Source organism: Vicia villosa, unplaced genomic scaffold, assembly GCF_029867415.1.
Source record: "Vicia villosa cultivar HV-30 ecotype Madison, WI unplaced genomic scaffold, Vvil1.0 ctg.002258F_1_1, whole genome shotgun sequence".
NCBI classification, from domain to species: domain Eukaryota; kingdom Viridiplantae; phylum Streptophyta; class Magnoliopsida; order Fabales; family Fabaceae; genus Vicia; species Vicia villosa.
In genome coordinates this window covers 201,563-345,741 of record NW_026705878.1, presented here as the reverse complement: position 1 = coordinate 345,741, position 144,179 = coordinate 201,563, and the positions used below count along the sequence as shown (strand labels likewise).

At 38.1% G+C, this 144,179-nt stretch overlaps 5 protein-coding genes across 5 annotated transcripts; 1 reads left to right on the top strand and 4 right to left on the bottom strand.

The window, feature by feature from the left end:
• Positions 1 to 13,435: 13,435 nt before the first annotated feature.
• LOC131638297 (mechanosensitive ion channel protein 10-like) lies at positions 13,436 to 16,899 on the bottom strand. The gene is made up of 5 exons (XM_058908849.1): positions 15,377 to 16,899; positions 15,154 to 15,277; positions 14,651 to 14,944; positions 14,298 to 14,500; positions 13,436 to 14,145 (listed from the first exon to the last, which is right to left on the bottom strand). The coding sequence occupies exons 1-5, from the start codon at positions 16,729 to 16,731 to the stop codon at positions 13,878 to 13,880; spliced, it is 2,244 nt and encodes a 747-aa protein (XP_058764832.1). The 5' UTR covers positions 16,732 to 16,899; the 3' UTR covers positions 13,436 to 13,877.
• Positions 16,900 to 48,269: 31,370 nt separating this feature from the next.
• LOC131638306 (uncharacterized) lies at positions 48,270 to 49,020 on the top strand. Its single transcript, XM_058908859.1, has one exon. It carries the CDS (start codon positions 48,559 to 48,561, stop codon positions 48,916 to 48,918), a length of 360 nt encoding a protein of 119 aa, XP_058764842.1. The 5' UTR covers positions 48,270 to 48,558; the 3' UTR covers positions 48,919 to 49,020.
• A 246-nt stretch (positions 49,021 to 49,266) lies between these two features.
• On the bottom strand, positions 49,267 to 52,770 carry LOC131638305 (replication protein A 70 kDa DNA-binding subunit A-like). The gene is made up of 2 exons (XM_058908858.1): positions 52,431 to 52,770; positions 49,267 to 51,084 (listed from the first exon to the last, which is right to left on the bottom strand). The coding sequence occupies exons 1-2, from the start codon at positions 52,700 to 52,702 to the stop codon at positions 49,446 to 49,448; spliced, it is 1,911 nt and encodes a 636-aa protein (XP_058764841.1). The 5' UTR covers positions 52,703 to 52,770; the 3' UTR covers positions 49,267 to 49,445.
• A 1,168-nt stretch (positions 52,771 to 53,938) lies between these two features.
• Positions 53,939 to 97,785, bottom strand: LOC131638303 (uncharacterized). Its single transcript, XM_058908856.1, has 5 exons — positions 96,962 to 97,785; positions 55,996 to 56,059; positions 54,697 to 54,738; positions 54,317 to 54,476; positions 53,939 to 54,225 (listed from the first exon to the last, which is right to left on the bottom strand). Exons 1-5 carry the CDS (start codon positions 97,783 to 97,785, stop codon positions 53,939 to 53,941), a joined length of 1,377 nt encoding a protein of 458 aa, XP_058764839.1.
• A 3,119-nt stretch (positions 97,786 to 100,904) lies between these two features.
• LOC131638302 (uncharacterized) lies at positions 100,905 to 104,410 on the bottom strand. The gene is made up of 2 exons (XM_058908855.1): positions 103,587 to 104,410; positions 100,905 to 100,980 (listed from the first exon to the last, which is right to left on the bottom strand). The coding sequence occupies exons 1-2, from the start codon at positions 104,408 to 104,410 to the stop codon at positions 100,905 to 100,907; spliced, it is 900 nt and encodes a 299-aa protein (XP_058764838.1).
• Positions 104,411 to 144,179: the final 39,769 nt, after the last annotated feature.

Here is a 144,179-nt window from a genome sequence, read left to right as displayed (position 1 = left end):
TAACAATGGTGAATGGTTGTTTCTGTACTTAAACTCGAATTAAATCATTCCAATACATTGCAAACATTGTTACTAACATGAATATGTACTCAAAATATGTTTATAATGAGTGAATGAATGAACTCGGTTTTGAACAAAAAAAAAAAACGCAAACCGTGAACGCAGCCGAGATGTTCCTGCGTGTTTCAGTTGATTGTGATGGTCTCTATAGATTCAAAAAACAACGAGGAGATGTCTTGATCCTTAGAACAGGTTGAATCGCCTTAACCTTCTGATTGCAATTCCACTTTCTCTCACGCTTTTTCCTTCGGTTAGCGTTTTGGTGCCGTCAAAAAAATCCCCTCTATGCTGCCACCGTTTTTGTTTTTATAAGGGATCAATTTAGGCCAGAAAAATCGGAGACAAATCAAAGAGATTTGATTGGAAATATTTCCTTTGATTCTTCTATCAAATATTTCTTGTTTGGATTGAATCTATTTTCCACATATAATTTTGGTATAGATTTTATTTGGGAAAAAAGATTCACACGACTTGCAACCCATATTTGGATAGCCAATGTCACTTAAGTCCAAGCCCATATGTCTATTTCATAATTTATCTAATTTATCTTTGAATTTCTATGAATAAAAAATCAAAATAAATTAGTAAAAGAGGAAATAAAATCATGATGGATTATAAGGTCATGGCATGCTTAGAACCTAAATGATGGGCCCATAAGTCAAAAATGCAACCTTTTTTATATTGACTTTTATGTGTCTCTTGAAAATCAACTAACTTGTACAAGTCGTATTCTCTTCAATTTTTATCGCATGGAGATGATTTTGTGCTTTGGAGAAGAGTGAACTTGTACTGTCTTGAGCAATTATAAGTCAAGTGAGCGAAAATATCTTGGAATATGACGGGCAAATTTTGGGGTATGACAAGGAGGGTAATAGTTAAGCAAGTAAACTTCATCTCATTCTTCATGATCAATCAAGCAACTTTAACTTTCATCAAAGTGTACTATTCTTCTTCTTTCATTTTCTCCCCCTTTTTGTTATTATCAAAAAGCGTTTAAGAGTGTATAATTAGACTTTAGAAATAAATTTAAACAACTGATTTATTACTCAAAGATCTAATCTAATCTTTCTCTTTTCTCCCCCTGGGATATATACTCTCCCCCTGAGCTAGATACCCTTATGAATTACTCTCTAGTTTAAGGCTCCCCCTGAATTAGGTAATCCAATTTGTTTCTAATTCAGTTACACCTAATTTCTAACAATCTTCTCCTGACATGGATACTTCTGATATATATATAGTTTAAAAGAGTATTTAGGCATCTTAACAGAACATGTTTTGTTTTCAGAATTTATCTTTTGATTTCACTTTTATATGTTTATTAGAGTTTATACATTTTGGCAAGGAACGTAAAAATAGAAGGTTTAAGCAGAACACAGATTTTCACTAAAGATTAACACATATAATTAAGGGCTACATATAATGATTCACATTCTTCTTCCAGGAGAATGTCTTCATTGTCCTCAAATTCCGCATTCCGGATAATCTGAACTAATTCAGCGGATACAAACAGAGTGGATAGAATTCTTCCGTAAGGAATATGAAAGCTATGGCCACATCCAAAAGCAGTGAGAGATTCTTTAAGATGACAGAATATAATCTTTAGGAGATGCAGTTGTTGACCATTTTCGAGTTTATAGATGAGAAAGCGGTCTCTATTTGATAGGATTTGGTGAAAGTTCCCTCTAGGAGTTATGTTGGACAAGATAAATCTAAACAGTACTTGTCTGAAATGAGTTAGACGTTCCACATTATTGGCGATGCGTCTGTTATTTCTGCTCATAGTGTGGTTAGCATTCCAACGATCAAACAATCCGAGGCTAGTTGCAGAGGGGTTGGGAATATATCCTATGGTTTCAACAATGGATTCTTCCGTGATGATAAACGGAATACCATAGATTTTGGCAGAGATGCTGCAGTGATCTTCGCAGATGGATGCTTCCACCCAGAAGGTCTTTACGAGGTTTGTGAAAACCGGTCCACGAAGGAGAACAACGTAATCAATCCATCCTTGCCTCTCTAGAAGACTCATAAAGTGATCATTTCTCTCAGCTAATCCTATCTATTGTTCTTTGATGATGGTAAGGCTCGGTTGAAAATCCATTGAGGATGAATTTTTATCGTGCTGATAAGAAGGTAAGTTTAAGGAGGAAAGAAGGATGAGTGATGAGAATCCTGGGGGGTTTTATAGACTTTTACTTAAAAAGGATAGAAATGATGAGTTAAGGCTTTATTAAATGATTTTGACCATTTGAAGAGAGTCACGAGATATGAAACATTTTCCTAGAATTTTTGTCTGGGAAGCTTGACCACCTGTTCCTTTTTTAGGAAGATTTTGATATCATGCGCTTCAGGGTAAATTATGCTTTTAAGAGTCAGAATGTCTTATTTCCTAAGGTAATGAAAATGCAAACAATTTTATTTAAGAAACAAAAACATACATGCAGCTAGATTTAATTAGATCCTAAAGAAGCTGCCCTTCGTCCATAATAACATATTTTCAGGTTGGGTTTCTGTTTCAAATTCTTCTATTATATCTTTAATGAGATTTAGAATATCTTCTCGAATGAAGATTTCTGACAGGATTGTTCCAAAAGGAATGGAGGACATTGCGCGATTTCTAGAGACGGAGATTGAATTCCATAGATGACTAAACATGGTTTGAGGTAAATTAATGCGGATGTTATTCATCAAAAAATAGATAAAGACTTGGTCTCCATAGGTTAGGACATTTTGGTTTTCTTTTCTGGGGAGGAAATTTGAGACGACAAGTTTGAACCAGGTTTTTGGAATAGGCAAGAGACTTTTGGGATCAGTTAGGTTATAACCTAGTGAAACATCATGAAGAGATTTCAACTTCTCAGGATCGATGAATTGAGTTTCAAAAGAGTTAACCAGAATTCTTATGTTTTCCCATCCAGTTGCAAGAATAAATGAGAAGCAGTTGATGGTAATTGGGATATCAAATATGAAAGATTTGATGTTGTTCTCTTCAGGGTTGAGAGATGCATGTTTCCAGAAGTCTTTAACAAGGTTTTCATATATAGGTTTGTCCAGAATAGAAAGATATCTTAACCAATCTTAATTGAAGGTTACACCCATGAGACTACAAGCAAAGGTGTTATCAACAACTGAGACTTCAACTTGTTTTTCTGGGATAACTTCAAGAAGTTTTTGGTTTCCTAGATAGGTTAATGGAGGCATAGTGAGGGAGAAGATTTTTGGGATAATTAGAACCTATTTGTGTAAGAGCTTATATAGAATAGAAACAACCAAGTTATTAAATGCAAAATGGATGAGTTAATGAGGCGGTCAAAACTATGTTATCGAGGAGAGGTGGGAAAACGCAAGGGCAGACAAGAGAGACTGACATATGCTTAGATGGATCAAAGGTAGTAACTAAGAGTTAAATCTATAGTTAATGCTAATCTAAAAAGATGTAGATTAATGACGGTGGCTATAGGAGATTTTTATATGGACGCGCTAGATGCACATATTAACAAAAATTTAAAAGAGATAGTTTTAGAAGGATCTGGCCATATTCAATGGTAAACCTTTCTTCTTGATTTTGTCTGAGTTTGAGCATCTTCTGAGGAAGAGGATTTTTCTTTTTCTTGCTACAGAGTCTTCGTTCTTCGTTCGTGCTCCTCTTTGTCTTTGAATACTTCTGTCTGGTGTTGATATGTCATGAGATGATCACTTGTCATGAGTCAGCTACACTTATTCATTTTATATATATTTCCTTTGAGCGCATATTCTTCCTTCTGATGTCTTGAGCTTTGTCGAATATTCTTTTGTTGATCTTCAAACTCCTTTTGATATGTAGGTGACACATTCAGAGTCTTGAGATCTAGCCTTGACATCTTCTAATTATACTGAATGTTGGAATTTGTCTTTGATTTCAACTCAGTGTGGTTTTTCTCCTTCTGGATCTCTCTACACGGTTAAGTGTTTGATCTTGAGGTCAATACAGAGTCATGCTCTGATACCAATTGAAGGTGGAGAAAAACACAAGAAAGGGGGGATCGAATTGTGTTCTTTATCAATTTAAAATCCCTTTCTTTTCATTAAAGTCTTTTCTTTCACTTAATCATCTATTGGATTATGCTTTAATGTTGCGGAAGCATGAAGAATACATAACCAATAAGATGTTCATTTTAACTTCTAAAAGATATCAGAACTTCTGACTTGTTCAGTACAGTTCTGCACATTAAGTCTTGGAAGTTCTATGTTAAAATGATATGTGCAGAAAGTAAAAGACACGTTCATTTTTATCCTGGTTCACCTTCTAACTAAGGCTACCTCCAGTCCACCTTCTTCAGGTAATTTGCCTCTCAATAGAGGTCTTAATCCACTATAACCAAATCATGATTACAACTGCACGATCCTTCATCGTGACTAACACCCTGCACAACCAACTGCTGTGACTAACCATCTGGACAATGACCCGTTCAGTGATCTCCGCTAGATATAACGTTTGTTGACTCAGGCACCCTTCACAATCTAACCACTGTGACTAACCCTGCACAACCAACCTGTTGTGACTAACCCTGCACAGCAAACCACTGTGACTAACTTCTGATAATGAACCGTTCAGGGATCCCAGCAGGATATAACGTTCATCTATCTTCTAGAGATTACAAGAGTGCTTCTTATACAAGCAGATAGTCTCCTATTCTCAAAACGTATGCTTACGACTCACTGACTAGAAGTAACTTCTGGAGCCTAAACATTCAATCAGAAGTTTCCTAAGATATAACACTCTACGAGCAGCAACTCTAAGTGTTTTTCAATTAATTACAAGAACAATATATAGTCTTGTAGTCTTCTGTTCTTGGACTTCTGGATGAGATCTTCTTCAACTTCTGATAAGCATATTAAGAGACAACGCTCTTGTGTTGAAAGCTTCTGGTCATGATCTTCATCTTGAAATCTTCTTAAGCTGATTTAGAGCAACAACTCTATTGTTGATTGCTTCTAATTTGATCTGCACTTCTTCTTTCTCCCAAGCAGATTTAGAGCAGCAACTCTATGTTGATTGCTTCTTGTGGTCTGGTCTTCTCTTATCTGAGTAAGGAGATTAGAGCATCAGCTCTTGAAATTAATTCCTTCTTGTAAGACCATCTTCATCTTATCTACTTAAGCAGATATGGAGCATCAGCTCTCATCTTGATTGCTTCTCGTGAGTAGATCTTCATCTTCTTCTTGAATACTGATCATAAAGCTTGTTACAGCTGATAACACATTTAGTGATCATAAGCAAACATGAAACACTTCTTCTAGCAACAACTCAGTGTATTCAGTTTCTCAAGTCATTCAATGTAAGCAATGTATGTGTTCATCAATTATTGGTGAACTTCTGATAACTCCAGTGGAGAATTCTGCTTAACATCAGGGATTTCTTCTATGCTTATATTAGGCATATGTTTAGTGTATCACAACACAATGGATTATCACATACTAAGTATGTGTTGCCTCTTCTGGAACTTCTAATGCATGGTTTCTTGAAGTTTCTTATCTTGTATTTCATGCTCAGCTCCCTTTACAAAATTTGTCTCAAGATCTCTCATTTTTCTGCTCTCTGTAGATGTATCCTAGATACATACTTTGATGCTTATTCTGGATGCATACTTCAGATGCATACTTGGACACAAACCAGAACACATACCTTCACATTTTGAGATTTGATTTATTTATAGAGCTTGCTATGTTACCGTTGGAATCTAGTCGTTGATATTTGTTTGATATTGCTTTGAATGCTTCATCTAGATTTAGCCTTTTGTGACAAGTGTTGTTCTTGGCAGAACCTTATCTTTAACTTGATGAGTATAGTAGATGGTGTGTGTCTTTCCAATGCACTGCATGTGGGTTGCTTCTTCTTTCAACCTTGGAAGTTGTTCCTTTTAAATGTTGCAATTGTTTTGCATGTGATGATGTTTCTAACAGCTCTCCTTTAGATTCTAAGTTCTTTTTAATTTAATCTGTATGTTGAGCTGTAGATTCTTCATTGGCTTGTATATGACTTCAATTGATGTGTGTATTTCAATGTCGCTGCGTTATAGCTTCAGAGCTTCTGATCTTCATACTTAAGTGATCTTCTGATGTTTGCAAAGCTTTTTGCAGTTGATCTTTCTCGTTTACTTCCTTGCAGCTTCTGATATACTTTCTGATTGAGACTGTTGTATGTAGGCCTTGATATTGTTTGTTCTTCTGAGTAGTCTTGTCTCTGATTGTTGCTTCTCTTGCTTCTGATTTGCGGTCTTTGGCTTGGTTGACGTGTTCTTAATCAGAACATCTGATGAATGAAGTTTAGCTTTGTTAATCTTCTGGATGTAGTTGTATTCTTTTTCTGATAAATCCTGTATAAGATTATAATAAAATATCTGCACACTAAGTGAAATCATTAGTAATAAAATTGTTACTTCGCAAAATATATGTTCGTTATCATCAAAACTAGATTCTGAACATAGATTCTCAATCTTATTCTAACACATAGCATTGTTGAGCTCCTCCTCTGTCACACCTGGCATATCAATTAGTCTGTGGTCACGAGCCATTTTGAGTTTTTCATCTCGACAAAAGCTGTAATTACCATAGAAAATACAGAAAAAAGCATTACAGTTCCAAATTCTCTGTAGCATAGTGATGCCAGAGGGTTTACCAATAAAGGTTCTTGCTATAGGAACGATAATACGATCATAAACAGGAAATTAGTCTTTCTTATTGAACACTGAGAAAATGTATAGAGTGTTTCTCAACAGTCCTAAACAAACAAAAAAGATGTTACATAATTATAAAATGTTGATGATATTAAAAGCAAGACAGAAAAAATTGACATTCAAGAGTCAGGATAGTCACATGTAGCTGAACCACTTGAGCTTCACCTCCTAAAATCTAAAAAGGGATTATTGCATCTTGATGGTTTTGCACCCACATATTTTCCCTCCAAATAGGCTTTCTCTTGGCTTATGCTTTGTACTTCATTTGCATACATTCCGCTAGATCATTTGCATATCGGGCATTCATTCACTAAGGCATGAGCTTAAATAATTGGCATTTGTGAAAGTTGGGGTTTTCTCGGCAGTTGTGCTCTAATTGAAGTTTCTTTCTCAAAAATCATCGAGTTAAGGTTTCACACTCATTGCGCATGATTATGCTCGTTAATTGAGACTCAGTGGATTAGGGTTTTACTGTGATATTCTATACTTCAAGTCTTGATTTCCTCAAGGGTATTAAATTTGTCTTTTTCAATGTAAACTGTTTGTGGATCGAATTGTTAAAGTTTTGGGTCATGGCGCAAGATATGAATTTGTGGGTTCATTCTTGGTCAAGACAATCTCATTTCTAGTCGAATTGTTAAAGTTTTGGGTCATGGCGCAAGATATGAAGTTGCACGTAGAATTGGTTTTGATCATTAAGGATCGAAGTTTGATCTGGAATCATCGTTAGGTTGATATTCATTCAAGTTCAATTGGAGGAAATTGATTGGTTTCTTTTTAGATTCGACTCTTTGATTCAAGTGATTAATAGAGATTTAAATTCAAGCATAGTGAAAGAAAAGGAGGAATTCAAATTGAAAGAGAATCGTATTCATACAAAGTTCAAGTTATTGCACCATTCCAAACCATTTTCTATCACTACCTTTTGTTCAAATTCATCACATCCAAAGATTCAAAAATCCATTCTAAAGGATTACATTCCATTACAAATTTATTTACATGAAAAGTCCTAAAGTCTAGAAACTATGGCCCTTATGAGTCTTTGTTCTTCAAGCTCCATACCATTTGCCTCGGGTTCGCCTTTGTTCTTCAAGATCCCGTGTCAAACATGTTGAAACAGAAAAAGAAGGAAATGGTTATAACTTTATCAACAGACTTTGAAAATAAAAAATAATAATTTCTAAAAGATCTCAAGAGTTTTTCACAATTCATCATAAGGGTTCGGTGAAAGGAATCATAAATTATGGGATTTTTTCAATCATGTGCGTAAGATCAATAGTAATCAAAGGCCCAAATAGTTCTACTACAAATCACAAAATGCAGGTTTTGTTGATAATTTCTTTAAAGATCCCTTAGAGTGTGTTTGGATGGAGTAATGAGGGAAAGTAAGGTTTTGAGGGAATTTAAAATGATTTGACCAAAATCCATTGTTTGGATACAAAAATGAAGAATTGTTAAAATGATGGAAATTTATGGAGTATTTCATCTAAGTTAAATTTAATCATTTTGAAATGACACCAAAAACCAAAGAATTTGAAATTCCTCTCATGTTCCATAGAATGTATTTGTTATTATTATTTCTTCAAAATTTATAAATTGGTCCTCATATTTTTCAAAATTATAAAATTGACTCCAAAAATTTTTAAAACATTGCAAATTGGTCCTTAATAATTTTTAAATTTTACAATTTGGTCCTTCAAATTTTTAAAAATTACAAATTAGTCCCTACTTTTTCATTTTTTAATTTGGTCCAAAAAATTTAAATTTTATACAAAATGACACCAAAAATCTAACAATGAATTATCTTAATACTCCATCCAAACAAAATAATTTAAAAATGAATGGATTTGAATTGAATCATTTGAATTGCTTTGAATTTTAAATTACTTTAAAATTTCTAATTACCTCATCCAAACACACTCTTAGTGTTCTTGGTCACCCGCGCTGAAAATCTCAAAATGCCCCTTTATTTCGGAAATGCATCTCCGAAGTTGAAGAAAAGAGTGATTTCGGAGATGTATTTTCGAAATCACTTTTTTTAACGTAAAAAAAATATATTTCGAAAATACATTTCCGAAAACAACATTTCGGAAATGCATTTCCGAAATATTGTGCATTTTGCTGTTTAAACAAAACAACCTCCCCTCATTTCCATTTACCCTAAATCTTTCAAACACTCCAAATTACTTCCCAATCATTTGCATAAACACCAAAGGCAACTTCAAAGACCATCAAAGGCTACTCCAAAGGCTCATATACCACTTCTAAAGCACCTCCAACAACACCTCAAATTTGTAAGTTTTCCAAACTTTCAATTTAGGATTGAAATTGATATTAGAGATGTTAGAAATTAGTATAATGTAGTATATTTAAGTTATTATATGTTACTGGATATGTTAGGGGTGCTAGGAAGTAGTAAAAATATGATTTTGATGCACTTAGGGTAATTTTTGAAGTTCTGCAAAAATGTGTCGCAGGGGGGTTTCAAAAGTGCATTTCCGAAAACACCTCTCTGACCAGTTTCGGAAATGTACTTCCAAAATATACCCAGAAATATATATTTTTTATTTAATTGATTGTTTCTTGTTCTTATGGAATTCAATTTTTTCAGGAAAATGGCAGGCAACCCCGCACGTATCAGACAGCTGGCAGCGACACAGGGACAGGGTAGAGTATGAGTACCCGTCCAGATGGATGAGCATGGTTCCTCATCTGGATCGAGGAGTAGGCTGGCTCGGGTGTCTTCTTCCCGGCATAAGGTACGAGAGGACGAGGAGGAGGTGATACCTGATGTCGAGCGCAGGCACGGGAGGAGGAGGAGGAGGAGGAGGTGGTACCGGATGTTGACCCTCCGCACGGGGAGGAGGAGGAGGGGGAGGAGGAGAGCTACCCGGGAGGGTCTAGGGACACTTCCCTGCTGATTTCCTACCACGAGCACGTCGCTCGACGTGTCTAGGAGGGAGAGATATTTTTTTATTTAGATTTTAATTTCACATTTTCATCACACTCTAATTAACAAACTAAATTGTTTTTGTTTTTGTTGTAACAGGAAAGGGCAACGCTAAAAATGGTGAACCACACGCAGAAGATTTTTGATCTGTTTAAACCAGAGGCGCAGTGGTTTAGTGATGTGGTGACTACTTCCAGGCTAGGTGGGTTATGCATGACTGGGTATACCACCATCAGCCACGGCATGCAGGGGGCTTTCATGGAGCGGTGGCATAGAGAGACGTCTTCTTTCCACTTACCGGTTGGGGAATTGACGATCACCTTGCACGATGTGCATTGTCTGCTCCACCTGTCGATCAGGGGGAGGCTGCTGCACTATTCCCGAATCCAGAGGGTCGAGGCGATTGAGTGGATGGGAATCTATCTGGGTATGGACCCACACATGGCTAATTTTGAGTGCCGGGCGAAAAATGGGGCCCATATCCGGTTCTCCAGCTTGAGAGAGTTGTATGAGAACCACTTGGTGGCGGCGGCCGAGTCCGAGGAGGCGGGTAACGAGCTATTTACGGAGTATCACCGTGCCTGCGCTCTTCGGTGCTGGTTCATGTTCTTGGTAGGCATTGCACTCTTTGTGGACAAGAGTGTAACCTACATCGACGTGACCTACCTCTGCTACTTCATGGACTTGACTACCATTCACCAGTGGAACTGGGGGTCAGCTATTCTGGTATACCTATACCAGAAGCTGAATGAAGCCTCCAATTGGAGGACCAGGCAGTTGACTGGATCTTCCACACTCTTGACGGTACATTTTATTTTAATTATTTCACTTTTATTTATGGTTCTTATTTACTTTTAATACATTATCATTTTTGTTTTTCATGGTTGGATTATCTCCTACTTCCCCTGAAACTACAACTTCGTCATTGATCCTGCGTACGTTGACGCTTTTCTCAAGGTCGCTCGATACGTTCTCCAAAGGGGAACAACGCAGTGGGACCATATCGCGGGTACCTCGACCGCATAGCTCACGATGACATCCGTTGGATGCCATTCAGTGACTACACTATCGTTGTCATGTTCGACCGCATCGCGTTATACTCTGGCTGGTTGACATGCGGGGCCAACACCATGGTGAGGTATCTGTCGGAGCGATGCATGAGACAGTTTGGACGTGTGAAGATGATACCGAGGTCAAGTTTGAGGCTGCCCCCGACACAGTTACCCGAGTGGAGCTCACTGCTATATTTGAGGATTGGGCGCATCATTTGGTTCCGGAGGAGTATCGGCGTATGCAGCCCACCCAGGAGTGGCATTGTGTAGAGGGGTACGTGACATAGTACTATCGGGTATCCCATCCTCTGATGACACCTGACGCTCCCGGAGCTCCTAGGCCAGCATATGAGGAGATCTTGGAGTACTCAACAAAACAAACATTAGTATAATAAAATTTATTCATACCAACAAACACATTGTTATCTTCAAAACTCAGGAACGTATTGCAGAACCAATCTTGTTCTAACATAGAGGGGAAGGATAGACCTTTATTAATAGAATATCAGAGGCTTTTACAAAAATGTACGGAAGTCTTAGAGCGAAAATAGAGATCTTATGCTTGTATTGGAAGTCAACCACGTTTAAAAATACACCATTTACAAATCTAACAGATTGTTTAAAGACGATGATTATTTGAGTAATTGTATATTACATGAGATGTGTCCTATACAATTATTCAACTAATATAGGATTCTAACATTACTAGTTTTGCAAATTTCAATCAAAACTAAAGCTCAATTAGCTACCAATTCTAACGAAACCTAACCTTACGTAATAAATCGCTACCAACTGGAATGAACGATAAACTACGCTAAGAATTGATAACCTAAGCATACAATATCCTAAGAAAAATAAAATGCAAGAATGAGAGAGAGAGAGAGAGAGAGAGAGAGAGAGAGAGAGAGAGAGTACATTGAGATATATAGTGGTTCAGCTCTATCGTTCTCGCAGGAGCCTACTCCACTCTTTAATGGTTTCTCATTAGAAGTTGTTTTTGTCCTCTATATATTGAAAAATATATCAAGAGTTCAAATAATCACTAATCCACAATGAAATTCTGGCACTTATAACAGATGTACTAACATCACATAATATCAATACAGATGTTATAACATTTACCGACTTACAACACACTTATCAAAACTGAAAGTAAATGACAAAATGATCAATAAGACAATGAATTGTTAACCCAGTTCAGTACAAACAACACCTAATGTGGTGGCTACCAAGCCAGGAAGGAAGTCCACTGTCAGCAGTATTGGTTCAAATCTAAACAACCCTAGTTTATAACTTCTCGCCTAATCGCTGCCCAACGCTACTTCTGCCTATAAGTCAACATCTATACCTGAGAAATCGTCATCCCACTTCCAATCACCGCAGTGATAAAACAATCAGAGAACCTGTGACCAAGAGAATCCAAGTAGAAAGATCACATTTTCCAATAAAAAGATCACATTTTCCAAGAACACCACTCAATTCTCTTGCTTAAAAGTTTCAAGAGTGAGAACACACATCCACCTCAATGTATCAGAAGACTCCTAAAACAACAACCCTTATTGCACCACGGTTTTCCTTGTGTGAATGCTTGACAAACTAGATTTCCCAAGTTCCTTTTTATAGATACTTGCATAATGGGCTTGGACTTTAATCAGAATTCAATCTTCTCTTTTCTGAAAACAAATGCAAGATCTTTTCACAAATTAGGAACAAATCAAATCTTAGTTTTTCAAAAGAAATCTCAAAGATTCTTTTTCTAAAAACAGAGACTCATCTGCATTTGTCCTAATCATTCCTTGATTGCCTGCGCCTGTAGTGATTATCTAAACATTCCAGATTCTCATATTTTCAATCAAATCTTTCACGGTTTAAAAACAAGTCTAAACTGTCAAGATATTCTAGTGTAGGATGTCACAACATATGGCCGAACATTTGTCAAAAACGCATAACAGCTAAACCTGTTATCACAGCAGAATAAGATGTTACAACATTTTGTTCAACATCAATTAAGAACTGTTAAGAAACGTGGTTAGGCCCAACTCAACCCTACAAAACCGACTTGTAGGGTGAGGATTGCCCCCACTTATAAGGACATGTTCATGCCATATATTGTCCAATGTGGGACTCTTAACACACCACGTCACGCCCGGGACTAGACAACTGGAGCGTGGAAATAAACGGTGGGTGGCCCGATAGCGGAAACCATAGAAGGTGGCCCACCGGATCTTAAACGAGGCTCTGATACCATATTGAATGGAATGGTAAAATGCTGTTGTATTTTATTCCTCAGCTCTAGGCTGGTATATATAATGGTAATACAATAATGATATTAATTCTTTCCTTAATGGAGAATAAAGGGAAATAATACAAATAGAAATAATATATTCCAACAAGAACCATGTTTTAACAAAAATTATGCCAATTACAAAAACCATAGAACTTACCCACAATAATGCTAATGTGTCCAACAAAATCTTGAACTGATGTAGTGTTCAACAAAAGAATAAGTTGCTAATGTATTCACCAAAGTCATTAAATGAGTTTAATTCAAGCTATGTTAGTGGGAGTTAGTTAGAATCAGATTGTATACCTAATTCTGTTAGTTTCTGTTAGTTAGAGGTTGAACAAGTAACAACCTAGTGTATAAACAACTCCTATCTTGATCAATGAATAATAATCATCTTTTCATTCTCTCACATATACTTCTCAATCACTCTTTTCTTCTCTTCCTCTCAACTGTTATCCCCAACAGTTCTTTAAGCAATTGACAACTTGGCTTTTTTTAATGCAATTTACCAGTTGAATGTAGCTAAATTCCACAATATTACAAAAACATGACACAACATGTTACTTTTCAAGTAAGGAAAGAAAGCGATATTACTATGAATGATTCACGTGAGTGGAGAAATAAAATATGAATAGTTGACTGCTGCAGAACATATTTAATGATAGAAAAAGGTCCAAAATAAAATATGAAAATATGAAAGATCCAAGCTAATCAAATTGCTGATAAGTTAACTAATTTTGCTAACACTGATTTAAATATGGATTGTTCCTCCTTTCTTTATTTCTATGTTTCTTGTCGCTCAAGTTAACTAATCAAACTGTCTGTGCTTTATGGTCTTGTGATCTTACATGATTGAGACGAACTTCTTGTGGCAGCAAATTATATTTGATATCAAGATCTTCAAAAATTCTCTTTAACTCGAGAACTAATTCAGATCTTCTGTTATTCCTGTCCACGGAATTCTGAAAGTTTATCGTGTGAGTAACATAAAGAACCATCTTCATCTTGTTCACATTCTCAATATCCTTAACCAATACACTGTGGTTTGGACGCCAATGTTGAGGCCTACTCTCCAAGTATCTGAAAATGTTAAACAAAAATATCAACATTAAGTTCAACTAAAAAATTAATATGACTTTTAGTGCTTATATATCACATTGTTAGCCATAGAAATCTCCGTAGCACCGACACCTCAAAAAACTGTTGCAGAAACGTTGTTAGTATAAACTTACTCTTTTATTCTAGCTTTTAAAGCTCCAATGCTTTGTATTGAAGTCGAAACATCAACCGAAAATTCGACTGAATCACTCATTTCTGGACTCCGGTAGAAGTTACTGATTGGCTTGGTTGCAAGAACTGAATTCGGATAGAATATCTTTTCATTGTCGTATCGCAAAAATATTGTAGTCAATATATTCATCTCTTCTACAATCATCTGTGAAGTATATATAATATTGTGTCAGTTAGGTATGTCTTGAACTGTTACATTAAAGTTATAAAGTCATCGTTTCAAATTGCGGTCTGCAACCTCAATTTAAAGTCTTTTGAGGTTTCTGAAACCATGATATTAGGAATTGAAAACTACCTGAACACCATCGATGACACAACGATCCCCGACATCGAACGGATGCATCACGAAAACAAATATAATAGCTTCAAATACTGTCTTAGCTGTGTTGCCAAACACAAACGCCACAAGTAAAAGCTGTGATGAAATGAAGACAAGAACTTGGGTTGTTAAGAATCCCATCACAAGCAACAACACAATGACGGCCAAAACGAGGACAATTGCAGAAGCAATGTTATTCAATTCATCAACAGCTGTTTTGGCATCGTTTAGTGAATGTACAAGTGATTGGCGTTCTAGGTAGACTTTCACCTACAAACATGAATGATATATGTGAGCAATATTGTGATTGTAACATTTAACTGAGCAATAACTTCAGATTGAATATATATCTGGAGCCCGACACTGACACAAATAGTTAGACACTCAGTCACACCTTTAGCCTGAAATGCCGGTGCTACATAGTTTCTAGACCTTGTGATCAAATATGATGTAATAAAGACTATATAAAGCGACTTTACCAGCCAATTCTTGAGAGACTTCCTCTTAATTCTTCCAGTCCCAACTGCTCCTTCAAATAGTGGAAGCAAATTTTCCACTTCTTCAATTTTCATAAACCGCAATAGATCTTCCTTCTCAATGTACCTAATGATTTCAATGGTTAAATCACAAAATTAAACAATTCGTGAGAAAATGAAGCTAAATCACTTTGCAAGAAGTTTTTAGAGGGTAACAAATTCTTACTTGCTTCCTGCCTTAGCAACATTCCTGAAAATCCGATAAGCCGCCGCCTTTGCTTCCCACTCACTAGTAATTTCACTATCTTTCGGATCACTCTCTTCTTCATAGATACTCTCCGGCGTATAACTAATGGTAGATAATCCAGAACTCCTAATGACATCAACCAACCCTTTCATAGTCCAAGCCGAAACTTTCTTTTGTTTCATTTTCTTAAGCTTCTCCACATCAATAACTTGCGCTTGTTCTTTCTTCCCTTTCTTCTCACTATCTCTAACCAACGTCTTGAAACTAATCCGCCCCCTACTCGAACTCTTCCCCACCATCTCCGCCATCTCCATCAAAGGAGGACCAGAAAGAGTCCTAAGAATATACTGATGAAAAATCGATTCTTGAACCCTATCAAAAAACCTAGTCGATTGAAAATGCGAAGACAATAGCTTAATCAACAAAGTTTTCACCAACCATATAGCGGCCGAAATAACAAAAGAACCAAGTGCTTTTGTGATGTAACCAAGAATCCTAGTAACTTTTCTTGTTCTCTTAACTCCATGATGGAAAACTAAACTCCATGCCAAAAGCACCAAACTCAACCATATAAATGCTTGAACACTCTTCCTAACACCATAAACAAAATACAAGACTTTCTTCTTAAACAAGAAATTTCTTTCGATTAAGAAAACCAGAACATTCATAAACCAACTAGTGACTAATCTACCAGAGATGATAACTAATGTAAGCACACACCATTTCCAAAGTTCTAAACTCCAAATTTTCTTATCTTGCAACTTATGAACCATTAAGCTTGCAATCAAAAACCCTAAAATTAAAACAAATGCAAACAACTCAATCCAATTCATTAGTTTCATCTTCTTACCAGATCTCTTACTCACTTCAATTTCTGCAGTCTTGTAAACTTCTTCTTCCTCATCATCATCCTCTTCTTCTTCTCCTTTCTTTGGAGTACCAATCAATGGAGTTCTTGGAGTAATGACAGTTCCAATTCCATCAGGAGCATCTCTTGGAAGAATCTTCTTGTTTGGAGAACTGGAACTCTTGATTTGAGTCTTGTCTGCTACAAAGTTTGCATCTTTTGGAAATGGTGGTTCCACCATTCTAGCTTTTGGCTTTGAGAATTCAGACCGACCCAAGAAAGTGGTTGTGGAAACTTGGTCATTACTGCTTCTGAGATTCTCAAGCTCTGTGAGTTCTTCTTCTGCATGAGACCCTTTTGAATGAGAACTGGTTTCAGCAACATGGGTGCGTTCAAAATCTCTGATTTCTTCGTTGTTTGAAATTCGAAGAACAACCTCGTTTTTTGTCGTTTTGTTGTTTTTCACGGTGTTTTGTTGTTCCATCATAAGTAGACAACTTTCTAGATTCTGAACAATGATTTTTGCATCATCGTATGTTTGTAACCGAAAGAGAATAAAAAGATAGCTTACAGTTTCTTCAACGTTTGAAACTTTTGAATTTGGAGAATCTGATTCACTGTATGTTTGACTAACAAAACTTGAGTGAAGACTTTTTTTTTTGGTCCGTGATTTTTTCTTTATGGTGAATTCTATGTCAATGTTATTTTAATAATTATCTATAATATAATAAGTTGTTTTTCTGAAAATTACAAAAATACTATTTTGATATCTTAGTCTAAAATAATAATTTGGCGAAAAATATTTTTTTTTTTTGATTTTTTCCAACTCATTTTTCACTTTCTAACTCACTTTTCACTTTTTACTTTTTATTACTTTATTATTATTATTTCAAATAAATTATTAATAAAAAAATTCCAATAAATTATTTTTTAATAAAAAGATTATTATGATTATTTTAAATGATTATTAATTTACATTTAAAATAGTATTTAATTTTTAAAAATTAATTTTAGTAATTGAATATTAATAACGAAGAAATATATAATAATAATAATAATTAAGAAAATAATAAAAATTAAGAAAATAATAAAAATTATTAAGATACAATATTTATTAAGAAAATAATAATAAATTTAGTTTAAAAAAGATTATTCCAATTAAAGTAAATTCAAAAATAAATTTGAAAAAGTGTGTTATTGGATAAAATACAAAAATGTGTGTCACTTATCATTAACTTTAATTTATATGATTCAAAATATTAGTATATTAATATATGTCATTAATGAAGTTTATACAATTAAAATCATGTTTGCACAATTAAATATTAGAAAAATTATTTATTATTGATGTCATTTCGCAAATATATGTTATCAATGTAAATAGGAGAAAAGTGTATTATATATATATATATATATATATATATATATATATATATATATATATATATATATATATATATATATATATATATATCCACGGGAAAAAAGTGTATTACTTATTCAATTGTAACATACTACTATTATTTATATCAAATTCTATTGATTCAGATATTTTTGTGAATGATACCTAAACAAAACAAAAAATTGTATACGGAAAAAAATTTATTATTGATCTAAATATTTTTATATACGAAAAATAGTATTTATAATCCAAAAAAAAATTATTCAAAAAGGTATACGGAAAAAAACTATTATTGATCTAAATATTTTTATGTAAACGTACTTAAACATAAATAATATTTTGTATGGGAAAAATCTATTGATTATCTAAATATTTTTATAAATTGTATTTATGATCCAAAAAAAATTTTATTCCAAAAAGGTATACGGGAAAAAAACTATTATTGCTCTAAATATTTTTATATACGAAAATTTACAATTGATTCAAATATTTTTGTAAACGATACCTAAACATAAATAATATTTGTATATGGGAAAAATCTATTAATGATCAAATATATTTTTATATATGAAAAATGGTATTTGTGATCTAAAAAATTTTGATTCAAAAATGGTGTACGGGAAAAAAATCTATTATTAATTTAAATATTTTTATATACGAAAATTTACTATTGATCCATATATTTTTCTAAATGAAACTTAAACATAAATAATATTTTTATACGGGAAAAAATTATTATTAATCTAAATATTTTTATACATGAAAATGGTATTTATGATCCGAAAATTTTAATTCAAATTTTGTTTTTGATTTAAAATAAATATATTATGTAAACAAATGTGTGTACCAAATCAGAACTCGTGTGTATGCACGGGTTTGTTACTAGTTATATGGGTAGACTAACTTGTGCCCCAATGACACATGTGTTTACGGTGATTTCCGGTAAACAACCGCTAGTCTTCCAAACTATAAGTAAATATGATTTGGTTACTCGCAGGATCGACTAGATTGATCCTAGGACACATAGTGAAAAAGATTGTTATTAATGGTCGTTCGAACCATATTTATGATTTATCTTTGTCAATAAGAGTTTCTTCGAATAAAACAAGTAAACTTGATAGTGACTTTGTTATATGCAAGTATAACTTCAACAAAAGGGTAAGTAAAAATAAGACATGAAACGAAAACTGTTTAAAGTGCAAAGAATCTAAAATTGCAAAAATATTAAATACTTCAAAAGTAAATGACATGAAAATAACAGTACAAGAATGTAAATGGCAAGAAGTAAATGAAATGCAATAATACTGAAAAGATATCTGAAAACGAAAAGGGAATACACATGTATTAAAATGGTGGTGTCATACGTACATTTCTCAGCGAACTCTTTCTCTTTAACACTTGATACTTGAGTAATATGTGAGTGATTTGTACAAAATGAACACACAGAATCCTAACATTAAGACTCCTATTTATACTAATTTCGACCTTAACGGCCCTACGCTAATCTAATGCCACGTTTCTCATAAGAACTCCAGGGATGCCATCTGTTGTTAGACAGTTACGAAACCGTCTTCGAATTTCAAATCTTCCCGCCTAAGTCCTTCTTCGACGTGTGGCAGTGTATTTAACATTAAAACACTACGAAAACACGCTAATTAGTAATACTTTAACATATTTCATGAAATTTGCCTAAGTCTTTGAAGACATGCACTCCTATGAGCTTGAGTGTTCATCATCTCCGCTGTGACTTAGAAATCTTCACTCTCGAAGCATGGCCATCAGGAGCCATTTTCTTATCTTCAAACGATGGTCATCAGTAACCATCTCTTCTTCGAATATTTATTCTTCGAAGAACCATATATTTGCAAAACGAAATCTTCAGCTAACAAATTGCCCCCAATAAATGCATGTTTCGAAAAAACAAGAGAAATAGGCGTTTCTTGTCATTGTAAGATTTCGTTCCTTGCTACTCTTTGAAAGTTCCAAGATTGCTGACTAACGTCATAATCATTGATGACCCTGTTTTCAAAACGTCTTGTCATTTTCAAAGATGTCTTCTCAAAACTTACATTCCCACGTTTTTGACCTTACTTCTTGATCATTATTCCTACATACTAGGAGTAAAGCTAATTTATTTGACCGCCGTTGGATTAAATCAAAACCCGCCGCGTGTCCTTTTGTTTTACCCAAAAGATTTAAAAAGGTTCCCGTTAAACATTTAAATACCTGGTCTTCACTTTTATACAACTTTTCATTCCTATTTCTTCATCTTCTTCAACAGAATACTTTCTCAATCAAACTTCTCTATGGCTTCATCTTCAAATGTTCTTCAACCTGTTCTAAAGCTCCAAACAACAACGCGGTCTGGGGAACGAGAACACATTCCAAACCCTAACACCGCAGAGTTGCGCGCAATTTACGCTTCTCAGGTACTCATCCCCTTTGAACTTTCTGGAAAACCTCTTGCTTTTATGGGTCCATTGCCAGGTGAAAGTAATCCATCTATAAACAAATTCTTCCCTTCTTATTACAAAACTAGACCCTTGGTTAGTAAGATTAAGATAGATGAAGATGGTCATTCCTCTTTAGGAGAACCTGATAATGCTGAAGAAACTTCAACTGCACCCCCTTTGGCTCTGGCACAAATTAGGTTAAACTATATGACCAACTTTGTAAAAGTATTTAGGTCAATCCCTTTAGCCAAAGATCCTGATCTATACTATGCCTGGTTAGAAAAAGTAGAGAAAAAGAAAGAATCTTTCTGGAAATCATTAGGAATATATGATTTGATTCAATTATCAAAAACAGGCTTAGAATATAACCAACCCATGTTAGTAGCAGCGGTTCATTTCTGGGATGCTTCCCACAACACCTTCCATCTTCCATGTGGGATGGTTACCCCACTCTCTTCGATATAGCTGCTATTACAGGACTTCGACTAACTGGGGAGACCTTCGACCCCAATGATATGGATATTGATACTATTAGCTTTAATGAATCAACAGTTACTTATACTGCATTCATCCAAAAGTACCACAACACAACACAAGCAGAAGTTTCTGATGAAGAACATATTGTTTTTATAGCACTATGGCTTTCGCGATGCGCTTTCTGCTCAAGATCCATACAGGTTGCAAAGAGGTATCTTTGCATGGCTAATCAGCTACATGCTGGAAAAAAGCTCAACCTAAGCCAATTACTCTTAGGATTTCTTTATGAAAACCTCAGCGAAGCCGCGAATCTTACCAAAAACTACCAAACTGGCACTCTACTTTTTGCTGGTCCTTTTTGGCTACTGCAATTGTGGCTTAACGCTATATTTGAAACTCACCTTCCCTTTCGAAGCAACGTCAATGAAGAAGATAATAAAATTAAGAATCGAACTATAGAAGGATCTAGGTTGGCTTACCTAACGCCAAAAGAAGAAACTGGGAAACTTCGTGAACATTTTCTAGCATATACAATGATGTTCGCCCAGCGTAATCAGTTCGATCCTTCCATGGCTCCGTTTGTACACAGAACAATCGGTCCTGAATGGTTCACCCGAAGGTTCCCATCAACATCTCAGGATCAACAAACTGAGTCTATGGAAATTTGGGAAGCCTTTCTGACCCCAAGGTTGTTTTATCATCGTCTTCGACCATCAAAAAGTCAATGCGTTCTCGTATGCTACCAACCTAATCTGGTCTCGAGACAGTTTGGGCTGGTGCAGGTAAAACCCAAGTGTTTATATGATAAAAGGAACCATCTGTGCTTCCATACCTTGCACCTGACTGAAAAGAAGTGTGAATCAAAGATCAACAAATATGTTGGCGTCACCAATCTTTCTCCTATTTCCTTCAAACCTGCCTTTTACTCCACACCAGACTTTCACCAATGGTGGACGGATTACTATACTTCACAAATCTTTGACGCCGACAGTCTCACTCAAGAACTAACTACAGCTTTTGATGATGTGCAGGAGAATTTCCACAAAGGTACCTCGACTCATATTAAAGAAATCCAAGCTTTTCAAAAATTCTTTGAAACTATCTATCGGCCTGATGATCTTAGTCGGACCGTTCGTGAAGCTGCAGTTATTTTACGCGAAAAGTTTTCCGCCAAACTGGATAAGTTAAAATTGCCCTCGCATGTTCGACCAGAACTACGCTATGAAGTGGCTTTCAAACTTAATCCTCCAAAATTCCCTCCACTACCAAGTGCGGATTTTGGTGTGGCTCTGAGCCCTCCTTTTCCAAATTGGTTTGTGTGTGGCAACGTTTTAAAAGATCTTCAAGAAAGTACCAAAAAAACGTGCTGATCGAGTGGTTCCGACTAAGCATACCCTAGATACTTTCAAAGGGCATCTTCATATAGATCTTGAACATGTTCGTGTCTTGACCCCAATACCTGAAGGTTTGGACTCAGACAATCTTTTGACTGACTTTTCTTTTTTCTGTTGATATACTGATTCCAGTCTCAACTACAGCTGTTGCTCGAAGAAAGAAGATTAAAGAAGTTCCTACACAGAAGGACTCTGGGGCATCTAAAAGTAACAAGCCAAGTGAGAGTGATTCCATTGCCACTAGCAAGAAACCCACGGTACATACCCATTTTATATCATTAATCTCATATAATCTGTGAGTAGTGCTTATTTTACTCAATTTTATATTTCCCAGAATTCGAAACCCCCGGTAGGTTCGAAACGACAAGCCTCTTCAACAGTTGTCTCAGATGATGAAGACAAATCTCCTCCTCGTACCAGGCAAGGCCATAGAAAGAGACAGAAAGCTATTACTCCTTCGGGAAAAGAGAAAGGGCTAGGTTCCTCCAAAGTTGCTTCTCCTAGCGACAAGGCGTCTTCTGAGGAATCACCTTTAAAAACTGTCAGTAATGCCTTCGTTGTCGAAAGTCATAACTCAAGTCCAGACAATATTCCACCCAAGGTATTTGGGTTTCAACCCAAAATCATCTCATAATTTTAACTACATGATTAAGTTAACATCATACCTTGTCATTGCAGGATGATACTAGCACTGCCACTTCAGGTCTTAAGACTTACAATCTCACCATTAATGTCGATAAACCTCAAGGTAATCATAACTCTTTCACTTTCATCGATAAACTTCTCAAGGCCTTATCGTTCTGACCAAGTCTGGTTTGTTTAATGCAGATATTTCCCAAAATAAATCCCATGTTCTCTCACCAGTTTTTGAAGATACCAGGCCTCTTACCACCATCTTACCTAATGAGCCAGTCGAAGAAAGCCAATCCACTGACGAATCCCCAGCTACTCATCAAGATAAAAACCTGGAAGAAAATCATCCATTCTCAGGTAGTGACAACGTGAATCCACAACCACATGGTAGTGAAGATACTGTATCCGAACAAGATGCTATGGAGGAAATTTCTAAACCAGATAAACACAATCCTCCAGAAACTTCAACTCTTGACACAGAAACTACTCCTGGGGCAACTTCGATGCCTGCCCCTGCGAAGCCCACTCCTTCGAAACTGGAACAGCTTAAGCAAACTGATCCTCTCAGTTTTCTAAAAGCTATAATGAATGTGAATACTACTTCGCCTTCAGAACTTGACATCTCTCCAGCTGTCCTTGTAGAATCTGGTGACAAGGAAGACATTCCTGACCTCCTTCGACAGATAAAAGAAAGATTCTTTGGGGTCAATCTTGTGGATGTTCTTAGTCAAGATCCTATTAAAAGTCATAACTTGAATCAACTCTTGAAGAAAGTGGATTTGTTTCGAGTCTCGAAAGAAGTTTCAGAGGTGATTGTTTTGCTAGGTTCTCTAGTTGAACAACTTCAAGCTAATATTCTTCGAAAACAAAATATCGAAAAGCAACTATCTGAAAAAATAGCCTCTCATGACTCTTCATGGAACTCTGCTGTGGATGCAACGAAACAAGGTGAGGCCCTCAAGCTTAAACATTCAGAAAATCAGAAGGCATATGATAATTATGAGAAGGATATCAACTCCTGGAAACAAGAGATAAAAGCTCTCGAAGAAAAGATAAAGGAAGCTGAGAATTGTCAGGCAACCATACAAAAGGCCAATCAACAAGATCTGCTTGCAGTGGCGCAATTGGGGATTAAACACTTCGAAACCGTACAAAATTTAGTGCCAGAGATTGAAGGATTGAAGAAACACCGGGCGTTACTCGAACTTCGTATGTCTTCATGGGAAACTCAATATTTGAAGATCAAAAATAGTCTCCCTGAGGATTTCAACTAGCTGCTTCAAACTCTGTATTTTGTTGCACTTTTGTTTTGTAATCGAACCTTTTATAAAAATATATATCTGTATGCTTGACCTCTATTTTTCGTCTATGTTTTCCATATTCGCAAGCACTATTTTTAGCAAATCTTTCATATTCTGCCAAAATATATATCTTCAGATTTTCCACACTGATTCTAATCAATGCAACACATAACCCCGACCACTCTTCGCAGTATCTTTATTCTTAGACTTGACGTTTCTACTTCTCTAGCCGTAATCATTATTAAACAGTGACGTCACTTTCTTCAAAACGCTCATTTGAGACGTGCGTGCATCAGTTTCATGATTACTTTTCAACTTCCAAGGGCGGGAAACGGAGGAAGCCTTAACTCCCTTTTTGGAATACCAAACCGCAGTCCAATCAATCATTAAAACTTTAAACCACCCTTCATTATCTCAGGTCTATATAAAGGCCTAAGATCGTTTTCATTTCTCCATTCTTGCATTTCCTCAAACACTAACAACAGAAGAGAGAAACCTTTTCTTCAAACTTTCTTTTCAAAAAAATGGCTGCGCCTCTCTCTTACAACAACATAAAGGCTGTTATCAAGAAGGAGTTCAAACTTTGTGAGGATGAACTTGATAGCAACTTCATCACTATTGGCAATCTCTTTGCTAACCAAGAACTGGATTTCTATTTTGGAGAAATCCTGGAAGGTCCTGTTTACCCCAACATGCTTGCAAATTTCTGGATGTTTGCGTCTCTACGCATAGATCCTGAAAGGAGGACCACCATAGTTTCTGAGGTTCGACACGCTCATCTCAGCATCACTCCCACCACCATTGCTAACCTGATGAGATGCAACAACTCTGGGGAAACATTTGATGACAACAGCTTCAACATGACTACTCATCTTATGTTGAGGACTCTCATGGATAACGATCCTTTCAGTGCCAAGGTTATCAGGATCTGGCATCAAATGCTTGTGGGTAATTTCCGTCCTCGGAGGCTTGACGAAAACAACATCATGGTCGAAGACTTGGAGTTTATTCTTTGTGGTCTTCGAGGGAAGAAGATTAACTTCCCTTTGATGATTTTCAAAGGGCTTGTTGAGGCCGTTTCTGTGGCTACTGCCGGTCAGGGAAACATAACCTGTCTTCCGTATGGTAGACTCCTCTCTTATATATTCCTTAAGAAGGGTGTCGTGAGGCGGATGCGCACTTCTGGATCCATGGACATGTTCGAGGCTGAAAGCTTGCCTGTGCTGTCCTTAGAAGGATTGGATCAGAGGATTAATTAGCCAATATTTGCCCTAGGTTTTTTATGCTTTCCCCTTTTTTTTTTCAGGAGTTCCTGGGTCATGTCCCCGGATCTCTTTTTGTAATGCTTGTACTTCTATGTTTCAATGACAAAATATTTTGGTGCTTCTCTGACTCTTTTTCTTAATTTACCATCTATTTTGATTGTAAAGCCATTTTGATCAATGCAACACATATACTTTGGTACATGTCTGACCATTTTGGCTTTCGTAGTCCCCTGAATGTCTACGTTTTTGCAATCTTTACTTCGTACATGCTTGGTTTATATCTCTTTAGATATTTTCCGTTTACTCTCAAGATCCTACGATCTTCTGCTAACTCTTCAATTTCATAAGCATTATTCGAAAATACCTTTAAGACTCGAAAGGGTCCTTCCCAGTGTGGGGACCATTTACCAAGTGCTTGATTCTTTCGATCTATAGGTAAAATAACTTTGCAAACTAGGTCATTACTAATAAACGTTTTACCTTTCACCTTTTTGTTGTATGCTCTGGATACTCTTTCCTTTTGCCTTTTTATCATTTCCAGCGCTCGAAGTCTGTCTTCATCCAAATCTACTAACTCATTCATCATTAACTCCCAGTATACGTTGGGAGGAATATCTGCTTGTCTTTGTACCCTTACTGACTGTAGATATATCTCGATTGGGAGTACTGCATCATGCCCAAACGTCAACTGGAAAGGAGTTGTGTTTGTAGCTTCTTTTGGAGATGTTCGACAAGCCCAAAGTGCTTGGTCCAAAGTTTTATGCCAATTCTTGGGTTTCTTTCCCACATGTTTTTTGATAAGGCCAATTATTATTTTGTTTGCTGCTTCAACTTGTCCATTTGCTTGAGCATAGTAAGGTGTAGAAGTAAATAACTTGAAACCTATTTCTTTGGCAAAGTCTTGCATTTTTCGTCCAGTAAAGACCGAACCTTGATCAGTTGTTATACTTTCTGGGATTCCAAACCTATATATAATATGTTTCTGAATAAACTCAATCACGGCCTCTTGATCCACATTTGCTAGTGGTATTGCTTCGACCCATTTTGTGAAATAGTCTATTCCTACTAATATGTATCTTTGGCCTTTAGACGACTTAGGGTGAATTTCTCCGATCAAATCTAACGCCCATCCCCTGAAAGGCCAAGGTTTCACTATTGTACTTAATTCGTTTGCTGGGGCGTGCTGGATACCTGCATGTTCTTGACATTCTTGACACCCTTTTGCAAACTCTATGCAATCTTTTAACATGGAAGGCCAATACATTCCATAACGAAATAAAAGCCATTTCATTTTGTGTCCTGCTTGATGTGCACCACATGCCCCACTGTGTACGTTCGACAGAGCCAAGTATGCTTCTGCTTCACCTAAGCATTTCAACAATACCCCTTCAGGAGTTTTCTTGAATAATTCGTTTCCCATCAGGAAATATGACAGGGCTCTATATTTTATCTTCCTGTCTGTATCCGTCGAAGGGCTTTTTAGATAGTTTATTATTGGACTCCTCCAATCTGTATCTGCTAATGAGTCTATGTTTAGCACTTCGAATTCTCCTTTGTTGGCGTAACCCAACTGTGAATTCTCCATATCACTTGGGGAAAGTTTAGTAGACATTGCTCTCCCTCTTACTTCAATTAATTCTTCTAACTTTTCTTTTGATACCTTGTATCCTGAAGCTAACTGCGCCAAGTCGTTTGCCTCTCTTGATACGTGTTTTAATTCCACATATTTGAATTTCTTGAGTAGCCTATTTGCTATGACAAAGTACATGATCAAATTTTCTTTGATGCACTTGTATTCCTTTGTCAGTTGTTTAATGACCAATTCAGAGTCCCCTTTAATTTCGACTCTGGTTGCCCCCAATTCTAACAAAGCTTCAAGTCCAGCTATTAATGCTTCGTACTCAGCTTCGTTGTTGGAGCATAGCGGACCCTCGATTTTATACTTGAGCTTTGTTGGAATTCCATCAGGAGAAATTTGAAGGATAGAAAAACATTTAGAAAGGGGGGGTTTGAATAAGTGTAGCTTTAAAAACTTGACAGATAAAAATAAATTGCACAGTTATTTTTATCCTGGTTCGTTGTTAACTAAACTACTCCAGTCCACCCCCGCAGAGATGATTTACCTCAACTGAGGATTTAATCCACTAATCGCACGGATTACAATGGTTCTCCACTTAGTCAGCAACTAAGTCTTCCAGAGTCTTCTGATCACACACTGATCACTCCAGGAACACTGCTTAGATACCCTCTAAGACTTTTCTAGAGTCTACTGATCCACACGATCACTCTAGTTACAATCTGCTTAGTTCACTCCTAAGACTTCCTAGAGTATTCTGATCCACACGATCACTCTAGTTACTTACAACTTAATGTAATTCTAAGAGTATTACAAATGCTTCTTACAAGCGATAATCACAACTGTGATATTTCTCTTAATCGTTTAAGCTTAATCTCACTAATGTATTACAACAGCAATGTAGTGAGCTTTGATGAAGATGAAGATTCTGAGTTTAGATTTGAACAGAGTTTCAGCAAGTTGATATGAGTTGTTTTGGTGCGGAATCGTTAACCTTGCTTCTCATCAGAACTTCATATTTATAGGCGTTGGAGAAGATGACCGTTGAATGCATTTAATGCTTTGCGTGTTCCGTACAGCATCGCATTTAATGTTATACGCTTTTGTCAACTACCTCGAGCCTTGTTCACGCTGTGTCTACTGACGTAGCCTTTAATAGCTTTTAACGTTCCTTTTGTCAGTCAGCGTAGCCTGCCACTTGTACTTCCTTCTGATCTGATGTTTGTGAATACAACGTTTGAATATCATCAGAGTCAAACAGCTTGGTGCATAGCATCTTCTGATCTTCTGACCTTGAAGTGCTTCTGAGCGTGATACCATCAGAACTTCAGTGCTTCTGTTCTCTTGTTCTTCTGATGCTTCCATAGACCCATGTTCTGATTCTGCTTCGACCATCTTCTGATGTCTTGCCAGACCATGTTCTGATGTTGCATACTGAACCATTTGAGACAAAGCTTCTGAGCGCTGAATTATGCGTACTCTTTATATATATTTCCTGAAAGGGAAATTGCATTGGATTAGAGTACCATATTATCTTAAGCAAAATTCATATTATTGTTATCATCAAAACTAAGATAATTGATCAGAACAAATCTTGTTCTAACAATCTCCCCCTTTTTGATGATGACAAAAACATATATAAATGATATGAATTTGCGATCAGAAAGAATAGATGGCAAAAGACAAATTACACAGCTATAGCATAAGCATATGAATATGTCTCCCCCTGAGATTAACAATCTCCCCCTGAGATAAATAATCTCCCCCTGAAATAAATACTCGAAGAACTTTAATAAAAGACTTCCCTGATTATTTCGGTAGAGACGATCATATAAGCTTCTTGTCTTCAGAGAATTCATAGCTTCTGACTTCTGCTTCCATAGGACAGCTTCAGAACTAGAATTTCCTTAGATCCCTAGAACACTCACAGCTTCTGATTCCTGCTTCCATCTAGGACAGCTTCAGAACTTGAATTTCTTTGATCTTCTGAACATTCACAGCTTCTGATTTCTGCTTCCATTCAGGATAGCTTCAGAACTTGAATTTCTTTGATCTTCGGAACATTCACAGCTTCTGATTTCTGCTTCCATCTAGGACAGCTTCAGAACTTGAGTTTTCTGGATCTTTAGAACATTCGCAGCTTCTGATTTCTGCTTCCCTCGGATAGCTTCAGAGCTTGAATTTCTACCAACATCACTTCATGCTAGATTTGTATCAGAACATTGTTGAATGTACCAGAGCATCATCTGAGCATCTCTACATCCTGAAATGTTACAGAACAAAAACTAAACGACAAAAGTCAGCATGAACGAGTTAGAACATAAAATATATGTTTGAACACATTATATGTATCAGAACCATAACATTATATGTATCAGAGCAAACAATATATCATAGCAAATAGAATTTTGTCAAATCAAATAGACAAATATGGATCAAATTCTATTATCAGTGCTTCTGATTCATTCTTCTTTCTTGCTTCTGATTTCTGAAGCTTGACAGCACTCGGCTTGCTTCAGTTTCCATGGTTTTGCTTCTTGTGTTTGCTTTGAAGATTTTCTTCACTTCTTTATACCTGCAAAACACTTAAACCATATAGAACTTTGCAGTTCTTGTTAGTAAATGTGTGGGAGCTTTACCCAGCAACTGATAGATTAATCAAATCATTTTATCATTTATCTTCTCCTCCTTTTTGTCATAACATCAAAAAGAATATTTCAAAAGATTCAGATGATTAAAACGACAAGTAAAATCACTGGAATGTAAATCAAAGAAAGTTTTTCATTGATAATTAAAAAGGATTACAAGAAAATGTTTAACAGGCAGATGCAACAAGGAAAATAAAACTACTAAGACCAAATCCTAAGACCCTAGCTAAGACAACGTCTGTGCCAGCATGCCATGACGGAGTGAAACGCCTCATTGACTGCTTCTTGGGCTTTCAGGCGAGGGATCAGGGAGACTTGGTCCTGATGCAGATCTTCCATCATCTTTACCAGAGACAACATTCTCAGCGGGTGAAGATGAAGAGATTTCTTCGGAATGGATTAAGGGAGAGGAAAGGTTAGATGAAGAGGAAGCTGAGTCTTGAAGGTCGAAAGATGAGGAAGAAGATGGAGATGATGGAGGGCTTTCACCAGGGGGATGAAACACACGTCTAGAATAGTTTCCAGAAAACATTGCTTCGAATGGATTCACCTTGAGAGGATCATAGGTGATTTTGATCTTTTTGGGTTTGGAAGGTGATGTTTCAACAGCTTTTCTTTTGTTGTTTTGATCATTTTCATTATTTCCTGGGCTTGATGAAGAGTTCATGATGGGTTTGCAGAAAAATGAACAGGTAGGGTTTGATATGGAAGAGAGAGAGAGAAAAACTTGATGAGGAATGCAAAGAGATAGAGAAGGATGAGAGGGAAAGAGAAGAGTTTGAAGAGTATTTAAAAGAAAATAAAATGAAACGAATGATGAATAGCATTTAATGTTACGTGACGTGAGGAGAGATAATAAAGACAAATGAGGTGACTAGCACAGTTACCTATGGTCGGCGTCCCTTCAACTGCACGCACGTTTATCCATGAATAGTAACGACAGGTTTACCATCCCGAGATAAAAACGTAACAGCTGTTTTGCTTTAAAAGAGGTTCTGAATCAACTTAGACAATGAAACGTTAGTAATAACCGAATCATAATTTCTAAAAGATTTCAATCAGAACTTCTGATATATAAAAAATAATCCATTTTCATTTCAGAAGATACTTCATACATAAGAACTTCTCATCTTCTCATTCTGGGCATAAATCCATACTGATGTTCTTCAGAATGAACTTAAACCTATCTTCAGCCAGGGGTTTTGTAAAGATATCAGCCCATTGGTGGTCTGTATCAACAAAGTTTAAAGATATAACACCCTTCTGAACATAGTCCCTTATGAAATGATGTTTAATCTCAATATGTTTAGCTTTTGAATGAAGAATGGGATTCTTAGATAAACATATAGCAGAAGTATTATCACAGAATATAGGAATGTTACTCTCAAATATCTGATAATCTTCTAACTGACTCTTCATCCAGAGCATCTGTGTACTACAACCAGCAGCAGCGACATATTCTGCTTCTGTTGTTGATAGAGCAATAGTTGCTTGCTTCTTGCTATACCAAGAGATCAAATGACTTCCAAGAAATTGGCAACTTCCTGAAGTACTTTTTCTTTCAATTCTGTCTCCAGCATAGTCAGCATCACAGAATCCTACTAAGTTGTATTCTTTAGATTTTCTGTAAACTAAGCCAACATTAGTAGTACCTTTCAGATACCTTAGAATTCTCTTAACAGCAGTTAAATGAGATTCTCTAGGATCTGATTGGAATCTAGCACACAAACAAACACTGAACAGAATGTCAGGTCTAGAAGCAGTCAGATATAGAAGAGATCCAATCATACCTCTGAATAACTTCTGATCTACCTTCTTACTTACCTCATCCTTACCTAGGATGCATGTTGGATGCATAGGAGTTTTGGCTTCTTTGCAGTCTAGAAGATTAAACTTCTTCAGAAGTTCCTTCACATACTTGGTTTGGTGAACATACGTTCCTTCTGATGTTTGATTTATTTGTATTCCAAGGAAATACTTGAGTTCTCCCATCATGCTCATTTCAAACTCAGCCTGCATAGACTCAGCAAACTCCTTTCCAAGTGTAGCATTAGATGTTCCAAAAATAATATCATCTACATATATTTGACAAATTAAAATATCCCTTTTAAAGGTTTTACAAAAGAGAGTAGTGTCCACTTTTCCTCTAGTGAAACCATTATCCAGAAGGAAAGAACTTAAGCGTTCATACCAAGCTCTGGGAGCCTGTTTCAATCCATACAATGATTTCTTAAGTTTAAAAACATGATTAGGAGACATAGAGTCTTCAAAACCAGGAGGTTGATGGACATAAACTTCTTCATCTATATAACCATTTAAGAAGGCACTCTTAACATCCATCTGATAAAGAGTGATGTTATGTTGAGTGGCAAATGAAATTAATAGACGAATAGATTCTAACCTGGCCACTGGTGCAAAGGTTTCTGTATAATCAATCCCTTCTTGCTGACTATAACCCTGAGCCACCAGTCTGGCTTTGTTCCTTACCACTTCACCTTTCTCACTGAGCTTGTTTCTGAAGACCCATTTTGTACCAATTATATTGAATCCATCTGGTCTAGGAACAAGATCCCAAACATCATTCCTTGTAAACTGATTCAGTTCTTCTTGCATAGCAATTATCCAGTCTGGATCTTCTAGAGCATGATCAACAGAAGTTGGCTCGATCAAAGATACAAGACCTAATTGACAGTCTGCATTGTTCTTAAGGAATGCTCTTGTTCTGATTGGATCGTCCTTCTTTCCAAGAATGACATCTTCTGAATGACCAGAAATAAGTCTGGATGATCTTCTGACAGATGGTTCTTCCGAAATGCTTAGATCTTCCAGAGAAGATGATACTTGATCTTCAGATTCTTTGCTTCTGAGAAGCTCTGCTTCTGATGCGTTGCTTCTTGGCTCAACAACTTCTGATATATCAATATCACAATCTGCAAAATTGTCAAACTGCTTTGGTTTTTCAGAACCAAGCTTATCATCAAACCTGATATTGATTGATTCTTCTACAATCAATGTTTTAGTATTGTATATTCTGTAGCCTTTTGAGCGTTCAGAATATCCAAGAAGGAAACATTTTTGTGCTTTGGAATCAAACTTACCAAGATGATCTTTAGTGTTCAGAATAAAGCATACACATCCAAAAGGATGGAAATATGAAATGTTGGGCTTTCTATTCTTCCACAATTCATAAGGAGTCTTATTTAGAATAGGTCTGATAGAGATTCTATTCTGAATATAGCATGCAGTGTTTATTGCTTCTGCCCAGAAATGCTTAGCCATATTGGTTTCATTGATCATGGTTCTGGCCATTTCTTGCAGAGTCCTATTCTTTCGTTCTACAACCCCATTTTGCTGTGGAGTTCTAGGACAAGAGAAATCATGGGCAATACCATTTTCTTTGAAGAACTCTTCAAAGGATCTGTTCTCAAATTCACCACCATGATCACTTCTAACCTTTATGATTTTACACTCTTTTTCAGATTGAATCTGAATGCAGAAATCAAAGAACACTGAATGAGTCTCATCCTTGTGTTTCAAGAATTTTACCCATGTCCAGCGGCTATAATCATCTACGATGACTAATCCATATTTCTTTCCTCTGACAGATGCTGTTTTGACTGGGCCAAACAGATCAATGTGCAAGAGTTCTAATGGCCTTGAGGTAGAAACAACATTCTTGGACTTAAATGCAGGTTTGGAGAACTTTCCCTTCTGACATGCTTCACAAAGAGCATCTGATTTGAATTTCAGATTAGGGAGTCCTCTGACCAGATCCAGTTTGTTAATCTGAGAAATCTTTCTCAAACTAGCATGACCTAATCTTCTGTGCCAGACCCACTGCTCTTCAGAAACAGACATAAGACAAGTCACCTTCTGACTCATAAGATCTTGCAGATCTGTCTTATAAATGTTGTTCTTCCTCTTGCCTGTAAATAGGATTGAGCCATCCTTCTGATTTACAGCCTTGCAAGACTCTTGATTAAAGATTATATCATAACCATTGTCACTCAATTGACTGATAGATAAGAGGTTATGTGTTAATCCTTCTACAAGAAGTACATTAGAAATGGAAGGAGAGTTACCAGACTTTATAGTTCCAGAGCCAATTATCTTGCCCTTCTGATCTCCTCCGAACTTGACTTCTCCTCCAGACTTAAGCACCAGGTCTTGGAACATAGACCTTCTTCCTGTCATGTGTCGCGAGCATCCAGAGTCCAGGTACCATGACATGTTGTGCTTCGTCCTTTTTGCAGTCAAGGATATCTGCAATAGGAATAATCTTATCCTTAGGTACCCACATTTTCTTGGGTCCTTTCTTGTTAGATTTTCTCAAGTTCTGATTGAACTTGGGTTTAACATTGTAAGCAATAGGAGGAACAGCATGATAATCCTTAATGTGAGTTTCATGATATTTCCTAGGTTGTGTCACATGCTTTTTGGTGTGTGTTATGTGAAAACTTTGAGCATGTGAAGTGTGCCTAATATCATGGGAGTGGCCATACTTGAACTGATCATACAATGGCTTGTATGTGATTTTCATTTCATCAACAGGTTCAAGTTTGTATGGAATTTCACCCTCAAAACCAATGCCAACTCTTTTGTTTCCAGACACAGCATATATCATAGAAGCTAGCTGACTTCTGCCAATACTTCTAGATAAGAACTTCCTGAAACTTAAATCATATTCTTTCAGAATATGGTTTAGACTAGGAGTGGATTGTTCTGAATCAGAAGGAGATCCAACATTATTGGATAATTTTAAAAGTTTTTCTTTTAATTCAGAATTCTCCAACTCAAGCTTCTTTGTTTCAAATTCAAATTGCTTTTTCAGCTTTTTGTATCTGAGACTAATCTGAGACTTGAGTTCCAGTAGTTCAGTTAGACCGGAAACTAACTCATCTCTAGTAAGTTCAGAGAATACCTCTTCAGAATCTGATTCTGATGTAGATTCTGATCCGTCATCTTCTGTCGCCATCAGCGCACAGTTAGCCTGCTCATCTTCAGAGTCTGAATCATCTTCTGACTCATCCCAGGTTGCCATAAGACCTTTCTTCTTATGAAACTTCTTCTTGGGATTTTCCTTCTGAAGATTTGGACATTCATTCTTGTAGTGTCCAGGCTCATTGCATTCATAGCACATGACTTTCTTCTTGTCAAATCTTCTGTCATCGGAAGATTCTCCACGTTCAAATTTCTTTGAACTTCTGAAGCCTCTGAACTTCCTTTGCTTGGTCTTCCAGAGTTGATTTAGCCTTCTGGAGATCAGGGACAATTCATCTTCTTCTTCAGATTCTGATTCTTCAGGATCTTCTTCTCTAGCCTGAAAAGCGTTAGTGCATTTCTTGATATTGGATTTTAATGCAATAGACTTACCTTTCTTTTGAGGCTCATTTGCGTCCAGCTCTATTTCATGACTTCTCAAGGTACTGATGAGCTCTTCCAGAGAAACTTCATTCAGATTCTTTGCAATCTTGAATGCAGTCACCATAGGACCCCATCTTCTGGGTAAGCTTCTGATGATCTTCTTTACGTGATCAGCCTTGGTGTATCCCTTGTCAAGAACTCTCAATCCAGCAGTAAGAGTTTGAAATCTTGAAAACATCTTTTCAATGTCTTCATCATCCTCCATCTTGAAGGCTTCATACTTCTGGATTAAAGCTAGAGCTTTAGTCTCCTTGACTTGAGCATTTCCTTCATGAGTCATTTTCAAGGACTCATATATGTCATAGGCCGTTTCCCTGTTAGATATCTTCTCATACTCAGCATGAGAGATAGCATTCAGCAAAACAGTTCTGCATTTATGATGATTCCTGAAAAGCTTTTTCTGATCATCATCCATTTCTTGTCTTGTCAGCTTTACGCCTCTGGCATTTACGGGATGTTTGTAACCATCCATCAGAAGATCCCATAGATCACCATCTAGACCCAGAAAGTAACTTTCCAGTTTATCTTTCCAGTATTCAAAGTTTTCACCATCAAATACCGGCGGTCTAGTATAACCATTGTTACCGTTGTATTGCTCAGCAGAGCCAGATGTAGATGCAGGTGTAGGTGTAGACTTTTCACTTTCATCAACCATCTTTTACTGAAGCGTTTTTCTCTTCCTGAATCTTTTCTAAACACGGTTAAGTGCTTGCACCTTAGAACCAGGCTCTGATACCAATTGAAGGATAGAAAAACACTTAGAAAGGGGGGGTTTGAATAAGTGTAGCTTTAAAAACTTGACAGATAAAAATAAATTGCACAGTTATTTTTATCCTGGTTCGTTGTTAACTAAACTACTCCAGTCCACCCCCGCAGAGATGATTTACCTCAACTGAGGATTTAATCCACTAATCGCACGGATTACAATGGTTCTCCACTTAGTCAGCAACTAAGTCTTCCAGAGTCTTCTGATCACACACTGATCACTCCAGGAACACTGCTTAGATACCCTCTAAGACTTTTCTAGAGTCTACTGATCCACACGATCACTCTAGTTACAATCTGCTTAGTTCACTCCTAAGACTTCCTAGAGTATTCTGATCCACACGATCACTCTAGTTACTTACAACTTAATGTAATTCTAAGAGTATTACAAATGCTTCTTACAAGCGATAATCACAACTGTGATATTTCTCTTAATCGTTTAAGCTTAATCTCACTAATGTATTACAACAGCAATGTAGTGAGCTTTGATGAAGATGAAGATTCTGAGTTTAGATTTGAACAGAGTTTCAGCAAGTTGATATGAGTTGTTTTGGTGCGGAATCGTTAACCTTGCTTCTCATCAGAACTTCATATTTATAGGCGTTGGAGAAGATGACCGTTGAATGCATTTAATGCTTTGCGTGTTCCGTACAGCATCGCATTTAATGTTATACGCTTTTGTCAACTACCTCGAGCCTTGTTCACGCTGTGTCTACTGACGTAGCCTTTAATAGCTTTTAACGTTCCTTTTGTCAGTCAGCGTAGCCTGCCACTTGTACTTCCTTCTGATCTGATGTTTGTGAATACAACGTTTGAATATCATCAGAGTCAAACAGCTTGGTGCATAGCATCTTCTGATCTTCTGACCTTGAAGTGCTTCTGAGCGTGATACCATCAGAACTTCAGTGCTTCTGTTCTCTTGTTCTTCTGATGCTTCCATAGACCCATGTTCTGATTCTGCTTCGACCATCTTCTGATGTCTTGCCAGACCATGTTCTGATGTTGCATACTGAACCATTTGAGACAAAGCTTCTGAGCGCTGAATTATGCGTACTCTTTATATATATTTCCTGAAAGGGAAATTGCATTGGATTAGAGTACCATATTATCTTAAGCAAAATTCATATTATTGTTATCATCAAAACTAAGATAATTGATCAGAACAAATCTTGTTCTAACAAAATTATCAACAAACCAACTCCGGTTCCCTCTTTGTGCGTTGAACCGTCGAAGTATAACTTCCAAGGTTTTAAACCCACATACTGTTGATGACTCTCAGCTACTGCATGGTCGACAATGAAGTCTGACACAATTTGACCTTTCATTGCCTTGAGAGGCTGAAATATTAGTGAATATTCAGTTAGGGCTAAAGCCCATTTACCGATTCGACTATGCAGTATAGGCTTGGATAACATATGCTTAATAACATCACAATGAGACGAAACTTAAACATCAACTGGCTTTATATAATACTTAAGTTTGATACAAGAGAAATACAAGCAAAGGCAGAGTTTTTCTATAGCGGTATATCTAGTCTCTGCATCATTGAGTACTCTACTTAAGTAATAAATGGCTCTTTCGATGCCGTTCTCATCTTCTTGCGCCAGCATGCTGCCTATTGTTTTATCTGAAGCTGAAATATATAGGCGCATGTGCTTCTTCCCATTTGGGGGAGATAGAATTGGTGGACAAGTCAAGTATTGCTTGATTTTATCAAAAGCTTCTTGATGTTCAGCATTCCATTCGAATTTTCCTTGCTTAAGCCGCAGTAGAGGTGAGAAGGCTTATGTGCGTCCACTCAAATTAGAGATAAATCTCCTTAAGAAGTTTATCTTTCCCAATAAAGATTGTAGTTCTTTCTTCGTTGATGGAGACTTGGTTTCCATTATGGCTTTCGTCTTATTCTGGTTAATTTCTATTCCCTTTTTGTGGACTACGAAACCCAAGAAATCACCTGCCTGCACAAAGAAAGCACATTTGAGGGGGTTCATCTTCAAGCCATGTTTCCTCATCCTTTCGAATGATTGGCTCAGATGATTGAGATGAGTTACATCTGAGGTGGATTTTACCACAATGTCATCTATATATACTTGCATGAATGTTTCTATGAAGTCATGGAATATAGAATTCATTGCTCTTTGATAAGTTGCCCCAGCATTTTTTAAACCAAACGGCATTACAATCCATTCGTAAGTACCTATTGCCCCTGGGCAACGAAACTCCGTTTTGGATACATCATCTTCTGCAATAAAGATCTGATTGTATCCAGAATATCCATCTAACATGCTCAAATACTCGAAGCCTGCGGCTGAGTCTACTAGCATTTCTGCCACAGGCATGGGATACTCATCTTTAGGGGTGGCTGCATTAAGATCACGAAAGTCTATGCATACTCTTAATGAACCATTCTTTTTAATTACAGGCACTATATTTGCAATCCATTCAACATACCTTGTAGTTTGGATGAACTTGCAGCGTAGAAGCCTTTCGACCTCTGCTTTAATCTTCGAATGAATCTCTGGCGCGAATCTCCTGGGAGTCTGCTTTATAGGCTACTTTCCTTCCTTTATTGGTAGTTTTAATTCGACCAAATCTCTTCCTAGACCAGGCATCTCGTCATAATCCCAAGCAAAACAATCTTTGTTTTCCTTCAACAGTTTGATGACCGTTGCCTTTAATTCTGGTTCTAGTTTCGCGCTGATATATGTTATTCTTTTTTGATCTTCGTCTCCAAGATTTACTTCTTCGAGTGGATCTTGAGCTAACATCTTTATATTTGGTGCCATTGGATCTTTTTCGAATCCCAAAGGCTCTTCATCGTAAATTGCATCTAACCTTTGACTCGATTCTTCTCTTATGGTTCTTTCGACTTGAAACGAATCTTCAGAAGATTTGGAACTCATATGTATCTCTAAATCTGTGACTTCCTTCTTGGTTAGACCTGTGTCAATCTTCGCATTTGATAGTTCGGCCTCAAGAGCCGCCTTTCTTTTATTCTCGGCCACGTAAGCCGAAATCTTTTCAAAGAAAGAAAACTCAGACATTATTAATGTCATCGTCCCAGCCTGTCCGCCGTTCTGTTGGATAATTCTCTAATGGTGTTGGATCTGCTGGGCCATCCATGATCTCTCTATCCCACTGGAATCCATTTGGGTGTAGAGTTAAATAGTACAACGCATTCTTATTTGGGGTGTACATCTCTTCTGCCGCATGACAAGGACTTATGTTTGCCAAATTCCTATCGAAGTTAGTTTTATTAACCTGGTTAACTTCAGCCATATAGTAGCTCTGATCTCCTTCGATATTCTCTACTATACCGTCTTCCCTCCAAATTGTCACCCTTTGATGCATTGTTGAGGGCACAGCTGCCACTCCATGAATCCATTCTCTACCAAGCAAAAGGTTGTAGTTTGCTTTTGCTGGTATAACCATAAACATAGTTGGCCTCGTGACTGAGCCTACTGTCAAATTGACCTGAACAACTCCTAGTGTTTGTCCTATCTTGCCTTCGTAGTTAGATAAAACCATGTTATGTGGCCTTATATCAGTATCGAACATACCAATTCTTTTTAGCATGTATTGAGGCATTAGGTTCACTGCTGCTCCCCCATCAACTAGAACTTTATTGATGCCAACATTCTCAATTTTAGCCCTGATATAGAGTGGCTTCAAATGATTTCGCATACCTTCATCAGGCCTTTCGAAGAAAGCGTTCTGTTCTTCAACCGCACCGTTATTCAGCACATAATAACACACAGGTCTGTGTTTTGCCATTTCTTCGATGTTAGCCTCCTCGCAGTCTTCAACTTCCGTTTCCTGATTGAACTCATGAGGAAGCACGGACACAACATTGCAGTTGAGGTTTATGGATGACACTCCATCAGAATCAAAGTCATTTGTCATTCGATCTTCTTCTTTCCAAGAACTAGAATGCATCTTTTCTTCTTCATCCAAGATCTTTTCAGCTTCGAATAGCCTGCGTTCCACTGGAGGTTTGTCTGACTTTGCCCCCTGGCGTGGGACTTGGTTGCTACTAGACTCTCCAGCTTCTCTTGGCCTGTATTCCTTTTGAGCCTTTTTTATTCTCTGATGCTTTCTCCACTGGCATCGGGACATAGGATTTTTTCCTTTGTAATTCTCCAATCGATACACCTCTCGATTTGGTTTTTGAAATTGCTTCCTGTATGCCATTGCAGTTCTTCCTCCTTGGTCCCAACTCCGCCATTTGTTTTCTCTTGCACCAGCTTGCACCCATCTATCCCTGGGTGCATCTGCAGGGACTTTGAATGTTACCTTTCGAACTCTGGGGTGTGGACTATCAGGTCTCTTCGTAGGAGTCCATATGTAGAAACCGTATAGGTTAGGACGCAACCCCTGAGTTTCTCGACCCATGTAGCAGTACACACGTTCGAAGGATCGTGCCAGCATTTCATCATAGACTGCCCCACATCTGGGACATAGTGCAACTTCAGTATTGCCTTTGTGACATCTGACCAAAAATCCTACTAAGCTCTCCTCCATCCTTGGGTACACTTGTAGTAGGGGATTTGGTTCTCTCCCTGGGTGTTCCCATCTTTCGCGTCGAGCCCTTTCGATGTTAGCTTCGACCCTTCGATTCAGCATGATCGAACACCTTGAACACATCCATTGTTTTCCATCGTTCCTCTCATGACAACCCCAAAGGTAGTCCTTGAGGCTTTCTCCTCTTAAAGGAAATTCAATACCCCCTTTTTGCCTTGTTAGCCATGTCTCTAACCCACCAAATTCAGAAACTGGATGTCTGGCGCTGACCATGTTAACGACTGCTGAAGGAACTTCAGAGATCTGGATTTTCTGGAGTTTCATTCTGAGTTCTTCAGTGGCCTCGCTGTTCTCTCCCCTCGAAATTTCAGTTATCTCTGTCCTTGGAGATTCTTCGACATCAGTATCGAAGATTATATGGTTATTCAGACTCTCAGTAGCCTGCTCTCCATCGAACACTGCCTTAGTTTCTGCAACTTCGACTTCAGATGCCTCCACCATGTTGACATCCACTGGCTCACAGAGGCTAGCATCAGCGATGTTCAGAGGATTGGTATCGACCTTCATGTGACTCTTGGTCTTGTCAGCAAACTTCAACCTCCCATCTTTGATAGCATTTTGAATTAGATCCCTGAAAAGAAAACATTGTGAAGTTTTATGGCCTAAAAAACCATGATATTTGCAAAAACCTCTCTTCTTTCGTTGTTCTAATGGAGGAATTTTGGAATTTGGAGGCAGTATCATTTGGCCATCTTTTACTAGTAAATCAAATATCTCGTCACATTTGGTGATGTCGAATGTGTAAGTTTTCTTAGGGAACCTATCATTCTTATCGTTTTCTACTGGGTTTTTTCCATTTGCAGGGTTGAGTAATTTGCAGGCATAAGGTGGCGCTTCTCTTAATTCAGCCACATCTATTTCGACTTCTTCAGGGTTGTATGAGTCGCTAAGAGACTCATCACCAGCGTCCTCTGCTTCGACATACGCTACCCTTTCCTTCTTATAGTTTTTATTTGCCCTAACCTTTTCTGCCTTCAAGCGTTCGACTTGTCGAACCCTATCTGCTAACTGGGCCATATCCCTAAGATACTGAGTATCTAATTTCTTTCTAATTGAATAATCTAAACCCCCCGCAGCCATTTCGACTAATTCATGTTCTGGGACAGTTGTGAAACATCTAGATTTCAACAGACGGAACCTATTCAAGTAATCATCAATTGGTTCTGTAAACTTCCTCTTAATACTAGCCAATTCCTTCAAACTTATCTTGGTTTGACCCATATAGAATTGTTCATGGAATAACCTTTCCAAGTATGCCCATGCATCTATCGAGTTTGGTGGCAAAGTGGTGAACCAAATGAACGCATTCTTTGTTAGCGAACTAGGGAAGTATTTGATCCGTAAATCCTCGTTCCCTGCTAAATCCCCTGCTTCTGTCAAATATCTGGCAATATGTTCCACAGTTGACTCGCTAGTTTCGCCTGAAAACTTTGTAAACTTAGGTACCTTAGTGCCCCTAGGCAATTCTGTCTGCATAATGTAATCTGATATGGGGGACGTATAGTTTGGACGTCGAAGTCCAGTACTAAGGCCATTATTGGCCATAACCCTTTCTATCATGGCAGTTAGGTTATTTTCCGTAGCCAGATTTTCCCTTCTGAATCTCTGGACAATCTCATCTGGATGTTCGTTCCTACCCACAATCCTTAATCTGGGTCGCTCTTCTTCTTCCGTTTCCTGTCGAATGGGAACGGTTCTTTGATTCGAAGCCTCTAAATTAATCACTTGAGTTCCTTCGATCGTTTATGTTCTTCGTGAGGGGCCTACATCCCTAGTGGCTGTCCTAGATGGGGGATCCACATCTTGTATACGCTCCAAAACAGGCCTCACTTCTTGATTCGAAGGTTGTTTGTCTTTTCTTCTAGGTGGTGGCACTCCCATGAAATCTGCCATTCGATTCATTTGAGATGATAGCTTTTGGAAAGTCTCCACGTTTTCCCGATTTGTACTAGCAATATTCGTCGCTAGTGGGTTCAAAATTGAAGCCAACTCTTTGGCCAAAGCCCCTAACATATCATGGTTGCTTGCATCCATTTCTTGCCGGAATGCTGCTTGGTTATTTGTGGTAAACATGGGTATCTGGGTAGAAAAACTAGTGTTGTGTGCACTTCGACCCACTGAACCAACATTTGGCGAAAACGTCGCATTATTAGTTGTAGCATATGTAGGCCCAACCCCTCGTACGCCTGTTCCATATGGGTATGGCATTCCGTATGGGTTATTTGGCCTCCATTCGAAAGCAGAGTTTGTGCCTTGACTAAACAAGTTATTTGCAGCATTTGTCGAGGAAAACGGTATATCCTCTGCGCTTGTGGATGAAGGTGCAGTGGTCGACACTGAAACTGGAACAGTCCCTAATGGTCCTGTATTATTCTCAGGGATGGCCTGGGAATTATCTGCAGGTCTTGACCCATTTGGACCTGGTATATCCCGTACTCCTTGAGTGGAAGTCGAATTTGCTGCGCCTGATCCTGAACCTTGTGGGGGATCTTGATCTCCCCCTGCACTGGTCGTGACGACCATTTTCTTGTTGTACCTTCGTTTGGGAATCGGTTGTGCACTGTTCGTTAACTTACCGTTCCTAAGGTTCATACAAGGTCTTGATATTTTCTAGACAAAAATAAAACAATTGATTAAAAACAATCTGGTTGACACAGTCCCACTGGGCGTGCCAATTTGTTTACGGTGATTTCCGGTAAATAACCGCTAGTCTTCCAAACTATAAGTAAATATGATTTGGTTACTCGCAGGATCGACTAGATTGATCCTAGGACATATAGTCAAAAAGATTGTTATTAATGGTCGTTCGAACCATATTTATGATTTATCTTTGTCAATAAGAGTTTCTTCGAATAAAACAAGTAAACTTGATAGTGACTTTATTATATGCAAGTATAACTTCAACAAAAGGGTAAGTAAAAATAAGACATGAAACGAAAACTGTTTAAAGTGCAAAGAATCTAAAATTGCAAAAATATTAAATACTTCAAAAGTAAATGACATGAAAATAACAGTACAAGAATGTAAATGGCAAGAAGTAAATGAAATGCAATAATACTGAAAAGATATCTGAAAACGAAAAGGGAATACACATGTATTAAAATGGTGGTGTCATACGTACATTTCTCAGCGAACTCTTTCTCTTTAACACTTGATACTTGAGTAATATGTGAGTGATTTGTACAAAATGAACACACAGAATCCTAACATTAAGACTCCTATTTATACTAATTTCGACCTTAACGGCCCTACGCTAATCTAATGCCACGTTTCTCATAAGAACTCCAGGGATGCCATCTGTTGTTAGACAGTTACGAAACCGTCTTCGAATTTCAAATCTTCCCGCCTAAGTCCTTCTTCGACGTGTGGCAGTGTATTTAACATTAAAACACTACGAAAACACGCTAATTAGTAATACTTTAACATATTTCATGAAATTTGCCTAAGTCTTCGAAGACATGCACTCCTATGAGCTTCAGTGTTCATCATCTCCGCTGTGACTTAGAAATCTTCACTCTCGAAGCATGGCCATCAGGAGCCATTTTCTTATCTTCAAACGATGGTCATCAGTAACCATCTCTTCTTCGAATTTTTATTCTTCGAATAACCATATATTTGCAAAACGAAATCTTCAGCTAACAACATGTTAAGTAACCCATAAATAAAAAATTTATATTGAAACAAATAATAAAAAATTTAGTTTTAATCTTTTAACATCATGCATAATTTCCAAAACAAACTTACTACATTTAATTTTTAACGTGTGCCCTTAGGTCACATGTTAACATTACCCTTTATTTACGAATAGATTATCTTTGATATAACAATTTTTTTAAATTTTTACAATAAAATATATTGTAGTTTGATTTCGAAGTTGGAGGTTAATCAAAAGGAATTGTGATAAAAACTTGATGAAAACGAGATGTGTGGTTGCTTTAATGTGTAGCCTTTATTAACATCTTAGAGAATATATCAATCACTTATTCTTTGAATGTCACTTTGCGACTGAGATTTGGAAGAATGTGGTCAAATATTTCAAAATTATAAGAATACCTAATACTATGGAGGATTTGTTCAGAATGGAGAACTTTGGATGACATCCAAAATTTAAAGATATGACCCCGACAGCTTGGATTCATACAGTACATCGGATTTGGATAGCGAGAAATGAGGATCGCTTTATGGATGTTAATTCATCTAAGTATGGTGGTAAGTAATATTTTGGCCCTTACTAAGATCAACTTCAATGTTTCAACAAGATGGATTGCAAACAGTAATATTGAACATGCAATTCTTAATAACCTTCGAATAATTGCGAGACGATATAGAAAGGCTTCGGAGATCATTTCAGTTAGAGTTGTCAATATGGTCTACCCGGCCCTAAACGGGCCGGCCTTGACGGGCCCTGGGCTTTTTAGGGTTGGGCCAAAAAGTCCCTGTGTTAAATGGGCTCGAGAATTACTACCCGAGCCCGGCCCTAGATGGGCTTCGGGCTACCCAGCCCTAAATGGGCTTTTTTATTTAAAAAAATTAAAATAAAAACTTCATAATATTTATTATAAATTAAATTAAAAATTATATTATTTTAACCATAATACATTTTTAAGTACTATATCATCTGTTATAAATACTATAATGTGTTTCTAAATACAATATATGTCTAAATTGTATGAAATAATACTTGAATAGTTAACATAAGAGAAACTAAAATAATACGATGAAAGAATGATCATTATATTAATGTATAATATTTAAAAGAGAAAGATTTAATAGAATAGAGATAAAATTTAGTGAGGTGAGAAAAATGAATGTGCTATTTGGAGTAAGACAATATAAATATAATATATATTTTTTAAAATTTTCTAATTATGCGGGCCTGATGGGCTACCCAAGGCCCATATGGGCTAGCCCTAATGGGTAGCGGGTTTTTCATGGCTGGGCTAAAAAGACCCTGAAAAATATGGGCTCTAATTTTAAGGCCCGAGCCCTATGATTTTTCGGGCCTGGCGGACCGGCCCTTATGGGCTAGCCCATTTTGACAGCTCTAATTTCAGTGTATTGGAAGAAAACTAGGGTGGGTTGGATGAAAGTTATCACATATGGATCACATATAGATATTGGATCGGAAGAATGAGCTATCTTTAGAGATCATCATGGTGGTTTTTCAGTTAATCTAGAAGAGTTGGATCTCTTAAGAGTGGGAATTACTTCAATATTGTTTGACTTGAAGAAAGCCAGTGAGATAGGGTGACAACATGTGTGGTTAGAGTGTGATTCTCAAATATCAATTCAATGCATTACGGAAGAGGAATTATTTCTCTAGGATCTCCGAAACAGATGGTATAGTTGCAAAAGGTTTCAGCTAAACCTGGTATATTCTCACACTTATAAAGAGGAAAAGAGTTGTGCCTAAAAATTGGTTAATCATGGTCATTCAATAGTTTCCTTCTTGTGGTGAAAAATATTTCCTTTCTTTATCTAGGAAGATATTTTCAAAGATGAGTTTGATCTTCCAAACTTTAAATTTACTTAAGATTTTAGTAGCGGATCGACAAGATCATCCCTTAGGTCTAAGGATATTCAGTGCGATAATTTTTTTTTGGCTGGGTCAGGCCTAATCTCCTGATTTGTACATTTTTTTATTTATAATATAGTTTTGGTTTTATTCAAAAAAATTATTAAATCGATAAATTCTTGGTCTTAAATTATAAATTACTTTTTCAAATACTAATTAAACATTAATAATTTTTTATTATATATATTATTGTTTATTACTCTTAATTTTTTAATTTATCTTTCTTAGGATATTAATAAAAAATAGTTTTTTTAAAACAATACATATTTTATCTTTCTTAAAATTTAGTATATTTTTTAATTTGTGTAAAATAGTGCAAATAATTTATAATTTGAGGGTGAGATAGTAATATTTATTTCCCTCAAATTTAGTTAAAAAAATATCACATAATATTCTTAAAAATAAATTGATCAACTCATCCTAACCCATCATTTAAACATCATTCTTAAAAAATTAGTTTTCAAACGGATACTCACCGCTTTTTTTTTAATGCACACACATCAAAATATAAATAAATATTGTTTAGTAAATATTAATTAATTTAAATTATTTGTGTAATTATTAAGAAATATTGAATAATTTTTTAATTATTAAATGACCCTACCACAACCAATTTGCTTATAGAATTTTCTAGCAAACTCTATGTCGCCAAGCAACAGACCATCAAAGGAAGATTGCATGAGTTCTATTGATTGATTGTCAATCAATTGGACATTCAATGTATACTTGCAACAAACTTCGACCTAAGCTTGACAAACCCAAGAAAAACATAATTGAAAGACGCATATTAAATCCTTAAGCTCAAAAAGAACTATGTTGGCAATGTAGCTTTGAAGATTGATATGAAGAAAGCATTTGACACTTCAGACTATAATTTCATTAATTATTTCCTAGACCAATTCAGATTCAATAACACATTCTGTAGCTGTAGTTGATAGATGAGATCCTCAAGTCAACACACTTAGCTATTTTAATCAATGGAAAATATGTGATTTTTTTCAACTGTATTAGAGGGGAGGGGCAAGGTGATCCACTACCCACTCCTCTCTTTTTCCTTGTTGAAGACGTGTTTAGTAAATCAATCTTCATAGCTCTAGACAAAGGAAACATCAATATGATGCAACTTTGTAGAGGGGTCTTAATTCCAACTCATGTCATATAGGCAAAGGATATAAATATAATAATGATATTTTGTCAAGAATCATGGGCTTCTATGAGAAGTGTGTTGAACATTTTCAATGATTAGTGTCATATCCAGTAAGGTCATCAATGATTATACTGTTGTATCTAGACCTCCATAACTTTCTGCACTCAACAATTGAGTCAGTTCATATCTGCTCCAACAATGAACCATTTCAATGCAGCTACTCGTGTCTTGAGGTATTTGAAGTCATGTTCTGGCTGAGGGATATTCTTACCAAGAGATTCACAGATCAAATTATAAGGATACTCTGATGTTAATTGGGTGGGATGCTCTGATACTATAAGATCTATTTTAGGAGAGTGTTTCTTCCTTAGGAGATCTATCATATCATGGAGAACCAAGAAACAATTAATTGTGTCCAGATTATCAAGTGAAGCAGAATATCGGGCTCTGCCTGCTGCTACATGTGAGCTCCAATGACTTGTATATTTGTTCAAAGATTTGAAGGTCGACTGCATAAAGACACCAGTGTTGTATTGTGATAACCAAAATGTATTACACATTACAGTAAATTTGATGTTTCATGAAAGAACCAAACATCTTAAAATTGATTGTCATATTGTAAGAGAGAAGATGTTGAAAGAATTGATGAAATTACTGCCATGTACATCAAAGGATCGGCTAGCAGACTTCTTCACCAAATCCTTACTACCTAAACCTTTCAATCGATTACTATCCAAGTTAATGATGCTTGATATTTATCAACGTTCAACTTGTGAGAAGGTGTTACAAGATATAGCTTTTTATGATGCAAACAACATGGAAAACCAAACTTGAGATGAAGTGCTAACCACCATAACTAACTTTCTGTTATGACTGTTATGACAGTTAGAGTTAATTAGAGTCTATAATCAAATAAAGGCTTGTGTAATATAGTTAGCATAGATATTACTTGTTCTATATGTAAAATTTGTATTTTCCATAATCAATCAATGAAGTTGGATGAATTTCACCAAATATGCTTATTCATATTATATTTTAAAAAAGAACTATATAGATATTAATGGTGCAAAGACTCTAATCTAGCATATTTGTGTTTAATACATACAATACTTCTCAAATATAATTATTTTCAATGAAGAGAACTTTAAAAAATCCGACTTTTTTACAGAAAAAAAGAACATACTACATACATGTGTTCAGTCAGTAACACTTTTCAGTGAAAGATAATATGGATATATTATATCATTGTGATTATAGTTTTTTCTATTTTTTTTAAGTGGTGCCCACAAATACCCAATTTGAACCAAACCATTCAAAATCAGAACCTGTTATGTGCTACCCCACTAAAGAGCATAAATACTTCTATGGACAAAGAGAGAATTAAACACCCTAAGACCCAATCAACGACCTCAGAAATCAGAATAAACTCTCAATAGAATAGGTGTGGGTTGAACCAATGAGATAACCTTATCCGTCAATTTCCAATAGAGAAGCTGCCACATCAGATGCATGCAAATATGCAGAAATTTTCCACCTCTCATTCCATGCCTGCCTCCTTCACCTTTCCACTCAAAGCAAAACTCAAAATCATACCAAACCCATTTCCTCACTATACACTAAGCTTCGAGCAAGTTAATATCTAGCAGAGTAAAAGAAAGATCCTATAGGAAAAAATGGCTTCCACTTCTGCAGTTTCAATGTCAATGCCACTAACATACACCTACCAGAAGAGGGTGGTGAATAGCTCTGAGGTATTCTTCAATCCATTGCCTCTACGGTCTTCAAAGGCTATAACAACGTCAAAACGCAGTGGAAGATTTCAAGTCAGGGCCTCCATGAAGGAAAAAGTTGTGACAGGACTCACAGCAGCAGCATTGACAGCTTCAATGGTGGCTCCTGATGTGGCTGAAGCAGCTGTTTCACCTTCTCTCAAGAACTTCTTGCTCAGCATCGCGGCTGGTGGAGCCGTGGTTCTAGTTATCATTGGTGCTGTCGTTGCTGTATCCAATTTCGATCCTGTCAAGCGACGCTGAAAGTTTTCTGTTGTGCTGCCTAGCCCCTAGCCTTTTGATCCTCCTATCATGATATGTATCTGTAAAGTTCTTCAGTAATGAATTGAACTCTCTGTAAACTAATATTCGAGTCTTGAGCTCCACTTAAGCAGAAGCTTCACAAAATGTAATATTCAAATATGAAGTATAAACATAGCTGACAGAAAATTAAATATGAAGTAGTATAAACATAGCTGACAGAAAATTAAAAAAGAGTCAGATATTAAGTAGATTATAGTTATATAAACGTAGTATGATTACTCAGATGATGTAGTAATCAATAATCACTTGCAGTTTTTTGGGTAAATATTCTAAGTAAAGCGTGTGCGCTAATGCCAACAGATACGGCTCATTACAAGAAAATAAGCTGAAACCAAGCTACAATTACTTCCTACAGAACTTGGAAATCAAATCAAGCATGTACCTATAGATATTCTATGTAAAAGCGTGTGCACTAATGCCAACAGATATGGCTCATTACAAGAAAATACGCTGAAACCAAGCTACAATTACTTCCTACAGAACTTGGAAATCAAATCAAGCATGTACCTACTCTCTGCAGAATAATTCACCTTATCTGCCTTAACTACTGTGCTCTTCACCTTCTGTTCTTCCCCATATAATTCCTCTTTGATTTTCAGCTTAAATACAAAGTGATTGAAGAGTCTACTCTTGACTATCTCGCCAAACCTTTCTTCGTCCTCTTGTTCATACTTCAGTGCATACAGCTCTTTTGCTGGGTACCCCATAATCTCTTCCCCTGCTTCCTGGAAAGCTGTTACCCAAGTTAATCCAGTATGATCCTGAATTTGAGCTTGGAGAAGGTAACGATAATCGCATTCCTCGAATTCCTGGTTGCATCTATCACATTGCCATCTGGTGTCTCCTGACCTTGTCACTTTCTTATTGCACTGTCTATCTCCAATCATCAAAGGGCAAGCTGTGTAACAAAATGTATCAGTCTTCATGAATGTTATGGCTGCCCTTATCGTTATCCAGTCCGGCTTGTCTGAACGCCCCAGACCTTCGTCTTTGATTTGAGACACAGTTTTGCGTATCTCATTCTTCAGTCCTCCATGAGTAATGTCCTTAGAAATGGACAGAGAAGCAGAATCTTTTCCGACTTGATCAAACCAGGCTCGTAAGCTTTGAGCCTCAGGGAAATCTGGATTTATGAAAAGCTGAGTAGTGGAAATAGAGCCTAAAGACTTTCCACTGAATTCATTCACCTTCCCAGCCTTTACTGCCAAAATGGGGAAAACACCGGAATCTACCATCTCTTGCAGCTTTTGTCCTTCCCTGTTGCAGAATTCACCCCAAAGTGTTAGCTCAACACTTCTGCCAGAATTGTCCTTCAGATTCAAAATCCTTCGCAGCGTTTCCATTCCATTCTTCCTTAAGATGGGAACTGAAGGATTCACAGATGTCACAACCCCAATAACATCAAGGATAGCATTACTTTCGACATTCTCAATGTCACTGATAGGCCTGAAGGAGAATTGCTGTTTAGGTATCGAACCGTCCTCATCTGGGCAAAGCTCAACTGTGGAATTTAAATCCAGCATAATTTCCCATTCATTCTTCAAATGGTTGAAATTCTTCTGTGCAGGTTTCAAGCTACCTTTGGATATCAAGTAAACTTTGCCAACCTCGATTGTTTCATAGAAGCGGTCAACAATAGCATTAAAGCATGTTACGCGGATCTCACCACCATCAGAATCAAGGAGATCAAACGAGAAGACTTTTCCATCTCCACGAGCATTGTTATACCGGCGCAAATCCCCTTTAGCAGTAACTCTTGCCCTGATTGCCCACCTACCTTGATATGGATTTAAAGCAGCTATCGGTATTGTTCGCGCCGGCGCCTCGTTTTTCATAACAGCACCGCGGCCTTTGTAAACCGGGGGAGGTTTGTATGAAGGTTGAATTGTTGGCCTGAAATTCTGCACATTAGTACTACCAGTATTTTGAGTAGCCAAAATATTCCTATTATTATTATAATTGTTATTGTTGTTGTTGACCGAACTTCCCACAGTGTTATCATGCAATGCTTTCTGAACTGGTAATTCTGAATCCACAAATGGCTTTGGACTTCCAATGATCTCACAATCAGGTATTATGGATTCCATGTTGAGGACCATAATAATCCTGTGCAAGGAAAAACAAACACAAAAACACATAAATCAATTGTACAGAATAAAAATAAGCCTAAAGTGAATTATGCTACAATTCATCAATAACATTCTTTTAACTCTAACATACATATGCTAGGATTTCCAATTTCATCAACACAATGGTTTACCGAAGAGACACATGAAGCCAAGAGTTGTATAAAATAAATGTATCTTCTGTAAGATTTTAACTCTTTAATAATTCATCAGTAACATTATTTTAACTCATTAACATCCATACACTAGGATTTCAAATTTCATCAACGACGTAGCATTACCTAATTCTAACACTAATAATTCACTGAAGAGACACGTGAAGCAAAAACTTACATAAAATAAATAAATCTTCTATAACATTTCAAGTTGAAAATTGGAATGACAGTGATATTCACATTAAATTTAAATTGCAATAATATTCAACTATCACAATAAACTAAAACTAAGTTCAACTATCACATTTCATCAATGAGGTTCTATATCCTAATTCTAACACTATTTCTTACAAGTGCAACTTCTAGAACGCTTTCGTTTTCAAATTAGAACAACCTAAAAATTGAAATTCACATAAAATTCAAATTCCAATAATCTCAACTCAAGTTCAACTATCACAGGTAACTAATACTTAACTCATAAGGTTCCATATCCTTTTGTCAAAACAAAAAAAAACTCATAAGGTTCCATATCCTAATTCTCACAAATGCAACTTCTACAATGTTCTAGGTTTAAAACTGCGACGACCTAAACAGCGAAATCCACAAAAAATTCAAATGGCAACAATCCTAATTCCTCCATCACAAGAAACTAAAACTTAGTTCAGCTATCACATTTCACCAACAAGGTTCTGTATCCCAATTCTTACACTAATTGTTACAAATGAGGTTTAAAACTGCGACGACCTAAACAGCGAAATCCACATAAAATTCAAATTCCAACAATCCTAATTCCTCCATCACAAGAAACTAAAACTTAGTTCAGCTATCACATTTCACCAACAAGGTTCTGTATCCCAATTCTTACACTAATTGTTACAAATGAGGTTTAAAACTGCGACGACCTAAACAGCGAAATCCACAAAAAATTCAAATGGCAACAATCCTAATTCCTCCATCACAAGAAACTAAAACTTAGTTCAGCTATCACATTTCACCAACAAGGTTCTGTATCCCAATTCTTACACTAGTTGTTACAAATGAGGTTTAAAACTGTAATAACCTAAAAATTGAAATGCACATAAAATTCAAATTCCAACAATCTCAACATGATCATAACAACATAAATTTCTTAATCCAGCAAAAAACTTAACATGAAAGGGGGAAAATATACTTGCGATTCTGGAAAATAGTGCAAATGTATTCGAGAAGCTGAACGATGGAGCCATTCTTGATACGTCCGGTGGTGACTAGGTCGTTGAGTTGAGCAGCGAGCATAGCGTGGTGCGATGAAACGGCGTCGGAGAGGAGAACGCGGTACCGCTGCTGCTGAGAGTTTTTGTTGCTTACGACTGATGTAATCTCGAGAATTTGAACGAGCGGTTTCGCGTTGACGTCGCCGCTGATTATCGCCGGAATGGCGTTCGCGGTGAGATTCACCGACATGGTGGTGGTGGTGGTGGTTCCGATTTGGTATTCGAAGAGAAACTCTTAACCAGAAATGGAAAGTTAGAATGAAGGAGTATTGGGGAAAGAGATTTTGATGAATAGAATGGGTTTCAGCACGGGAGTGAACCGGATAGAAAAAACCGGACCGGTTTTGCGACTATGTGAAACAAACCGATCAAGTTCATTAGGGGTAATGTTTACTTGTGTCCTCCTAAACAGTGTTTTAAAAACCGGACCGGTCATCAAATCGGTGAGAGTATTGGGTCACTAGTTCATCGGTCGAACCACTGGGTCACTGGTCGAACCGTATAACTAAACCAGATTAAACTTGTCATTATAATAAAACTATATAGGTATAAAACCGGTCGAACCGGATCATTCAATCTCTAAAAAAATTATAACTAGCACTTAAAAGTTGATCCATTAACAACATAATCTACAAATTAAAAATCACAAATTCAGAAGTTGTGCATTAGGTGCTGAAAATACTAATAATCCATATAGTTTAAGGCTCTTAAAAAGCACAAATATAGTTTGCTCAGCACTTAAAAATCACAAATTTAGTTCAAATTTAAACATAAGTATTACACATAACAAAGTAGTACATATTACAAAGTCTAATTGCAATATAAACTAATTGAGTACTTTAGAACCAAAACACTCAAATATCTATTAAATTTAGTTCCAAGGAGGTAAAATTATCTCAATGTTGGGATCTCCTTCAATATCAAAACCATCTCCAACAAAATCAATCGCATTTGCAACATCTTCCCCATCAATGATATCATTACTTTGGTTGTTTTCTCCGGAGTTAAGTGGTGCATCTCCCTCAACATCAACCTCATCCAAATTTAATTCATCTATAACAACATCAATTTAAATAATTTAGAAATTGACATATTTTAAGAAATTAAAATAATATAATTGTAATCACAAAAATTAATACCATACCAATATCATTTGAAATAGGTTGGATTGTCATACTAGCAAGATCTTTGCGTAGTGCTTCCACCTCCTCAATGGTCAAGAATGGTGGTGAATCCTCCAACACCCAATTAGAATGATCACCAAGTGTTTCAAAATTAATAGGATCATAATTTTGTTTCTTCTTGGTTCTACAAATCATTAATGGCAATGTCAAACATAGAAATATCAAACATTCTTAATAAATCTAACAATAATATACATTCTTAATAAACAAACAACAACATATTTCTTAACTATAAAACCGTATCATATATTCTTAACCATAGTACCAATATTCATGTCATCAAGTATCAAAACAATAGCATATAAAGCATAATAAGTGCAATACCTATTTTGTAGCTGTAAATTGTAACGAACATAAACAAGATCGTTAAGCTTTTGATGCTCCAACCTATTTCTCTTTTTTGAATGAATGTGTTCAAACACATTCCAATTTCGTTCACAACCAGATGCACTACAAGTTTGACTCAAAATTTGAATAGCCAGCTTTTGCAAATTCGGCGCTTCAGTTCCATAAGTGTCCCACCATTGATCTAGAATAATGCATGTGAAAAAAATTAGAAAACATTTTAAAATACATATTGACATTGTACTAAAATGCTTAAAGTTTATCATTCAATTTACCTGGCAAAACTTCATCTCGGTTTTCTACTGTTGTTGTCCTTCCAAAACCACCTTCACAATTTTTTAATGAAGTCATCTCAGCAGTTAATTTAGATCGCAAGTCCTTACTATCATAATTTTGAACTAAACTTTGAGCTGAATCAGTCTTCCCTCTATCAGTCTATATCAGTCTTCCCTCTAACATTATTTTGATCTAAACTTTGAGATGAAGATGCTTCTTGAGATGGTGGTTGTGATGATGGTGTTTCAGAAGATGCCATATTCCTGTAAACACTAATTGATATATGCTAAAACTATATTGAATGATATATTTTTCTACTCTAAAAATAATATTTGACACATAAATAAAATAATATTTGACACATAAACTACATACTAACCTGATGATGAAGGTTATCAGTCTTTTCTCCTCTTTCTAGAACCTACATAAATTATAAACATGTGATGAATTAAAAGTGACTTTAGCATAACCTACATAATTATGTCCTTTATATGAAACAATTATATAACCATAGGGATTAAACAATTATGTCCCTTAAAAGTGAAACAATTATATAACAATTAGCAGAACCCACATCGTCATTATATAAGCAATTATTTTCAGATTAAACAATTGTTATCTTTTAAGTTTTAACAAGCATGTCCCTTATATGAAAATGAAAACGGTAAATACATCAATACATAAACACACGGTAGTGCGGCAAGCATGTCAATCTTTTAAGTTTTAACAAGCATGTCCCTTACATAAACATTGAATAAAACTACTACCAAGTTTACTCACTTATAGTAGAGAGACAAAGATGGTTAGTATTTAAATTTATAAAGGCTGGAAATAGGATGAAAAGAAAATAAAATAAAGGGAAGAAAACAATGACATGTAAAGTGATTTGGCTTAGAGTAAATTCATAAAGCAAATATGAAAACATATCAACTCAAGCTAATAATAATAGTGCCCTAGCATTATAAAACCTGAAAAAATAAAAACCACTCTTATTTGTTCTGCACGTGCAAGCCACTGCCTCACGTAACAACAGACAGCACTCAAATAATTATATCAACCATACATTGTTTGACCAACATGCAACATGGAGAAATCGTTTCTCACTGCGATCAGATTGATTCACAGTAGTTGTTTAAAGTAAAACAAAGATGGTTACCAAATTTTTTCTATGTCTTTCTTCGATCAAGAAACACACAAATTGAATAAAACTACTACAATATTGACATTGAATAAAACTACTACTGTACTACAAACACACAGATTTTCAATTTCAATTTAAACTAACCCTAATTTTTTAACACATATGATAATCAACAATGGGAAAACATACGGTGGTGCGGCAAGATTGATGGTGGAGGCGCGGTGGAGGGGAAGAAAGCGGCCGGCGGCGGAGATTTTAGCAGACGGTTGTTGTTGTTCTTCGTATGGCTGCTGTGTGGCTTATCTCTGCAGATTGAAACAAAGATAGGGGTATGCGTGTGGCTGTGTGCAGGAAATAAAATATATTTTTTTAAAAAATTTAAAAAACTCAAAACGACGTCGTTTTGAGTGAAAGAAAATTTTAAAAAAATAAAAACAATTGAACCACCGGTCCGCACAAACCACCGATTTTCCCGGTTGACACCGGTTCGCACCGGTTTCCTCCGATTCGACGACACAGGCGATCCGCCAAGCGAACCTGGCCAGTTCCCGGTCCAACCGGTCCGACCGGTCGGTCCGGTCCGGTTTTTACAACACTGCTCCTAAGTGCATATGTTAAGAGCTAAATATAAAAATGCCTTAAGGACACATGTTAAGAGCTAAATATAAAAAAATATTGGAAATTGTATAATATTTTTATTTAAATTTTATATTTAAATTTTTTTTCTTTGTTTTTCAAGACAAACTTTCTATTAATGTGTTTCTTAACATGTGCTCTTAGGGCACATGTTAGCTTTACTATGCTAATATGTACCCTAAGAGTGCATGTTAGGAGCTAAATGTAAAAAAAATATTGGAAATTGTGTAATATTTATATTAAAAATTTATAATTAATGTTTTTTTCTTTGTAAAAAACGAATTTCGTTGGGTGCAAACAACTCATGTGTTGGGGCAGTTCATATAGAGCTTTGTTCTGCCTTTAAACGGGTCTCCACAAGTAGATGGTGGAATTGGTCTTCTTGTATTAGTCTATCGCAAAATTGGATCCCAAAATTTCAAAAAAAATATTAATCATAAAAAAGGTTTATGATTATTAAATAATTAAGTTGATTTAAATATTTTTAACAACTTATTAACAACTTAATATTTATATTTTAATTAGTTACTATCAAATTGTTTATATTGCTTTTGTTTATGCAAGAAAAATTCACAATTCAAATTAAAAATCAATAAAAATAATCTTTTATTGAATAATTATAGGTATTTTTTGAAGTGTATCAAAAAATTAAACATATATAAAATGAAGCGCTTGAACGGAATTATAAATTTAAATGAAAGTTATCTCAATAATTCGAAAGGGTTAATATGTATTTTTCACTTACCATATGGGCGAACTTTAAAAAAATCCATGGGTACACCCCAAAATATTTTTACATGGCCGGGGTGAGAACTCAGACAGAGAATAGGGGGTAGGTTGGTATATGAGACTGATGGTAGTGACCGGGTCCGACTACCTAGCCAATACATGGTCGGGTATGAAGCAGGTATAAATAGTTGGAAGTTGTCAAGTCGAGGTGTAGTCCAAGCCCGGAAAAATGATGGTAATGCCGATTATATGCTCGTCCTGTTAGGGTAATCCATATGTAGCCGGATCAGGGAAGAGCAAGGGTTGTAATTGCAGCTTAATGATGAGTCATACATTATGTAGCCTTTAATTACACGTGTTTATGGCAACAACAAACGTTACAGGGCCATGAATGGAATAGGGACGCAGAAGGGCACTCCCTTAAAAGGGAAAATAAAGAGCTGTGTAAGGCTTATATAAAGGCATCCGCCTGAATGGGAAAGGCATCTGGAAAACACGCAAAACAGACACAAAATATCCATACATTTGCAACTCTCCTTGAGGAAGCTAACTTTTTAGTGTTAAGCAAGAACATTTGGCATCCAGCGTGCGACCTTGGTAAAATTCTCCTAAGGTCACACCAGAAAACCTTTAAGAAATCACTAGCATTACCAGCAAGGTGATGTCAAGTGAAGGCGATCCACCGGACTTAGCACATTTGTTGGGCTTGGTAGAGGCTCTTTGGCACCACAATGAGACCCTGCAATATATCGTCCAGATTTTGCAGGCAAAAAGTCTGGGAGAGAGGACGCGGAGGAGAAGCTTCTAGATCCCTAGCTACTCTCTGAGGCGATATGGGACGATTAAGTTTCGGTGAATTTTAGAGGGGCCGACTATTTTGTTACGTGAAGAACGTTGGAGGACAGTCTGGAAAGAGGATTCCTTCTAGGGATGAATCTAACCCGAAAAAGCCTTCAAGAAAAAAGGCAAGGGAACCGATGAGGTACGTGAAGCTCGAGTAACCCGTCATACACTTAACACTATCCCTGGCGGCTTTGCTGCGGATGTGAGGCCAGTTCAAACAGGAAGATATATACTTGGGCCATAATGCATGTTTCCCAGGAGCCGGTGGCGGAGAAGGAGGATGACTCGACAGTCGTTATCTTTTTCAGGAAGGATGCAGAGGGTGTATTAGCGCTTAAAAATGACCCATTGGTGATCAAAGTGCAAATACGGGATTGGAGTGTGAAGCGGGTCCAGGTAGACCTAGGAACTACACCCGCCCACTCCTTTCCATTTCGTAAGGCTTGTAGTGGTTTAATTCTAATTGTTATTTATTAGATGTTTTGAGAGTTGAAAAGAAAAAGATGTGAATTCAATACTCTCCATCCAATGTGTTTTGATGAAGACAAAGTGAAAGTCAAATAATCATGTCAAAAAGTATGGAAAAAGCTTCAAGAAAAATGTTTCAATTCAAGTGTCCAAGTCTTATCATGAGCAAAAGATAGCACCAAATTTTTCAAGATTAAAGTTGAAGACTAAGCATGGATCTTGATTGATAAAGGTACAAGCATGCAATTATATTGATAATTTTAGTGCTCAAATTATTCTCCAAAAAATCACTTGCATGCATTGGTCATTTGTGTTCAAAATCACTTTCAAATATATTTTTTTATCATGTTTGAACCATGTTAAATCACTTTCAAATATAATATATTGACTTGAATAAATCAATAGATGTTGCATTAGGTTGGTTCAAATAGTTAGGCAAATTTTCAATTTTTTCAAGCATGCAGTTTTTGGTGAATTGTGGCATTTTGACCTACCGTAACAGAACAAAAACCGCCACAATTTACAATGTTCTGAAACAGTATTTTTAAATTTGAAATTTGAAAAATGTTGTGAACTTGTTAAGTCAAGTGATTATTTTAACTTACTTAAGAAGTATTGTACTAAATTTAAAATTATGTTCTTTCATGAACCATTGTTATTCTAAACTATTGCAAACCTTCATGAAAATGTTTCAAAATTTACCATGTTTCATAGAGGTGTAGTACACTTATAAATACATGAAAATTCAAATTAAAAATAGAATCCTCCATTACAATTAGAAATCATATTCTCATTCATTTTCAAACAAGTATTTTGATACTTAAACTTTCATTGATATTTTTCTGCATACTGTTTCATATTCAATTCAGAAAAATTTCTCCATCATTCACAAAACACTTGAACACTATATTGTCATTATAAATTTCTTGTTTGGAAGAGAAGATCAATCCTAGTGATTGATATATGTTCATCAACTTTACTACTGAAATATTTTCCAAAAGTGTTTTGTAATTGCTTATTGTCCAGGATTGTTGGAAACAAGAGAGTAGCAAGGAAAGGATTATTTTTCTTGTTTTACTTGGTTGGTTGTATCTCGCCGTCTAGGATTGTTGGAAGCAAGAACGTCACTTTGAGAGGATTGTTCTCTTAGTGGACTTAGTGTACAATCCAAGAGGATTGTTCTTAGTCCAAGAGGATTGTTCTTGGTGTTTGCGTGGGTCTTGTACAAGTCACAAACAATAGTAAAATCTCTTTCATGTTGAAAGGGGACTGGAGTACTCTCGGATTGTGAGGGGAACCAGGATATATCCTTGTGTCCTTTATTTTTTCTGCACTTTATTACTTTCATAATCTCGCCATAAACCAGAAAAATTAGAATAACTTGTTTCTAAAAATTGATAATTTTTCAAAGTCCTAATTCACCCCCCCTCCCCCCTCTTAGGCGCACTTTTGAACTTACAAAAGAAGCACGAATGCAAAAGACTAATCAAAAGGGAAACTCAATCCTACTTGTTGTCATGCTTGTGGACCTAAAGTTTGGGATAAGAGGGAAATCTACCTAATTTTAACATGCATGGATAAACATCTGAATGTCTATATGATTCACCTTGAACAAGGTGGAATCACAATCCTTAGGGAACATGGCATCAACACAAACAAGGGAAGTGAACACTTCCAAGATAAGAGGTGAACATCTCACAATCAACCAATCAATTACTTGAACAAGTAATGAAAACAAAGAAGTAACCACTTCAAAGGCAAACAAGAATCCAAGATGGATTGGCGTGGGAGTCGATGACTCTTTTCCACTAGAATTGGCTCAAGCATAAAGGGAGCAAGTTGAGTGAAGACTCAAAGCATCAACGTCTAAGAGACACGAGCTAAATATCGTGAAGACGATGAAAAATTGTGGGGGCCGATTACGGGTCCTTCCCACTTTTTTGACTCAATTGAAAAGAGGAGGAGTATTTATTCAAAGAATCGACATGTAATGCGAGCTAAGAAAGACCAATGGACTTTAAATATGGGGCCGATTGTGGGCCCTTCCCACTTTATTGACTCGATTGCAAGCACAAAAATAAATTTCCTACAAGGTAGGACTTCCAGAAAACAATGCCTACTAGTTAGAACTTCCAGCTATGCAAGAATGAGATAAACAGAAAAAATAGAAAATGGGGAAAGTTTGTTGCTTTTGCCTAACAAGATGCAAGAAACCCAGATATATTCGCGAATGGCTTCACCAATCAACAAATAAAATAATCACAAATCAAATCCAAAAGGTAGGTGTGGAAACATCGTCTGTAAGTTCTTTGGTTTTAAGATTGGATTAATTTTTGTAAAACAAATCATAGCAGCAATAATATAATGTAGAATAGGATGTAAAAAGTGATAATAGAACATAGGAATAAAACAGGTTCAGCAAGAAGATGTCCTATGGAATGTTGAAACATATTTTGGAATAATATGTCCTATGGAATAGCTCTCGACATCGCGCCTGCTAAGATGGATTAGTGAGATTCAGTTCGCTTTTAACAGATGCAGAATATTAAAGGGAATAATGTGCAACCATATAAGGCATTATATGTGTTAGACGCTGGCCTTAGGATCTAGAGGGGGGTGAATAGATCTTACACAATTTTTCAGAATTAATTGAACTTTAAGCGGAAGTGATTCTGAATCGACTCACGTCTATTCCGAACCACTATTGAAACGATTGTATGTGTGTTAAAACCACTAACCAGCTTGAGATAAACGATAAGAGAATACACTATAGAATCAATACGTCGCTCTATTGAAAATCAATTAACTTCTTATATGATAAACTACGTTTGCAATGCAGTAATGGTGAAAGAAGCAAAAACACAAACACTTGGTGATAATGATCAAATTGATGGTGGTTCAATGTGTGATGGATTGTGATGTTTATATAAGTCCTTAATTCACAATCTTAACACTCGAATCGTTGATCAATTTGCTATTATAACCAAATATGAACAGAATGTAAATGAAAAGGTAAAAGCGACAAGAACACGATATTTGTTTAGGCAGTTCGTCGATCGTCCTCGCTATGACTACGTCTGCCCCCAATTCCAAACTGAAATTGGGAAATCTTTCATTAATGTTGAAAGTAGTATATACAAAGAAGATAACAAAGCGATAAACCATAAACCAATTATGTCGATCCTTTGAATCTTCTTCCCCCTTATTCTTGAGTCAGATCAAGGTTATCCAAGAGCTTCACTCGATCCCTTTTCTGCAGTGTCTTGAATTGCCTTGAACCCTTGTTCTTCAATCTTCACACTCAGATGGATCCTCGATGAAACCTCTTGATAAAAACCCCCAAGAAACACCTATCTTGGAGGACAAAACCCGCAGATTTTATTCACCAAAAACCCCACAAATCTTCACCCACTAGGAATCTTCAATTCCGTTCCATGGACGTTATCGAACTCGATCACTAACCCTTAACGCAAGAATGATTATGTGTAATTGTGTTGGAGATGACGAAGAACGAAGATGAGAAGCCTTTGTGTATCTTTCAGTCGTTGGTGTTGATTGTAATAATTGAACCTTGGATAATATATATGATAGCTTAACAGTTGGAGATGAGAGAAACAGAATTTTTTGCATTCTTGATCAGTTAGGTCGACCTATTGTAGTGCTTGGGTCGACCTAGCAGAGCTTGCAGAATTTTTCTCCCAGTTAGGTCGACCTGTTGAAGGAGTAGGTCGACCAGAATTCACTTCAGATGCGTTTTGGGGACATTTTCTCAGATTAGGTCGACCTAGTTGTTGTGTAGGTCGACCTAGCAGACTGATATGTAAATTTCTTCAATTTAGGTCGACCTAGATGATGTGTGAGTCGACCTAGCAGAAGTATATGGATTTTTCTCCATTTTAGGTCGACCTGGGTTGACAGTAGGTCGACCTAACTGCTGCTTTTCTGCATTCTTCTTGTTTTGCTTGTGTTGAGTCGACCTATATGCATAATAGATCAACCTGTTCTGTCATGAGTGATCAATGCTTGCTTTTCTTTGAGTTTTCTGCTCCCGCTTTGTTGTTTGAATGCTTATTGAGTTTGCCATGAATCAAAAACATCTTTGAGTGTAATCTTGTATTCACATTCTCCCCCTTTTTGATGATGGCAAACCAGTAGTCGAGGCTTTGGTAGTAAGTGACAAATACTCAACAAACTCAGCATCTATCTCTCAACAAAGCTCCCCCGTACACTCAGCATCTATCTCTCAACATGGCTCCCCCGTACACTCAGCATCTATCTCCCCCTTTGACAACATCAAAAAGAGAAACAAAAAAAACAGAAGAGAAGAGTAACGAGAGAAACATAGATAAAATGCTAGCATTCATAGCATAGTAGATAAAAGGTAGATAGTGATAGCATGAGAGCCAAAATATGTTTAAAGGTGTATTAAAGATGAGACACATATATGAGCAAGAGCGATTTATGCATGATGTCACTATAAGCATGTTAATTGATAGCATATTATAGTATCAATAATATTTTTGGAAGTGAACAACAATTACATTACCGCTGTCTCAATATGTAGGTGTCAACTTTAGTGACAGCCTTTAGTCAATGTGGAATGACGCCTGGCTTGATGATGAACTACCTTTACGCTAAGAGAAATGTTAGCAGAAAAATATATAGATAAAGTAAAGGAAATAATATTAAGAGAGAACAAACGTAATTAGCCCAAATTAGAGATATCGAGTATCCCTAATTCCCTACGAATGTTGAAGTATTGCTCCGTTGCTAGAGGTTTGGTGAAGATGTCAGCTACTTGCTTCTTGCTTTCTATATGTTCAAATGTAACGTCTCCTTTCTCTACATGATCTCGTAGAAAGTGATGTCTTATTTCAATATGCTTGGTACGTGAGTGTAAGACAGGATTTTTGCTCAAGTTTATGGCACTTGTGTTGTCGCACATGATAGGTATGCGATCAAGCTTAATACCAAAGTCAAGAAGTTGTTGCTTGAGCCATAATATTTGTGCACAGCAGCTTCCAACAGCTACATATTCTGCCTCAGCAGTAGATAATGCAACCGATACTTGTTTCTTGCTATGCCAACTTATCAATGAATTTGAGAATAGATTGAAGGATAGAAAAACACTTAGAAAGGGGGGGATTGAATAAGTGTAACTTTAAATCTTGGACGATAAAAATAAATTGCACAATTATTTTTATCCTGGTTCGCTGTTAACGAAGCTACTCCAGTCCACCCCCGCAGAGATGATTTACCTCAACTGAGGATTTAATCCACTAATCGCACGGATTACAATGGTTTTCCACTTAGCCGCAACTAAGTCTTCCAGAGTCTTCTGATCACAACTTGATCACTCCAGGAACAACTGCTTAGTTCACTCCTAAGACTTTTCTAGAGTCTACTGATCAACACGATCACTCTAGGCTTAGTTCACTCCTAAGACTTCCTCTAGAGTATTCTGATCAACCTGATCACTCTAGTTACAAACTGCTCAGCCAACTGCCAAGACTTCCTAGAGTATACTGATCACACTGATCACTCTAGTTCCTTACAACTTAATGTAATCAATTCAAGAGTTTACAAATGCTTCTTAAAAGCTATAATCACAACTGTGATATTTCTCTTAACGTTTAAGCTTAATCTCACTAAGATATTACAACAGCAATGTAGTGAGCTTTGATGAAGATGAAGATTCTGAGTTTTGATTTGAACAGAGTTTCAGCAAGTTAATTTGAATTGTATTGGTGCGAAATCGTTAACCTTGCTTCTCATCAGAACTTCATATTTATAGGCGTTGAGAAGATGACCGTTGAATGCATTTAATGCTTTGCGTGTTCCGTACAGCTTTGCATTTAATGTTATACGCTTTTGCCAACTACCTCGAGCCTTGTTCACGCTGTGTCTACTGACGTAGCCTTTAGTAGCTTTAACGTTCCTTTTGTCAGTCAGCGTAGTCTGCCACGTGTACTTCCTTCTGATCTGATGTTTGTGAATACGACGTTTGAATATCATCAGAGTCAAACAGCTTGGTGCAGAGCATCTTCTGATCTTCTGACCTTGAAGTGCTTCTGAGCGTGATACCATCTTCTGATCTTCAGTGCTTCTGATCTCATGTTCTTCTGATGCTTCCATAGACCCATGTTCTGATTCTGCTTCGACCATCTTCTGATGTCTTGCCAGACCATGTTCTGATGTTGCATGCTGAACCATTTGAGACACAACTTCTGAGCGCTGAATTATGCGTACTCTTTATATATTTCCTGAAAGGGAAATTGCATTTGATTAGAGTACCATATTATCTTAAGCAAAATTCATATTATTGTTATCATCAAAACTAAGATAATTGATAAGAACAAATCTTGTTCTAACAATCTCCCCCTTTTTGATGATGACAAAAACATATATAAATGATATGAATTTGCGATCAGAAAGAGTAGACGGCAAAAGACAAATTACACAGCTATAGCATAAGCATATGAATATGTCTCCCCCTGAGATTAACAATCTCCCCCTGAGATAAATAATCTCCCCCTGAAATAAATACTCGAAGAACTTTAATAAAAGACTTCCCTGATTATTTCGGTAGAGACGATCATATAAGCTTCTGTCTTCAGAGAATTCATAGCTTCTGACTTCTGCTTCCATTGGACAGCTTCAGAACTTGAATTTCTTTAGATCCTTAGAACACTCACAGCTTCTGATTCCTGCTTCCATCGTGGACAGCTTCAGAACTTGAATTTCTTTGATCTTCAGAACATTCACAGCTTCTGACTTCTGCTTCCATTCAGGACAGCTTCAGAACTTGAATTTCTTTGATCTTCAGAACATTCACAGCTTCTGATTTCTGCTTCCATTCAGGACAGCTTCAGAACTTGAGTTTTCTGGATCTTTTAGAACATTCACATCTTCTGATTTCTGCTTCCCTCGGATAGCTTCAGAACTTTGAATGTCTACCAATCATCACTTCATGCTAGATTTGTATCAGAACATTGTTGAATGTACCAGAGCATCATCAGAGCATCTCTACATCCTGAAATGTTACAGAACAAAAACTAAACGACAAAAGTCAGCATGAGCGAGTTAGAACATAAAATGTATGTTTGATCACATTATATGAATCAGAGCCATATAGGCTGAAATAATGTATCAGAGCAAATAATGTATCAGAGCCATAACATTATATGTATCAGAGCAAATAGAATTTTGTCAGAACAGGATAGACAATGATATTCAAATTCTATTATCAGTGCTTCTGATTCATTCTTCTGCTTCTGATCTCTGAAGCTTGACAGCACTCAGCTTGCTTCAGTTTCCATGGTTTTGCTTCTAGTGTTTGCTTCTGAAGATTCACTTCACTTCTGTGTACCTGCAAAACACTTAAACCATATAGAACTTGCAGTTCTTGTTAGTGAATATGTGGGAGCCTTTACCCAGCAACTGATAGATTTAATCAAATCATTTATCATTTATCTTCTCCCCCTTTTTGTCATAACATCAAAAAGAATATTAAAAAGATTCAGATGTATAAAACGACAAAAGAAAACATTTACTGGAATGTAAAACACAAGGAAACTTTTCATTGATAATCAAAAGATATTACAAAAGGTTCCTATGTTTAACAAGCAGAAGCAACAAGGAAAAGAAAACTACAAAGTAGAATTTCCAAAGAGGAAATGACTACAAAAAAAACAAAAAAAAACAACATTCGGTCAAGAAACTCAACATAGAAGTTGAGTATATCTTCCCACAACTCAAGAAAGTCTTCTGTCTTTGGATGAAAGTTGATAACAACATCAAAGAAGAGTCTGACTTGAGCGGTATTAGAAGAGCCATCCCGAGATGCACAGAGATCTGTCGCCTTTGAGTCATGGAGCTTCAACAGACTTAGAGTGAACGCTAGGTTTTGAGAGAAGAAATGAAAACACGAGAGAGAGAGAGAGAGAAAAAAAAAACATTAAGAGGAAAACAAAGAGATAGGAAACCAAAAACCATTTTGAAGAGTATTTAAAAGAAAAATAAAGTGAAACGAATGATGAAAAGCATTTAATGTTACGTGACGTGAGGAGAGATAATAAAGACAAATGAGGTGACTAGCACAGTTACCTATGGTCGGCGTCCCTTCAACTGCACGCGCGCTTATCCATGAATAGTAACGACAGGTTTACCATCCCGAGATAAAACGTAACAGCTGTTTTGCTTTAAAAGAGGTTCTGAATCAACTTAGACAATGAAACGTTAGTAATAACCGAATCATAATTTCTAAAAGAATTCAATCAGAACTTCTGATTAAAAAAAATGTTCCACATTCATTTCAGAAGATACTCATACATGAGAACTTCTCATCTTCTCATTCTGGGCATAAATCCATACTGATGTTCTTCAGAATGAACTTAAACCTATCTTCAGCCAGGGGTTTTGTAAAGATGTCAGCCCATTGATGGTCTGTATCAACAAAGTTTAAAGAAATAACACCCTTCTGAACATAGTCCCTTATGAAATGATGTTTTATCTCAATATGTTTAGCTTTTGAATGAAGAATAGGATTCTTAGATAAACATATAGCAGAAGTATTATCACAGAATATAGGAATGTTACTCTCAAATATCTGATAATCTTCCAACTGACTCTTCATCCAGAGCATCTGTGTGCTACAACCAGCAGCAGCGACATATTCTGCTTCTGTGGTTGATAGGGCAATAGTTGCTTGCTTCTTGCTGTACCAGGAGATCAAATGACTTCCAAGAAATTGACAACTTCCTGAAGTACTTTTTCTTTCAATTCTGTCTCCAGCATAATCAGCATCGCAGAATCCTACTAAGTTGTATTCTTTAGATTTTCTGTAAACTAAACCAACATTAGTAGTACCTTTCAGATACCTTAGAATTCTCTTAACAGCAGTTAAATGAGATTCTCTAGGATCTGATTGGAATCTAGCACACAAACAAACACTGAACAGAATGTCAGGTCTAGAAGCAGTCAGATATAGAAGAGATCCAATCATACCTCTGTATAACTTCTGATCTACCTTCTTACTTACCTCATCCTTACCTAGGATGCATGTTGGATGCATAGGAGTTTTGGCTTCTTTGCAGTCCAGAAGATTAAACTTCTTCAGAAGTTCCTTCACATACTTGGTTTGGTGAACGTACGTTCCTTCTGATGTTTGATTTATTTGTATTCCAAGGAAGTACTTGAGTTCTCCCATCATGCTCATTTCAAACTCAGCCTGCATAGACTTAGCAAACTCCTTTCCAAGTGTAGCATTAGATGTTCCAAAAATAATATCATCTACATATATTTGACAAATTAAAATATCCTTTTTAAAGGTTTTACAAAAGAGAGTAGTGTCCACTTTTCCTCTAGTGAAACCATTATCCAGAAGGAAAGAACTTAAGCGTTCATACCAAGCTCTGGGAGCCTGTTTCAATCCATACAATGATTTCTTAAGTTTAAAAACATGATTAGGAGACATAGAGTCTTCAAAACCAGGAGGTTGATGGACATAAACTTCTTCATCTATATAACCATTTAAGAAGGCACTCTTAACATCCATCTGATAGAGAGTGATGTTATGTTGAGTGGCAAAAGAAATTAATAAGCGAATAGATTCTAACCTGGCCACTGGTGCAAAGGTTTCTGTATAATCAATCCCTTCTTGCTGACTATAACCCTTAGCCACCAGTCTGGCTTTGTTCCTTACCACTTCGCCTTTCTCACTGAGCTTGTTTCTGAAGACCCATTTTGTACCAATTATATTGAATCCATCTGGTCTAGGAACAAGATCCCAAACATCATTCCTTGTAAACTGATTTAGTTCTTCTTGCATAGCAATTATCCAGTCTGGATCTTCTAGAGCATGATCAACAGAAGTTGGCTCGATCAAAGATACAAGACCTAATTGACAGTCTGCACTGTTCTTAAGGAATGCTCTTGTTCTGATTGGATCATCCTTCTTTCCAAGAATGACATCTTCTGAATGACCAGAGATGAGTCTGGATGATCTTCTGACAGATGGTTCTTCAGAAATACTCAGATCCTCCAGAGAAGCTGATACTTGATCTTCAGATTCTTTGCTTCTGAGAAGCTCTGCTTCTGATGCGTTGCTTCTTGGCTCAACAACTTCTGATATGTCAATATCACAATCTGCAAAATTATCAAACTGCTTTGGTTTTTCAGAACCAAGCTTATCATCAAACCTGATATTGATTGATTCTTCTACAACCAATGTTTCAGTATTGTATACTCTGTAGCCTTTTGAGCGTTCAGAATATCCAAGAAGAAAACATTTTTGTGCTTTGGAATCAAACTTACCAAGATGATCTTTAGTGTTCAGAATAAAACATACACATCCAAAAGGATGGAAATATGAAATGTTGGGCTTTTTATTCTTCCACAATTCATAGGGAGTCTTATTTAGAATAGGTCTGATAGAGATTCTATTCTGAATATAGCATGCAGTGTTTATTGCTTCTGCCCAGAAATGCTTAGCCATATTGGTTTCATTGATCATGGTTCTGGCCATTTCTTGCAGAGTCCTATTCTTTCGTTCTACAACCCCATTTTGCTGTGGAGTTCTAGGACAAGAGAAATCATGGGCAATACCATTTTCTTTGAAGAATTCTTCAAAGGATTTGTTCTCAAATTCACCACCATGATCACTTCTGACCTTTATGATTTTACACTCTTTTTCAGATTGAATCTGAATGCAGAAATCAAAGAACACTGAATGAGTCTCATCCTTGTGTTTCAAGAATTTTACCCATGTCCAGCGGCTATAATCATCTACGATGACTAATCCATATTTCTTTCCTCTGACAGATGCTGTTTTGACTGGTCCAAACAGATCAATGTGCAAGAGTTCTAATGGCCTTGAGGTAGAAACAACATTCTTAGACTTGAATGCAGGTTTGGAGAACTTGCCCTTCTGACATGCTTCACAAAGAGCATCTGATTGGAATTTCAGATTAGGGAGTCCTCTGACAAGATTCAGTTTGTTAATCTGAGAGATCTTTCTCAAACTAGCATGACCTAATCTCCTGTGCCAGACCCACTGCTCTTCAGAAACAGACATAAGACAAGTCACCTTCTGACTCATAAGATCTTGCAGATCTGTCTTATAAATGTTGTTCTTCCTCTTGCCTGTAAATAGGATTGAGCCATCCTTCTGATTTACAGCCTTGCAAGACTCTTGATTAAAGATTATATCATAACCATTGTCACTCAATTGACTGATAGATAAGAGGTTATGTGTTAACCCTTCTACAAGAAGTACATTAGAGATGGAAGGAGAGTTACCAGACTTTATAGTTCCAGAGCCAATTATCTTGCCCTTCTGATCTCCTCCGAACTTGACTTCTCCTCCAGACTTAAGCACCAGGTCTTGGAACATAGACCTTCTTCCTGTCATGTGTCGCGAGCATCCAGAGTCCAGGTACCATGACATGTTGTGCTTTGTCCTTTTTGCAGTCAAGGATATCTGCAATAGGAATAATCTTATCCTTAGGTACCCACATCTTTTTGGGTCCTTTCTTGTTAGATTTTCTCAAGTTCTGATTGAACTTGGATTTAACATTGTAAGTAATAGGAGGAACAGCATGATAATTCTTAATGTGAGTTTCATGATATTTCCTAGGTTGTGTCACATGCTTCTTGGTGTGTGTTATGTGAAAACTTTGTGCATGTGAAGTGTGCCTAATATCATGAGAGTGGCCATACTTGAACTGATCATACAATGGCTTGTATGTGAGTTTCATTTCATCAACAGGTTCAAGTTTGTATGGGGTTTCACCCTCATAACCAATGCCGACTCTTTTGTTTCCAGACACAGCATATATCATAGAAGCTAGCTGACTTCTGCCAATACTTCTAGATAAGAACTTCCTGAAACTTAAATCATATTCTTTCAGAATATGGTTTAGACTGGGAGTGGATTTTTCTGAATTAGAAGGAGATCCAACATTATTGGATAATTTTAAAAGTTTTTCTTTTAATTCAGAATTCTCCAACTCAAGCTTCTTTGTTTCAAATTCAAATTGCTTTTTCAGCTTTTTGTATTTGAGACTGATCTGAGACTTGAGTTCCAGAAGTTCAGTTAGACCGGAAACTAACTCATCTCTAGTAAGTTCAGAAAATACCTCTTCAGAATCTGATTCTGATGTAGATTCTGATCCGTCATCTTCTGTCGCCATCAGCGCACAGTTGGCCTGCTCATCTTCTGAATCATCTTCTAACTCATCCCAGGTTGCCATAAGACCTTTCTTCTTATGAAACTTTTTCTTGGGACTTTCCTTCTGAAGATTTGGACATTCATTCTTGTAGTGTCCAGGCTCATTGCATTCATAGCACATGACCTTCTTCTTGTCAAATCTTCTTTCATCAGAAGATTCTCCACGTTCAAATTTCCTTGAACTTCTGAAGCCTCTGAACTTCCTTTGCTTGGTCTTCCAGAGTTGATTTAGCCTTCTGGAAATCATGGACAGTTCATCTTCTTCTTCAGATTCTGATTCTTCAGGATCTTCTTCTTTGGCCTGAAAAGCGTTAGTGCATTTCTTGATATTTGATTTTAATGCAATAGACTTACCTTTCTTTTGAGGCTCATTTGCATCCAGCTCAATCTCATGGCTTCTCAAGGCACTGATAAGCTCTTCCAGAGAAACTTCGTTCAGATTCTTCGCAATCTTGAATGCAGTCACCATCGGACCCCATCTTCTGGGTAAGCTTCTGATGATCTTCTTTACATGATCAGCCTTGGTGTATCCCTTGTCAAGAACTCTCAATCCAGCAGTAAGAGTTTGAAATCTTGAAAACATCTTTTCAATGTCTTCATCATCCTCCATCTTGAAGGCTTCATACTTCTGGATTAAGGCTAGAGCTTTAGTCTCCTTGACTTGAGCACTTCCTTCATGAGTCATTTTCAAGGACTCATATATGTCATAGGCCGTTTCCCTGTTAGATATCTTCTCATACTCAGCATGAGAGATAGCATTCAGCAAAACAGTTCTGCATTTATGATGATTCCTGAAAAGCTTCTTTTGATCATCATTCATTTCTTGCCTTGACAGCTTTGCGCCTCTGGCATTTACTGGATGTTTGTAACCATCCATCAGAAGATCCCATAGATCACCATCTAGACCCAGAAAGTAACTTTCCAGTTTATCTTTCCAGTATTCAAAGTTTTCACCATCAAATACCGGCGGTCTAGTATAACCATTGTTACCGTTGTATTGCTCAGCAGAGCCAGATGTAGATGCAGGTGTAGGTGTAGTCCTTTCACTTTCATCAACCATCTTTTAAATGAAGCGTTTTTCTCTTCCTGAATCTTTTCTAAACACGGTTAAGTGCTTGCACCTTAGAACCGGCGCTCTGATGCCAATTGAAGGATAGAAAAACACTTAGAAAGGGGGGGATTGAATAAGTGTAACTTTAAATCTTGGACGATAAAAATAAATTGCACAATTATTTTTATCCTGGTTCGCTGTTAACGAAGCTACTCCAGTCCACCCCCGCAGAGATGATTTACCTCAACTGAGGATTTAATCCACTAATCGCACGGATTACAATGGTTTTCCACTTAGCCGCAACTAAGTCTTCCAGAGTCTTCTGATCACAACTTGATCACTCCAGGAACAACTGCTTAGTTCACTCCTAAGACTTTTCTAGAGTCTACTGATCAACACGATCACTCTAGGCTTAGTTCACTCCTAAGACTTCCTCTAGAGTATTCTGATCAACCTGATCACTCTAGTTACAAACTGCTCAGCCAACTGCCAAGACTTCCTAGAGTATACTGATCACACTGATCACTCTAGTTCCTTACAACTTAATGTAATCAATTCAAGAGTTTACAAATGCTTCTTAAAAGCTATAATCACAACTGTGATATTTCTCTTAACGTTTAAGCTTAATCTCACTAAGATATTACAACAGCAATGTAGTGAGCTTTGATGAAGATGAAGATTCTGAGTTTTGATTTGAACAGAGTTTCAGCAAGTTAATTTGAATTGTATTGGTGCGAAATCGTTAACCTTGCTTCTCATCAGAACTTCATATTTATAGGCGTTGAGAAGATGACCGTTGAATGCATTTAATGCTTTGCGTGTTCCGTACAGCTTTGCATTTAATGTTATACGCTTTTGTCAACTACCTCGAGCCTTGTTCACGCTGTGTCTACTGACGTAGCCTTTAGTAGCTTTAACGTTCCTTTTGTCAGTCAGCGTAGTCTGCCACGTGTACTTCCTTCTGATCTGATGTTTGTGAATACGACGTTTGAATATCATCAGAGTCAAACAGCTTGGTGCAGAGCATCTTCTGATCTTCTGACCTTGAAGTGCTTCTGAGCGTGATACCATCTTCTGATCTTCAGTGCTTCTGATCTCATGTTCTTCTGATGCTTCCATAGACCCATGTTCTGATTCTGCTTCGACCATCTTCTGATGTCTTGCCAGACCATGTTCTGATGTTGCATGCTGAACCATTTGAGACACAACTTCTGAGCGCTGAATTATGCGTACTCTTTATATATTTCCTGAAAGGGAAATTGCATTTGATTAGAGTACCATATTATCTTAAGCAAAATTCATATTATTGTTATCATCAAAACTAAGATAATTGATAAGAACAAATCTTGTTCTAACATAGATGACATGTTCCACTGGTGCTTTTTCTATCGGATTTGCAGCCAGCAAAATCTGAATCCGAGAATCCTACCAAATGGCACTCATTTCCCTTTGGATACCATAGGCCATATGTAGTAGTTCCACGTAAGTATCGCAGAATTCTTTTGACAGCTTTTAAGTGAGATTCTTTTGGACAAGATTGATATCTTGCACACATACACACACTAAACATAATGTCTGGTCTTGAGGCAGTAAGATACAATAGTGAACCTATCATACCTCGGTATAATTTCACGTCAACCTCTTTACCTTTCTCATCTTTGTCTAGATTGGTATTTGTTGCCATAGGTGTGTCAATTTCCTTTGCTTCACTCATTCCAAATCTTTTGAGCAGCTCCGTACAGTATTTAGTTTGATTCACAAACGTTCCATGACTGAGTTGCTTGATTTGTAGGCCAAGGAAGAAATTTAGCTCACCCATGAGACTCATCTCAAATTCACTCTGCATAAGCTTAGAGAAATCTTTGACAAGTTTTGCATTAGTCGACCTAAATATAATATCATCTACATAAATTTGGACTAAGAGAATATCTTTATCTTTTCTTTTAATAAAGAGAGTAGTGTCAACTTTACCCCTAGAGTACCCTTGACTAAGGAGAAATTTGCTCAAACGTTCGTACCAAGCCCGAGGGGCTTGTTTAAGACCGTATAGAGCACGTTTCAGCTTATAGACATGAGTTGGATACATGTAATTCTCAAAGCCGGGTGGCTGAGCAACATAGACTTCTTCATTTATATAGCCATTTAGAAAGGCACTTTTAACATCCATTTGGAATAGTTTGAAGTCTTTAGAACAAGCATAAGCAAGTAAGAGACGAATAGCTTCGAGACGTGCTACAGGAGCGTATGTCTCTTCATAATCAATACCTTCCTCTTGATTATAACCTTGGGCAACTAATCTAGCTTTGTTTCTAGTAATAACGCCGTTTTCATCAAGTTTGTTACGAAAAACCCATCTAGTGCCTATTACTTGATGATCTCCCGGATGAGGGACTAAGTCCCAAACATCATTCCGTTTAAATTGGTTTAATTCTTCTTGCATGGCCATTAGCCAATGCTCATCAAGTAATGCATCCTTAGCGTTTTTCGGCTCAACTTGTGAAACAAAAGCAAAATGATGACAGAAGTTACTTATCTTTGAGCGTGTTGTAACGCCCCTTGAGATGTCTCCTATTATATTGTCAATTGGATGGTCTTTCACATTTGTCCAGGCCTTGGGAAGTTCTTCATTGTTTGAGATGCTTTCTTTTTCATTTTCATCGTGAGACTCATCTTTCTCTCTCTCAGCATCTTTCTTTACAATACTTTCATTCTCGTCTTCCTTATCCTTGATAATGTCTTCAGTGGATGGACCTGCACCATTAAACGAAAGACCTTTCTCGACATATTTTGTATAAGATTCATCAAAAGACACGTGTACTGACTCTTCTACTATAAGTAATCTCTTATTATATACCCGATATGCTTTGCTAGATTGTGAGTAACCAAGGAATATGCCCTCATCAGCTTTAGCATCGAATTTACCAAGATTATCCTTACCATTGTTCAAGACAAAACACTTGCAACCGAATACATGGAGATGAGATACATTAGGTTTTCTACCTTTTAGTAATTCATAGGGAGTTTTGTTCAGTATGGGACGTATTATTATCCTATTCAAAACATAACATGCGGTACTAATCGCGTCAGCCCAGAAATACTTAGGTAGATTACCCTCATTCAGCATTGTTCTTGCCAGCTCCTCTAGAACCCGATTTTTATGTTCAACTACTCCGTTTTGTTGAGGTGTTCTAGGAGCTGAAAAGTTATGCTCAATTCCATGTTTATCACAGTATTTTTCAAAAAGAATGTTTTCAAACTCTCCACCGTGATCACTTCGAATTGCAACTATTTTGTTGTTCATTTTGTTTTGACATAATCTTGCAAATTGTGTGAAAGCTGGAAAAGTTTGATCCTTACTAGGTAGAAAGATTGTCCAACAAAATCTAGAGTAATCATCGACAATGACAAAACCATAGGTGTTTCCACCTATGCTTTTAGTCCTTGAAGGGCCAAAGAGATCCATGTGAAGTAGTTCGAGAGGGCGTGATGTTGAAACCACGTTCTTTGATTTAAAAGAGATTTTTGTTTGCTTTCCCTTTTGACAAGCATCACATAGATGATCTTTTGAAAACTTCATTTTAGGTAAGCCGATTACTAAATCTTTTGAGACAACTTTATTAAGTAAGTCAAAATTTATGTGAGCGAGACGTCTATGCCAAAGCCATGAGTCTTCGCCCAGAGCGATTAGACACTTGGTACTAGACTTAGATACCTCATCCAAGTTTAACATGTAGATGTTGTTTACTCTTAAGCCCTTAAACATAATGTCTCTTTTCTTAGTATGTTCTATTGTGCAGCCAGAATTTGTAAACATTACTTTAAAATCTTTGTCACACAATTGACTTATACTTAAAAGATTATGTTTAAGACCTTCTACTAGCAGCACATCAGTTATAGTAGTGGTAGAAGGGTTACCTACACTTCCTTTACCAAGTATGGCTCCCCGATTGTTATCTCCATAGGTGACATACCCCTTTTTCTTTGCTTGAAACTCAACGAAAAGAGATAGGTCTCCCGTCATGTGTCTTGAACACCCGCTATCAAGGAACCACAACCTTTCGGCAATGTCAAGACACTTTTCCTGCAAGATTAATTTAGAGAGGGAGGTCCCCAATTTTCATTGGGTCCTTGGTAGTGAGTACACAATTTGTTGTACTTAGGCAACCATTGAAATACTCCTTTAGGAACTAAAATTCTCCTAAATTTGCATTTTTCAATGGTATGTCCCTTTTTGCAACAATAATGACAGGTAATATGATGAGAATATGGTGTTTTGCTAGTTGATACTTTTGGTACAAAAGTGTATTTACTATATAAAGGAGTATACGATCTTTTGAACCTTTTTGGATCAACGGCAAAAGTCACTTTTGGTTGCAGAGCCTTGTCTAACTTGGCTTTTAGATCTCTTACTTCTTTTTGCCAAATGTGACATGTCTCACAACCAAACCATGATGTAGGATCTATTTCAACTTTATCCTTTTGAATATCTAGCATAGATTGTTTTAAAGCTTCCATATCCTTTTCGGTTTTCTCAACTTTTGATTCAAGATATGAAAATATTTTCTTATTTGAGGCCAAAAGTTTGAAAGCTTTAATTGCATCTCTATGTAATTCTTCAAAAGCAAGTTTTAGTTGAGAATGAGATACCTTATCTACGAGTTCAGATTTAAGATGACTTACAGCTTTCTTTTTCTTGTGTTGATGAGCCATGAAACATAGGTTTGCTGATTCTTCTTCATCGCTTGATGAGCTTTCACTAGATGAATCACTTTCCCATGCTATGTAGGCTCTTTTAGATTTGTTATGACCTTTGCTTTGGTTCTTCTCTTTTTCTTTCTTAAGGTATGGACAGTCCGGTTTGTAGTGACCGGCTTTCCCACAATTGAAGCAAAGGCCTTTGATTTTTCCTTTGTTGTCGTCATCTTGTTTGAACTTGTTTGATTGCTTTCTATAGTTGATCAAGCCTTTGTCAGAATGTTTTGCTCCATTTTTCTTTAGATATTTGTTGTATCTTCGCACAAACAGTCCCATTTCCTCATCATCGGAGTCTTCGTCATCACTTGTATCACTATCCTTTAGCTCTTGTCTTGAGGTCTTGGAGCTTGAAGCTTTTAGAGCTATTGACTTCTTCTCTACCTCTTTCTCCATGTTTTTTTCTTTCTTTGCCCTTTTCTCATGCATGTCAAGGCATTTAAGGTGTTGTTCATGTTCCTCTAGTTTGCCAAAGAGAGTGGTAATGTCTAAGGTGTTTAGATCATTTGCTTCCTTTATTGCTGTAACCTTGGGTTGCCATTCCCTGTTCAAGCATCTTAAGATTTTGTTAGTAGCAACTGCATTGGAAACAGGTCTATCAAGAGAATTTAACCGATTTTTCAGGTGAACGAATCTCTTCTGCATGTTTTCGATGGATTCACCATCTTCCATGTGGAAGAGTTCGAACTCTTGAGTTAACATATTGATCCTAGCTAGTTTGACATCATCCGTTCCCTCGTGGGCAACTTGCAATGTGTCCCACATAGCTTTAGCGGATCTACAATGGGAAACGCGATAGTATTCATCAACTCCTAGAGCTGAGATTAGAATGTTTCTCGCTTTCCAATCGTATGCATATCTCTTTTCATCTTCAGCATCCCAAGTATTTTCTGGTTTTGGAACAACTGCACCAGCTGCATTTGTCATGGTGATCTGAAAGGGACCATTGACAATAGCTATCCAGATGTTCCTATCAATTGCATTGATGTGGACACACATACAATCCTTCCAATAGCCATAGTTTTCACCGTTGAAAACTGGAGCTCTAGTGTGAGCCCCTTTAGGTCCGGAAGCCATCTTTCCAATAAGTGTTTCACGTAGCACGAAATAAACCAGAGCTCTTGATGCCACTTGTTAGACGCTGGCCTTAGGATCTAGAGGGGGGGTGAATAGATCTTGCACAGTTTTGCAGAATTAATTGAACTTTAAGCGGAAGTGATTCTGAATCGACTCGCGTCTATTCCGAACCACTATTGAAACGATTGTATGTGTGTTAAAACCACTAACCAGCTTGAGATAAACGATAAGAGAATACACTATAGAATCAATACGTCGCTCTATTGAAAATCAATTAACTTCTTATATGATAAACTACGTTTGCAATGCAGTAATGGTGAAAGAAGCAAAAACACAAACACTTGGTGATAATGATCAAATTGATGGTGGTTCAATGTGTGATGGATTGTGATGTTTATATAAGTCCTTAATTCACAATCTTAACACTCGAATCGTTGATCAATTTGCTATTATAACCAAATATGAACAGAATGTAAATGAAAAGGTAAAAGCGATAAGAACACGATATTTGTTTAGGCAGTTCGTCGATCGTCCTCGCTACGACTACGTCTGCCCCCAATTCCAAACTGAAATTGGGAAATCTTTCATTAATGTTGAAAGTAGTATATACAAAGAAGATAACAAAGCGATAAACCATAAACCAATTATGTCGATCCTTTGAATCTTCTTCCCCCTTATTCTTGAGTCAGATCAAGGTTATCCAAGAGCTTCACTCGATCCCTTTTCTGCAGTGTCTTGAATTGCCTTGAACCCTTGTTCTTCAATCTTCACACTCAGATGGATCCTCGATGAAACCTCTTGATAAAAACCCCCAAGAAACACCTATCTTGGAGGACAAAACCCGCAGATTTTATTCACCAAAAACCCCACAAATCTTCACCCACTAGGAATCTTCAATTCAGTTCCATGGACGTTATCGAACTCGATCACTAACCCTCAACGCAAGAATGATTATGTGTAATTGTGTTGGAGATGACGAAGAACGAAGATGAGAAGCCTTTGTGTATCTTTCAGTCGTTGGTGTTGATTGTAATAATTGAACCTTGGATAATATATATGATAGCTTAACAGTTGGAGATGAGAGAAACAGAATTTTTTGCATTCTTGATCAGTTAGGTCGACCTATTGTAGTGCTTGGGTCGACCTAGCAGAGCTTGCAGAATTTTGCTCCCAGTTAGGTCGACCTGTTGAAGGAGTAGGTCGACCAGAATTCACTTCAGATGCGTTTTGGGGACATTTTCTCAGATTAGGTCGACCTAGTTGTTGTGTAGGTCGACCTAGCAGACTGATATGTAAATTTCTTCAATTTAGGTCGACCTAGATGATGTGTGAGTCGACCTAGCAGAAGTATATGGATTTTTCTCCATTTTAGGTCGACCTGGGTTGACAGTAGGTCGACCTAACTGCTGCTTTTCTGCATTCTTCTTGTTTTGCTTGTGTTGAGTCGATCTATATGCATAATAGATCAACCTGTTCTGTCATGAGTGATCAATGCTTGCTTTTCTTTGAGTTTTCTGCTCCCGCTTTGTTGTTTGAATGCTTATTGAGTTTGCCATGAATCAAAAACATCTTTGAGTGTAATCTTGTATTCACAATATGTTTAAAAGGTCAAAAGAATCAATCATAATATTTGAAGAATATACAGCTTTATATTGTTTCTAAATAAGGAAATATTCTTGGAGACTAAGGAGTTGAAGACCTTGATTGTAGCAGAAGTTACTTCTTATTGGTAATAGTAAATTAGTTGTGATTGAAGGCCCAAATCCAGTTGGGAATCAGATATAAAAAGAAAGGTTTGTAACCTAGTTTGAGACGACTCAAGATGTAGAACTATAGGGTTTGTCTAGGTGAATCTCCCAGGCTGTGGGAAGATCACCATGTGATTCTCGAAGTTGTGAAGCAAGAGAAGTAGTGTCGACCTTGAAGCTTGTAGGGAAGAGGTGCATTATTCTTGGAGGAAGCTTTGAAGTAACTCTAAGTTATTGTTCTTAGTCAAGAGTCTTGGCTAGGTATTGTCATGGAAGTGCATCTTCCAGTTGTTTAAATAGTTGTTGCAGGGTTGTAACAGTTAGGTATCACTAGGGAGTGAGCGGAGGTTCCCTTGTCTTAGATGGAGTTAAAAGTTAAAGGTTGCATTGGGTAGTGACTAGGTAAACCGGAGGTTTTTTATCTGTAAACCAGAGGTTTTTTACATAAAATGGTACTATTGATAGTGAAATGTTCTTCCTGGCTTGGTAGCTCACAAAATAGGTGTGTTTGTCACTAAACTGGGTTAACAATTGCTCGTGTTCTTTACTTTTCAGTACTGTGCAAAATTGTTTATATCTTGCCTGTGTAATTCATGATAGACCAGATGTCTTGATATTCTATAGGACATCTGAGTCTGGTGCACCAGAATTTCATTGTCAATATGAAAATAAATCACAAGTGGAAAGTGCATCAAGCATGTCCGACTATCAAATAATAATCCTGCATAAAACACAAGTCCAGACAAACAAACAAACAATCCACAAATCCAATGATCAAATGGCCATTAATTAATCAAGTGCGAACAAAGCGTGACTGTCATACCCCAAAATTTGCCCATCATATTTTTACTGTTAAGCTCATTCAAGTATCAAAAGCTCAAGACTCAACCGAATACACATTCTCTTGATCAAAGGCTCATAAACTAGGGTTTTGAATTTCTTGGTAAAAAAGGATCAATCAGGGTCTCCAATGGACTTCATATGACTTCTTAGGTCTCAAACTGTCCCCATGACAAGTTTCAAGCCTCAGTTCCCAAGATTGCTCAGTCAAAAGCTCAGAAAGTCAACAGTCGACTAGTTTGACCTAAAAGTCAACTGTAGTCAAAAACAGTCAAAATTCCTGATTTTTGGTCAAAATCCTTATTTTGAAGTAACATTCATCATTTGATCAAGGTTTGATCATGATTCATCAAGGAAAGTTTAGAAATCAACAAAACTCAAGGTTACTAATTTAGGGTTTTTGACCTAAAAGTCAACTAAACTTTGACCAGCCATAACTTTCATATGGAACATCAGAAATTTCCCAAACAAAGCCTATTTTAAAGGAAATTGAATTCTCTACAACTTTGTCTCTCTAAATCCAAGTCCAAAAATGCTTCATTTGGTAGATATTAGCCAAAACACTACAGGTCCTTTTTGAAAGTCAACCAAAAGCAGTTTTTGTCAAAGCCCATATCATCAAGATAAAATCTCCAAATGGGAAAAAGGTTCCAAAGTGGCTTTTAGAGGACATTATGAGCTTTCAAAAAGTCCTAGAACTATTCCATATCTTAAAAACTGAGGGAGATATGCCTTATCAAAGTTGGACAAATTTGGGTGAAAAAATATGGTTCAAAATGAGTTTTCTTGCAAATGGACTCAATCTTTTTTGATTCAACCTTGATCCTCAAGTTATCCAAGGCTTAAAATCCAATTGCCACGAATTTATAGGATTTATTTGATTTATAATGAATTTTTTATTCATTTAAAGTGATTAAATTCAAATAAATCAAGTAAAAATCAAAGATTTGGTTTTAGGTCTATTATGTGATGAAAATATCAAGATTATATCATTATAATTGGATCAAATTTCGTGATTAAAGAGATTGGAAAGAGAATATTGAAATTGGACCAAAATTAGAAAGATTCAATGTTGATTTTCAATCAAATTCTAATTTCCTTGATTCACTAAAATCTAGTTCAATTTGTTAACCTAATTTCATCTAATATAAATATGCAAGTCATTCAAATCATAGGGGGACGAAAAATCTGCAGCCAAAAGCCAATAGTGTGCTCTTAAAAATTCAAGAAAAGTGGGATATTGAATTCAAGATTGGAGGCCAATTCAAAGGTTTTTGTGGATTCCAAAACGTTCCTGGAGACTTTCCGAAGCGACCCCGATCGTTGCCAACAATTAAAGCACCAAGAATACTCCACGGTTCATCACGGTTTGCTCTCACTTTTGTGATTTTCGATTTTAACATTTTACTCATCATGAATGAAATTCGACTGCATAATATTGTTTGTCATGGTGTTTGCAAGCTATTGGTACCCTTTAATTGAAGCTTAGGTGCATGTATGATGGTACGCCATTGTTAGGTTTAGCAAGCTCCAAATTAGGGATATTGAGTTAGAAGGAAAATTGACCAAAACCATGGGTATCATTGAGTTCAGGGGGAGATTTATGGTTAAACCATGTCTTCTTCAAATCTAATTTATCCATCGCTTTTGTTGAGATTGAAGTTGGCAGGTATTGGATATGAAGAAAGTCATAGCAAATCCCAGGCCAATTCGTATCTAATCCCAGAAAGAAAAAGCAAGTGAAGAAGACGACCCAGGCCCAAGGCGCGTGTTTAGTTCTTTTTGAATTTTGGTCAATTTAATTTTCCTATATTTTATTTGTTGGTTGTACAGTTAACAGCATAGTGAAAGTGGCCCAGTGGAGTGAAGGCTTGTTCACCGCTATCGAGTGCAGGGGCGTGGGATTGATTCTTGCTCCCTGCATATTGTTTTGATTTATTTCTTTGATAAGCCTTAGTTACGGATCTGGTAATCTCAACCCACGCGCGTTTACGATGTGTCCTCATGATGCGACCATCATATCTCATCAAGTCAAAATCCAACATCCACCAAGCTGCAAGCCTACCATGGACACTCAAGGGCCAGCCACACTGAATCCAACGCCTAGTTTTCTTTTAATTCTTTTTAATTTTAGTTCTTTTTCATTGCTTTTCTTTTTATTTTTCTCTTCTTACATAAACCTTTTTTTGTGTTAACTTTTTTTTTAATTAGTAAATTAGGTTTTGATTAGTAACTTAGGGTAATTAAATTAGTGAATTAATTTTAGGTTGAAATTAATTAGGGTTAGTAATTGATAAAATTAGATTTTATTTAATTATTTAAATTTTAGGTTTCTTTAATAATTTAAGTTTAGGTTTTTATTTAAATTTAGGTTTTTGTTAATAATTTAAAATTAGATTTTTTAATTTAATTTAGGTTAAACACTTTAGGCTAATTAGGTTTATTTAATCAATTGATTTTTCCTTGCAATTTTAGTTTAGTGCAGTTAGGCTCAGTAATTAGTTTCCCATTAACCCTTGTTAACCCATTAGGTTTTGCTACTGGTAAGAGTTGTCTATTAACTGTAGGTTTTTTAAACCCTTAAGTTTTAACCTCTAGGTTTATCATTAGGTTTTTAGCCATAAGGTTTTTACCCTGATTTTTCTAAACTTATATTTTATTCGCATGCCTTTAATTTATTTTATTTTCGCCATTTAAATTCTAGAAAATGTGTATAGGCTTGCAAGGTTTTTTTGTAATAGCTTAGGACTTTTAAATTTCCGCCTTTAATTTCTGCCTTTTATTTTCTACTTTTTCCCCGGGTTTTTTGGCTATGTATCCCCCATCCCGAAGCCTTGTAATAGCGTAGGATTTTACTTTCCGCAAATTATAACTGCTATTATACTGCGTGGTTAGTAACAATAGGGAGTGACAAAAATTTAAGGAATTTAGTTTGCCTAATACATGATAAAAATATTCGAACTGAATCACGTGATTGTTGCACACACTCACCTTTATGGTAACCTTTCTTATGCTGCCTTTCGATTTAAAAATATTCAAGTCCCTCGAATACGAGGATGCCTTAGAAAATGTTGCTCTCAGTTCATTATCATCATAAAAAGATCATAAGTCCCTTCGAAGTTGCCTAAACAAAAATGATCTTGTCCCTCGATGTTGCCTCGGTTAAATGATGATTGTCCCTTCGAATGCTAAGGTATCCTCATTGGTTGCCTAAAATGACTATTATATCCTTCCCTGAGACTTCCTACCCTCTTTATGGTAGGGACAGTCTTATGGCGAACGATAATCCTCGATGACCCTTTTCAAATCCAATGAAAGGACTACCTGCCCTCTTTATGGTATGGATAGCCCTTTCAAACAAAAGTCTTAAAGAACATAAAAATTAAACTTAGGGTAGGTTCTCTTAAATGCTTTCTCTATTCAAATTCAAATCAAAAATACTTTTCCCACTCCTTTTCAAATTACTTTAAAAAAGGCTACGCTTATTTTACAAGCTAAAGTCCTTATTCAAATCATTTTCCTATTCACACACTTCACTTCAAACATTTTGAAAACAAAAAGTGAGCTAAGCAATTAAGAGCCCATGGATAACCATGGAAACAAAGGGCGCTTACACCTTCCCTTTGTATAACCTACCCTCCGAACTCAAAGTCTTTTAAAAGGAATTTCCTGTTCTTTTTGCCTTTCCAATTGGATAAAATAAAATTCGGTGGCGATTCTTGCTATCCACAACATTTCAAAAAGTCAGTTCTCCCACCGTATTAAAGTGGCATATTGCTCTCTTGAATCGCCTTAGGAAGCTTGCACAAGTTAACAAACGAGTTAGTAATAACAAGGAACGAAAACCGAAGTAAAGCATTCATATCACTACTCAATTCAAGTTTAATCCATGAAGAAACAAGCTTCAAATACGTGTCGGAACACCGAAAACAAACACGGGACAACACCATTTCAACTCATAAAAATGTCCGAAAACTCAATTAAAATTGACCAAAACAATACCAGTATCCGATAATCATCGAAATAAGTCACAACATGTGTCAAACAAAAATTAAATCAACAATTAAGCGCATTTGCAAACACATGACAACATTGTTTCATGTCATGAAAAAAGCCCAAAAACTCAATTAAAATCAACCAAAACCATACCGATATCCAACAAATACCGAATCTAGTCAAAACATGTATCAAGCAAGCACTAAAACAATAATTATATGAACTTATCACCACAAGACATCATTGCTTCATGTATCGGTATCCACAAAAAAAACAATGAAAATCATCATTTAAGCGCATAAAATCGAATACCGACATTCAAAACTTCTCTTGGAAATTATAAGAAACATGCAACAATTAAATCCATATCGACATAGTTGGTTCCAAGCATCCAACCAATATTATTCAAGCATTAGACAACTCGAAAAGCAACTCGAAACAATTAATTTGACTCATGAAAATCCAACAACAATTAATTTGACTAATGAAATTCAAACAACAAATAATTTGACTCATGAAACTCAAGCAACAACTAATTCATCTCATGAAATTCAAGCAACAAACAATTCAACTCATGAACTCGAAATTAAAAGCGACACGCGAATTCTATCAATCAACACAACAATTATTTGATTATTCACGAACTCGAAACCAAACGCGACACACGAGTTTCACAATTCTCATAATTCAATAATTCAAGATCCAAACAAATATCAAGCAAATTTCAACTCATGAATTAAGATTTAACAATTATAGATCCAAACAATTAACACATTCAAGATTTAATTAACTCATGGAATTCAAGATTCAACAATTATTATCAAACTCATGCAAGAATTTATATAAAAAATTATTATAATATCATCAACATCCAACAATTAATCAAGAATCAAAGCATTTACCGAAATAGAAGAATTGATCAAAGGAGAAGAGAGAGAGAGAGAGGCGCAAAATCTGAGGGAGGGAGAGAGAAGTCAGCGGCGGTTCATGGTGGCCAGAGAGGGAGTAGCACGACGGTCCGAGCGGTGGTCGGAGGGACGTGTCGTGGTGGTTCGTTGGAAAATTTGGAGAAAGAGCACTTGAGAGCTTGAGAGAGAATTGAATCTTTGTGTGATTTTTTGTAAGAATGAGAATAATCTCTTTTGAATTTGAGTTAAAAACAATATATAGTGAGAGCTTTAGGACACGTTTGGCAAATTCACTTGAGAAAAATGGTTTTTGGAATCAATCCCTTGTATTTTCTTAATATCAATTTTGGTTGCGAGACATTTTCATCGTATTTTCATGTACCGTTTGAGAAACAAGCCATAAACCTAAATTTTCTGAGCATAATTCAAACTCGAATCTTAAAGCAAACTTGTAAATGATGAAATTTGTGAAAAATTTCCACTGATATCGTCCCAAACCGATAAAAATTGAGAGAGCTATGAATTTTGCAATATCGAGAAACAATGGACTAAAATTTGGTTCAGCATGAAATTTCCACAGTATTTTGCAATTTCGAAGATGTTTGGAACTAAATTTGCTCCTGATCTAAACAGATAAATTGAAGAGGAAGTCAAGGAGATTCACGTGCCCAAACAAAAAGTTATGAATTTTTGAACTTGAAATGTGAAATGTTGAATTTCAGGTCAAACTGTTTCGAATAAACTGAAACCCTTGATTTTTATGGCAATCTGAGGCATGTTGGAACAAATGAGAGCTTTTCATGATAAGGAGTTGATGAGTCATTGATTAAATATCCTAGAGGAAAGCGTTGAACGCACTTCAGTTCCGAAATCCTGAGTTCACGTTTTATTGTCTGAAGAAACAACAAAATCAAACTTTACTGTTGCAAACGCTTCGGCTACGAAAAACCTTGATGCTTCTTGAATTGATCAAAAGAAAAGAGGATAATAGCTTGACATATCAACTAAGCACCAAAGTACCTTGATCCCATCTTAATGTATGAATGCATATGATTATGAAACACAAGTCAATTAATGTTAAAAGAGGATGGCAAATTTTGGGGTGCAACAGCTTGTTAGAACAAGAATTGTTCTGATCAATATTCTTAGTTTTGATGATAACATTATATATGAATTTTGTATAAGACAATGTGGTACTCTAATCCTATGAATTTTCCATTTCAGGAAATATATAAAGAATATGCACAATTCAGCGCAAGAAGCACTGACTCAGAAGGTTCAAGTATGCAACATCAGAACATGCTCTCGCAAGACTTCAGAACATGGTCTATGAAGCATCAGAAGAACTTGAGTTCAGAAGCAGAAGCACTGAAGTTCTTATGGTATCACGCTAGAAGCACTTCAAAGTCAAAAGACAAGAAGATGCTCTGCACCAAGCTGAATGACTCTGATATTCAAACGTTGTATCTACAAACATCAGATCAGAAGCAAGTACAAGATGACAGGCTACGCTGACTGACAAAAGGAACGTTAGAAGCTATTAAAGGCAAAGTCAGTTAAAGTAGGAAAAGCAAGGCTCGAGGTAGTTGACAAAAGAGTGAAACATTAAATGCAAAGTTGTACGGATCACACAACGCATTAAATGCTCCCAATGGTCATCTTCTCATAACGCCTATAAATAGTGACGTTCTGATCAGAAGCAAGGTTACGAATTTACGAATTCACGAACAACTCTTACAAACTTGCTGAAACGCTGTTGAATCAAACTCTATCAAAATTCATCTTCAACCTCACTTCTCTTGTAATATCTTAGTGAGATTTAAGCTTAGAACTTAAGAGAAATATCACAGTTGTGATTATAGCTTTTTAAGAAGCATTTGAATACTCTTGTAAACCTTTATTTTACATTGATTTATAAAAGGTTTCTAGAGTGATCAAGTTGTGATCAGTAGACTCTAGAAGACTTAGAAGTTTCTAAGTGGTGTATTTCCTAGAGTGATCAAGGTGTGATCAGAATACTCTAGAAGACTTAGAGGGTATCTAAGTGGAAAACCATTGTAATCAAGATTGATTAGTGGATTAAATCCTCAGTTGAGGTAAATCACTCTAAGGGGGTGGACTGGAGTAGTTTCATTAACAATGAACCAGGATAAAAATATTGTGCATTGTTTTTATCTTAAGAGTTTTTAAAGTCACACTTGTTCAAACCCCCTTTCTAAGTGTTTTTCTATCCTTTAATTGGCATCAGAGTGCCGGTTCTAGGTGCAAGCACTTAACCGTGTTAGAAAAAGATTCAGAGTAACAAAAACACTAAGTCAATATGGTTGATGCTATTCCTCCTCCTACTACATATACTTCAAATGATCAACACAACAATGGAAATGGAAATGAATATTCTAGACCACCAGTAGTTGATGGTGAAAACTTTGAATACTGGAAAGATAGATTGGAAAGTTATTTTCTGGGTCTAGATGGTGATTTGTGGGACTTGCTTGTGGATGGTTACAAACATCCAGTGAATGCTAATGGAGCAAAGATGTCAAGACAAGAGATGAGTGATGATCAAAAGAAACAATTTAAAAATCATCATAAGTCTAGGACTATTCTGCTGAATGCTATATCTCATTCTGAATATGAGAAGATATCAAACAGAGATATTGCCCATGACATCTTTGAATCATTGAAGATGACTCACGAAGGAAATGCCCAAGTCAAAGAGACTAAAGCTCTGGCATTAATCCAGAAGTATGAAGCCTTCAAGATGGAGGATGATGAAAACATTGAAACAATGTTCTCAAGATTTCAAACCTTGACTGCTGGATTAAGAGTGCTTGACAAGGATATACAAAGGCTGATCATGTCAAGAAGATAATCAGAAGCTTGCCCAGAAGATGGGGCCCAATGGTGACTGCATTCAAGATAGCAAAGAATCTGAATGAAGTCTCTTTGGAAGAGCTGATCAGCACCTTGAGGAGTCATAAAATTGAGCTGGATGCTAATGAACCTCAGAAGAAAGGTAAGTCTATTGCATTAAAATCTTTAAATAAAAAATGCACCAACGCTTTTCAGGCAGAAGAAGAAGATTCTGAAGAATCAGAATCAGAAGAAGAAGAAGATGAACTGTCCATGATCTCTAGAAGGGTAAACCAACTCTAGAAGAGTAAGCAAAGGAGTTCAAGAACTTCAGAAGTTCTAAAAAGCCTGAAAGAGGAGAATCTTCTGGAATCAAAAGATCTGACAAAAAGAAGGTCACGTGCTTTGAGTGCAAGGAGCCAGGTCACTACAAGAATGAGTGTTCAAAGCTTCAGAGGGAGAAGCCCAAGAAGAAGTTTCATAAGAAGAAAGGTCTTATGGCAACTTGGGATGATTCAGATTCATTAGAATCAGAATCAGACTCTGAAGACGAGCAAGCCAATATAGCATTGATGGCTACTGTGGATGATGGATCAGAATCTACATCAGAATCAGACTCTAACTCTGAAGAGGTATTTTCTGAACTATCTAGAGATGAGCTTGCTTCCAGTGTAGCTGAAATTCTTGAAATCAAGGCTAAGCTTAGTATCAAGTACAAAAAGCTGAGAAAGCTCTTTGTATCTGAAACTAAGAAGCTTGAATTAGAAAATTATGAACTTAAAGAAAAAGTTTTAAAACTATCTAAAGATGCTGAGTCATCTTCTGGTTCAGAAAAATCTATTCCAAGCTTGAACAATATTCTTAAAGAATATGACTTGAGTTTCAGGAAATTCTTATCTAGAGGTATTGGTAGAAGTCAACTTGCCTCTATGATATATGCTGTGAGTGGAAACAAGAGAGTTGGCATAGGTTATGAGGGTGAAACCCCATATAAACTTGAACCTGTGGATGATATGAAAATAACATACAAGCCATTGTATGATCAGTTCAAGTATGGCCACTCCCATGATATTAGGCTCACCTCACATGCTAAAAGCTTTCACATTACACACACAAAGAAGCATGTGACACAAAATAGAAAATATCATGTTGCTCAACCTAAGGAATATCATGTTGTACCTCCTGTTAAATATCATGCTAAACCCAGGTTCAATCAGAAATTTAGGAAAACTAACAAGAAAGGACCCAAGAAAATGTGGGTACCTAAGGAGAAGATAATTTCTGTTGCAGATATCCTTGGCAGCAAAGAAGAAAAAGCAAAACATGTCATGGTACCTGGACTCTGGGTGCTCGCGGCACATGACGGGAAAAAGGTCTATGTTCCAAGACCTGGTGCTTAAGTCCGCTGGAGAAGTCAAGTTTGGAGGAGATCAGAAGGGCAAGATTATTGGCTCAGGAACCATAAGTACTGGTAACTCTCCTTCCATATCTAATGTACTTCTTGTAGATGGATTAGCTCATAACTTATTGTCCATAAGTCAATTAAGTGACAATGGTTATGGCATAATCTTCAATCAAAAGTCTTTCAAAGCTGTAAGTCAGAAGGATGGCTCAATCCTGTTTACAGGCAAGAGAAAGAACAACATTTACAAGATTGATCTTCAAGATCTTAAGAATCAGAAGGTAACTTGTCTTATGTCTGTTAGCGATGAGCAATGGGTCTGGCACAGAAGATTAGGCCATGCTAGTTTGAGAAAGATTTCTCAGATTAACAAACTAAATCTGGTCAAAGGACTCCCAAATCTGAAATATAAATCAGATGCTCTTTGCGAAGCATGTCATAAAGGGAAGTTTTCCAAACCTGCATTCAAGTCTAAGAATGTTGTTTCTTCCTCTAGGCCACTAGAACTTCTGCACATTGATCTGTTTGGCCCAAACAAAACAGCATCTGTCAGAGGGAAGAAATATGGATTAGTCATCGTAGATGATTATAGCCGTTAGACATGGGTAAAGTTCTTGAAACACAAGGATGAGTCTCATTCAGTGTTCTTTGACTTCTGCACTCAGATTCAATCTGAGAAAGAGTGTAAAATCATAAAGGTCAGAAGTGATCATGGTGGCGAATTTGAGAACAGATTCTTTGAGATTTATTTCAAAGAAAATGGTATTGCCCATGATTTCTCTTGCCCTAGAACTCCACAGCAAAATGGAGTTGTAGAGAGAAAGAATAGGACTCTACAAGAAATGGCAAGAACCATGATCAACGAGACTAATATGGCTAAGCACTTCTGAGCAGAAGCAATAAATACTGCATGTTATATTCAGAATAGAATCTCTATAATACCTATTCTAAATAAGACTCTTTATGAATTGTGGAAGAACAGAAAGCCCAACATTTCGTATTTTCATCCTTTTGGATGTATATGTTATATTCTGAACACTAAGGATCATCTGAGTAAGTTTGATTCTAAGGCACAGAAGTGTTTCCTTCTTGGATATTCTGAATGCTCAAAAGGCTACAGAGTATACAATACTGAAACATTGATTGTTGAAGAATCAATCAATATCATATTTAAATATAAGCTTGGTCTTGAAAAGCCAAAGCAGTTTGAGAATTTTGCAAATATTGAAGTCTGTGACTCAGAAGCTGAAGAACCCAGAAGCAAGGCGTCAGAAGATCAAGTTGCTGCTTCATTGGAAAATCTCAGAATTTCTGAAGAACCAACTATCAAAAGATCTTCTAGACTCACCTCTGCTCACTCAGAAGATGTTATTCTAGGAAAGAAAGAAGATCCTATCAGAACAAGATCTTTCCTGAAGAATATCAGTACGGAATTATGATCAGAATGAGAAGATTAGAAGTTCTAACTCTTTCAGAATCTAATTCAAAGCAAGCACAGTTGTCACCAGCTATTCCAGAAGTTGAACACGTGTTCACTCTATTTGGACAAGCGTGCGTGCAGATGATGAGACGCCGCCCTAGGTAACTGTGCGAATCATTTCAAATTTCAAGTTATCCCTCCTAACGTCATTTTTCATTAAATGCATTTGTTTTTTCTTTCTGTAACCCTGTTCATTCAAACGCATATTGCATATCATTTCAAATCCGTCTCTGTATAAACACATCTCCATAACATCTCATCTCTTTACATTCTCTCTCTTCATTCACTGTCCCTTTCGTTCATCTCTCTCTTTCTCGTTTTTGCAAAAACCCTAGTTTCTAAACCGAATCTCAGAGTGCATTCTTGATTTCATCTTCAAGTTTTCAACACAAAATGTCTTCGGAACATCTTGTTCAACAAAAATATGCTTATCTTCCATTGAAGACTTGTTCTATCCCTTATGATGAACTGGAAGTTCTCTGCGAAACTATGGTGGATTTTAAAAATCTTTTGGAACATGATTTCGAAACCAAGGCTGCAATGCTGGTACAAGGTTGGTCAAACTACTTTGAAAGATTGATTGGACCAGTTTATCCTCTTTTGGTTAAGGATTTCTGGACTCATGCAACAGTTACTCCAACTGCTACCATCTCCTTCGTATTAGGGCATGAAGTTGTTGTGACTGAGAAGATGATAAGGAAGTTGTATGGTCTTGATGACACAGATGGAATCTCAGGTGCTCTTCCTGGAAGAATTGATTGGGAGAAAGTTGATAGAGAATTATTTGCCTCTGGATCTGCATCTTGTAACACCCCAAATCTACCCCTCAATTATTAAGAGAAATCAGAGTACAATACATCGAAACAAGCAACTCATTTGAGGCGTCACATATTCGACTTAAACAAAACCACAATTCATGCTCAAAATACATAGATACATAACACTTATTTCGGAGGAAAGTCATAATTCATCAAGCATATAAATCCATACAATTTCATAGTATTGTAGCGGAATCCAAATAACAACACGTATCCAAATCCTATATTCTTGTCTACATGGCACAATGTGTCCAAGACGTCTCCACAAGACATAACATCAAAATTCAACAAAAGATAATCAGCATAAAACAAGACACAAGCAAGTATCGCAAACATCCCCCCGAGTGCTATGTATCAAAGCATTGACACACCGACTCGAGCTCTAAGGTACACGGCTACTCCACGTCGTTACCTGCACGTTACCAACAGAGGGTAACATTCAAACATAAGGGGTGAGATATCATTCATTATAAAGAAACATATGATAATATTCAAAGTAAGAGAAAAGATCATACATTGGTCACCACTTCTCATCACAATACTCAATACAACGATTCCACATCACATAATCAACTTAAGAAACGGAAACAATGTTATCAATTCAACCATGACAATATATACAATTCATAAGTAAGATCCCAACACAATCACAACAAACAACTCATCATCAAGCCACCACGTCACCACAAACATATCTTCATCATGTCACAATACCATAATCAAATAAGACTCAAATGCAATTCACATGTGACTCGATTTATGCAAATGCATGTGGTACCATTTGGAGAAAAACTCCCACGTCTCAAGATTTTCCATTGGGCACACCGTCGCTAAATGCCATTAAGGCCACCGTCGCTTTTTACCATTAAGGCCACCGTCTCTTTATGCAATGGATGTGACTCAATAAATGCAACATCCATACAAACACGACATTCACAATACATCACAAATACCGACTAAACATCATTACTTTTATAGTAATTCACCACTTCCCAATCACGTCGCTACGTTGCATCATCATACAACAACACACCACTTCACCACACAAATCATAACATCAAACAAATTTATTTAAAGAAAGCTTCAAAAAGGTTTATAAGTATTCTTAAATCATATTCATTAGAAATATCTCAATTATAGCTTCACGTAGGTTCAAACGGCACTTAAAAAGGAGTTACGGATCAAAAGATATGGCCTTTACAAAAATCTGCCAAAAATAGAAATCAGCAGGTCGACGCAAAGGAATGCATAGGTCGACGCAAAAATGTTACTGTCCCCCTCGGATATGCGCTCGTCGAACCATGAGTCGACGCAAAGGATGCTATAGGTCGACTCATAAAATCTATAGGTCGACGCATGCTGAAGAAAAGTGGATTTTCTGCTGTTCTAAGCTGCTCAGGTCGACTCATGCCTCTGTGTAGGTCGACCTACGCTGCGTAAAACTCAGGAAATCACCATTTTTCTTCCCTAATCCCCTCATACAACACCCATTATCCCACACATCATTTATACATCAAATGAAAGCTGTTTACCACTCATGTAAGGTTCCTAAACTAATTTCTACTCATGGGTTTTCATACAAACATCATCAATCATACTTAAATTCACAATTTCATAGAAATCTAATATGAACCCTAACAATCTCTATTCAATTTCTACACAATCATGGATAACAACATACAATCAAAACGCCACCCAAAACATCATCATACATCCCTTTAGTATGAAAGAATCCCACCCTTACCTTAGGTTTTGGATTGAAGCCAACTCTATCTTCAACCTTGAGATTCTCCTCTTCTCCCCTCTCTTCTCTTCTTTCACCAAAAACCCCAAATGAACTTCTAATTTCTATTTCCTCTAAAACCCTTGTTTTAGTTAAACCCTTACTATCTTAAACTACTAATGGGCTCTAACTAACACCCCTCACTTACTAATACCAACTTAGGCCCAATAATTAACAACACTTACTATCTTATATTATTTACTAATAATTCCCAAATAAAACCATATAAAATCAATTAAGCATATAATTAACACATAGTTCACAATTAATTCACATAACTCGCATAAATAAATATTTAAAGAAAAACGGTCGTTACAACACTCCCCCACTTAGAATATTTTCATCCTCGAAAATTACCTCAATCGAATAACTCAGGATACGACTCGCGCATCTTGCTCTCCAATTCCCACGTCATACTTTCACCGGTAGTTCCCGACCAAACCACCTTCACCAAAGCAATCTCTTTTCCTCTAAGCGCCTTCGTTTCGCGATCCTTAATTCTTATCGGCATAGTCTCCACCGTGAGATTATCCCGCACTTGTACATCATCCATATGAATTACATGCGAAGGATCAGAAATATACTTTCGAAGTTGCGACACGTGAAACACATCATGCAAATTCGAAAGATTAGGCGGTAAAGCCACTCTATACACCACATTACCAACCTTCTCTGAAATCTGATACGGTCCAATAAAACGAGGATTGAGCTTCTTCGACTTCAAGGCTCTCCCCACTCCGGTAACCGACGTAACTCTCAAGAATACGTGATCACCAGCTTGGAATTCTAAATCTTTCCTCCTCTTGTCATGGTAACTCTTCTGCCTACTTTGCGAAGTCTTCATCTTCTCACGGATGAACTTAACCTTCTGGGTAGTTTCTCGAACAATCTCAGGTCCAAGTACTACACTCTCACCCGATTCATGCCAACACAACAGAGTCCTACACCTCCGACCATACAACGCTTTAAACGGTGCCATACCGATACTCGAATGGTAACTATTGTTGTATGTGAACTCTATCAATGGAAGATAAGTATCCCACGTACCTCCTTGCTCAAGAACACAAGATCTCAATAAATCTTCCAAAGATTGAATCGTTCTCTCCATTTGACCATCTGTCTGAGGATGATATGTTGAACTCAATCTCAACTTAGAACCTAATGCCTCTTGCAAACTCTTCCAAAAATCTGAAGTGAATCTCGGGTCTCTATCCGAAACAATACACAAAGGAACGCCATGCAGCTTCACAATCACGCGGACATAAATCTCCGCCAACCTCGCAACTGGATAAGTGATGTTAATAGGTATGAAATGAGCCGACTTCGTAAGCCTATCAACGATCACCTAAATCGAATCATGTCCTCTCATGGTATTCGGCAAACCCGTCACGAAATCCATAGAAATGCTATCCCATTTCCATTCCGGAACTTCCAACGGTTGCATTAATCCAGCAGGCTTCTGGTGTTCAACTTTCGATTTCTGACAAATCAAAGAAGCATACACAAACTGAGCTATGTCACGCTTCATTCCGGACCACCAAAACAACTTCTTCAAATCTTGATACATCTTTGTAGCTCCTGGATGAATACTCAATTTACTCCTATGACCTTCTTCAAGAATAGCTCTTTTCAAATCCACATCATCAGGAATACAAATCCGATCACGAAACCTCAACACACCGTGCACATCCAACTTGAAATCACTATTCTCAATTTGATTGATTCCAACCATCGAATCAACCAATTTCACATCCAACTTCTGAGCTTCCTTGATACTATCCAGAAAATCATTGTTAACCTTCATCATACCCAATCGAACACTCTTAGGGGTCACTTCACATACTAAGCTCATATCTCGGAATTTCTCAATCAATTCCAATTCCTTAACCATCATTGCCGACATATGCAAAGTCTTACGACTCAAAGCATCGGCAACAACATTAGCTTTTCCTGGATGATAATTCAAACCAAAGTCATAGTCCTTCAATAACTCTAACCACCTTCGTTGCCTCATATTCAATTCCTTCTAATCAAACAAATACTTCAAACTCTTATGGTCACTAAACACTTCAAATCTAGAACCATAAAGATAATGCCTCCAAATCTTCAATATAAACACAACAGCAGCAAGCTCCAAATCGTGCGTAGGATAATTCTTCTCATGAACCCTCAATTGCCTCGACGCATAAGCAACAACCTTATCATTCTGCATGAGCACACCTCCTAGACCCATTTTAGAAGCATCACAATAAACCACAAACGATTCTTCCGGATTAGGCAATATCAAAATCGGTTCCGACGTCAACCTTTTCTTCAACTCGGTAAAACTATCTTCACAAGAAACATCCCACACGAAAGCCTTACCCTTACAAGTCAACTTAGTCAACGGAAGTGCTAACTTAGAGAAACCTTCAATGAACCTTCTATAATAGCCAGCTAGTCCTAAAAAGCTTCAAATCTCGGTAGCCGACTTAGGAGTTTCCCATCTCAACACGGCATCAACTTTAGACGGATCCACGGCAATGGCATCACCAGAAATGACATGCCCCAGAAAACTAACTTCCTTCAGCCAGAACTCACACTTGGATAACTTAGCATACAACTTCTTCTCTTTCAAGACTTGCAATATCAACTTCAAATGCTTAGCATGATCTGATTCTGATTTAGAGTAAATTAAAATATCATCAATGAACACCACCACAAAACGATCCAGATACTCATGAAAAATACGATTCATGTACTCCATAAATACTCCCGGCGCATTAGTAACACCAAAGGGCATCACGGAATACTCATAATGTCCATAACGAGTTCTGAAAGCCGTCTTCTGCATGTCCTCATCTTTCACTTTAATCTGATGGTAACCCGACTTCAGATCGATCTTGCTAAACACACGAGCACCAACCAATTGATCCATCAAGTCATCAATCCTTGGAAGCGGATACTTGTTCTTGATTGTCACCTTATTCAACTGACGATAATCAATACAAAGTCTCATACTTCCATCTTTCTTCTTAACTAACAACACTGGAGCTCCCCACGGAGACACACTAGGTCTCACAAACCTCTTCTCAAGCAATTCTTCCAACTGCTTCTTCAATTCAGACAATTCAGATGCAGACATCCTATACGGTGCCATAGACACAGGTCTAGTACCAAGTACCAATTCAATAGAGAACTCAACTTCTCTCTCAGGCGGTACATCAGGAATTTCATCAGGGAAAACTTTAGGAAAATCGCACACCACCTTCAATTCTTCTATGATCGCTTGGTTCTCAACAGACATTGATGCAACCAAAGCAAACACTTGAACATCATCTTTCACCAACAAACGCAACTGACTAGCAGACAAGAACTCAACACCTTCCTCTTCAGGAGAAGAAAACCTCACAGACTTATCATAGCAATTGATGTGAACACGGTTATGCTCTAACCAGTTCATCCCTAAGATCACATCCAAACCTCTCAACGGCAAGCACACAAAATCAACAAGGAAGTCTCTGTCAAAAATCGACACGGGACACTTCAAACACATAAGAGAAGTGGTCACCGAACCCTTAGCCGGAGTATCGACAACCATCTCTCCGTTCATAGCAGACAACACAAGACCCAATCGTTTAACACAATCAGCAGATATAAAGCAATGAGAAGCACCGGTATCAATAATATTAACTAAAGGAATGCTATTAATGAAACAAGTACCTCTGATGAGTGAATCCTCACTAGTGGTCTGAGTTCCCGACAAGGCAAACACCTTTCCACTAGATTGCTCCTTCTTTGGCTTCTGACACTTGCTTCCAATATGTCCTTCTTCACCACAGTTGAAACACACCATGTTCTTATGCTTGCAAGCAGGTGACGTATGTCCAACCTCCCCACAACGGTAATACCTCATGGCATCAGCAGTACACACAGTGCTCTTATGGCCAACCTTGCCACACTTGAAGCACGTAACACCAGCAGGTGCATCTCCCCCACTAGTTCTCTTGCCATCAGTAACTTTCTCCTTACCCTTTCCACTCGGAGCGTCGTAAGGCTTACCACGACCTTGTTGACTCTTTCCCCTCTTCTCATTAATCACACGATAATGAGCATTGTTGTCTTCCTCATAAATCCGACAACTATCCACCAAATCAGGAAAGATACGAATCTTCTGATAACTAACCGCCTTCTTGATTTCCGGGCGCAAACCGTTCTCAAACTTAATGCACTTGGAAAACTCACCATTCGGTCTATCATAGTATTGGTAAAACTTAGCCAATTCACCAAACTTAGCAGCATACTCCACAACAGACTTGTTCCCTTGTTTCAGCTCAAGGAATTCAATCTCCTTCTTGCCACGGACATCCTCGGGAAAGTACTTCCTTAAAAACTCCATGCGGAATCCAATCCAAGAGATCTCCTCACCATTGGCCTCCAACCTCCTACGGGTCTCTAGCCACCAATCATCCGCCTCGACAGCTAGCATATGAGTTCCAAACTGAACCTTCTGATCAGGAGTGCAATCCATCACACGAAAGATTCTCTCAATCTCCTTTAGCCATGTCAATGCGCCATCAGGATCATAAGTTCCCTTAAACACAGGAGGGTTCTCTCTTTGGAAAGTAGCCAAATTGCGAGAAGCGGCATTCTCGCCAACGTTTGGCTGATGTTCCAAGGCTTGGGCCATCGCCTCCAAAGCAGCAGCAATTGCAGCATCATTCCTTCCCGCCATCTCAACTCTTCATTATAACAAAGAAACAGTCAGCACAAAACAACAATACAAGATTATTAGACCATACTACGACACGACACCTGGCCGGACAGACCGACCAGCTCTGATACCACTATTGTAACACCCCAAATCTACCCCTCAATTATTAAGAGATATCAGAGTACAATACATCGAAACAAGCAACTCATTTGAGGCGTCGCATATTCGACTTAAACAAAATCACAATTCATGCTCAAAGTACATAGATACATAACACTTATTTCGGAGGAAAGTCATAATTCATCAAGCATATAAATCCATACAATTTCATAGTATTGTAGCGGAATCCAAATAACAACACGTATCCAAATCCTATATTCTTGTCTACATGGCACAATGTGTCCAAGACGTCTCCACAAGACATAACATCAAAATTCAACAAAAGATAATCAGCATAAAACAAGACACAAGCAAGTATCGCAAACATCCCCCCGAGTGCTATGTATCAGAGCATTGACACACCGACTCGAGCTATAAGGTGCACGGCTACTCCACGTCGTTACCTGCACGTTACCAAAAGAGGGTAACATTCAAACATAAGGGGTGAGATATCATTCATTATAAAGAAACGTATGATAATATTCAAAGTAAGAGAAAAGATCATACATTGGTCACCACTTCTCATCACAATACTCAATACAACGATTTCACATCACATAATCAACTTAAGAAACGGAAACAATGTTATCAATTCAACCATGACAATATATACAATTCATAAGTAAGATCCCAACACAATCACAACAAACAACTCATCATCAAGCCACCACGTCACCACAAACATATCTTCATCATGTCATAATACCATAATCAAATAAGACTCAAATGCAATTCACATGTGACTCGATTTATGCAAATGCATGTGGTACCATTTGGAGAAAACTCCCACGTCTCAAGATTTTCCATTGGGCACACCGTCGCTAATTGCCATTAAGGCCACCGTCGCTTTTTACCATTAAGGCCACCGTCTCTTTATGCAATGGATGTGACTCAATAAATGCAACATCCATACAAACACGACATTCACAATACATCACAAATACCGACTAAACATCATTACTTTTATAGTAATTCACCACTTCCCAATCACGTCGCTACGTTGCATCATCATACAACAACACACCACTTCACCACACAAATCATAACATCAAACAAATTCATTTAAAGAAAGCTTAAAAAAGGTTTATAAGTATTCTTAAATCATATTCATTAGAAATATCTCAATTATAGCTTCACGTAGGTTCAAACGGCACTTAAAAAGGAGTTACGGATCAAAAGATATGGCCTTTACAAAAATCTGCCAAAAATAGAAATCAGCAGGTCGACGCAAAGGAATGCATAGGTCGACGCAAAAATGTTACTGTCCCCCTCGGGTATGCGCTCCTCGACCCAAGAGTCGACGCAAAGGATGCTATAGGTCGACTCATAGAATCTATAGGTTGACGCATGGTGAAGAAAAGTGGATTTTCTGCTGTTCTAAGCTGCTCAGGTCGACTCATGCCTCTGTGTAGGTCGACCTACGCTGCGTAAAACTCAGGAAATCACCATTTTTCTTCCCTAATCCCCTCATACAAACCCATTAACCCACACATCATTTATACATCAAATGAAAGCTGTTTACCACACATGTAGGGTTCCTAAACTTATTTCTACTCATGGGTTTTCATACAAACATCATCAATCATACTTAAATTCACAATTTCATAGAAATCTAATATGAACCCTAACAATCTCTATTTAATTTCTACACAATCATGGATAATAACATACAATCAAAACCCCACCTAAAACATCATCATACATCCCTTTAGCATGAAAGAATCCCACCCTTACCTTAGGTTTTGGATTGAAGCCAACTCTATCTTCAACTTTGAGATTCTCCTCTTCTCCCCTCTCTTCTCTTCTTTCACCAAAAACCCCAAATGAACTTCTAATTTCTATTTCCTCTAAAACCCTTGTTTTAGTGAAACCCTTACTATCTTAAATTACTAATGGGCTCTAACTAACACCCCTCACTTACTAATACCAACTTAGGCCCAATAATCAACAACACTTACTATCTTATATTATTTACTAATAATTCCCAAATAAAACCACATAAAATCAATTAAGCATATAATTAACACATAGTTCACAATTAATTCACATAACTCGCATAAATAAATATTTAAAGAAAAACGGTCGTTACAACACTCCCCCACATAGAATATTTTCGTCCTCGAAAATTACCTCAATCGAATAACTCAGGATACGACTCGCGCATCTTGCTCTCCAATTCCCACGTCATACTTTCACCGGTAGTTCCCGACCAAACCACCTTCACCAAAGCAATCTCTTTTCCTCTAAGCGCCTTCGTTTCGCGATCCTCAATTCTTATCGGCATAGTCTCCACCGTGAGATTATCCCACACTTGTACATCATCCATATGAATTACATGCAAAGGATCAGAAATATACTTTCGAAGTTGCGACACGTGAAACACATCATGCAAATTCGAAAGATTAGGCGGTAAAGCCACTCTATACACCACATTACCAACCTTCTCTGAAATCTGATACGGTCCAATAAAACGAGGAGTGAGCTTCTTCGACTTCAAGGCTCTCCCCACTCCGGTAACCGACGTAACACTCAAGAATACGTGATCACCAGCTTGGAATTCTAAATCTTTCCTCCTCTTGTCATGGTAACTCTTCTGCCTACTTTGCGAAGTCTTCATCTTCTCACGGATCAACTTAACCTTCTGGGTAGTTTCTCGAACAATCTCAGGTCCAAGTACTACACTCTCACCCGATTCATGCCAACACAACGGAGTCCTATACCTCCGACCATACAACGCTTTAAACGGTGCCATACCGATACTCGAATGGTAACTATTGTTGTATGTGAACTCTATCAATGGAAGATAAGTATCCCACGTACCTCCTTGCTCAAGAACACAAGATCTCAATAAATCTTCCAAAGATTGAATCGTTCTCTCCATTTGACCATCTGTCTGAGGATGATATGTTGAACTCAATCTCAACTTAGAACCTAATGCCTCTTGCAAACTCTTCCAAAAATCTGAAGTGAATCTCGGGTCTCTATCCGAAACAATACACAAAGGAACGCCATGCAGCTTCACAATCACGCGGACATAAATCTCCGCCAACCTCGCAACTGGATAAGTGATGTTAATAGGTATGAAATGAGCCGACTTCGTAAGCCTATCAACGATCACCTAAATCGAATCATGTCCTCTCATGGTATTCGGCAAACCCGTCACGAAATCCATAGAAATGCTATCCCATTTCCATTCCGGAACTTCCAACGGTTGCATTAATCCAGCAGGCTTCTGGTGTTCAACTTTCGATTTCTGACAAATCAAAGAAGCATACACAAACTGAGCTATGTCACGCTTCATTCCGGACCACCAAAACAACTTCTTCAAATCTTGATACATCTTTGTAGCTCCTGGATGAATACTCAATTTACTCCTATGACCTTCTTCAAGAATAGCTCTTTTCAAATCCACATCATCAGGAATACAAATCTGATCACGAAACCTCAACACACCGTGCACATCCAACTTGAAATCACTATTCTCAATTTGATTGATTCCAACCATCGAATCAACCAATTTCACATCCAACTTCTGAGCTTCCTTGATACTATCCAGAAAATCATTGTTAACCTTCATCATACCCAATCGAACACTCTTAGGGGTCACTTCACATACTAAGCTCATATCTCGGAATTTCTCAATCAATTCCAATTCCTTAACCATCATTGCCGACATATGCAAAGTCTTACGACTCAAAGCATCGGCAACAACATTAGCTTTTCCTGGATGATAATTCAAACCAAAGTCATAGTCCTTCAATAACTCTAACCACCTTCGTTGCCTCATATTCAATTCCTTCTAATCAAACAAATACTTCAAACTCTTATGGTCACTAAACACTTCAAATCTAGAACCATAAAGATAATGCCTCCAAATCTTCAATATAAACACAACAGCAGCAAGCTCCAAATCGTGCGTAGGATAATTCTTCTCATGAACCCTCAATTGCCTCGACGCATAAGCAACAACCTTATCATTCTGCATGAGCACACCTCCTAGACCCATTTTAGAAGCATCACAATAAACCACAAACGATTCTTCCGGATTAGGCAATATCAAAATCGGTTCCGACGTCAACCTTTTCTTCAACTCGGTAAAACTATCTTCACAAGAAACATCCCACACGAAAGCCTTACCCTTACAAGTCAACTTAGTCAACGGAAGTGCTAACTTAGAGAAACCTTCAATGAACCTTCTATAATAGCCAGCTAGTCCTAAAAAGCTTCAAATCTCGGTAGCCGACTTAGGAGTTTCCCATCTCAACACGGCATCAACTTTAGACGGATCCACGGCAATGGCATCACCAGAAATGACATGCCCCAGAAAACTAACTTCCTTCAGCCAGAACTCACACTTGGATAACTTAGCATACAATTTCTTCTCTTTCAAGACTTGCAATATCAACTTCAAATGCTTAGCATGATCTGATTCTGATTTAGAGTAAATTAAAATATCATCAATGAACACCACCACAAAACGATCCAGATACTCATGAAAAATACGATTCATGTACTCCATAAATACTCCCGGCGCATTAGTAACACCAAAGGGCATCACGGAATACTCATAATGTCCATAACGAGTTCTGAAAGCCGTCTTCTGCATGTCCTCATCTTTCACTTTAATCTGATGGTAACCCGACTTCAGATCGATCTTGCTAAACACACGAGCACCAACCAATTGATCCATCAAGTCATCAATCCTTGGAAGCGGATACTTGTTCTTGATTGTCACCTTATTCAACTGACGATAATCAATACAAAGTCTCATACTTCCATCTTTCTTCTTAACTAACAACACTGGAGCTCCCCACGGAGACACACTAGGTCTCACAAACCTCTTCTCAAGCAATTCTTCCAACTGCTTCTTCAATTCAGACAATTCAGATGCAGACATCCTATACGGTGCCATAGACACAGGTCTAGTACCAAGTACCAATTCAATAGAGAACTCAACTTCTCTCTCAGGCGGTACATCAGGAATTTCATCAGGGAAAACTTTAGGAAAATCGCACACCACCTTCAATTCTTCTATGATCGCTTGGTTCTCAACAGACATTGATGCAACCAAAGCAAACACTTGAACATCATCTTTCACCAACAAACGCAACTGACTAGCAGACAAGAACTCAACACCTTCCTCTTCAGGAGAAGAAAACCTCACAGACTTATCATAGCAATTGATGTGAACACGGTTATGCTCTAACCAGTTCATCCCTAAGATCACATCCAAACCTCTCAACGGCAAGCACACAAAATCAACAAGGAAGTCTCTGTCAAAAATCGACACGGGACACTTCAAACACATAAGAGAAGTGGTCACCGAACCCTTAGCCGGAGTATCGACAACCATCTCTCCGTTCATAGCAGACAACACAAGACCCAATCGTTTAACACAATCAGCAGATATAAAGCAATGAGAAGCACCGGTATCAATAATATTAACTAAAGGAATGCTATTAATGAAACAAGTACCTCTGATGAGTGAATCCTCACTAGTGGTCTGAGTTCCCGACAAGGCAAACACCTTTCCACTAGATTGCTCCTTCTTTGGCTTCTGACACTTGCTTCCAATATGTCCTTCTTCACCACAGTTGAAACACACCATGTTCTTATGCTTGCAAGCAGGTGACGTATGTCCAACCTCCCCACAACGGTAATACCTCATGGCATCAGCAGTACACACAGTGCTCTTATGGCCAACCTTGCCACACTTGAAGCACGTAACACCAGCAGGTGCATCTCCCCCACTAGTTCTCTTGCCATCAGTAACTTTCTCCTTACCCTTTCCACTCGGAGCGTCGTAAGGCTTACCACGACCTTGTTGACTCTTTCCCCTCTTCTCATTAATCACACGATAATGAGCATTGTTGTCTTCCTCATAAATCCGACAACTATCCACCAAATCAGGAAAGATACGAATCTTCTGATAACTAACCGCCTTCTTGATTTCCGGGCGCAAACCGTTCTCAAACTTAATGCACTTGGAAAACTCACCATTCGGTCTATCATAGTATTGGTAAAACTTAGCCAATTCACCAAACTTAGCAGCATACTCCACAACAGACTTGTTCCCTTGTTTCAGCTCAAGGAATTCAATCTCCTTCTTGCCACGGACATCCTCGGGAAAGTACTTCCTTAAAAACTCCATGCGGAATCCAATCCAAGAGATCTCCTCACCATTGGCCTCCAACCTCCTACGGGTCTCTAGCCACCAATCATCCGCCTCGACAGCTAGCATATGAGTTCCAAACTGAACCTTCTGATCAGGAGTGCAATCCATCACACGAAAGATTCTCTCAATCTCCTTTAGCCATGTCAATGCGCCATCAGGATCATAAGTTCCCTTAAACACAGGAGGGTTCTCTCTTTGGAAAGTAGCCAAATTGCGAGAAGCGGCATTCTCGCCAACGTTTGGCTGATGTTCCAAGGCTTGGGCCATCGCCTCCAAAGCAGCAGCAATTGCAGCATCATTCCTTCCCGCCATCTCAACTCTTCATTATAACAAAGAAACAGTCAGCACAAAACAACAATACAAGATTATTAGACCATACTACGACACGACACCTGGCCGGACAGACCGACCAGCTCTGATACCACTATTGTAACACCCCAAATCTACCCCTCAATTATTAAGAGATATCAGAGTACAATACATCGAAACAAGCAACTCATTTGAGGCGTCGCATATTCGACTTAAACAAAATCACAATTCATGCTCAAAGTACATAGATACATAACACTTATTTCGGAGGAAAGTCATAATTCATCAAGCATATAAATCCATACAATTTCATAGTATTGTAGCGGAATCCAAATAACAACACGTATCCAAATCCTATATTCTTGTCTACATGGCACAATGTGTCCAAGACGTCTCCACAAGACATAACATCAAAATTCAACAAAAGATAATCAGCATAAAACAAGACACAAGCAAGTATCGCAAACATCCCCCCGAGTGCTATGTATCAGAGCATTGACACACCGACTCGAGCTATAAGGTGCACGGCTACTCCACGTCGTTACCTGCACGTTACCAAAAGAGGGTAACATTCAAACATAAGGGGTGAGATATCATTCATTATAAAGAAACGTATGATAATATTCAAAGTAAGAGAAAAGATCATACATTGGTCACCACTTCTCATCACAATACTCAATACAACGATTTCACATCACATAATCAACTTAAGAAACGGAAACAATGTTATCAATTCAACCATGACAATATATACAATTCATAAGTAAGATCCCAACACAATCACAACAAACAACTCATCATCAAGCCACCACGTCACCACAAACATATCTTCATCATGTCATAATACCATAATCAAATAAGACTCAAATGCAATTCACATGTGACTCGATTTATGCAAATGCATGTGGTACCATTTGGAGAAAACTCCCACGTCTCAAGATTTTCCATTGGGCACACCGTCGCTAATTGCCATTAAGGCCACCGTCGCTTTTTACCATTAAGGCCACCGTCTCTTTATGCAATGGATGTGACTCAATAAATGCAACATCCATACAAACACGACATTCACAATACATCACAAATACCGACTAAACATCATTACTTTTATAGTAATTCACCACTTCCCAATCACGTCGCTACGTTGCATCATCATACAACAACACACCACTTCACCACACAAATCATAACATCAAACAAATTCATTTAAAGAAAGCTTAAAAAAGGTTTATAAGTATTCTTAAATCATATTCATTAGAAATATCTCAATTATAGCTTCACGTAGGTTCAAACGGCACTTAAAAAGGAGTTACGGATCAAAAGATATGGCCTTTACAAAAATCTGCCAAAAATAGAAATCAGCAGGTCGACGCAAAGGAATGCATAGGTCGACGCAAAAATGTTACTGTCCCCCTCGGGTATGCGCTCCTCGACCCAAGAGTCGACGCAAAGGATGCTATAGGTCGACTCATAGAATCTATAGGTTGACGCATGGTGAAGAAAAGTGGATTTTCTGCTGTTCTAAGCTGCTCAGGTCGACTCATGCCTCTGTGTAGGTCGACCTACGCTGCGTAAAACTCAGGAAATCACCATTTTTCTTCCCTAATCCCCTCATACAAACCCATTAACCCACACATCATTTATACATCAAATGAAAGCTGTTTACCACACATGTAGGGTTCCTAAACTTATTTCTACTCATGGGTTTTCATACAAACATCATCAATCATACTTAAATTCACAATTTCATAGAAATCTAATATGAACCCTAACAATCTCTATTTAATTTCTACACAATCATGGATAATAACATACAATCAAAACCCCACCTAAAACATCATCATACATCCCTTTAGCATGAAAGAATCCCACCCTTACCTTAGGTTTTGGATTGAAGCCAACTCTATCTTCAACTTTGAGATTCTCCTCTTCTCCCCTCTCTTCTCTTCTTTCACCAAAAACCCCAAATGAACTTCTAATTTCTATTTCCTCTAAAACCCTTGTTTTAGTGAAACCCTTACTATCTTAAATTACTAATGGGCTCTAACTAACACCCCTCACTTACTAATACCAACTTAGGCCCAATAATCAACAACACTTACTATCTTATATTATTTACTAATAATTCCCAAATAAAACCACATAAAATCAATTAAGCATATAATTAACACATAGTTCACAATTAATTCACATAACTCGCATAAATAAATATTTAAAGAAAAACGGTCGTTACAACACTCCCCCACATAGAATATTTTCGTCCTCGAAAATTACCTCAATCGAATAACTCAGGATACGACTCGCGCATCTTGCTCTCCAATTCCCACGTCATACTTTCACCGGTAGTTCCCGACCAAACCACCTTCACCAAAGCAATCTCTTTTCCTCTAAGCGCCTTCGTTTCGCGATCCTCAATTCTTATCGGCATAGTCTCCACCGTGAGATTATCCCACACTTGTACATCATCCATATGAATTACATGCAAAGGATCAGAAATATACTTTCGAAGTTGCGACACGTGAAACACATCATGCAAATTCGAAAGATTAGGCGGTAAAGCCACTCTATACACCACATTACCAACCTTCTCTGAAATCTGATACGGTCCAATAAAACGAGGAGTGAGCTTCTTCGACTTCAAGGCTCTCCCCACTCCGGTAACCGACGTAACACTCAAGAATACGTGATCACCAGCTTGGAATTCTAAATCTTTCCTCCTCTTGTCATGGTAACTCTTCTGCCTACTTTGCGAAGTCTTCATCTTCTCACGGATCAACTTAACCTTCTGGGTAGTTTCTCGAACAATCTCAGGTCCAAGTACTACACTCTCACCCGATTCATGCCAACACAACGGAGTCCTATACCTCCGACCATACAACGCTTTAAACGGTGCCATACCGATACTCGAATGGTAACTATTGTTGTATGTGAACTCTATCAATGGAAGATAAGTATCCCACGTACCTCCTTGCTCAAGAACACAAGATCTCAATAAATCTTCCAAAGATTGAATCGTTCTCTCCATTTGACCATCTGTCTGAGGATGATATGTTGAACTCAATCTCAACTTAGAACCTAATGCCTCTTGCAAACTCTTCCAAAAATCTGAAGTGAATCTCGGGTCTCTATCCAAAACAATACACAAAGGAACGCCATGCAGCTTCACAATCACGCGGACATAAATCTCTGCTAACCTCGCAACTGGATAAGTGATGTTAATAGGTATGAAATGAGCCGACTTCGTAAGCCTATCAACGATCACCCAAATCGAATCATGTCCTCTCATGGTATTTGGTAAACCCGTCACGAAATCCATAGAAATGCTATCCCATTTCCATTCCGGAACTTCCAACGGTTGCATTAATCCAGCAGGCTTCTGATGTTCAACTTTCGATTTCTGACAAATCAAACAAGCATACACAAACTGAGCTATGTCACGCTTCATTCCGGACCACCAAAACAACTTCTTCAAATCTTGATACATCTTTGTAGCTCCTGGATGAATACTCAATTTACTCCTATGACCTTCTTCAAGAATAGCTCTTTTCAAATCCACATCATCAGGAATACAAATCCGATCACGAAACCTCAACACACCGTGCACATCCAACTTGAAATCACTATTCTCAATTTGATTGATTCCAACCATCGAATCAACCAATTTCACATCCAACTTCTGAGCTTCCTTGATACTATCCAGAAAATCATTGTTAACCTTCATCATACCCAATCGAACACTTTTAGGGGTCACTTCACATACTAAGCTCATATCTCGGAATTGCTCAATCAATTCCAATTTCTTAACCATCATTGCCGACATATGCAAAGTCTTACGACTCAAAGCATCGGCAACAATATTAGCTTTTCCTGGATGATAATTCAACCAAAGTCATAGTCCTTCAATAACTCTAACCACCTTCGTTGCCTCATATTCAATTCCTTCTGATCAAACAGATACTTCAAACTCTTATGGTCACTAAACACTTCAAATCTAGAACCATAAAGATAATGCCTCCAAATCTTCAATATAAACACAACAGCAGCAAGCTCCAAATCGTGCGTAGGATAATTCTTCTCATGAACCCTCAATTGCCTCGACGCATAAGCAACAACCTTATCATTCTGCATGAGCACACCTCCTAGACCCATTTTAGAAGCATCACAATAAACCACAAACGATTCTTCTGGATTAGGCAATATCAAAATCGGTGCCGACGTCAACCTTTTCTTCAACTCGGTAAAACTATCTTCATAATAAACATCCCACACGAAAGCCTTACCCTTACAAGTCAACTTAGTCAACGGAAGTGCTAACTTAGAGAAACCTTCAATGAACCTTCTATAATAGCCAGCTAGTCCCAAAAAGCTTCGAATCTCGGTAGCCGACTTAGGAGTTTCCCATCTCAACACGGCATCAACTTTAGACGGATCCACGGCAATGCCATCACCAGAAATGACATGCCCCAGAAAACTAACTTCCTTCAGCCAGAACTCACACTTGGATAACTTAGCATACAACTTCTTCTCTTTCAAGACTTGCAATATCAACTTCAAATGCTCAGCATGATCTGATTCTGATTTAGAGTAAATTAAAATATCATCAATGAACATCACCACAAAACGATCCAGATACTCATGAAAAATACGATTCATGTACTCCATAAATACTCCCGGCGCATTAGTAACACCAAAGGGCATCACGGAATACTCATAATGTCCATAACGAGTTCTAAAAGCCGTCTTCTGCATGTCCTCATCTTTCACTTTAATCTGATGGTAACCCGACCTCAGATCGATCTTGCTAAACACACGAGAACCAACCAATTGATCCATCAAGTCATCAATCCTTGGAAGCGGATACTTGTTCTTGATTGTCACCTTATTCAACTGACGATAATCAATACAAAGTCTCATACTTCCATCTTTCTTCTTAACCAACAACACTGGAGCTCCCCACGGAGACACACTAGGTCTCACAAACCTCTTCTCAAGCAATTCTTCCAATTGCTTCCTCAATTCAGACAATTCAGATGCAGACATCCTATACGGTGCCATAGACACAGGTCTAGTACCAGGTACCAATTCAATAGAGAACTCAACTTCTCTCTCAGGCGGTACATCAGGAATTTCATCAGGGAAAACTTCAGGAAAATCGCACACCACCTTCAATTCTTCTATGATCGCTTGGTTCTCAACAGACATTGATGCAACCAAAGCAAACACTTGAACATCCTCTTTCACCAACAAACGCAACTGACTAGCAGACAAGAACTCAACACCTTCCTCTTCAGGAGAAGAAAACCTCACAGACTTATCATAGCAATTGATGTGAACACGGTTATGCTCTAACCAGTTCATCCCTAAGATCACATCCAAACCTCTCAACGGCAAGCACACAAAATCAACAAGGAAGTCTCTGTCAAAAATCGACCCGGGACACTTCAAACACATAAGAGAAGTGGTCACCGAACCCTTAGCCGGAGTATCGACAACCATCTCTCCGTTCATAGCAGACAACACAAGACCCAATCGTTTAACACAATCAGCAGATATAAAGCAATGAGAAGCACCGGTATCAATAATATTAATTAAAGGAATGCTATTAATGAAACAAGTACCTCTGATGAGTGAATCCTCACTAGTGGTCTGAGTTCCCGACAAGGCAAACACCTTTCCACTAGATTGCTCCTTCTTTGGCTTCTGACACTTGCTTCCAATATGTCCTTCTTCACCACAGTTGAAACACACCATCTTCTTATGCTTGCAAGCAGGTGACGTATGTCCAACCTCCCCACAACGGTAATACCTCATGGCATCAGCAGTACACACAGTGCTCTTATGGCCAACCTTGCCACACTTGAAGCACGTAACACCAGCAGGTGCATCTCCCCCACTAGTTCTCTTGCCATCAGTAACTTTCTCCTTACCCTTTCCACTCGGAGCGTCGTAAGGCTTACCACGACCTTGTTGACTCTTTCCCCTCTTCTCATTAATCACACGATAATGAGCATTGTTGTCTTCCTCATAAATCCGACAACTATCCACCAAATCAGGAAAGATACGAATCTTCTGATAACTAACCGCCTTCTTGATTTCCGGGCGCAAACCGTTCTCAAACTTAATGCACTTGGAAAACTCACCATTCGGTCTATCATAGTATTGGTAAAACTTAGCCAATTCACCAAACTTAGCAGCATACTCCACAACAGACTTGTTCCCTTGTTTCAGCTCAAGGAATTCAATCTCCTTCTTGCCACGGACATCCTCGGGAAAGTACTTCCTTAAAAACTCCATGCGGAATCCAATCCAAGAGATCTCCTCACCATTGGCCTCCAACCTCCTACGAGTCTCTAGCCACCAATCATCCGCCTCGACAGCTAGCATATGAGTTCCAAACTGAACCTTCAGATCAGGAGTGCAATCCATCACAAGGAAGATTCTCTCAATCTCCTTTAGCCATGTCAATGCGTCATCAGGATCATAAGTTCCCTTAAACACAGGAGGGTTCTCTCTTTGGAAAGTAGCCAAATTGCGAGAAGCGGTATTCTCGCCAACGTTTGGATGATGTTCCAAGGCTTGGGCCATCGCCTCCAAAGCAGCAGCAATTGCAGCATCATTCCTTCCCGCCATCTCAACTCTTCATTATAACAAAGAAACAGTCAGCACAAAACAACAATACAAGATTATTAGACCATACTACGACACGACACCTGGCCGGACAGACCGACCAGCTCTGATACCACTATTGTAACACCCCAAATCTACCCCTCAATTATTAAGAGATATCAGAGTACAATACATCGAAACAAGCAACTCATTTGAGGCGTCGCATATTCGACTTAAACAAAACCACAATTCATGCTCAAAGTACATAGATACATAACACTTATTTCGGAGGAAAGTCATAATTCATCAAGCATATAAATCCATACAATTTCATAGTATTGTAGCGGAATCCAAATAACAACACGTATCCAAATCCTATATTCTTGTCTACATGGCACAATGTGTCCAAGACGTCTCCACAAGACATAACATCAAAATTCAACAAAAGATAATCAGCATAAAACAAGACACAAGCAAGTATCGCAAACATCCCCCCGAGTGCTATGTATCAGAGCATTGACACACCGAATCGAGCTATAAGGTACACGGCTACTCCACGTCGTTACCTGCACGTTACCAACAGAGGGTAACATTCAAACATAAGGGGTGAGATATCATTCATTATAAAGAAACGTATGATAATATTCAAAGTAAGAGAAAAGATCATACATTGGTCACCACTTCTCATCACAATACTCAATACAACGATTTCACATCACATAATCAACTTAAGAAACGGAAACAATGTTATCAATTCAACCATGACAATATATACAATTCATAAGTAAGATCCCAACACAATCACAACAAACAACTCATCATCAAGCCACCACGTCACCACAAACATATCTTCATCATGTCACAATACCATAATCAAATAAGACTCAAATGCAATTCACATGTGACTCAATTTATGCAAATGCATGTGGTACCATTTGGAGAAAACTCCCACGTCTCAAGATTTTCCATTGGGCACACCGTCGCTAATTGCCATTAAGGCCACCGTCGCTTTTTACCATTAAGGCCACCGTCTCTTTATGCAATGGATGTGACTCAATAAATGCAACATCCATACAAACACGACATTCACAATACATCACAAATACCGACTAAACATCATTACTTTTATAGTAATTCACCACTTCCCAATCACGTCGCTACGTTGCATCATCATACAACAACACACCACTTCACCACACAAATCATAACATCAAACAAATTCAGTTAAAGAAAGCTTCAAAAAGGTTTATAAGTATTCTTAAATCATATTCATTAGAAATATCTCAATTATAGCTTCACGTAGGTTCAAACGGCACTTAAAAAGGAGTTACGGATCAAAAGATGTGGCCTTTACAAAAATCTGCCAAAAATAGAAATCAGCAGGTCGACGCAAAGGAATGCATAGGTCGACGCAAAAATGTTACTGTCCCCCTCGGGTATGCGCTCCTCGACCCAAGAGTCGACGCAAAGGATGCTATAGGTCGACTCATAGAATCTATAGGTTGACGCATGGTGAAGAAAAGTGGATTTTCTGCTGTTCTAAGCTGCTCAGGTCGACTCATGCCTCTGTGTAGGTCGACCTACGCTGCGTAAAACTCAGGAAATCACCATTTTTCTTCCCTAATCCCCTCATACAAACCCATTAACCCACACATCATTTATACATCAAATGAAAGCTGTTTACCACACATGTAAGGTTCCTAAACTTATTTCTACTCATGGGTTTTCATACAAACATCATCAATCATACTTAAATTCACAATTTCATAGAAATCTAATATGAACCCTAACAATCTCTATTTAATTTCTACACAATCATGGATAATAACATACAATCAAAACCCCACCTAAAACATCATCATACATCCCTTTAGCATGAAAGAATCCCACCCTTACCTTAGGTTTTGGATTGAAGCCAACTCTATCTTCAACCTTGAGATTCTCCTCTTCTCTCCTCTTTTCTCTTCTTTCACCAAAAACCCCAAATGAACTTCTAATTTCTATTTCCTCTAAAACCCTTGTTTTAGTTAAACCCTTACTATCTTAAATTACTAATGGGCTCTAACTAACACCCCTCACTTACTAATACCAACTTAGGCCCAATAATCAACAACACTTACTATCTTATATTATTTACTAATAATTCCCAAATAAAACCACATAAAATCAATTAATCATATAATTAACACATAGTTCACAATTAATTCACATAACTCGCATAAATAAATATTTAAAGAAAAACGGTCGTTACACATCTCATCTCACTACTTCCTTGAAGCCTTCCTATAGAGTTTGGGCTGAGATTATTCTAGGATCTCTCTATCATAGAAAGCTATCTCTTGCTGCTACGTATGTCAATCAGGATCAGAAGTATGTACTTTTCTGCATTGGAAAAGGTATGAAAGTTAATCTCTCACACATTCTCTTTCAACATTTGAAGACAAATATTGAAGAATCAAGAGATGAAGACGTAAGAAGAATCCAAATTTCAAGAAGAATTCTATTCCTCTTGCCAGAATGACTTCAGATATTCTGATAGAAAGTGACTTGATGGATATTCTGAGAGCTGTTGGTTTACCCAAGTTCTTAACTGTCATCCAAGGACTATTCTGAATGCTCTTGATTTACAAAGGATGAAGCTGATTGAAAAGGTAACTTCTATTCCAATAATATTTCCCAATATTCTGACTAGAAGAACTCCTGTTGTGAGTTTCACTCACATGTTCAAAGAAGAGCTCGACAAGTCTGTTAAGCGCTATTTAAAGTCATGTGTCAAAGCTCAAACTTCTGTTGATCCTGCGTGGATTCGAGGAAGAACTCTTCCATCTCTGGATGAGTTGAGAAAGAAAGAAAAGAAGAAGAACGAAAAGAAATTGAAGAGAAAGGCCTCAGAAGCAGGACCTAATGCTAAGCCAGCTATGAAGCAGAAGAAACCATTCGATCCTCTCAAGGTACAATCTGATGATTATCTTGCTGAGCGTATTCATAAAGCTTTTCGTGCAGATTCTCCCGTCTGTTCCTCTCAGAAAAAGCCTCCTTCTTCTGAACCCCTGTTGCACCCCAAAATTTGCCCTCTTTATTTGAGCTATAAGTTAATGATGACGTTTATTTCGTCATTCAAAAATTGAAGAAGAATAATAAAGAGTTTTTCATGGGTTTAAGAAGATAAAGTGTGAGGAATGGTTTAAATAGTGGAAATATGAGAAAATTCACAAGTCTTAGTGAGAAGGTGATATGAGCTGAATTCTCGCGTTGTCCCGACTGTTTCGACGATATCTACAACTTTTGTGTTCGGCTCGGAAGCCAATTCTTTGAGGAAGGTTTCCAGATTTGCAAATTACTTGAGGTTTCACAGTAAAAAAACGGTGCTGAATGTAGGGTTTTGGATCTCAGAAAATTCATATCTCACAATCCGCTCGTCGGATTCGCTTGAAAATTTAACTGGAGCTCCGTACCATCGTTACCAAGATTTCATATGTTCGGACCGTCGGATGATTATACACTGAAAACTCCCAGCATTTTAAGGATCGCCGTTTTTGTTTCGGTAAAAATGTGTTTTCGAGTGTGTCACGCCAAGTTTCCTTAAAAACGAGCCAAAATAAGACGCACTGGGGGCAATTTGGACATTTCGCGTTGACAATATATAAACATTTTTCTCTTCACAAATCAAAAGGGAGGTCTCATAACTTCAATTCACCCAAAATAGTCAAAAACACTTTCTCTCAATTCTCTCTCTATTCTCTTGAATCAAAACAACAAATTCTATAAAACTTTCATCAATACTCATCAATTTTCTTCAAGGATCAAGAACATGGATTGAAGGATCAAGATCTCGAGTTCGGATTCTCCCTCTCTTTCTACTCCAATTTCGTGCGCCTCCCTCTCCTCTCCCCTTGGATTTCGTTTTCGCGTTCGTGTCGCGTTCGTGTCGTGTTCGCGTTCGTATCGTGTTCGTGTTCGCGCTTCGGTGTAGATATTCATCCGGTAAGCATTCGGATCTTGAATTAAGTGCTTAATTGTTGATTATTATGTGAATTCGAATCTAGATCTACCTTTTGTTCTTGATTAATGGATGATTGATGATGATTGATCGGTGAATTTGTTCATTTTTTTGCTCGAATTATTCATGTTCATGTGAATTGTGGTTAGATTTGATGTTCATTGCATGTAATTGATGTCCGTTGATGATGAATTCCGATATTCGTGTTTGGATCCATGTTTCGTCAGTGATTTCGTGCGCTTAATTGTTAACATTCATATAGATGACTTGTGTCGCACTCAAGGTGTTTGTATAAATGCGTGTGTCGAATTTTTGCTTGATAATTGCCTAGTTTAATGCTTAAGTGATGACTTGAGTATATGCGCTATAATTGATCATTCTCACATGTGTTATTTCTCGTCGTCGGTGTCATGTTGATGCAATTTTTGGTGTTAATACTTGTAGCTTGTGTCGCACTCAAGGTGTTTGTGCCAATGCATGTGGTGAATTTTCTTGCTTGATATTTGTTTTGGTTGATGCTTAAATCATTACTTGAGATAGTGTTGTAGCTTGATTAATATTGCATGAGTTAATGCTTGTCACTATCGTTGCATTTATGTATTTGTTGATGATGATGTTTGAATTGTGGTTTGGCTTGATGTGTCGCACTTTGCTCGGCTTATGCTTGTTTGGCCTAATTGACTTGGGGCTCATGACTATTCTTCATCAAGATGTCGCATTTGTGCTTAAACATTGAATTCAATATATGTTTGACTTTGTCGCATTGGTGTTTAGTGTTTGGTTGTTCATTGCAAATGGCACACTTCACATTGATATTCGGTTTGCATCATTTCTTGTGTAATCAATTGGTGCTTTGATATTGTGCCTTGCCTCCATGAGTGTTTCATTGTGTTTTGGTTGTGCTTTGGTAATGTGCGTGTTGCTTGCAAATCGCCATCGATTTAGATTGAGCGGGGATGGTTCCCAAGCTTTCAAAAATGATAAAATTTGGTTTTCCTAAAGTGGAACTCAGTTCCTAGAATGGAGGAACCGGTTCCTGCTCAATCTAAGGCGTTTTGGAACTGGGCAGAATGCCCTGGAACCCGGTTCCCAGTTTGGGGGAACCGGTTCCTGCTTTGTGCTGTTTGTTTGGTTTGGGCAGAGTGCCCTGGAACCCGGTTCCCGGTTTGGGGGAACCGGTTCCTGTGTGTGTTTTTGTGCTGGAACCCGGGTTCCCATGTAGGGGAACCGGTTCCTTTACTTGTTTTTGGTCCCTTTCTTCTCTAACTTCTTTCTTGCATAACTTTTCACTCATAGCTTCGTTTTGCATGATCTCTATATCGTTGGAAAGCTTGTGAGGTGTACTATCTAGTTAAATGTTTGGTTCTCATTACTTTGTATATCATTCATGCTTTATTTCTCTTTGATGTTTCGTCATCCGTTTCAATATTTGTACTACTTTCCCGTTTCGTTTGTTTTATAGCAATAACGCAATTCCGATTGCGATATTTGTTATCTCTAACTTGTGTGCTAGTGTGCAAGGCTTTTGGATAGTCACCGATCGGCGCTTATTACTTGAGTGTTCCGCTTCACTTGCAGACACAATCCCATTCACTCGTGTCGTGTTCTCATCCGGGAGACATGATCTTTTTACTTTATATCTGCTTGCTTGGTTTGCTTGTTCCTCTTGCAGGTGTATTGTGGTTATGCTCGACGCGCATGTCGACCTTTGTGTGCTTTCATGGCTAATCGGTGTGCTGACTATTTTCTTTTGCTTTGCTAGCTCGCTCGCGGGATTCTGGTTCCTTCGCTTCACTTTAGTTTACGGATCATCATCCGTTTGGTATTGATCCCATTTCCTTTTTATTTTTTCTCGCACTTTATCGCTTTCTCGCATCATCCTTTAACATGAGAAGTAGGACTTAGACATGCATCTGGCCAAGCCCTCAAAAGAGGCTCTGTTTTTGTTGGTGTGTTTATATTTGTGCTTTGCGACAGAGAGTCACGGTGTAATAAGTCCTATATGGCACTCCGGTAAGTCCTCATGGAAGGCATGCGAAAAGGGTTAGTAATCGACCCCCGCCTAGTCTCATCGAGTCCATTTGGTATGCGCACGCTACGTGTCGCTCGCTTCCGAACATGCATAAGATCTTGTTATCGAGTATGTCAGGAAAAGGGTTCATGTAGCCGGACCCCCGCCTTTCCTATAGCTCACGTCGCTCGACGTTGACGCTCGGTGTACGCACGCACCGTTTTCCTTTACGATCCGTGACGGCTTGGTTGCTGAGAGGAACTCGCTCCTCTTGTCTATGGCCCGATTATTTTCGCGAGGTCTGATGCTTGGTTGACTTAGGTTGAGATGCTCCCCTTGGCTATGGCGGGACCACTTTTCTACCATTCGACCAGTGTCGTTGGTTTGTTTGCTTTACGAGCGGAGCTCGTTTGTGTGATATCCTTGTTTGCTTTTGCCTTTTTCCTCGTAGGTTGCTAGTTTAGTTTAGACTTGTACCCTTTGTATGATAATATTAGGTAGCAAGCTTTCCCCCTTTGCTTAGGTTTCCCTCATGCATTCTTTAAAACACAAACCACACTCTTTGATTTTCTTTTCTTAAGAGCTTGTTATTTCCGCTCCATTCCCAAGCATAAGTCTCCAAAGGTCGAGTATTGGAGTGCGAATGTAACTCGTTCACCTAAAAAACACAAAACAAACAGAAATTAGTTAGCCGAGCTACGGTAGCTCTGATTCTGCAAAACAGATACGTAGGCAGCGGGGTAGGGCCCGTGCGAGCACAATCCTTTATTTTCCCTACATTTTGCATTCATTTTAGTCCAGATTAGCGTAGATTTGTTACACACCCATAGATTTAGACACAGGCGTGGATACCATCGAGTACGATGGGCGCGAGGGGTGCTAGCACCTTCCCCTCGCGTAACCGACTCCCTTACCCTTTTTCTCTGGTCGTGAGACCGTTGTTTTGTTTTGTGGTTTGCTGGCATTCCCTTCCTTTTCAAGATAAATATGTTAGTGGCGACTCTGTTAATTTTCGCGGTAGCGACAGCTGGCGACTCTGCTGGGGACGTTGACCTATGGCGGGTCCGGACTTAGCGAGTCGATCCTAGCGCTGGTGTGTTTATCTTTGGGTGTTTTATCGCTTTGCATATTTACCTGTTTGCATTGCATTCTATGTGCGCTTTTACTTTTCTGCATCATATTCTGGACTGGCTGGATCTCTGTCTGTTGGGTGGGTGTTTCAAGAGGTAAAAGGCCCAATACCCAGGCTATGTGTGAACCATAGGAACCCTAGGATAGAGTGGGAGCATGGTTTGTCTCGAGGTGTACGTCTCGGGATGGATTATGTGACCACGAGCAGAGTAGTGGTTTCAAACGGAGGTATTATCGTCACCCGCATCCGCGCTATGATGATGCTTACCTTCGGGCGGACCGTATACTGCGTTTCACGACCTTACCTTGGCCTAGATTTTACCCGTGAGTGGGGCGGGAATCAATGATCATATAACAGGTACATTGTTGGTGACCGCTGTTCTTGTTCGTGGGTTACCACTGTTCTCGTTTGTGGGTTACCGCTGTTCTCGTTCGTGGGTTACCGCTGTTCTCGTTCGTGGGTTACCACTATTCTCGTTCGTGGGTTACCGTTGTTCTCGTTTGTGGGTTACCGCTGTTCTCGTTCGAGTGTACTATTGGTTCCTGTTCGTGGGGTACTATGGTTCTTGTTCGAGTGGTAATTTGTGTTCTATTCCAGTGTGTTATTGACTATGGGTTTTGGTTCCGTGGATTGACATTCTATGTTCCGTGTGGTATACTATTTGGGGGGCGAACCTTTGGCTTTGTACTATGTGTGTTACCGGCAGTCCAGAATGCCCGGTGGGCGGCACTAAGTCCCATCGCTTTGCATCATTGCATATTTACTTTTCAAAAAATGATGTACAAAAAATAACTAGCATACATGTTCCTTCTATTTCAAAGGAAACATCTTTAAGCCTCGTGTTGAGCTTTTCCATCTCTTACTTGCTAAAAATCAAAACACGAGAATTCCTTGGAATTGAATGAACATGGCATTGCACGCATATCATGCATCTCATACATTTCATGCATAACATGTGTTCAAGCTCGAGGATCTCTTATTCAGACTTGGTACTATCTCCAGACTCAGAGACTTGATTTGTTCTTTTTGTGTGTTCAAAGATTAGTCCTGGAACAACTTTGTGGGGATTTGACCAAGAAGAAAGCTCAATTGGGGTTATCTATGAAGACGTGTCTTATGCTCATGGCTTCCATGCTTGCTTTATTTGCAACTGGTTAAGCTCCGTATTGTGTGGATGTCTACAGATTCTCTGCTTGATAACGATGACACTAGGTGTGAGTTCTATTCTGGGGCACCTGGTCATGATGTTAGTATCTACACGTCTTTGAAGTTGCTTGGGGATCCCGAACGAGGGGTAAGCAAGACATTGTCTATCTTGAGCATTGCACCATTTGCATTGCTCGAATCCCTAAAGCACCTACAAAATTCCATGTGACTTCACCAGAATTCTCCGACTCAGAATGGGGTACCTGATAGTGCTGTGCCTTCCAAGGATGTGGAAGAGTTGTTGAGAATCATCAGGAAGTCTGATTACAAAGTTGTTGAGCAGTTGGGTTAGACCCAGTCAAAGATTTCCATCCTGCAACTGTTAATGTGCTTAGAAGGTCATAGAGATGCACTCTTAAGAATTCTGAATGGTGCTTACATCCCGCATGAAATATCTGTGAATCAGTTAGAGGCGGTGGCGAATAATATTTCCGCTGGAAATGGTTTGGGATTTACTGATCGTGATCTTCCTCCAGAACGGAGAAACCATAACAAGGCATTGCATATTTCGATTGAATGTAAAGGTACGACTTTGTCCCATGTTCTGGTCGATACCGGGTATTCCTTGAACGTGCTTCCCAAGTCGGCTCTAATGAGAATTGACTATGCTGGTGTTGAATTGAGGCCTAGTGATTTGGTGGTGCGCGCTTTTGATGGGTCAAGGAGGTCTGTATTCGGAGAGGTAGATCTACCAATACAAGTGGGTCCTCAGATCTTCACCACCACATTTTATGTAATGGACATTCAACCTGCTTACTGTTGTCTGTTGGGACGACCGTGGATTCACAAGGCTGGTGCTGTGACATCCACTCTTCATCAGAAGTTGAAATATCCGGTTGATGGTAAAGTGGTGACGGTTTGTGGTGAGGAGGATTATATTGTGAGTCACTTGTCCTCTTTCCGATATGTAGAGATCGAAGGTGAAATACATGAGACGCCATTCCAAGCGTTTGAGGCTGTGAATGCTGTGAGAACTCCTCCTTATGAGATAACGAAGCCAGAAACGGTTATGTCCTCCTTGAAAGATGCTCAGGTTGCCGTTGAAACTGGAAAGATAGAAGGCTGGGGGCAAGTAATTGACGTGCGTCCCAAATTTGACAAGAATGGTCTGGGTTTCAATCCTGGAAGGCAGATTGCATCACCAAAGCTCAATATCCATAGCCCGATCAAGTTTGTGAGCGGAGGTGTCATTCAAGATGGCCAGGTTAACACCATTGGCAATGGTGAAGAAGTGGATAGTGACTGTGACTTTGATAGTTGGGTTCGTCCAAGTATTCCTGGGGAGATGCCTCGCAACTGGACAATTGAAGATGTCATTCAAGTCACACAGGCTCAGGAGTAAATTTCTTGTTTTTACTTTTCTTATCATGACATAATTCCTACGCTCTGCCCAAGGCGTAGTGAATCATTTGTAGGGCCATGCAGTTCGCATTTTCAAAGTTAATCATGAAATAAAAGGACGTTTTTGCATTCAAATGTTTTGCTCTTTGTCTTTCTTTTTAACTTTTTCCTTTAAATGGCGATGTTTTTGCACACACTTGCACATAGCTTAAAAATAAAAACTAAAATAAAAACATCAATCATGCAGATGTTCCACCACCACGGATTCCATTGGTAACAGTTCCGCTATCGCTTGTTATGATTTTGACAATCCGATCTACCAAGCCGAGGAGGAAGCTTATGAAGATTGTGATCTCCCCGATGAATTGGCCAGATTATTGAAACAGGAAGAAAAAAAAGCGATTCAGCCGCATCAGGAGGCAATTGAGATGGTAAATATTGGCACTAAAGAGCAAGTCCGAGAAGTCAAGATAGGGGCTGCGCTTGAGAATGGTGTGAAACAGAGGCTTATTGCTATGTTGAAAGAGTATGCAGATATCTTTGCTTGGTCCTACGAGGATATGCCAGGTCTTGATACAGATATTGTGGTACACCGTCTACCTCTCAAAGAAGATAGTCCTCCTGTCAAGCAGAAGCTTCAAAGGACTCGCCCAGACATGTCTGAGAAGATTAAGAAAGAGGTTGAGAAACAATTTGATGTTGGCTTTCTGCAAGTTGTGAATTACCCACCGTGGGTTGCTAATATTGTTCCTGTACCTAAGAAGGACGGAAAGGTCAGGATGTGTGTGGACTACAGAGATCTGAATAGGGCGAGTCCGAAAGATGATTTTCCTCTTCCTCATATTGATGTGCTGGTGGATAATACTGCTCCTTTCAAAGTGTTTTCCTTCATGGATGGCTCTCTGGGTACAATCAGATCAAGATGGCACCAGAAGACATGGAGAAAACAACGTTTATCACACCATGGGGAACTTTCTGCTATAAAGTCATGCCTTTTGGGTTGAAAAACGCAGGAGCAACATATCAGCGCGCCATGGTGACTCTTTTCACGACATGATTCACAAAGAGATTGAAGTGTATGTCGACGACATGATTGCAAAATCTCACACTGAAGAAGAGCACTTGGTTCACTTGCAGAAGTTGTTTGAAAGGCTTCGGGAATTCAGACTGAGGTTGAATCCAAACAAATGCACTTTCGGAGTGCGATCCGGAAGGTTGTTGGGCTTTGTTGTTAGTGGAAAAGGTATTGAGGTCGATCCTGCAAAAATAAAAGCCATACAAGAAATGCCTGAGCCGAGAACAGAAAAAGAGGTTCGTGGTTTCCTAGGGAGGTTGAACTACATTGCTAGATTCATCTCTCATCTTACGGCCACTTGTGAACCAATATTCAAATTACTAAGAAAAGATCAGACGGCCAGGTGGAATAATGATTGTCAAAAAGCATTCGAAAAAGTGAAAGAGTATCTGCAGGAACCTCTGATACTAATGCCTCCAGTTCCAGGAAGGCCTTTGATTATGTACCTCACAGTTCTTGAAAATTCAATGGGATATGTGCTGGGTCAACATGACGAGTCTGGCCGAAAAGAGCATGCAATATACTACCTTAGCAAAAAGTTTACCAACTGTGAATCCCGATACTCACTGCTCGAGAAAACTTGCTGTGCTTTGGTGTGGGCTGCTCGCCGGCTGAGGCAGTATATGTTGGTTCACACCACCTTATTGATTTCCAAGATGGATCCTATCAAATATGTCTTTGAGAAGCCCGCTCTTTCCAGAAGAGTAGCCAGGTGGCAAATGATCTTGACTGAATATGATATCCAGTATACTACCCAGAAAGCCATCAAAGGTAGTGTGTTGGCAGATTATCTTGCGCATCAGCCGGTCGAAGATTATGAACCGATGAACTTTGAATTTCCCGATGAGGATGTCCTGTACATCAGAGATTGTAATATTCCCGGACCAGAGGAAGGACCCGAACCAGGATCGCGATGGACGCTCGTGTTCGATGGTGCCTCTAATGCACTCGGGAATGGTGTTGGAGCTGTAATTACTTCTCCATCAGGTTTTCATATGCCGTTTACAGCTAGAATCTGTTTTGATTGCACTAATAACATGGCTGAATATGAAGCCTGCATCTATGGTATCGAAGCTGCGATCGATTTGCGAATCAAGTACTTAAAAGTTTATGGGGATTCCAATCTTGTCATTAGCCAGATCAATGGAGATTGGGAAACTCGCCATCAGAATCTGATTCCATATAGGGAGCAAGTGATGAGACTCATTCCATACTTTGATGAGATCACATTCGAGCATATTTCTAGAGAAGAGAACAATCTTGCTGATTCTCTCGCTACTTTGGCTTCCATGTTCAAAGTGAAATGGGCCAATGAAGCGCCTAACATCACCATCAACAGGTTGGATGAGCCAGCGTTCTGCTTTGAAGCCGATGTCGAATTGGACGGCAATCCATGGTATCATGATATTAAAAAGTTCCTCGAAACTCAAGAGTATCCTCCCGAAGCGTCGGTGACTGATAAGAAGTTTCTGAGAAGATTTGCAGCTAAGTTCTACCTTAACGGTGGGGTTTTGTACAAAAGGCATCATGATGGTGTGTTGCTCCGATGCGTCGTGAAGGAAGAAGCTTCGAGAATCATAGAAGAAATGCACGAAGGCGAATTTGGTACCCATTCTAGTGGGCATACGATGGCTAAGAAGATCTTGAGGGCTGGTTACTATTGGTCCACTATGGAAACTGATTGTCATAACCATGACAGAATTTGTCACAAGTGCCAGATCTATGCTGATAAAGTGCACGTGCCGCCTGTGCCTTTGAATGTCTTGACTTCTCCGTGGCCTTTTGTAATGTGGGGCATTGATATGATTGGAGAGATTAAGTCTACTGCTTCTAATGGACATCGCTTCATTTTGGTTGCCATCGATTACTTCACCAAGTGGGTTGAAGCCGCATCTTATGCGAATGTTACCAAGCAAGTGATTACTCGCTTTATCAAGCACAACATAATCTGTCGTTATGGGATTCCTGAGAAGATCATTACTGATAATGGATTGAATCTCAATAACAAGATGATGAAGGAGCTTTGTGAGTCCTTCAAGATCAAGCATCACAATTCTTCTCCGTATCGTCCAAAGATGAATGGCGCTGTCGAAGCGGCCAACAAGAACATTAAGAAGATTGTGCAGAAGATGGTAGTGACCTACCGAGATTGGCATGAGATGCTACCTTTCGCCTTGCATGGTTATTGCACCTCTATGCATACATCGATTGGGGCAACTCCTTTCTCACTTGTTTATGGTATGGAAGCGGTACTACCAGTTGAAGTTGAGATTCCTTCCCTGAGGGTTATGAAAGATGTCGAGCTTGACGAGTCAGAATGGGTACAGAATCGGATGGATCAGTTGAACCTCATTGATGAGAAACGTTTAGCGGCTATTGGTCATGGTCAGGTGTACCAAAGGAAGATGAGAAAAGCTTTTGACAAGCGGGTGCGACCCCAAAGCTACAAACCAGGTGATCTGGTGCTCAAAAGAATTATCCTTCCTCAGGGTGATCCCCGAGGCAAGTGGACTCCGACGTATGAAGGCCCCTTTGTTGTGCAGAAAGTATTCTCTGGCGGTGCCATGATGCTTGCAACGATGGATGGAGAGAACTTTCCGCACCCTGTGAACGCAGATGTAGTAAAAAAATACTTCGTATAGACCTGGAAAAAAAAAGAAGAAAAAAAGAATAAAAAAAAGAAAATGAATCAGGCAAAAGAATGAAAAAGAAACAAATGTACCCGCTAAGTTGAAAACCTTAAAGGGAGGCTTAGGCAAAAAAGGGACAAAAGCGAACGACTACATCTCACATGCCACCTTGGCAATCACTCTTCATACATGCTTAGGGCTCCCGACCGAGGGATAAGCAAGACTCCGTGTTCTTGAGTTTGCACCTGGCAGCTCAAATCCCTAAAGCATTCTCTAATTCCAATCGTCGTGTTTAGGGCTCCCGACCGAGGGATAAGCAAGACTCCGTGTTCTTGAGTTTGCATTTGGCAGCTCAAATCCCTAAAGCACTCACCAAATCCCGCCGGGTTCACAAGTTCAGTGACGTTATCAGATAGGGTAGTGATCAATCCTAATGAGTACGGTCTTCCAAAGCAAGGAGATGAGAACGTCGAGATTATAAAAGTGATAGCGGGGTTGAAACTAATGGTTATCCATTTCACATTGCCATTTCTCTTGTATTCAAAAAATTGTGTGGTTACCTCTTACTAGGAACTACTTCTGAAATGTGTTCGCTCTGTTACAAGCACTCTGTTTGCAATTAATAAAGTTTTTTTCTATCTTAAAAAGCTGTTTTCTTTTATTGTTTTGTTTGCATAAAACATCCTGGGTTTGTGTTAAACTTTGCATATGAAAACTGTATGGCTTTTACAGTACATGATTAGAAATGATAAAGCCTTTGAATTTACTTCGAAGTCTTGTGTAACCAAGATGTCATGCTATATCCTGGGGCATTTTCATGTGTTTACCTCGCAGGTACATCCTTTCAAGTATGCTATGTATGCGCGTTGGTGGATCTATCCAAATGGGAGATTCTCATTCCCCAGCCGAGTATAGTCAATGAGATATCCTTATTCTCCCCAGCTGAGCGCATCCTAATGGGAGACCCTCATTCCTCAGCTGAGCATATCTAGATGATATTTTCTTCATTCCATGATTTCTCATACCCTCAACAAAGCACATCTCAATGCATTTTGCGTGCTTCTGAAGTCTTATTCCTCGGCGGAAGGCCTTCTCCCCAGCTGAGTCATGATTGGATGGTATTTGACTCCCCAGCAAGCTCTTAATGAGGTTCCTCGCCCGAGTTCCTCGTTCTCCCCAGTAGAGCGTTTTTTCCTCTCCATCAAATGGACCTATTTTCCCTAGGAGAGTCATCTCATTCCCCAGTGGAGTTTCCTTAACAAAAGGTTCTTATGCCAAGTACCTTATCCCCAGCGGATTTCTCAAATCCCTAGCGGATCGTTGTGCAGAAGTATTCATCTTCCCCACTGAGTCTTTCCTCAACAGATATTCACATGCATCCTCAGCAGGATCTGTTCTTGTTTAGGACTTCCCCAGCAGAATGCGTTCTGCACAAGCAAGTTGGTCACTCCCCATCAGAGTTGTCTCCATGACTTGCCCTTATCTCCACATCCCCAGAGTGTCGAGAATTTACTTCTCCAATGAAGTTGCCAAGGTATTCCCCAAGCAATTAAGTGGGATGTTCATATCCCCAAGCAGGATTTATTCCCCAGCTAGATCTCGCGTCCAGATTTGATCGTCTCCAGCAGATTTCTGATCCATCTTTGCCAGCTCGTAGTTGTGACTTATGGTCACTCACCTTGTCCTCCCCGCAGAGTTCCATACTCTCTCCAGGACTGTTTCAGCAATTCAGTGCTCATCCGTTGCCTCCCTAAGCAACGTTCGAATCATGCATCATTTGCATTGCATTCTCTAAGCGTATAGCGTCTTCCTTCTCGGGAACGTTATCTCACAAACATTCATACATGCATCATGCATAAAACATGTCTTATCTGTCTCTTTCTGCAGGAAGGTTATCCAGATTCAAATGCTCCCCAGAGAGCAATATTCGCCTAGTCATTACAGGCGCCTATCCTGATGTTTTGAATTAGAAGATGATTGTTCTACTTATTTTCTGGCATAGCTCAGATCAGTTCAAAGACATTCCTATTCCCGATGCCCCCAGATCGGTGGAAGATATTTGTTCCTATCCTGATATCCAGCTCAGTTGAAGGAACCGCCTCCGGATCTCTATAGATCTTCCGAAGGAGCAAGCCCTCTGATACATCAGATCAGTTGGAAATGTCTACTCCCTGACAATTTAGTTCGTTTAGAAGAAGAAACTCGTCTGCCCACTCCTGATGCCTAACCATTAGTTGAAGACGCTTTCTTTACCCGGCGTACACAGTTCGGAAGAGATATTTGTTCCTATCCTAATATTCAGATTCAGATTAGTTGAAGGAACCGCCTCCGGATCTCCCAAGATCTTACGAAGGAGCAAGCCACTGATATCATCAGATCAGATGGCGATGTCTACCTGATCGACTTTGTCTTTCAGATGAAGATTGTCCTGCTTATTTTCTGGCATCATGTCCAGATCAGTTTAAAGGCATTCTTTCCCCGGCGTACACAGTTCGGAAGAGATATTGTTCCTATCCTGATTACCAGTTCAGTTGAAGGAACCGCCTCCGGATCTCCGTGGTCTTACGAAGGAGCTAGCCGCTAATTCCCAAATTAGTAGGAATATCTACCTGATGATTTAATTGCATCAGAAGAGATGTCTGCCCAGATTCCCAGATCATGATTCCCAGATCAGAGATACCTATTACCCGTTGATGTCCAGATCAACCGATGTATCTCCCTCGATTCCCAGATCGACTTAAGACATCTATCCCGATGCAAGTTCGGAGACATCTGCTACGCCTGATACTCAGATCAGTCGAGATGTTCCTTCTCTTGATAACCAGATCATTTGAAGTGTTTCCCCTGCCTGTGGGTGCCCGTTCCTTCTTATCACAAGTTGGAGCTTATTTACTTATCCAGGTCAATTGAAGTTTTTTCTCCTCGCCTGCGGGGTGGTACATTCTTTCTTATTGCAAGATGGAATCTTCTATTGATCAAGAGCGCAAATTTTCGAGTTCATTCTGGTATTCAATCTCCTTCCACCTCAACGGTTCGAAACCTTCGTTTCTCACTCGTCGGGTTCAAGAAGTTTGAATAGGGGCAGCTGTTGCACCCCAAAATTTGCCCTCTTTATTTGAGCTATAAGTTAATGATGACGTTTATTTCTTCATTCAAAAATTGAAGAAGAATAATAAAGAGTTTTTCATGGGTTTAAGAAGATAAAGTGTGAGGAATGGTTTAAACAGTGGAAATATGAGAAAATTCACAAGTCTTAGTGAGAAGGTGATATGAGCTGAATTCCCGCATTGTCCCGACTGATTCGATGATATCTACAACTTTTGTGTTCGGCTCGGAAGCCAATTCTTTAAGGAAGGTTGCCAGATTTGCAAATTACTTGAGGTTTCACAGTAAAAAAACGGTGCTGAATGTAGGGTTTTGGATCTCAGAAAATTCATATCTCACAATCCGCTTGTCGAATTCGCTTGAAAATTTAACTGGAGCTCCGTACCATCGTTACCAAGATTTCATATGTTTAGACCGTCGGATGATTATGCACTGAAAACTCCCAGCATTTTAAGGATCGCCGCTTTTGTTTCGGTAAAAATGTGTTTTCGAGTGTGTCGCGCCGAGTTAGAAAATTCATAACTCCTTCGATTTTTGTCGTATGAAGTCCATTCCGGCGGAATTTTCTCAGAAATTTCGTTAGCTTCGATTCTTCGTCACACATGCTTGTTCAGATTCTGAGCCGAAGATGGAGTTTTATCGAGTTCTTTGAGCAGTACTCACAAAATTCTGCACAGTCGCGCCAGATGAATCGACGTTTCTCGTCATTCAAATGCGCGTAATTTCTTCATTGCTTATCGGATTGAGACGATTCTCGCAGCGACGAGTCAGGAATTTGGTCATCTTCACAGTGGCATTGGTTTTGTTTCGGAATTTAGAGCCGAACCGAGTTTCCTTAAAAACGAGCCAAAATAAGACGGACTGAGGGCAATTTGGACATTTCGCGTTGACAATATATAAACATTTTGTTCTTCACAAATCAAAAGGGAGGTCTCATAACTTCAATTCACCCAAAATAGTCAAAAACACTTTCTCTCAATTCTCTCTCTATTCTCTTGAATCAAAACCACAAATTCTATAAAACTTTCATCAATACTCATCAATTTTCTTCAAGGATCAAGAACATGGATTGAAGGATCAAGATCTCGAGTTTGGATTCTCCCTCTCTTTCTACTCCAATTTCGTGCGCTTCCCTCTCCTCTCCCCTTGGATTTCGTTTTCGCGTTCGTGTCGCGTTCGTGTCGTGTTCGCGTTCGTATCGTGTTCGTGTTCGCGCTTCGGTGTAGATATTCATCCGGTAAGCATTCGGATCTTGAATTAAGTGCTTAATTGTTGATTATTATGTGAATTCGAATCTAGATCTACCTTTTGTTCTTGATTAATGGATGATTGATGATGATTGATCGGTGAATTTGTTCATTTTTTTTGCTCGAATTATTCGTGTTCATGTGAATTGTGGTTCGATTTGATGTTCATTGCATGTAATTGATGTCCGTTGATGATGAATTCCGATATTCGTGTTTGGATCCATGTTTCGTCGGTGATTTCGTGCGCTTAATTGTTAACATTCATATAGATGACTTGTGTCGCACTCAAGGTGTTTGTATAAATGCGTGTGTCAAATTTTTTCTTGATAATTTCCTAGTTTAATGCTTAAGTGATGACTTGAGTATATGCGCTATAATTGATCATTCTCACATGTGTTATTTCTCGTCGTCGGTGTCATGTTGATGCAATTTTTGGTGTTAATACTTGTAGCTTGTGTCGCACTCAAGGTGTTTGTGCCAATGCATGTGGTGAATTTTCTTGCTTGATATTTGTTTTGGTTGATGCTTAAATCATTACTTGAGATAGTGTTGTAGCTTGATTAATATTGCATGAGTTAATGCTTGTCACTATCGTTGCATTTATGTATTTGTTGATGATGATGTTTGAATTGTGGTTTGGCTTGATGTGTCGCACTTTGCTCGGCTTGTGCTTGTTTGGCCTAATTGACTTGGGGCTCATGACTATTCTTCATCAAGATGTCACATTTGTGCTTAAACATTGAATTCGATATATGTTTGACTTTGTCGCATTGGTGTTTAGTGTTTGGTTATTCATTGCAAATGGCACACTTCACATTGATATTCGGTTTGCATCATTTCTTGTGTAATCAATTGGTGCTTTGATATTGTGCCTTGCCTCCATGAGTGTTTCATTGTGTTTTGGTTGTGCTTTGGTAATGTGCATGTTGCTTGCAAATTGCTATCGGTTTAGATTGAGCGGGGATGGTTCCCAAGCTTTCAAAAATGATAAAATTTGGTTTTCCTACAATGGAACTCGGTTCCCAGAATGGAGGAACCGGTTCCTACTCAGTCTAAGGAGTTTTGGAACTGGGCAGAATGCCCTGGAACCCGGTTCCCAGTTTGGGGGAACCGGTTCCTGCTTTGTGCTGTTTGTTTGGTCTGGGCAGAATGCCCTGGAACCCGGTTCCCAGTTTGGGGGAACCGGTTCCTGCTTTGTGCTGTTTGTTTGGTTTGGGCAGAGTGCCCTGGAACCCGGTTCCCGGTTTGGGGGAACCGGTTCCTGTGTGTGTTTTTGTGCTGGAACCCGGGTTCCCATATAGGGGAACCGGTTCCCTTACTTGTTTTTGGTTCCTTTCTTCTCTAACTTCTTTCTTGCATAACTTTTCACTCATAGCTTCGTTTTGCATGATCTCTATATCGTTGGAAAACTTGTGAGGTGTACTATCTAGTTAAATGTTTGGTTCTCATTACTTTGTATATCATTCATGCTTTATTTCTCTTTGATGTTTCGTCATCCGTTTCAATATTTGTACTACTTGCCCGTTTCGTTTGTTTTATAGCAATAACGCAATTCCGATTGCGATATTTGTTATCTCTAACTTGTGTGCTAGTGTGCAAGGCTTTTGGATAGTCACCGATCGGCACTTATTGTTAGAACAAGATTTGTTCTGATCAATTATCTTAGTTTTGATGATAACAATAATATGAATTTTGCTTAAGATAATATGGTACTCTAATCCAATGCAATTTCCTTTTCAGGAAATATATAAAGAGTATGCATAATTCAGCGCTCAGAAGCTTTGTCTCAAAGGGTTCAGCATGCAACATCAGAACATGGTCTGGCAAGACATCAGAAGATGGTCGAAGCAGAATCAGAACATGGGTCTATGGAAGCATCAGAAGAACATGAGATCAGAATCACTGAAGTTCTGATGGTATCACGCTCAGAAGCACTTCAAGGTCAGAAGATCAGAAGATGCTTTGCACCAAGCTGTTTGACTCTGATGATATTCAAACGTTGTATTCACAAACATCAGATCAGAAGGAAGTACAAGTGGCAAGCTACGCTGACTGACAAAAGGAACGTTAAAAGCTATTAAAGGCAACGTCAGTAGACACAGCGTGAACAAGGCTCGAGGTAGTTGACAAAAGCGTATAACATTAAATGCGATGCTGTACGGAACACGCAAAGCATTAAATGCACTCAACGGTCATCTTCTCCAACGCCTATAAATATGAAGTTCTGATGAGAAGCAAGGTTAACGATTCTGAACAAAACAACTCATATTAACTTGCTGAAACTCTGTTCTATTCAAAGCTCAGAATCTTCATCTTCATCAAAGCTCACTACATTGCTGTTGTAATATATTAGTGAGATTAAGCTTAAACGTTAAGAGAAATATCACAGTTTGTGATTATAGCTTTTAAGAAGCAATTGTAATACTCTTAGAATTGATTACATTAAGTTGTAAGGAACTAGAGTGATCGTGTGGATCAGAATACTCTAGGAAGTCTTAGAGGTTATCTAAGCAGGTTGTAACTAGAGTGATCGTGTGGATCAGAATACTCTAGAAAGTCTTAGAGGGTATCTAAGCAGTTGTTCCTGGAGTGATCAGTGTGTGATCAGAAGACTCTGGAAGACTTAGTTGCTGACTAAGTGGAGAACCATTGTAATCCGTGCGATTAGTGGATTAAATCCTCAGTTGAGGTAAATCATCTCTGCGGGGGTGGACTGGAGTAGTTTAGTTAACAACGAACCAGGATAAAAATAACTGTGCAATTTATTTTTATCTGTCAAGTTTTTAAAGCTACACTTATTCAAACCCCCCCCCTTTCTAAGTGTTTTTCTATCCTTCAATTGGCATCAGAGCGCCGGTTCTAAGGTGCAAGCACTTAACCGTGTTTAGAAAAGATTCAGGAAGAGAAAAACGCTTCAGTAAAAGATGGCTGATGAAACTGCAAAGTCTACATCTACATCTGGCTCTGCTGAGCAACACAACGGTAACAATGGTTATACTAGACCGCCGGTATTTGATGGTGAAAACTTTGAATACTGGAAAGATAAACTGGAAAGTTACTTTCTTGGTCTTGATGGTGATCTATGGGATCTTCTGATGGATGGTTACAAACATCCAGTAAATGCCAGTGGCGTAAAGCTGACAAGGCAAGAAATGAGTGATGATCAGAAGAAGCTTTTCAGGAATCATCATAAATGCAGAACTGTTTTGCTGAATGCTATCTCTCATGCTGAGTATGAGAAGATATCTAACAGGGAAACGGCCTATGACATATATGAGTCCTTGAAAATGACTCATGAAGGAAATGCTCAAGTCAAGGAGACTAAATCTCTCGCTTTAATCCAGAAGTATGAAGCCTTCAAGATGGAGGATGATGAAGACATTGAAAAGATGTTTTCAAGATTTCAAACTCTTACTGATGGATTGAGAGTTCTTGACAAGGGATACACCAAGGCTGATCACGTAAAGAAGATCATCAGAAGCTTACCCAGAAGATGGGGTCCTATGGTGACTGCATTTAAGATTGCGAAGAATCTAAATGAAGTCTCTTTGGAAGAGCTGATCAGTGCCCTGAGGAGTCATGAAATTGAACTGGATGCAAACGAGCCTCAAAAGAAAGGTAAGTCTATTGCATTAAAATCCAATATCATGAAATGCACTAACGCTTTTCAGGCTAGAGAAGAAGATCCTGGAGAATCAGAATCTGAAGAAGAAGATGAACTGTCCTTGATCTCCAGAAGGCTAAATCAACTCTGGAAGAACAAGCAAAGGAAGTTCAGAGGCGTCAGAAGTTCAAAGAAATTTGAACGTGGAGAATCTTCTGATGACAGAAGATTTGACAAGAAGAAGGTCATGTGCTATGAATGCAATGAGCCTGGACACTTCAAGAATGAATGTCCAAAACTTCAGAAGGAAAATCCCAAGAAGAAGTTTCATAAGAAGAAAGGTCTTATGGCAACCTGGGATGAGTCAGAAGATGATTCAGACTCTGAAGATGAGCAGGCTAACTGTGCGCTGATGGCGACAGAAGATGACGGATCAGAATCTACATCAGAATCAGATTCTGAAGAGGTATTTTCTGAACTTACTAGAGATGAGTTAGTTTCCGGTCTAACAGAACTTCTGGAATTCAAGTCTCAGATTAGTCTCAAATACAAAAAGCTGAAAAAGCTATTTGAATTTGAAACAAAGAAGCTTGAGTTGGAAAATTCTGAATTAAAAGAAAAACTTTTAAAATTATCCAATAATGTTGGATCTCCTTCTGATTCAGAAAAATCCACTCCTAGTCTAAACCATATTCTGAAAGAATATGATTTAAGTTTCAGGAAGTTCTTATCTAGAAGTATTGGCAGAAGTCAGCTAGCTTCTATGATATATGCTGTGTCTGGAAACAAAAGAGTCGGCATTGGTTTTGAGGGTGAAACCCCATACAAACTTGAACCTGTTGATGAAATGAAATTCACATACAAGCCATTGTATGATCAGTTCAAGTATGGCCACTCCCATGATATTAGGCACACTTCACATGCTCAAAGTTTTCACATAACACACACCAAAAAGCATGTGACACAACCTAGGAAATATCATGAAACTCACATTAAAAATTATCATGCTGTTCCTCCTATTGCTTACAATGTTAAACCCAAGTTCAATTAGAACTTGAGAAAATCTAACAAGAAAGGACCCAAGAAAATGTGGGTACCTAAGGATAAGATTATTCCTATTGCAGATATCCTTGGCTGCAAAAAGGACAAAGCACAACATATCGTGGTACCTGGACTCTGGATGCTCACGACACATGACAGGAAGAAGGTCTATGTTCCAAGACCTGGTGCTTAAGTCTGGAGGAGAAGTCGAGTTTGGAGGAGATCAAAAGGGCAAGATAATTGGCTCTGGAACTATAAAGTCTGGTAACTCTCCCTCCATTTCTAATGTACTTCTTGTAGAAGGATTAACACATAACCTCTTATCTATCAGTCAATTGAGTGACAATGGTTATGATATAATCTTTAATCAAAAGTCTTGCAAGGCTGTAAATCAGAAGGATGGCTCAATCCTATTTACAGGCAAGAGGAAGAACAACATTTATAAGACAGATCTGCAAGATCTTATGAGTCAGAAGGTGACTTGTCTTATGTCTGTTTCTGAAGAGCAGTGGGTCTGGCACAGAAGATTAGGTCATGCTAGTTTGAGAAAGATTTCTCAGATTAACAAACTGGATCTTGTCAGAGGACTCCCTAATCTGAAATTCAAATCAGATGCTCTTTGTGAAGCATGTCAGAAGGGCAAGTTCTCCAAACCTGCACTCAAGTCCAAGAATGTTGTTTCTACCTCAAGGCCATTAGAACTCTTGCACATTGATCTGTTTGGCCCAGTCAAAACAGCATCTGTCAGAGGGAAGAAATATGGATTAGTCATCGTAGATGATTATAGCCGCTGGACGTGGGTAAAATTCTTGAAACACAAGGATGAGTCTCATTCAGTGTTCTTTGATTTCTGCATTCAGATTCAATCTGAAAAAGAGTGTAAAATCATAAAGGTCAGAAGTGATCATGGTGGTGAATTTGAGAACAGATCCTTTGAAGAATTCTTCAAAGAAAATGGTATTGCCCATGATTTCTCTTGTCCTAGAACTCCACAGCAAAATGGAGTTGTAGAACGAAAGAATAGGACTCTGCAAGAAATGGCCAGAACCATGATCAATGAAACCAATATGGCTAAGCATTTCTGGGCAGAAGCAATAAACACTGCATGCTATATTCAGAATAGAATCTCTATCAGACCTATTCTAAATAAGACTCCTTATGAATTGTGGAAGAATAAAAAGCCCAACATTTCATATTTCCATCCTTTTGGATGTGTATGCTTTATTCTGAACATTAAAGATCATCTTGGTAAGTTTGATTCCAAAGCACAAAAATGTTTCCTTCTTGGATATTCTGAACGCTCAAAAGGCTACAGAGTATACAATACTGAAACATTGATTGTGGAAGAATCAATCAATATCAGGTTTGATGATAAGCTTGGTTCTGAAAAACCAAAGCAGTTTGATAATTTTGCAGATTGTGATATTGATATATCAGAAGTTGTTGAGCCAAGAAGCAACGCATCAGAAGCAGAGCTTCTCAGAAGCAAAGAATCTGAAGATCAAGTATCAGCTTCTCTGGAGAATCTAAGCATTTCTGAAGAACCATCTGTCAGAAGATCATCCAGACTCATCTCTGATCATTCAGAAGATGTCATTCTTGGAAAGAAGGATGATCCAATCAGAACAAGAGCATTCCTTAAGAACAATGCAGACTGTCAATTAGGCCTTGTATCTTTGATCGAGCCAACTTCTGTTGATCATGCTCTAGAAGATCCAGACTGGATAATTGCTATGCAAGAAGAACTGAATCAGTTTACAAGAAATGATGTTTGGGATCTTGTTCCTAGATCAAATGGATTCAATATAATAGGTACAAAATGGGTCTTCAGAAACAAGCCAAGAATGAGAAGATGAGAAGTTCTTATGTATGGGTATCTTCTGAAATGAAATTTTTTTTAAGAAGTTCTGATTAAAATCAATTAGAAATTGTGATTCAGTTATTACTAACGTTTCATTGTCTAAGTTGATTCAGAATCTCTTCAAAAGCAAAACAGCTGTAACTGGCTATCCAGATGGTAAACACGTGTTCACTATTCCTGGACAAGCGTGCGTGCAGTTGAGGGGACGTCTACTTAGGTAACTGTGCAAATCACGTCTTTTGTCATTATTATCTCTCCTCACGTCACGTAACATTAAATGCTTTTCATCATTTACTCTCTTTCAGTTTTCTTTTTATTCTTCAAACGTTTCTTTTCCCTCTTATATTTCTCTCACTTTGCATTCAGCTTCTTTTTCGTTCTCTCTCTTTGCATTCATATCATAGACCCTAGCAGTTTCCAATATCTGCAACTTCATCATGAATCCATCGTCAAGCTCTGGGAATCAAGATAATGATCGGAAACAAAAGAGAAAGGCAACTGCTGAATCAGAAACCAAACCAAAAAGAGTAAGGATCACCTATGACCCTCTCAAAGTGAACCCGTTTGAAGCTATGATGTTTGGAAATTACTCTAGACGTGTGTATCAACCCCTTGACGGTACCCCTCAATCACCTCCCTCTTCACAGACCTCCACCACCTCTTCCTCCTCATTCATCCTCTCGGAACCACCTTCTTCACCATCTGATATCTCCTCTCCTTCAACCCATCCATCAGATATTTCTTCATCTCTCTCACACCCTTTTCCCACCAGAACACCTAATCCCTATAGTGTTGTTTTTCCCGACTCCAGGTTCACTGTCAACCCTCCAACCCCTACCACTCAATCATTTCTAGAGCTTTTACATTCTGATGTAAATGGCTGGTTGGAGATTCTGGGTGCTGCTCACCTTAACCATCTGGATGAGTATGCTACAAGCAACCTTTGGGATACCTTTCGTCAGGATTTTCTGGTTAGGGCTACAGACACTCAGAGAAGGATCATGTCTGAAGCTCCTGGTATTCGTGGTCTTCGGTTGGAAGTTGGTGAAAGCAGCTATCACCATCTCATCAGGAACAGTAGTGTTCTTGAGAAGAAAATACCTGCAGATGAGTTGGAAGAAGAAAATCTCTGCAGAGACATCGTGGTGTGGAAACCATGGTTTCCTGTGCTGACTGGAGATTTTCAGTGGCTGTTTAACTGGTTCAGAATGAACCCTTCTGAAAAAGCACCTCACATGGTCTTTCCAGTAGTGGTTTATCCTGCTGAAGTTGCTGGTCCTACTCCTCCAACAAACCTAGCAGCTATTCTTCAAGCGTTGGAAGTTGGAACTTCTGAGCTGCCTGAACCAAAATATGCTAAGGCTACTTCTGAGTCAGACTCAGATGAGGAAATGGAAGATGCACAAGCTGAAGATCTCCCAGAAGATCACCCTGCTGAGATTGCTGTCCCTTTTGGCAGAAATTCAGGTGCCTCTTCTTCTGGTAAAACCTCAGCTCTGATGGAGACCTTGGAAGCTCTTCATCAGAATCAAGCTATGCTGGCTTCTCGTTTGGACGCGCAAGAAGTAGCCAATGCTGAGTTTCGCTCCTTCATGGCAAGGCAAGCTACAAGCACTGACGGGATTCATGATGTTCTGGCGCGGATTTTGCGTAGGCTAGGATCTTAGTCCTTTGGTCTGTGTAGTTTTCTTTCCTTGTTGCATCTGTTTTCCTGCATTCCTCTTTTGTAATCTTTCTTGTTGAAATCAATGAAAAGTTATTTGTGTTTCTTTCCTTTTGTCTCTTGCTTTGCATCTGAATCTCTTATGCTTTTTGATGTTATGACAAAAAGGGGGAGAAGATAAATGATAAATGATTTGATTAATCTATCAGTTGCTGGGTAAAGCTCCCACACATTTACTAACAAGAACTGCAAGTTCTATATGGTTTAAGTGTTTTGCAGGTATAAAGAAGTGAAGAGAATCTTCAAAGCAAACACAAGAAGCAAAACCATAAGAAGTGTTATTCTGTAAAAAGAATAAGCTCATGGAAACTGAAGCAAGCTAAGTGCTGTCAAGCTTCAGAAATCAGAAGCAAGAAAGAAGAATGAATCAGAAGCACTGATAATAGAATTTGATCCATATTTGTCTATTTGCTCTGACAAAATTCTATTTGCTCTGATACATTATTTTAGCCTATATGGCTCTGATACATATCATGTGTTCTAATATACATTTTATGTTCTGACTCGTTCATGCTGACTTTTGTCGTTTAGTTTTTGTTCTGTAACATTTCAGGATGTAGAGATGCTCTGATGATGCTCTGGTACATTCAACAATGTTCTGATACAAATCTAGCATGAAGTGATGTTGGTAGAAATTCAAAGCTCTGAAGCTATCCGAGGGAAGCAGAAATCAGAAGCTGTGAATGTTCTAAAGATCCAGAAAACTCAAGTTCTGAAGCTGTCCTAAATGGAAGCAGAAATCAGAAGCTGTGAATGTTCTGAAGATCAAAGAAATTCAAGTTCTGAAGCTGTCCTAAATGGAAGCAGAAATCAGAAGCTGTGAATGTTCTGAAGATCAAAGAAATTCAAGTTCTGAAGCTGTCCTAGATGGAAGCAGGAATCAGAAGCTGTGAGTGTTCTAGGGATCTAAAGAAATTCTAGTTCTGAAGCTGTCCAATGGAAGCAGAAGTCAGAAGCTATGAATTCTCTGAAGACAGAAGCCTATGTGATCGTCTCTACCGAAATAATCAGGGAAGTCTTTTATTAAAGTTCTTCGAGTATTTATTTCAGGGGGAGATTATTTATCTCAGGGGGAGATTGTTAATCTCAGGGGGAGACATATTCATATGCTTATGCTATAGCTGTGTAATTTGTCTTTTGCCGTCTGCTCTTTCTGATCGCAAATTCATATCATTTATATATGTTTTTGTCATCATCAAAAAGGGGGAGATTGTTAGAACAAGATTTGTTCTGATCAATTATCTTAGTTTTGATGATAACAATAATATGAATTTTGCTTAAGATAATATGGTACTCTAATCCAATGCAATTTCCTTTTCAGGAAATATATAAAGAGTATGCATAATTCAACGCTCAGAAGCTTTGTCTCAAAGGGTTCAGCATGCAACATCAGAACATGGTCTGGCAAGACATCAGAAGATGGTCGAAGCAGAATCAGAACATGGGTCTATGGAAGCATCAGAAGAACATGAGATCAGAAGCACTGAAGTTCTGATGGTATCACGCTCAGAAGCACTTCAAGGTCAGAAGATCAGAAGATGCTTTGCACCAAGCTGTTTGACTCTGATGATATTCAAACGTTGTATTCACAAACATCAGATCAGAAGGAAGTACAAGTGGCAAGCTACGCTGACTGACAAAAGGAACGTTAAAAGCTATTAAAGGCAACGTCAGTAGACACAGCGTGAACAAGGCTCGAGGTAGTTGACAAAAGCGTATAACATTAAATGCGATGCTGTACGGAACACGCAAAGCATTAAATGCACTCAACGGTCATCTTCTCCAACGCCTATAAATATGAAGTTCTGATGAGAAGCAAGGTTAACGATTCTGAACAAAACAACTCATATTAACTTGCTGAAACTCTGTTCTATTCAAAGCTCAGAATCTTCATCTTCATCAAAGCTCACTACATTGCTGTTGTAATATATTAGTGAGATTAAGCTTAAACGTTAAGAGAAATATCACAGTTTGTGATTATAGCTTTTAAGAAGCAATTGTAATACTCTTAGAATTGATTACATTAAGTTGTAAGGAACTAGAGTGATCGTGTGGATCAGAATACTCTAGGAAGTCTTAGAGGTTATCTAAGCAGGTTGTAACTAGAGTGATCGTGTGGATCAGAATACTCTAGAAAGTCTTAGAGGGTATCTAAGCAGTTGTTCCTGGAGTGATCAGTGTGTGATCAGAAGACTCTGGAAGACTTAGTTGCTGACTAAGTGGAGAACCATTGTAATCCGTGCGATTAGTGGATTAAATCCTCAGTTGAGGTAAATCATCTCTGCGGGGGTGGACTGGAGTAGTTTAGTTAACAACGAACCAGGATAAAAATAACTGTGCAATTTATTTTTATCTGTCAAGTTTTTAAAGCTACACTTATTCAAACCCCCCCCCCCTTTCTAAGTGTTTTTCTATCCTTCAATTGGCATCAGAGCGCCGATTCTAAGGTGCAAGCACTTAACCGTGTTTAGAAAAGATTCAGGAAGAGAAAAACGCTTCAGTAAAAGATGGTTGATGAAACTGCAAAGTCTACATCTACATCTGGCTCTGCTGAGCAACACAACGGTAACAATGGTTATACTAGACCGCCGGTATTTGATGGTGAAAACTTTGAATACTGGAAAGATAAACTGGAAAGTTACTTTCTTGGTCTTGATGGTGATCTATGGGATCTTCTGATGGATGGTTACAAACATCCAGTAAATGCCAGTGGCGTAAAGCTGACAAGGCAAGAAATGAGTGATGATCAGAAGAAGCTTTTCAGGAATCATCATAAATGCAGAACTGTTTTGCTGAATGCTATCTCTCATGCATAAGATCTTGTTATCGAGTATGTCAGGAAAAGGGTTCATGTAGCCGGACCCCCGCCTTTCCTATAGCTCATGTCGCTCGACGTTGACGCTCGGTGTACGCACGCACCGTTTTCCTTTACGATCCGTGACGGCTTGGTTGCTGAGAGGAACTCGCTCCTCTTGTCTATGGCCCGATCATTTTCGCGAGGTCTGATGCTTGGTTGACTTGGGTTGAGCTGCTCCCCTTGGCTATGGCGGGACCGCTTTTCTACCATTCGACCAGTGTCGTTGGTTTGTTTGCTTTACGAGCGGAGCTCGTTTGTGTGATATCCTTGTTTGCTTTTGCCTTTTTCCTCGTAGGTTGCTAGTTTATTTTAGACTTGTACCCTTTGTATGATAACATTAGGTAGCAAGCTTTCCCTCTTTGCTTAGGTTTCCCTCATGCATTCTTTAAAACACAAACCACACTCTTTGATTTTCTTTTCTTAAGAGCTTGTTATTTCCGCTCCATTCCCAAGCATAAGTCTCCAAAGGTCGAGCAGCGGAGTGCGAATGTAACCCGTTCACCTAAAAAACACAAAACAAACAGAAATTAGTTAGCCGAGCTACGGTAGCTCTGATTCTGTAAAACAGATACGTAGGCAGCGGGGTAGGGCCCGTGCGAGCATAATCCTTTAGTTTCCCTACATTTTGCATTCATTTTAGTCCAGATTAGCGTAGATTTGTTACACACCCATAGATTTAGACACAGGCGTGGATACCATCGAGTACGATGGGCGCGAGGGGTGCTAGCACCTTCCCCTCGCGTAACCGACTCCCTTACCCTTTTTCTCTAGTCGTGAGACCGTTGTTTTGTTTTGTGGTTTGCTGGCATTCCTTTCCTTTTCAGGATAAATATGTTAGTGGCGACTCTGTTAATTTTCGCGGTAGCGACAACCCCAAAATTCTTTCATCATTCCAAACAGTAACCAACCACCTCCTTATACACAAATTCTGAACCCTCAACCACTAAATGTTATCCCCCACACTCCTTCTGAAAATTCATCTTCATCCTCCTCCTTCTCCGATTCTACATCTTCTTTCAAACCTTTTATCACCCCTTCTTTACCTTCAAGAAAATCCAAACCCTATTGCCTTCTGTACCCTGATTATCGTTTCACCTTCAATCCTCCTGAACCCTCTATTGATATCTGCTTTGACCTGTTCAAGCTTAAATTCAGAACAAGGATGGAAACTTTGAAAGCTGCTCACGACTCCAAGTTGGATCATGTTGCTATTCGAAGCTTATGGAAAATCTTTAAGAAGGACTTTCAGTTTGATGCTCTGAACATCCAGAATAGATGCTTGGCTGAGGCATCTGGTTCTCCTGGTTGTTTCTTAGAAGTTGACGATGGTCGGTACTATCATCCAATCAAAAATTGGAGATCCCTTGAAGAGAAAGAATTTGTCGATGAACTTGAGGAAGTGCAACCTCTTGCTATGGTTGTATGGAAACCTCAGTTTAATATTCTGACTGGAGACTTTCAGTCTTTATTCAACTGGCTAAGGGAGAATCCCTCTGAGAAAGCACTAGATATGGTATATCCAGAAGTTGAATACCCATCAGAACCTGTTGCTCCTACTCCTCCAAGGAATCTGGATGAGATCCTTCAGGCTCTTGCAAATTCTGATTATGATATTCCTGCTCTAGAATATGGTGAAGATGCTTCTATGTTAGAAGCTGATGCTGAGAATCACGTTGCTGAAAATCATCCTACTGAGAAACTTCTTGTTCAGGAAAATCAAGATCATGTTCTCATGATTGATGCTGCTATTGAGCATGCTACTCCTTTAAACGATAGCTGTGAAGCTTCTTCTACTGAACCTTCTGTTCTGGTGAACTCCATGAAGGCTCTTCAAAAGAATCAAGCTGATCTAGCTTCTCGTTGGGATACACATGAAGATACTCACAATGAGTTTTGCTCATTTATGAAGACGCAGACTGAAAGCACTACTGAGATTCAAAACCTTCTGGCCAAGATAACTTCTAAGCTAGACTAGTCGTAGTCTGTTGGTCTTAGATGTTTTCTTGTTTTTGCATCTGTTTCTTGCATCTGCTTCTATCCTTTTGTATCTTCTGATATTTTATTGAATCAATAACATATTATCTTCTTCACTCATATTGTTTTTCATTAGAATCTTTTTAAATACTTTTTGATGTTATGACAAAAAGGGGGAGAAACATGATAATTGATTTTGTTTACTATATCAGTTGCTGGGATTAAGTCTCAACATTTCTAACATTATTTACAAGTTCTATGTCTTTGAGATTTTTTGCAGGATTAAAGACATTCTGAAAAAGCTCAACATGAGAAGAAAATACATGGGAAAATGCAATTCTATAAAGAAGCATGTTCTTGGAATTTGAAGCAAGCTTAGTGTTGTGAAGCTTCAAGATCAGAAGCAAGAAGAAAGAATGTTCTGATATTCTCGTGGCAGAATATGCTCTAATACATTCTTATCTCTCATATGTTCTGATACATATTCTGTTTTAAGAACTTACCAAAGTTTGCTCTGATACATGTTCTTTCTTAAAAGAATGTTCTGATTCATTCATACTCTGACTTTTGTTGTCTAATTTGTTCTGAAACATTTCAGGATGTGAAGATGCTCTGATGATGCTCTAATACATTCAAGAATGTTCTGATACAATCAAGCATTATATGATTCAAAAAGAAATTCAAAGCTCTGAAGCTGTCCTATTGAAGCAAGAAGCAGAAGCTCTGAATGTTCTGAAGTTCTAGGCAAATGTGAACGTCTCGACAAATGGAAAATACTCAGGGAAGTCTTTTATTTATAAATTCTTCTAGTATTTATTTCAGGGGGAGATTGTTAATCTCAGGGGGAGATATATTCACACACTATGATTATATGCTTATGCTATAACCGTGTAATTGTCTTTAGTCATCTGATATTCTGATTGCAAATTCATATCAATTATATATGTTTTTGTCATCATCAAAAAGGGGGAGATTGTTAGAACAAGAATTGTTCTGATCAATATTCTTAGTTTTGATGATAACATTATATATGAATTTTGTACAAGACAATGTGGTACTCTAATCCTATGCATTTTCCATTTCAAGAAATATATAAAGAGTATGCACAATTCAACGCAAGAAGCACTGACTCAGAAGGTTCAAGTATGAAACATCAGAATATGCTCTCGCAAGACATCAGAAGATGGTCAAGCAGAATCAGAACATGGTCTATGAAGCATCAGAAGAACTTGAGTTCAGAAGCAGAAGCACTGAAGTTCTTATGGTATCACGCTAGAAGCACTTCAAAGTCAGAAGACAAGAAGATGCTCTGCACCAAGCTGAATGACTCTTGTATTCAAACATTGTATCTACAAACATCAGATCAGAAGCAAGTACAAGATGACATGCTACGCTGACTGACAAAAGGAACGTTAGAAGCTATTAAAGGTAAAGTCAGTTAAAGTAGGAAAAGCAAGGCTCGAGGTAGTTGACAAAAGAGTGAAACATTAAATGCAAAGCTGTACGGATCACGCAACGCATTAAATGCTCCCAACGGTCATCTTATCATAACGCCTATAAATAGTGAAGTTCTGATCAGAAGCAACGTTACGAATTTACGAATTCACGAACAACTCTTACAAACTTGCTGAAACGCTGTTGAATCAAACTCTATCAAACTTCATCTTCAACCTCACTTCTCTTGTAATATCTTAGTGAGATTTAAGCTTAGAACTTAAGAGAAATATCACAGTTGTGATTATAGATTTTTAAGAAGCATTTGAATACTCTTGTAAACATTTATTTTACATTGATTTGTAAAAGGTTCCTAGAGTGATCAAGTTGTGATCAGTAGAATCTAGAAGACTTAGAAGTTTCTAAGTGGTGTATTTCCTAGAGTGATAAAGGTGTGATCAGAATACTCTAGAAGACTTAGAGGGTATCTAAGTGGAAAACCACTGTAATCAAGATTGATTAGTGGATTAAGTCCTCAGTTGAGGTAAATCACTCTAAGGGGGTGGACTGGAGTAGTTTCGTTAATAACGAACCAGGATAAAAATATTGTGTTCATTGTTTTTATCTTAAGAGTTTTTAAAGTCACAGTTATTCAAACCCCCCCCCCCCTTTCTAAGTGTTTTTCTATCCTTCACAGCTGCCCCTATTCAATCATCTTAAATTTGATAAGTGAGAAAAAGTGACAGCTTTTGCTTCAAGGTAGAAGATGATTGAATACACAAGAACCCATAAATATGCACTCCGGGGGTTAAGAAAAAGGTGTATTGATATTACACATTTGAACTTAATTCCAATGATAGGAGTTCTGTTGGGGATTTAGCATGAAAGGGGGGGTACCAACCGAAAGTGTACTTAAAGGATAAAGGAA

Excerpts from the sequence above, each read along its gene's own strand:
- LOC131638302 (XM_058908855.1), bottom strand. The coding sequence starts at position 104,410 with ATGGCGGGAAGGAATGATGCTGCAATTGCTGCTGCTTTGGAGGCGATG. Across the intron at positions 100,981-103,586 it reads TGTACTGCTGATGCCATGAG|TTGCGAGGTTGGCGGAGATT; the intron begins GTATTACCGTTG and ends TCACTTATCCAG.
- LOC131638305 (XM_058908858.1), bottom strand. The coding sequence starts at position 52,702 with ATGTCGGTGAATCTCACCGCGAACGCCATTCCGGCGATAATCAGCGGC. Across the intron at positions 51,085-52,430 it reads ACTATTTTCCAGAATCGCAA|GATTATTATGGTCCTCAACA; the intron begins GTATATTTTCCC and ends TTCCTTGCACAG.
- LOC131638303 (XM_058908856.1), bottom strand. The coding sequence starts at position 97,785 with ATGGCGGGAAGGAATGATGCTGCAATTGCTGCTGCTTTGGAGGCGATG. Across the intron at positions 54,477-54,696 it reads CTGATAACCTTCATCATCAG|ACTGATAGAGGGAAGACTGA; the intron begins GTTAGTATGTAG and ends AGACTGATATAG. Across the intron at positions 54,226-54,316 it reads CCGAGATGAAGTTTTGCCAG|ATCAATGGTGGGACACTTAT; the intron begins GTAAATTGAATG and ends GCATTATTCTAG.
- LOC131638297 (XM_058908849.1), bottom strand. The coding sequence starts at position 16,731 with ATGATGGAACAACAAAACACCGTGAAAAACAACAAAACGACAAAAAAC. Across the intron at positions 15,278-15,376 it reads GTTGCTAAGGCAGGAAGCAA|GTACATTGAGAAGGAAGATC; the intron begins GTAAGAATTTGT and ends TGAAATCATTAG. Across the intron at positions 14,146-14,297 it reads TTAAAAGCTAGAATAAAAGA|ATACTTGGAGAGTAGGCCTC; the intron begins GTAAGTTTATAC and ends TAACATTTTCAG.
- LOC131638306 (XM_058908859.1), top strand. The coding sequence starts at position 48,559 with ATGGCTTCCACTTCTGCAGTTTCAATGTCAATGCCACTAACATACACC.